The sequence below is a fragment of the Eulemur rufifrons genome, chromosome 7 (assembly GCF_041146395.1).
Source record: "Eulemur rufifrons isolate Redbay chromosome 7, OSU_ERuf_1, whole genome shotgun sequence".
Lineage (NCBI taxonomy): Eukaryota > Metazoa > Chordata > Mammalia > Primates > Lemuridae > Eulemur > Eulemur rufifrons.
Window position 1 is genome coordinate 228,580,274 of NC_090989.1, and position 144,179 is coordinate 228,724,452.

Consider the following 144,179-nt stretch of genomic DNA (forward strand, 5'->3'; position numbering starts at 1 on the left):
TGATTTTCAACAAGTGTGTATACAACAACTTCCATTGTTGGATATTTCCGATTTTTTGTTATTGCCAATAACATTATGATAACATTCATATATATACATATATATAGCTTTTTAATATTTGTATTAGAAATACTTGGTTAAATAGTATAAATATTTTAGAGAAATTAATGTAAAATTCTTAATTCATTGGCAGCTCCCTACCCCAGGACAGTAAAATTGCTCAATATTTTCCTATACCTACATAAAGTAGTAGCTTTTCAAAAAATAAAGTTTTTGGAAGCTCAAGATGTGCCTCGAGACATTTCCTTTTAACAGAGATGCTTTCACAAGGATGTGAATTTCCCTGTTAATCTGGGAACAAGGTTTAGCCAAGAACTTCAGCCCATGAAGGACTGCAAGCATGCAGCTGAGCCTAGAAGCTCTTTAATATTAAACCATTCTGGGATGATGTTCCCCAGTTTCTGAATTTTAACCTTTCATTCCAATCCTGGGGCATGCCTGTGCCCTGGGCACAATCTTCAGCAACAGAGCATCCCTGGAGCTTTGTACAAGACTTCTTTAGACTTTGTCCATTCCTCAACAGTGACACCATATAGCAGTGTAACACAATGGCAGCAGTGGACTCAGATCCTGTTCTCTCCCTACCTAGAGATTTTTAAAATTAAAATACAATTCACATACCACAACATTCACCACCTTAAAGTATACAATTGGGTGGTTCTTATTATATGCAAAAAAGTTGTGCAACTATCACCATTATCTAATTCCATAACATTTTTGTCAACAACAAAGAAATGTCATACTCATTAGCAGTCACTCGCTATACTCCCCTCTCCCCCAGCCCCTAGTGACCCTTTCTGTTTTTGTAGATTTTCCTATTGTGGACATTTCATATAAATGGAACCTAATAATGTATGGCCTTTTGTGTCTGGCTTCTTTTACTTAGTATAATGTTTTCAAGGTTCATCCAAGTTGTAGCATGTATCAGTACTTCATTCCTTTTTTATGGCAAAAGCAATATATGTAACCTAAACATTTGTAGCCCCATAGTATTCTGAAATTTAAAAAAAATTCCAGTGCATGGATATACAACATTTTGTTTATCCATTCAAAATTGATGGACATTTGAATTTTTCCCTTTTCCTGCTATTATAAATAATGCTGCAAAGTTTTAATGTGAACATATGTTTTCAATTCTTTTGGATATATATGTAGAAGTGAAATTGCTGGATCATATGGTAATTCTGTGTCTAACTTTTAGGGGTTGAACAAATACACAATGCCACCAGCAAAGAATAAGAATAATAATTTCACGGCACACTTGTGTTGTAGTTAAGAGCATAGATACTGGAGGCAGAATCCCTCAGTTTGAATCCTAGCTGTGCCATCCCCTAGCTGTGTAAGCTTAGACAAGTTACTTAAGTTCTGTGTCTCAGTATTCACATATCTAAAATAGAGGCAATAATAGTACCTTTTTCATAGGATTGTTGTAAGATTTAAATGAGCTAATATATATAAATCAACAAGACAGTGTCGACGTTTTTTAAATGCTATATGTTTTACTATTACTATTTTAATCTTTATTGTAACTATTGCATTTTGTTAATTTGATAGTTTGAAAACATGATGATATAGTTTATTGAGGTTTGTATTTGCAACAAAGTAATTGAAGATGACAAAAATGTAAGGGGGCAGTAATGTGAAGGGAAGCTTTTTTGAGCAGGGAGCAATTATCCATCAGAGTGTAACCTGAATAAAAGTGAGGCTTCACATGGTTCAGTCCAAGCATGTAATATCATTCTAAGAAAACAAACTGACTGCTGAAGCAGTGAAGAATAATGAGTGTCTTCACATTAAGCTTTCTTAAGGAGTCTCTGCAAAGGCTCTATACACAGCATATCAAACAGGAAACTCCTAAAACCCACTCTAGATATTTTTCTCTTTACAATTTTTTTCCACTCATAGTAGCTGCTTATATCTGTCTTTCTCAACTGTAGTTTAGTGGTCACCATACCACTAAACTAAATAACCTGTTAACTTCCTTTTCCTGAAACCCACACAATTCACATGACCCTGTTCTCAGCCTGTGAACCTCTGCCTCCTACAACTCTGAGAAATTCAGCCTGGTCTCCTACCCTGAATGACTGTAAAAATAACACAGACGAGTCCCTGAACTTTGATGAGTACAATGATCTACCTTATCATGTGTGGTATTACATCATAATAAGAAATATACATTTGGTCTCTGTACCCATTGTCTGGCACATAGCTTCTAAAACCCTTGTAGTTTTTCAACCAATATGTGTGCTAGGCACATCCTTTGTTCTATGTGATCTTTGACTCCAGTTCCTGACACAGCGCTCCTAATCCTTTGGGATTTCCTGGGTTTTGTTCTAATGAAGTGACTCTTGGTAGGCTCTTGAAAAGGGGCCAGAAAGACCAAGCCATGATTAGAAGCTCAGAATTTTCAGCCGCACCCCTATCCTCCAAAATGGGGAGAGGGGCTGGACATTGTGTTAACAATTGCTAATGTGTACATGAAGAAGTCTCCATAAAAATCCTTGATCTAGGGGGTTGGAGAACTTCTTGGTTGTTGAACACACTGAGGTGTTTGGAAGGTACCATACTCAGAGAGGGCATGGGAGCCCCTCACCCCTTCCCCCATACCTTGCCCTATGTACCTCTTCATCTGGCTGTTCATCTGTATCCTTTGTGACGTCCTTTATAATAAACTGGTTAATGTAGGTAAACTGTTTCCCTGAATTCTGTGGACCACTCTAGCAAATTAATGAAACCCAAGGAAGGGGTCATGGGAACCTCCAATTAATAGCAAGTTGATTAAAAGTTCCAGAGCGTTATGAGACTGAGCCCTTAACCTGTGGGATCTGACTTTAACTTCCCATAGATAGTGTTAGAATTGTATTGAATTACAGCACACTCAGTTGGTGTCCAGTGGGGAATTGCTTGGTGTGCAGGAAAAATCCCATGCACATTTTGGTGATCAGAAGTGTTCTGTGCTATGTCAAGTGTAAGAGCAGAAAACACCTTATTTAGTTTTCCTATCTCATACATATTATACAGTTCCCCTTCTTTGCAATTTTTCATAAGAGGGACACAGTATCCCTTTGTGCTACCCAGGGACACCAAAAAAAAAAAAAACCACCATACCTGGACTTTGGTCCTCCGTCTTTTCCTCCTTCTATAGTAAGCATCCCTGGAAGTTCTGCTTAGCTTGGCCTAGCAGTGCCCATCAAAGTTCTTCTAGGCAAACCTGGGGACAAGTGTTGTCAATGTTAAAATTTATTCTTACCCATGCCAACTATCCATCTTCCTCTTGCCCTCCAAGAACACATGAAAAAGGATGAGTTAACTGTGTTAAAATGTTTGTGGTCACAGCAGGCATTAATTATCCCCTTAACTAAAACGAAGCAAATGAAGGTTATTGCCATAATTATTGGAGTCTGTGAAATATAGTGTGATGGACACCCAATGATTTTGCTTTAGAACAACCTTTTTCCATCAGAAGTAAAATAGGGCTACATTTTCTAATCCAAACCTAAACTAGCCCTCTCTGGGTTTGGAAAAACTGTTTATCTCCTCCCGCTGGGGCCTTGCCTTGAGAGAGTTGGACTTCATGGGGTAGAACTATGTTTACATTGTTTCTGACTTTCCAGGAATGTCATTATTCTATCTTACTCTGAAAATGCTGCCGTGCTTCCCTTTGCCTTGTCAATTCTGAGTAGCACAAAATTAGCAAGAATTTCTGGGTTGGTGACCTTCACTTGGGGTTGTGAAATGACTATAAGTCAAGTCTGTAATTCAAACATTTCTGTTTGGCTTATTCATGCACAGGCATGACTTAAACCTACACTTTCCAATTACTCTCCACTCTGCCATATTCTGTAAGGTAGTAAAACAGTGCATCCCCAAACAGCATTCATACACGCTTAACTTAATGCCGATGCCTCAGTTGATGGCTTTTCTAAGCATCTGAGGCTTTGTCAAAGGAAAGCTCTAACCATAACTCACAGCCCTTTGCTCTTATCCCTGGCAAAGCGCTTCCTGTGAATTTCTTCATTTTCTGGACCATTTTAGAGCCTGGTTAACAGCTAGTCCCAGGAGCAGGGCCAAGGCCTTGGATCACTCCCACCATACCACCACCAACATCCTCTCCATTTCCATAAAGGATTGTAATTTCTTCTTTATGAGTCTCTTGATTGGTTAAAACTGGTTTTCAGTTGTTAATTTACCAAGAGAGTTTTTTGTTTGTTTATTTTTAGACTTCCTTAGAGAATTCCTTAGAGAATTTATATTATATTGTAAAAGCCCAAACTCATCTATAGTATCCTATTCTGGAATAGCATATTAAAATATACATATATATGTATGGATATATCTGTATGTATATACATACACATATATATCTTCCTTGATTCCCTTGTTTCCATTCCTACTAATATCCATCTACAATTTCTATTGATTCTACTTTCAAATTATATTTTGAATGTGGTCTACAGCAACAGCCCCTAAAGGTTTCCCAGCTTCCATGAATATAAGGCCCCCTCTACATGCCATTCCTCAGACCACAGCTAGAGTGATACTTTTATTAATAAAACTTCCACCAGCTAACTCTCCCACTTTAAATCATCCAGTAGCTGAATTTTTACCTTAAAACTGTTTTCAAAACTTCGGCATGAACAGGACTTGTTAAAATTTGACAATGTTAAAATGTCAACTCCCATAACCACCTCTCAAAGGTTTGGGTTCAGCAGGTCTGTGGCAGAGCCCTGGAATCTTATTTTAAACACCTACCCACAAGTCAAGTGTGACGCAAGTGACCCTCAGAGACATTCTGAGAAACAGAACATTGGCAATGATGAGTTTTCACCTGTAAAAATGAATAGGTGGGATATGAATGGGGAATGGTGACAGTGGAGATGACCAGTGTGTCTAGCTTTTCAGCCCTGGCTGCCCATCGCTCGTCTCCCACCTCAGCACTTCTCCATCCACTTTGCCCAAGTCACAAAACTCATGTAAGTTTTTAGGACTTATTCCCCTTCCCCAGCTGTCTTGATTTACATATAGTTTTTGAGATGATAAAATAAGATTACTCTTTTTCTAAACATATCCTGTTTTTCTATCTCTGGTGGATACCAAAAATTTCATTAAGGAGCTTGATCAATTGCATGGGAAAACGAATGGTTGAAAGGTGGAAACAAGCAGAAGAGATGAAAAAACCCACAAATCCTCCGATTACTAATATGGAAAGACTGAGCAGCAAATTGAGTAAATACCTCCAATTCCCACCAACAGCTTCAGAGAACGGCAAATTCCATTCACCTCCTGCCTTCCTTCTAGATCATTTAGGTAGACCCTGAACATTGCTTTCATAAAACAAACAAACAAACAAACAAAAAACCCAAACACCCCCCCTCAAGTTTTAAAAGTTATTCATAGACCATAGAGGCCATGTAAGAAGATATGACTTAATCCTGGTTACTAAGTAAATTGTCCAAGTTAGCTAGTTCGTGGTAGATGGCTCTAGAGCCAGTTTTTTCAGACCACACTAGCAGATGATGAAGTCTGTGTCCTAGATCTTGACCACCATTTTTAGCAAAATGAAACATTAAGTGGAAAAGGTCTGACAGCATTGCACCTGGAAGGTCTAAGTATTTTTTCATGAAACTTATTTATATACGTGTGTGTACACATACTACACACATACAGCACCCATAAATTGAGAAAGAAAGAGAGACAGAGGGAAAGGAAAGAAAGGAAGAAAGAAAGAAAGAAAGAAAGAGAGAGGGAGAAAGGAGAAGAGAAGAGAAGAGAAGAGAAGAGAAGAGAAGAGAAGAGAAGAGAAAGAAAAGACAGAAAGAAAGAAGGAAGGAAAGGGGAACACCTAGAAGTCCAACGGTGTTTGGAAAATCTTACGTAAATTATGACATTACTCTCTGTGTGAGTCATAATACGTTTCTGTTTCACCCATCCATTGACCTGAAGTTACCAGAAGGGCTTTCTTAGCCCTCACTTAGAATCTGCTTCCCCAGCCTAGATCCCAAGGATTGCAGGATAAGAGGAATCAGGGCATTCTTAAAAGGTGTAGCTCAGGATGGGAAGTTCTTTGAATGACAACGCAACTGAAGTTTCATTATGTCGAGGAACTTTGAGGAAGTCACAAAATCCATGATTTAAAAATATATTTCCTATTATACACACACCTACTTTCTAGAATAAAACCCAGAGCCACGTGGGTCTGTTGTTTTACCTTCTATATGTTGTAGAATTTCTATCTAGTTATGTCGAGATGTTCAGTCATCTTGAAGGCTTTTATCAGAAAGGGGTAAACCTGATGACGGCAGATGTCTGTTTTAAGAATAAAATCAGGGTCTGAAATCTTCGTGCTCTCAGATGTTGGCTTGTTTTAAACTAGATGCGGATGTACTTTAATCCTTGGAGCTCTTCTTGATGAAAACCTGACTTATGGGAAACCTTTTTTACTAGTTTCACTTTCGACTCTGTAATGTATAAATTACAAGGACGAGCAATCCGCTGGCCTTCTAAATTGAAAGCTTGAGCCAAGGGGCAAGGCAAGCCCAGGCTCCACCTAACTGAATTTCCTGGAGCGGGTCTGCGGGTCTGCGGGGCAGAGGTGGGCGGGGCAGAGGTGGGCGGGGGCCCCTCCCCGGAGGCCGGGCAAGGTGATTAGCGAGCCGACGCGCCACCCGCTGGCCTTCCAGTCCCTGGCGCAGCAGCGTGATTCGCCGGCAGCGAGTGTCCCCGCCTGCAGGTAGGGAGCGTTCTTCGCCCGCGGGGCGCCCGCTGCCCAGTCTCCGGCTGGCGCTCTCAGAACTTTAACATGGAGGGTCTCTGGACTCTTCCTTTGGGATACAGAGAGGAGGAGGGAAAGGAAAACGGGATAGTTTGGGGGCAGTAGAGCCAATTACCTGTTAGGGTTAACTAGATCAGCGGATATGTTTGGCATTTGGCAGGTGCGATGTGACTGTGTGTTCATGAATATGGCCCTGAGGTGGGTAGCTGGGGGTCTAGAGAGAAATTTCTAGGCTGGAGGTCGGGACACGTGGGTCCCAGTCCACAGTCAACAGCTCACTGACAGTAATACTCTGCATAAGTCAACCCACCTGCAGCATCTCCTAAGGTCCCTTCCTGCCCTAAGATGCAGGATTCCCGAACCTAAATTCTTTGCTCTATCTGCTCCGAAGACCTAAGGGACTCTTGAAACAGGAGGGAGGAGCCTAAGAATAAGAATGTTAAAATATTTCTCAGACACATTGACCTTGGCTTATGTCAATGTTCAGTGTGCGTTTGTCTTAGAACACGAGGAGTAAAAGTATTGTTCTACCTTGTCTTTTTAAATCTGCAAAAAATATACTGTGGATGGTTTTCTATGAATTAAATAGCCTTCTAAAAATAGTTTTTATTGCTGCATTCCATCAAGTTGGGAAACCAAATGAAATTAATCTTCCATTGCTGGACATAAAGGTTATTTACAGTGGTTCACTGTCTTAGCCATTTGCTGATCCTCATTGCATAGAAATCTATGGGACATTGCTGATTATTTCCTTCAGGTAAACTCTTAGAAGTGTTACTACTTAGTCAAAGTGTCTGAATATTAAAGACCTTTTGATGAAAACTGAAATTGCCTTTCAGAAACGATGTACCAGCTGACAATGGCAGTCACCGATGGGATTTAAGGAGAACTATGATACTCTGAAGAAAAAATTAGCCTTTCTCAATAAAAGAGGATAGGCAGAGGCTACATGACTCACTCAGAGTGTGATCTTCAAAAAAGCCACAGAAATACTGTGGGGAATTGAAACCTCATGTGGAAAATGTAGAAGGGTGTCTCAGTGTGACTGAGGGCAAGGAGTTTGGTTACAGGATTGAGTAGAGTTTAATAGAGTTTGATCATTTAGCAGAGATTTAATAGCTGAACTCTCTTAGTCCTTGCTCCTACGTTTGAGAAAGAAAGCTTGAATATTTTCCCTGTCTCTTCCTCTTACCCATCCTACCCTTGGAAGATAGAAAAGTAGTATCAGTTCCATAGTGTTATGCTGGGCTTCCCCCAGGGACAAACCCACTTCCCCATCCTGAATGAGCCATCACTTCTTCCCCAGTTCACATTTCATTGGTCTTTGAATGTCTCCGTTTTGTCTGGGAATTCACAGACAGTCATAATTTCTTACCTGAAGAAGGAGATGTCAGTGTTCTTCTCTTAGACCAACTGCCCTGATGGCTTTAGACATTAGCCGGCATGGTCTCTGTATTCCTCCTTTTCTCCCCCCACTAATGACGGCTGCACTCCAAGGGATTAGAGCCTTGGAGGAGAGGGTAGGATGGGAAATTAGGAAAATATTGGATCTAATCCATCACCTTCTAGTAAGCCTTTATTACCCCTAAAATTTTCAACTAAATTCATTAAAGGATAAGAACTCCACCAGTGTATGCTATAAACATTGGCAAAATTTGGTATAATCCAGGAGTGGACTTAATGTCTCTCTGTTTTATTCAACAGTGCTTTGATTGGAGTTTAAAGTATCTCAAGTTTCTTTCTGCCCAAAAAGTGTATTTGTGTTTATAATATCACATTAGTATTTTGTAATTGTGGTATAATCAACTCTAGACCAAGGAAAGGACAGTTAGATAGCTGCTGTGGCACCATTTTAACAACCTTTGTGTTCTCGCAGGCCTGGAGGCTATCTCTCTTCCCTGTGTACAGGGTTGATGGAAAAGAGAAATAAGAATTATGCACCTAACTCTAGCAAAAGGATCATGACTCATTTTATTTTATCTTTTTTGTATATGTTTTTTTAACACGAAGGGTTCATACAGATGAATAAGAAACCAGTAACACAAACAGACCCAAAAATTAGATAATTTACAAAAGAACTAAACAATAAACAAACCCATGAAAAATTCAAGTTGTACTTTTCAATAATCAAATTAGCAAAAAAAAAAAAATTTTTTTTTAAATAATACTCAGTACTGGGCATGGTGACTCACACCTGTAATCCTGGCACTCTGGAAGGCCGAGGCAGGAGGATCGCTTGAGGTCAGGAGTTTGAGACCAACATGAGCAAGAGCGAGACTCTGTCTCTACTAAAAATAGAGGTGGTGGCATGCACCTGTAGTCCCAGCTACTCAGGAGGCTGAGGCAGGAGGAGCACTTGAGCCCAGGAGTTTGAGGTTGCTGTGAGCTAGGCTGACACCGTGGCACTTTAGGCTGGGCAACAGCAACACCCTGTCTCAAAAAAAAAAAAAAAAAAGTACTCAGTGCTGGGTGGAGATACAGCGTAATGGTACAATTATCAGCATGTGTCAAGAACCAGGAAAATATTCTTTCCCCTTGATTAGCAGTTCTTTTGGGAAAAATCTATCTTAAGGCCTAGCCTGGGGCCTGGCATACAGAAAGCACTCACCAAATATTTGCTGAATATACAAATTCTTACAATATTTTAAAAATTGGCAATGATTTGATACCTAACAATAGAGGAATTAAATATTATGGGATCATCAAGTAAGATGCTTATGAATATCATACAGTAAAATGGGGAATATATCATAATTTTAAATGAAATAAATGGGCATTAAATGTTAGATAAGGTAATAATTACTTTTTAAAAGATTCACAGGAAAAAAGACTGAAAGAAAAGTCAGATAAGGTAATAATTACTTTTTAAAAGATTCACAGGGAAAAAGACTGAAAGAAAAGTCTGTACTGACATGCTCACAGTGGTGACAGGGTTTCTCAACCTTGGTATTATTGACATCTTAGGCTAGATATGTCTTTGCTATGGGGGGCTTCCCTGTGCATTGTGGGATATTTAAAGGCAGCAACTCTGGCCTCTACCCCGAGAGTCAGTAGCACCCCTCCCCCCATCAACCAAAAATGTTTCCAGGTATCACCAAATGTTCCCTGGTTGAGAGTGATGAAATAATAGGTGATTTTTCCTTTCTCTTTTTTCCTCTTGTTTTCTATAATGTGGTTATATTATTTTTATAATAAAGAAAAAAATAAAAATAACTGAATGTCATTATTCCATCTCAATTCAGATGTTTGGACTCAATTCTGCGGGTTCTTTACATTATACCACTTGGTCTGCCAAACACTCTGCAGCTTGGCAAGGTAAAATGATTCATTAAATTTTGTTTTCATTTTTTCCTAATAATGAAAGTGAAACATTCAATTCATTTGAAAATTTGAACACATTAAAACACCAAAAAACTAATTCATAATCTCACGTGTCTTGTTCTATCTTTTCTTCCTTCCTTTCTTCTTTTAAAACTATAAAGGGGTAAAAACCTGCCTATCCTCCTTCTAATTTAACTCCTAAATATAAATGTAATCACTGTCAGCATCTTGGACATTTTCTGAGTTTAAAGACACACACATCCACACATACAAATTTTTCTTCTTCTATTTTTAACGAAAACGGATTTCTGCTACATATACTGTTCTGCAACTTACTTTCTACATCTTTGCAAAATCAATACATATATATGTACTGAATTCTGTCCTTAATGGTATTATATTTTATGAATATACCAAAATTTATTTAACCATTTAGGCCATTTAGGGTATTCCTAGTTTGGGGCTATTATTAGCAATTCTATCCCTTTATATATATAGTTATATGTATGTGTTTTCGTTTTTGTAGAATAGATTTCCAGGAGGGAGAGTGAAAGGTCCTATGACATATACATTTAAAATTTTGATAGAGATTATCAAATAGCTCTCCAAAGAAGTTATACAACTTCACATTCCTACCCTTAGCAAGCAGGCCTATTTGTCCACATCCTCACAAACACTATTAAGAATATTCATAATTGTGGTCAAGCTAATAAGTGGAAAATGGTATCACATATATTAAATATATATATTTTTATTGGTGATACTGAGCATCCTTTCCTATGTTTACATGTCAGTTATATGTTAGAACCTTTTGCTTATTTTCGTTTTCAGTTATGTGTAGTTTTCTTACCAACTTTTAGAAGCTCACTATATATTAGGAGCATTGTCTGTCTTATATATATGTAGCATTGATTAATTGATCATTTGTGTATGTATATAGAGGTTGGAGAGACACTAAGAGAGAAAACTGACTTCTCCATCAAAGTGTGTAAATATATACATAACACAAGAGAGAGAAAAGATGTTAATAAGTAGATTGGCTGAAATAAGTACAGATCTTCTTTTACTTCCCTACTTGAACATAAGCTCCAAGAGAAGAGTGGCTTTTCTTTCCTGCTCACTTCTGTATTCTCAGTGCCTTCCATAGTGCCTGGCATGGGAGAGAGGATCAATCAATGTTTGCTAATGAAAGAATTAGTCAAATTTCAAGCAGGATAACAAAATGAAGAATAGAATGTAGACAGATACTTCTGGAAGAATGGCAGTGAGTCATTCATATCTTAGTATGCATTGGCCACATCTAACTCTCTCTCCTTCCCACTTCCTCCTGTTACTAGTAGAATCTGTTTACTGAGAAAATAGGATTTTATGATTTTGAATAAGTGAGAGGCAGAAGAGGAGATTTTGAAGGATAGCACCTGGAGGAGAGCTGGCATGGTTGGGATCATGAAGTAGAGTCTTGAATAGTTAAAAAGTAGGATGAAAGTATTTACCTGTAGGGAGAAAGAAGCATTGAAAGGTTGGAGAAGTGGAGGTCAGATTCTCATTGCTTTGAAATTTTGACAGGGAGGGTTTGGATTTCTAGATGTGTTACAAAGCAGAGAAAACATGAAATAGGTGAAAGGATTTTCGTGCAATATTTTCTTCTTGGCTTCTTTTGAGTGTATATTGCAAGTTTTTTCAGGGCCTGTTACTAAATTTAAAAAATGCACGACTTAGTAACTTTTTTTGGCTTGGCTTATATGACTCTGGGCTATTAAATGAAGGTATTGAATTTCCAAATTCCTCACTACATTTCCACACTTACAAGTCAGTCATGGCTGGTTATTAGAAGACTATTTCAATTAGAACTTCCAAGTTCCATACTGTCATATTATGTGTTTATTTATTGAGTAAAGCAGTCTTTTTGTGTGTGTGCTTTTCATAATTAGGTCATTCCAGAAAGATGAGGATATTTCACATCTTTACATTCACAGCCTACTGGCATCTACTGAATGGTAAGACACCAAATCCTTTCATTAAGATCTGTATTTTAAATATTTTAACCATGAGTTAAAAACTAAAATAATAATTTTAAATGGAGATAATTTTCTTATAGAGAGAACATTCTATTTTTCCTTCTGTATTCCATAAACAAGCCACCTGTGTCATTGTATAAAGACATAGAGAATATAGGCAAACCAAAAGAAACAAAATTAACCCATTTCCCAGGGATAACTATTGAAAATATCTGAGGAAATGGCCTATATGTATACTTTTATTTGTTTGTTTTAAATAAGGCCTGGATTATTCAATCTAGGTTGGTCTGTGACCTGCTTTTTCTGTTGAGGATATTCTAAGGAAGAATTTTAGTATACATAGAAAGTGTCAGGGTATCACAGTGTTAGCATCATCCTTAGGCCCTGCCTAAACTCCATACCAATGGCCCTCTGGCGAGACAATTGATCAAAAGTGTTGGGAAATACGAATAGATGAATACTCAAATCTACTGTTCACTCTATGTAGAAGGAAAATAGGTGTCTAGTCAAAGGGCATTCTGGAGTTGTCTTCTTGAAACCAAGTCTCCTTGGCTATAAGTACTCCATCACAATATAATATTTCTACAGAAATATATGCTTATGAATTGTGGGGCAACTTGTTTAGCTAATTTTATTATTTTAACTCAAGGATGAGATATAGCATCCCAAAACATGTTTCAAGCCCACTGGATAAGAGATGTATTTTAAGGAAGTAAGTCCTTAAATACAATTATCACATTACTATCCAGATAAAGTTATTGTAAACCCCGTACTGATTCTGTAAATGTTTTGAGGAATTTTCCCTCTTCTAAGAATTGGTCATCTTTCTTTTCAGCCTTTACTGTCACAGTTCCCAAGGACCTGTATGTGGTGGAATATGGCAGCAATGTGACAATTGAATGCAGGTTCCCAGTAGAAAAACAATTAGACCTGATGTCATTAGTTGTCTACTGGGAAATGGACAATAAGAATATTATTCAATTTGTTCGTGGCGAGGAAGACCTGAAGGTTCAGGACAGTAGCTACCGTGACAGGGCGTGGCTATTGAAGGACCAACTCTTCCTGGGAAGTGCAGCCCTTGAGATCACAGATGTGAAGCTGCGGGATGCAGGGGTTTACCGCTGCATGATCAGCTACGGGGGTGCGGACTACAAGCGGATTACTCTGAAAGTCAATGGTAAGAATTATTATAGATAAAAATGCCCATGCCTGACCTTTATTAAACATATATCCTGAGTCTTGAGAACTTTTCATTCTTGAAAGTCCAGATTTACTTTCAAACAGCACAACACAATGCATTCATGCATTGATTCACTTATTCACACACTGGGCGTTTCTGGAGCATCTCCTGTTTGACAGTCACTGGAGATCTGGAACCAAACAACACAGCCATGTTCTATAGTATGTTCAGTTAAAAAAAAAAAAATCCTAGTCTTTACTTTTTTATTATTATAAAAATAATACATGTACTTGCAAATAATTCAGATACTATGGAAGGGAATAAAATGAATTGCAAAAGTGCTTCTCCTCTCTTTACCACCATCTTCCATAGCAAGAAAAGATAGTAACCACTATTTGTGTGTCCTTCCAGAATTTTTTTATTCAACTACTATTTTTTTTTATTTTATTGGGTCTATTTTCCTTCCTTTGAGCCTCTGTATGTCAAACCCATATAAATATATTAAGGATAAATCCCCTTGTAAGGTTCACATTCAAAAAGACTTGAAGTCAATCTATGAAAACAAAAAATAATCTCAGTAAGTGTAAAGGAGTCATTCTTCCTCAGAGATGGTATAAGCTATGCTCAATAGACATACATTCATCTTGAAAATGTATGCCAGTGTTATCTTGGATAATTGAAGAGGAACTGTGAGTGTTAATTCCTGGGTACTGACCCACAAATATGTCATTAGGTTACTTGATTTCAAATTTTGGGGTTGGCCCTAGCTAAGCAAAGGAAAACACCTTAACTGGCCACCTCTGCTTTCACTATTGAGTTTCATAGGATCAAGAGCTGAAAGGACCCCAGGCATGAGCAGCTAATCCAAACTCCCATGAAGAGCAAATATCCCCCAAAGGCTCTTCTGCTCATACACTTCCAACAGTGGCATTCCTGTCATTTGGACACCCCTTCCATAGCCTGTTGAAATTACTCCCTGATATTGAGCTGAAATCTGACCTCTTTAGTCATAGTTTTGAGATTATTTGCCTGCTTCTTTGGTTTTCATGGTGACCTTTTAATATTTGAGTAGAAGTAAATCATCTCTTCTTGGTCTTTCCATTCCTGGGCTGATGACCATCAATCTGAAGGTCAATAATAGAAGTAGAAAAAGTTTACATTTATCATACAGGATCACTGATAATTATAAATTCAAAACCAAAATCATGTAGGGATTAGGAAAAATGCATCCATTTTATGATATATTATTAGTCTTTGATTCTGGCTCAATTAATGCTGCTGTTGTCAAGAAAATGTCACTTGTCAAGTAGATTTAATTTTCACTGTATTTTTTACCATATGCTTCTCCATTCGTGACACTCATGAAAGAAAGTTTGGGTGTAGAGATTTACATTTTCAACTTTTCTTTAGTCCATCAGCAAATATCAGGCATCTACTGTGTTTGAAGGCATTAAAGAAATTATCAAGCCTTAGCCTCATCAACAGTTAGCATTTTTAGGTCTGGGATGGAGAGGAAGAATATAATCCTGGCAATCAGGAAGAAAGAAGCATGGAATACAAGTTTCTGCTTCTACAGAAGGTCACTCATCAGCCTGTAGCGAGTACGCAGGGAGGGGACAGCTGTCCCTATACTGGGGAAGTGTTTCTTCCAGGTCATCTGGGCTCCATAATATCCCTTATGGATCTGCAGTTTCCTTTGCTGTCTTTCAACACAATAGGAAAACTTCTGGCACTGATGATGTTTTTCCAAGGAATGGGTCCTTGATAAAGCAAAGCAGATGACCTACCAGGTTTAAGGATCTGATTTGTATTATAATATAATACAAATATATACAAAATTGTCATCCTAGTCCCAATCTATTTTGTTGGCATTTGCATAGTGTGGTCTTGGGAGTTGAGTTGAGTTATACCAAAAGGCTAGACCTTCTGCATTGAGAACAAGACAGCCACCAAGCTTCAGTTGCACTGAGGCATTGTCACCAATGGAGACATGGTATCTGGCTTGCAGGAGCTTTACAACTTAAGGAAGTAGAACTCCTGAGTCACCTCCATATGTAAATGATTTCACAGTAAGAGTTTTTCTTCCCATCACAGCAAATGTGTGGTAACACAGCTTCTCCCCAGGGAGTTTACCCACCATGGGACTTTAAGGGTGAAGCATTTTGAAACTGAAATTTGAGTTTTGTTTTGGATTAACTCAATTATCATTATTACTTTGGGTGTTATTGCACCTTTCATGTTTGATAGTTTAAATACCAGACTTTCAGGCATCTGACTTTCAATAAAAAATGTTTACCCCTAATCAGTGAACCTAATAGGAGGGAAAATGAAATGTCCATTTATACTTTCAGAATCTTAAATGGAATTAGGTAGCTGAAAGAATGAAAGGTTGCATAGTTATCCTGATAAAGCTGTTTTGAGTCTATGGACCAAAGATTAACTGCTGTCATTCCATCCCGATCCCGTCTCTCCCCCCAAATTCTCCAGCCCTGTTTAAGTATTCTCTATAGCATGTATCCCTATGTAAGATATTGTGTAGCTGAAAGGGGTAGGGAACCTGCGGCCTTAAGGAGAAATGCAGCCTTGTAGGTCCTTAAGTCTGGCCTTTTGACTGAATCCAAATTTGAAGAACAAATCCTTTTATTAAAAGAGGTGCAGCAGAGAAAGATGAAGCTTTTCTTGCCTGTTTTGGTGCTTAAGAAAGAAGAATCTTGAAATCAGAAGGCCACGTAGCATATCATATAGCTGTACCTATCTATTTTGTTTATTGTCTCTTTCCTTCTAGAATATAAACTCTACAAGGGCAGGGATTTGAGTCTGTTTTAGTAACTGTTGCATCCCCAGGGCTTGACATACAGTACAGTAGTGTGACAAGAGCCCACAAAAAATATTCGTTGAATGGATGAGTGAATGAATGATTCCCTCAAGCAGGATTAGCCTAAAATTTTGGAAACATAAACAGGTTTGGATATGTGAACATTTATTTCCAAGACTGTTCATCAGAAACCATCAGTACTTTCTAAAGAATACCACAAGATTACACTTAAGCAGTAGTAGTCAAAAGAGGAGGAGAAGGAGCAGCTCTAGTACTACTACACTTATGCAATACTCTTCTGTGTTAGGCCCTGTATGAAGCACTCTGCCTATATTAGTTCTTGTAATCCTCAGAATGACTCTATGGGGTAGGTGCTTCATCCTGTCTAAGCTGAATGTTTTTCACATTTTACTATCTCTGAAATCTGAGTGTGTCTTTCAATAGATGGAATCTTTGATTCCATAATATGTGGTGTTATTCTAACCATTTTAAGGGTGAGGAAACTGATGTCCAAAGAAATTAAGTTATTTGCCCAAGTTCACCCAGCTAGTGAGTGGTAAAGCCAGGTTCTAAATCCAAGCAGTCTAGCTCTGAAGTCTGTGTCCTTAATAACCATGTTTTACTGCCTGTATTTGTACCTCTGGAATGTGTGTCAAGTTGTATGTTGACTTCAGAACAATCATGAGCAGGCTGGGTGTAGTGGCTCACTCCTACAATCCCAGCACTTTGGAAGGCCAAGGCAGGCAGGTCACTTGAGACCAGGAGTTCAAGACCAGCCTGGGAAATATAGCAAGACCCTGTCTCTACAAAATAACAATAAAAGATTAGCCAGGTGTGGTGGCCCATACCTATAATCCTAGCTACTTGGGAAGCAGAGATGGGAGGATCACTCAAGACCAGGAGTTTGAGGCTGCAGTGAGCTATGATCATGCTACTGCACTCCAACCTGGGCAATAGAGCAAGACCCTATCTCTACCAGAAAAAAAAAAAACAAACAAAAAAAAACCAACAATTATCGTGAGCTTTCCTTGGTCTTGATTGACCAACATTAGCATAGTGCTCTAGATCTAATAAACCAGGGGTCTGTAAAAATTTTTGATTACATACCCTATCTGTAAAGCATTTTAAACTAGTGTGTGTGTTCATGCACATGTGTGTGTGTAATTATAAAGAATTTATTTTCTACTAATATATAGATTGTATCATAAAGAATTGCCATTTTGAAGGTCAGGAGATGTTGAATATCACCAATTTCATCTTGTTCAACCTAATATATTGTACATTCTTAAAATGTACAAAAATAGACATTTTAAGAGGATGAAATAAAAACTTAATAAACAATATTTTCAATATCTTACTAATTATGATGCTTCACTATCTTTAGCTAATATGTGAAGGCATAATATACCTTAGGGTAAAATTCATTATTAACAAAGGTGGATGATCTCGATAATCTTGAGGTTTATTTATTTGATTTTATTTTTTTTGAGACAGAGTCTCGCTCTGTCACCCCAGGTAGAATGCAGTGGTGTCATCATAGCTCACTGCAACCTCAAACTCCTGGACTCAAGTGATCCTCCTGCCTCAGCCTTCCGTGTAGCTGGGACTGACTACAGGTGCATGCCACAACACCGACTAATTTTTCTATTTTTAGTAGAGACAGAGTTTCGCTCTTACTCAGGCTGGTCTCAAACTCCTGACCTCAAGCGATCCTCCCACCTCATCCTCCCAGAGTGCTAGGATTACAGGCCTAAGCCAATGTGCCCAGCCAATCCTGAGTTTTTTTAATCAACATTTTGTCAGGTCCAATTAAGTACTTGTTGTTTTTAACCTCATAAGGGGCTGACAAAAAGTGTAAATTCTGTCATTTCTTTTTGGTCTGTGCTTGAATTATTAGTGTTGTCTTCAATCCTCAGTTTCTTTGAAGGAAATTTTCTCCTTAGTTTTTCATATTGTAAGATGGTTAGTTTAGTCAAAATTAGATAAGAGAATTTGAAAATCCATCATAACCCCAAAGTAAGTCACTGTCCTCCCTTCAATGTCGTAAAACTCTTATCTTCCTGTAAGACCCTTATATGGCACACAAAGTGTGACCTACTGTCAATCACTAAGGCTTATTAGGCCTAAATTATTTCTTAATTGTTATGATAAAAACACATATGTGAAAGTTTTAGTATTTTTTTGTTGAGCCTAAGAATACTGAGTTATAGAAATGCCCCCTGTATTTTTGGAGACAAGATTTGATTTCAGAAGTCAAACAAGGCTTTGCCTTAAAGAAAAAATAAATGTCTTAGTTCAAAAGCTGCCCCGCCTCAGGAGGGCGTCTCATTGGTCAGTAACAGCTGCATTTCAAAGAGACAGCTGTAAGCAGGGCCTATTGTTCTCACCTGTTTTGAAAGACAAGACAGGCTTGGCCTAGGGCCATAGGTTGCCAGAGCTGATCAAAGGCCACCGGAGATGAGAGCTGATCAAATAGATATGCTAATGCCCAAGCCAGGCCCAGACGGAACCATGGAAGCCCAGACGGAACCAGGGAACCATGCGGTTAAAGTAATTAACACAAGGCACAACTCATGTTGACTTCTGAGATCATCTCTATCTCCAAGAACACTATCACCGGAGCCAAGATGTCTCTGTTTTTTGCTAAAGTAACAGCCTTATCATAAAACTTAGAAGTTTGCCCTAAGAAGATTTTGTAACTCATTGTTCCCCTAGATAGAGTTAGTTAAAGGATCTGTAGTAGCCTTTTAGAAGACTTTGACCCTAAACCAAACTGCAACTGGAGCCTGTATCTACCCTATAAAGTACCTGTGTGGAGTTTCAGTCTTTGATATATTTCCACGGGAGAGAGATATCCATCCGGACACCCTCCCTTTGTCTATCTTCATAAACCTTTACTTTATAAACTATATCTTTGGCTCTGTGTATTATTATTAATATTCTTTTATATCTGTTTCCTACTATTTTTTCATCCTTTGCGACGACCCCTGCCTGAGGGACAAGACCAGAAAGAAAAAACCTCTTTGCGGGGAGCATAGCTAACTCCCCGCATTTTTTTTCCTATACCCCTTGTATGTGCCCCACTTTAGAGACTAATGTAGTGGATACTTAATCAATTCTTGTGGAATGAATCCACTCATTCATTGGACCCAGAGGTATACATATTTATACATATTTCTTAATATGATACAGCATTCTCCTTTACTCTTCTCCCATTAGAAATGATAATAGGAGGGTAAATAAGCAAATATTTTACCCTTAATATTTTACCATTAACAGTGATTTTAGGCTTGAAATTTTAATTGCCCAGAAATCAAGCCATGTGCCAAGTGAACTACACCTGATTATGGTAATATTACTTCATGAAATATTTATTCCATGAAGTATAATCAGTAGATTCATTTTTAAATAATACTTAAACATGACAGATGCAAGATTGAGGACTTGAGTATTCATAATATTATTTGTGTGTTTTGAAATCATAATTATGTTGATTTCCAATGTTTTCATTGATGGTGGTTTCATAGATTTAGGAGTACCAAAATATCACATCATTATTTATTTCAGTTTTATTTTATCCTGGCTTTTTTGTGTTAAATCTCTGTGAATAAATCATATTACTAACCTATTGTTATGTATTTGGTAAAGGAATGGAGAGTTAAGGCTCTGGACCATTAGCGGTTTCTCTAAAGTATTAGAAGTAAAATAAAGATTATACCAACAAAATAACATGTTAATGTTATTTATTTATTTATTTGTTATCTAAAATTTAATCAAACTTTCTTCCTTGAATATAATAATTATTTAAATAATTTGTTAAAATAGCCAGCATTAAAATATTTTTAAAAATAAGTATCATAACATAGTATCCTAGATGGAATCCTAGAAAAGAAAAAGAACATTAGGGATAAACTGGTAATGAATGGAATAAATTATGGAGTTTGGTTAATAATAATGTACTAATGTTGGTTCCTTAGTTATGACAACTGTACCATGGTAATATAAGATGTTAACAATAGGGGAAACTAGGTATGGGGTATACAGTAACTCTGTACTATCTTTGCAACTTTTCTTTATCCAAAACTATTCTAAAAGAAAAAATACATTTAAACTTTAAAAAGTATCACCAGGAATGTGGATCAATTTTTACAAATAAAATAGTACATATTTTCGTATCTAATTTCTGATCATTGGCTTAAAATCAGAAACGTGAATGACAAATCAAAATCAGATTTTCTGTTTATTAAATAAAGTCTAAGAAAACAGTACTTGCCAGCCAGCTGAAGGGGTTTATGTTTATGAAGACAGATTTACAACAACAAAAAGAAAATATCCAGGAATAAATTTAAGAAGAAATGGGCCCCATGTAAAAACTATAGCACTTTACTGAGAAATATGTGAAGACTCAAATAAATGGAGAGACATATTTTATATTAAAGACTACTGGTTTAAAGATAACAGTCTCTTTAAATTAATCTTTATATGTACTTTAAGCCCAATAGATATACCAGCATGATTTTTATAGCTAGATAGTCATTCCTTTAAGCCCAAACTTGACCCTACTTTGAACTGAGTTGAGGCGGAACTAGCAGAGGTTCCCCACTGCTGAGACATCTGAACATTAAGTTTATTTCTCTGAGAACCAGCCTGCATTGACATTTTTTCTAATGTGGACCATACCAAGCCACATGTCTAGTTCTGTGCTAAGCAAAAGTCCTGACTTCTTTTTGCTCTTGATCTAGCCCCATATCACAAAATCAACCAAAGAATTTCCATGGACCCAGCCACCTCTGAACATGAACTAACATGTCAGGCTGAGGGTTATCCCAAAGCTGAAGTCATCTGGACAAACAGTGACCATCAAGTCCTGAGTGGCAGGACCACCATCACCAGTTCCAAGAGGGAGGAACAGCTTTTCAATGTGACCAGCACATTGAGAGTCAACACAACCGCTAAGGAGATTTTCTACTGCACTTTTCAGAGATTAAATCTCGATGAAAACAGTACAGCTAAGTTGGTCATCCCAGGTAATATTCTGAATGTGTCAATTAAATGTGCTTAGCGCCCTTAGCACCTAGCATGATGCCTGCTCATCATAGTTGTTCAATGTTTGTTGAATGAATGATTGAATGAATGAATAACACTATATTTATGAAATGCATTCTGCTTCCTCACCTCCATTCATCCGGGTTATATTGGTACTTAATAAACATTCACTAAATAGTTATTGAATATGCCCTATGCCAGGCATTATATTAGGCATTGCGTGCACATGGAAGAATGAGATACAGTTCACACTCTCCAGAAAAGAGATAAGAAAACAGGCAACCCCGTTCTATGTAGGAAATGCTCTTGTAGCTGGAGAACCTGGGGGAATACTCAATTTAGGCCATGTTTCAGGAATCCAAATCCTAGCACATCAGAGCTGCTCCCTCTTTCCAGAGTCTCTGTGGCAGGAAACAAATGGACTGTACTTTTCTATCTTATTCCAAACAGGATAGATCCTTTCTCCCCGTGTACTTCTCCCAGGATAGTCTATGATATTTTAACTCAGGACAGTCTGGTTGGTGCCTAGGACATGAGGCTGTGTTTCTCTGGGCAAATCATTAGACTTCTTTGTGCTTCACTTTCCCTGTAGGGTAATAACCTACAAAGTTATTGTAGGGATAAAATCAACAATAGTATATGAAAATGGTTTGAGACTCTTGCCTACACAAAGTCAACTATTTTTTTTTTTTAATCTCACTACCGTATAGAAGTAGGAGGGGTGGGAAACAGTCTGGTGAGAGACTGTTAGAGAAAGTGAGGTGGGTGAGCATGACGTTTAACACAAACCCGGAGATGTCCTGAGAAGCACTTCTCACTGCTCCCTCCCCCAATAGATGTTGACAGGAAAACTCCAGGTACTTCAGAGAAAATAACTGAAATAACTGGATAGAAAAGTCAATCAATAGGAAAAGACAAGCCAGGATGGTCTTGCAAACAAAAAGAGAAAAAAAAAGTTTAGACAATTAAGGAGATGCTTTCACTGGGGTATGAGACCTCAGGTCCTGAACTGTCCTTCAGTAAGAGCTGTATTAGTGGATTCCTGCCATTTAAAAGCTGTTTTATGACAACTAATTTGTGGGGCATCCTAAAGTAACTTGCTTGACTGCTCTGAGTCTGTGTCCTCATCTGTAACTTGGGATTTTTTTTTTAGTACCTGGTACGCCTAACTCATAGAATTGTGTTGAGACTCATATAAAATGTATATGAACAGGCTTTGGGAACCGTAAGCCATTAATACTAGTCAAATGCTTGCTGTCATTGTGGCTTTAAAGCTTGAACTAGCTTGTTAGGGATCATGGGTCTCAGTTCACAGTTGAGCCAAGCAGGAACTGACTAATGGTGAGAGGTGGGATTCGGCAGTCTGAGCATCCGTGTGGCACAGGACCCGTTTTCTTCCTGCATTGGACCATAGACAACAAGACTAGTGAGAGGCACCAATGACTAGATGTCCAGAGGTGTTTAAACTTCAGAGAAACATAAGAAAACAGGCATTGGTCCCCAATCGTAACCTCAGATGTGGGGAGGCAGGAGCTCCTTAGCAGTGCCAGTTGGCCTTCCATATTGCACTCTGGGCCACCTTTGGCACGTACAGTGGGCTGCTAGCTTCTGCATTAAAGAATGCAAGAGGAAGTAAAGTAATCAAGGCCCCCATTTAGTATTGAACAGCCATTCCCTGTGGTCCCATGCTAAGCACTTCACAAACATTAGCCTCACAACAAATTTATTAGCATTTCCATTTTGTAGGCTGGTTAAAGGACTTGCCCAAGATCTCAAAACTGGTCAATGGCAGCAGAATTTAACCCCAGGCCCATCTGTCCAAAGCCTGGGCTTCCACTTCTTCATGCTGCCCCTACTTTCTTATCATAGTATTTCACTATTCCAGCCACTCACTGGCCAGGAACTTTGGTATTTAAGAAAATTAACCTAAAGCTATACTAAATTAAATTTCAAGGATGATTATTCCCCTGACCTCTTTCCATCAAAATTTTATCTTTAGTCACTTTCTTTTTGTTTTGTTTTTCAGAACCACCTGTAATACCTCCCCAAGATGAGAGGACTCACTTGGTGATTCTGGGAGCTGTCCTGTTCTTTGGTGTAGCACTGACAATCCTCTTCTGTTTAAGAAAACAAGGTATTTCCTTTATTGCAATGATCTCTACTGGGGATGAGGGGAATTGTAAGAAGGTGTTATTGCTGTCACAATAGCACTTAGTAGGCAGAGCTAAGGATGCTAAATATTCTGCAATCTGCAGGGCAGTCCCACATACCAGGGAACTGTCCTATCCAAACTGCTAGCGGTACCCCTGCTGGGAAACACTGATTTATAATATGCCGCCCTCCTGTTAGCCTTCCCTCCCCGGGCCAAGTTTCAATTATGCAAAGTGGGTTTTAGCTGTGCCACAGCGTTCACTGTGCGCCACCTCTTCCTTTGGTCCTGCTAAGGTTACTGTTCTTCAGCATCACCTACATTGGAGGGCAGCAACAAACACTTGTAGCAGTATTTACTGGGGGAGGTGGGGGGTGAGTTGGATCATGGATTCAAGGAAACCTGACTTACCTTTGCAAGTTGGCACAAAGGCATTCCACTGTTCAATAGCAACTATAGTAAAGCTGAGTGGGATTGCTGGGTGAAAATCAGATGTACAGAAGTAAGGGGTGGGAGAATGAGTGGAGATGGAGGTTGAAGAAGACTCAGTGTCATACGGTTTCCTTCCATCATGCAAACACTCACAGACTTACAGAAGAGAAAGAGCTAAAATGCTTGTCAGGTTCACTTGAATTTTAGTCTTGCTTTAGTCGTACTGTTCTACTGAGCTGGTTTGTGAGCGCCCCAAGTAATAGAAATAGTTCCTTTTGTAGAAATGTGGTATTTTTACCTTAGAGTATTCTGCAGGATTTCCGATGGCGGATGTTATGTAGATTTCAAAATAATTTGCATGTGTTTATTTCTCAATTTACCCATGGGAACAATTAAAATCCAGGAAAATGAATATATTCAAATAATTTCCTCCCATTTAAGATGATTTGAAGTGAACATTTCCCTCAATACTTTCAGAAGTATACCAAAGATGGCCTGCCCATAGAGTTGTCTAATGACAAACAGGAAGGTAGAATGTGGAAGGGAATTCCAGTAGTCATTGAGAAATTCCCCACAATCTTTTATGAAGGTGGGTGTGTCTGAGAAAGTGGTGTAACTGAGGGAATAGAGATCAGCTGTTTACAAAGAACAGGTCCTTAAAAGAACTAAGTTAGGCAAAATATTAATATAAGGATCAGGTTTCAATGACAGTAAGATCCTGAGATGGAATTGAGTTGCCCAAGGAAATGATTGTTGTCAACTTGCATTTTGAATATTTCCCCAGAAAAAAAATTAGTTGGCATTAGGAATACCTAGAAAGCCAATAGATAATAAAGTACCTCAGAATATGGTCCATCTCTGAGAGAAAGTTGGAAAATAAAAAATATATACTCCTCAAGAAAATCTAGGAACAAAAAAACCATGTGCTCTAAACTGTTGAATCATTACTAATTACCCTCAGGGGTTGGGACCCGTGCAATAAGGAAGTCTACCAGACTTCCTAAGGGATTAAAAATGTTTTATAGGAATGTGTGATTTAAACTTGAGTCACTGTATGGATGTAGCATTGTGCTATATGAAAATAAAAATGATTTCTTTTTCTCAAGTGAGAATAATGGATGTGGAAAAATGTGGCATCCAAGATACAAACTCAAAGCAGCAAAATGGTAAGAACATCAGGAGGGATTGAGAAGTTGAAAAAAAGAAAGGAACAAGAAGCCAAAGCAGTAAAAAGGAAAACTCGATCAGTGATCATCTCCCTACCTTTTAAAGAATGCTGGTGGTAGAGACTGAGAACTCTTCCCACAGTCTGAGGAGATGAAGGAACAGCCCTCAAAAGTAGGGAGTGGGGAGTAGCTCTGTGGAGAGAGAAGAGGAGGGAGGAAGGGGGAGGAAGCAGCTTCTCTTGCCCTGCATTCCAGCATCTCCCTGCAACAGGGGACCAGGTTGACTTAGGTGGATGGATCATTCATTCATTCATTCTAAAACCCCACATGTCAGGCACTGTGTTAACTGCTTCATGCATGGTATCTCATTTAATCCCCCTGCCCACCAACCCTGCCACCAAAAAAAAAAAAAAAAAAAAAAAATCAAAGAGATAAATACTAGAATTATTCCCATTTTATAGCAGAGAATCAGAAGGTCAAGAATATAACATAAAGTGCCCAAGAACACACAACTGATGACAAAACTCAAGCTTGGAGGCCCATTTGCCTAACCATGGACACTTAACCCATCAGCTTCGATCCATTTTACTACAAATGCCTACATTTATAAAAGTGCAGAAAAACCTCACCCAGCTTACTGAACTAAGATGAAAGTTATATTAGGGTTTTTAATTCTTATTAATGTAGTTAGAAAGCAAACTTGAGCAATGAACCCAAGTTTAAAGTAGTCTAATTAACTTGCACAAGCTCAGCCAGGTTTTATTATGTGATCCATAGCATTCATTTGTGTAGTAAAGCCAATTAGCAAGTGGTGTTTGAGTCGTTACTGCACCAACCATCCCAATTTGCTCAAGACAGAGGGGTTTCTCAGGATGTCAGACTTTCACTTTTAACACTGGGAGAGTCCCAGGCAAACTAGTCATCCTTTATCATGTAAGAGTTATGGAGCATAAATACAATCTGGCTCTCTCTCTTATTTCAAATTTATTATATCATCTAGCAAATATAAGTTATGTTTCTTTTTGGACTTTATTGTTATTTTTTCCCAGTCCCCTCCTCATAAAATTAATGTACTGTTATCACTCTCCAGATCCACAATTTGAGGAGACGTAAGCCAGCATTGAAACTTCTGATCTTCAAGCAGGGATTCTCAGCCTGTGGTCTGGGAGTTCCTCGGGGCTGCACACAACCAGAGGAATGAATGGGCCCATGGGAAGTAGACGATACAGGACTGAAAAGGCTCAAACACTGAAAATGGGAACCTGGGGAAAGAAGAGAACAAAGAAAGGAGGAGTAGAAAAGAGAGCCTGGAAAGAGACCTTGGTACTTCATAATGCCTGAGAGACTCACCAGCGCATGTGAAAGGGAGAAAAGGTACTTCTGAATGAGGAGCCTCGGAGCAAATCATCCATGGCTCACCCCGGGAAAACGAGTTGAGAATCCCTGACGCGATGGTCAGTTCCTGCAGAAGTGCCCTTTGCTGCACTCAATTCCTCGACTTGTCTTTTGTATGACTGAGAGTGCCAGTGTTGCAACAGTATTTATTGTTTCTATTTATTTTGAGTCTATGGAATCTTGTGATGTGAGGGTGTTTGTGAATGATTTCCTTTGAAGATATATTGTAGTAGATGTTAAAATTTTGTCACCAAACTCGGCTTGTTACGTAACTGCTAGCTTGCGTCCAGTAAATCATAAAGTATTTGTAAGGTGCTTGGTACCCTCCTGTAACCATACGTACAAATAGGAAGCACAGAGAACAAACCATTGGTTTGTATAGGATCTAACTTTATTTAACTCCCTTGGTTGACTTGAATAATCTTATTCTCAGACCTCAAGTGTCTGTTGAAGCATCTGTTTCTTTTAAACATCAGCTTTACAATTATGTGGAAACCTACACCCATAACCTCATTTCATCCCTGTAACAACCCTGTTGTGATAACCACTATTCTTACACTCATTTTACAGCCCAGGAAGCAGAGAGATTAAATAACTTGCCCAAACCAGTAAATAGCAGACCTCAGATTTCCACAACTGTCACCCATTGTCTTTTTAGGATATAAGTTACAGCAATTTTACTTTAAGCAACTAATTTTTTCAAAAGCTATTTATTAAGTGCTCTTGGAATATCAATCACTGTGCCAGGTATTGAGTCTACAGATGTAAGCAAGACAAAGTACCTGCCCTCAAGGAGCTCGGAGTAAAACGAGGAGCTTGGCAAGAAAATTTGTTATTACAATTTAGCTCCATGTTATGGCATAAGGTGTTGGAGGAGAATGATGGTGTGAAAGAGAAAGTCTAGCAATATTGCCATGAGGAGGAGTGGCCAGTTAATGTGCTCTGGGACAGTTGGATACACTTAAACATTTTAATAATCAAAACAATTTAGTTTACAAGGAGAAGTCAATATTTTAAAGAACTATGGGAAATAACTCTTGAATTCCTGCTCTAGCATTAGATTTATCCCTGATTTATTTGCCTTCACCATACAATCTGATGCTTGTATGTATAGTGTTTGGTATTGTTTAACAGTTCTTTTTCTTCGATTTAAGTACTATCGAATTTTGAATCCATACGCTTCCATGATTCAAAATTCAAACAATCCCATGGGAGGCAGTTAAAAAAAAAATCTTCATTCCATCCTCCCAGCCTTCTAGGTTCCCTTTCTAGAAGCAACCACTGTTGACTTTTGCACATGTATTCTTCTAAACATAGTCTGTCTATATATGGAAATATATGTTAAAAGTACATATTTTTAAAATTTTTTTCCTGAGTGGTAACATTATGCATCTGCTGTGCAGTTTGCTATCTTTATTCAATATATTATTTCTTATGTAGCAGCTTGAACAAATTTGAAGTTCTAAGTGGTCAGGAACTGTGTCTATTTTGTTTCTAGGTCATGTTTCCCATAGCCTTTCAGTATCTTTCGTATGATTTGGTACCTGCTAAATATGTACTACGTATGTTTAGACAACCAGCATTTGTTGAGTGCTTGCTCTGTGACTGAATTCGGATTTGGTTTGTTTTATGTTTGGTCAAAGGAGACCCGTGGGTTCTCCAGGGTATACTGAGTCAACCTAGTGAACCTAATGGGCAACTTTATTATTAACTCTCTATGACAGAATCATGTCTGGAACTTTTTATGTCATTTTCTCTTGGGTATAAACTTCATTTTGATTCTGATTTGCAAAATTACATGTTCTTTCTGGAAATTCCAGTAGTGTACCTTGACTGTTGGCTGCCCTAGACCCTCATCTGTGCCAGAAAAGGCTCCTTAGCTGTGCTTGAACTTTTGAATGCCATGAGCTCTCATCACTACCTCCCAAGGAGTTGTTTTCCACAGGTTGTGAGAATCAGATGCCTCTCAGGAGGTCCAGGAGTTTTCCTTCCCTCTTGGCCATTTACTGGGATCAATGAAAAGGAAAGCCTTTGTTTTGCCATGGTCAAGGCTAAAGAAACAGAATCTGCAACAGAACTCCTGTCATCTATCTGTACATGTTCATTTGCACAATAATTTGTATGACTCCGCCCTTTGTGTGAGGTACAAGCGAGGATTCTGACTGAGCAAAGCCACTCATTCCATTCTTAAACCTCGTGGTGGTATATTTGTAAAGCACTTTATCCCTTTGTCTTGTGTCTCATTGTAAGTGACATAGGCAGAGATGATGTCTAACTCCACATTTGATTGTCACTTTTTATACCTGCATTAATTTAATAAAATATTTATTTTGTTCCTCAGTACACCAGCATGTCCATTTTCTTGTTTCTTTTGTATTTTATAAAACCACTCTGGTTTAACATCCCAGAGGAGAAAATTACTTGGAATACCTGGAGCCTTCTTCCTAGTTCTGTTTTTCATAGCTTCTATGTTTATATAGCACGCTCTTGAATCCTGCATGATGAAAACACATCAAAAGAATTTACTTTTTTAAAAACAATTCTTAAAAATTTTCATTCTTACTCACTTGGCAGCTTATTTTAGGACAATACCAAGAAAGAGTCAGAATTCTTTCTTCTAAATTGAAGATCTGAGGGAACGAGGGTGGGAGAGAAGGAGTGGAACTTGGGAGAACTATAGGGAAATGAAGGGACTTTCCTCTATGAGGGTACTCTTCTCAGATCTGTAAACATAGATGTGCAAGCCAGCGCGTATGAAGCTGGATATGTTTCAGTCTTCATGTTCTGGAAAGGAAGTGAGAAACCTAGAACTAAGCCATGTTGAGGGTTAAGGCCTAGAACTGGGTGGGACCATAGGAAGATCGGTGGTTTTAACACAAACATGACAACACTTATCATTCAAGGAAGTGTAGACCTCCAGTTTGACATCTTCGTCATAAAATTCAGTTTAAAGAGATTTTTGATCATTCCTCTGAATCAGACATGCTCAAAGGATGATAATGGCTATTTCTAAGAATATATGTCAGACTCCAGATGTTTTTAAGGGAAGAATAGCAATATCTCTGTAGTAATTATGATGCACTATTTTTGCCAGCCCCTGGGTCATCAAAGCAATAAAAATGAATGCTGGACATCAACATATCTCAACTTTCTGATCAGGGAAGGATGTAGAGAACCAGTCTACCTAGCTGGCTTTAATAGTCATGGTTCCAGCTGGAATTCTGTCATTAAACTTTTATTCTAGTCCCTTTTACAAGCATGTGACTGCCTGCCACAAATGGGCCAAATATCTATATACACATGTAAACACACACACACACACACACACACACACATATGGTTTTACTTTATTTTTAGTTGGCACATAATAACTGACACAGAAATTTATGGGGTACAGTGTAATGTTTCCACACATGTGTACATTGTGTAATGATCAAATCAAGGTCTTTGGTATATCCGTCACCTCAAACATTTATCATTTCTTTGTTGTGAGAACATTCCATATCCTCTCTTCTAGTTATTTGGCAATATACAATATAATATTGTTAACCATAATTGCCCTACTGTACAATAGAACACCAGAACTTATTCCTCCTATCTAACTACAATTTTGTAAACATTGACAAATCCCTCCCCACCCTTGTCTGCTTTCTCCCCTCCCCAGCCTCTGGTAACCACTGTTCTACTCTCTACATCTGAGAGATTGTTAGATTCCACAGATGAGTAGATCATGTGGTATTTGTCTTTCTGTGCCTGGCTTATTTCACTTAACATAATATCCCCCAGGTTCATCTGTGTTGCTGCAAATGGCAGGATTTCATCTTTTATGGCTGAATAGTATTTCATTGTACATGTATACCACATTTTCTTTATTTATTCACCTGTTGATGGACACTTAGGTTGATTCCTTAGCTTAGCTATTGTGAATAGTGCTGCAATAAACATGGGAGTGTAGATATCTCTTCAACGTATCTGATTTCATTTCCTTTGGATAAAAACCCAGTAGCAGCACTGCTGGATCATATGGTAGTTATATTTTTAATATTTTGAGGAGCCTCCATGCTGTTTTCCATAATGGCTATACTAATTTACATTCCCACCAACAGTGATAAGGGCTCTCATGTCTCCACATCTATACTAGCATTTGCTACTTTTTGTCTTTTTGATAATAACCATTCTAATTAGGGTGAGATAATGTCTCACTGTAGTTTTGTTTTACATTTCCCTGATGATTAACATTGCTGAGCATTTTTTCATACACCTGTTGGCCATTTGTATGTCTTCTTTTAAGAAATGTCTATTCAGGTCTTTTGGTCTTTTGCTTATTTTTAAATTTAATTATTGTTTTGCTATTGAGTTGTTTTAGTTCCTTATATATTCTGGATATTAATTCCTTGTTGTATACAGAGTTTGCAAATATTTTCCCCCATTTTGTAGGTTGTCTTTTCACTCTGTTATTATTTTGTTATTGTTTTGTGCAGAAACTTTTTAGTTTGATGCAATCTCATTTGCCTAGTTTTGCTTTTGTTTCCTGTGCTTTTGAGTTCTCACTCAATAAAACCCTTAAATATTTTAGAAAACATATAGATTGTTACTATTTTAAAGCTGAAAATTCAAAATTAACTTTTGCACTATTAATATCCCTGGCCAAATTTGTGAAGACAGCTACATCCTATTTTTATTTAATAGAATTTTTCCCTATCCAAGGCTTCCAAAGTTTCAAGAAAATTGATATACTAAACCAACTTACTCCTATTATAATTTAAACATTTTCAGAATTGTTTACATATTAAATAAAAGAAGTTAAAGTTTAACCAAATGAAACAACTGTTAGTAGTGTTGTTTTATCATTAATTCATGATAATTGCCATTTATTGAGCATGTATTCCATGTAAGACACTGGGATTACATATATTATTTTATTAATGCCATGGGCTGGCAATAAGATGTACCAGTTAAAGGCACCATTCACTTGGAGAGCTGTCAAATCAGGAAAGTTCAGGAAAATCAGAGCATTAAAATGGCAAAAACAAGCAAGCAAAAAAAATTATATTACTGGAAAGCTTTTAAAAACAAAAGTTTTTACTGTAATTTTTGGCTGATAACTTACTTACATCTTTCCCTCAACAGAAAAACATAAAATGACCATTTACAGTTAATGCATACAAGAATATTACATTAATTTTGAATGGAGAACAAGTGGCCAAAAATCGGCTGAAATATACATATCTCAGTTTCTTAACTGTTGTGAAGCTATCATATTTTGGCTCCAGTTTCCACTGACTTAGGGTCTAATTGGAGATATTAAAGTAGAAAATTGTAGTTCAATGGACAGGATGTTTATATCTCTTTCCATTCGGGGGGGGCACTACCAGTAAACAGAGATTCCTGGCCTCCTCCTTCCAGTCAGTGTGACCTCTGTAGGAGATCTCTTCCTGCACAAGCTGAGAGCAGTTAACACTATCTCTGCAAGGAGAGGGTCACACTGGGGAGTTGGTCAGCAGGCAATGGCATGGTATAAAATCTCACCCACAGCCCCAGGACTCAATCCCACATTAGAGCTTTCAGGCCAGGAGACAAACCAGGGGATGTCCCAAAGCAGGTGAGGAGGCTAGAAGTGTTCCAACCCTGGCCTCTCCTCCTACAGGGATAGGCCTGAGAAAGTGGGGAGCAGCGTCCTGGTTGAAGATCTACCCAATCTCTAAACTTGCATAATCTCTAGGCTGGGGATTAGGCGAAAGGATCACACACTTTCACATTCAATGCATTGCGACTATGGGGATGACTATGACACTGGTGAAATAGAATTAGGATAGTGTTCCAGTGCCAACATTGGGAGAGGAAAATACTCAAGATAAGAAGTAAATGGGTTTACCAGAAGAAAGTCTTGTGGCAGGATTGCGGCATATCTCAACATATCACTCTGATTTTTCTGTTTCCTTCTACCTCTGCTCTCCCTCTTTGTAGCCTGAGGGTCAATTTCCGAATCCATGCCAAAGCTGAGACAGAAAGTATCACTTTAATACCTGAAGTACATTACATTTCCCACTACAAACATCTCAATGAGTCACAATTACTCACTGGGTATCCTCTGCAGGCATTTTACTGGGCATTGTGAGGGACTCAAAGAAATATTCAGTGTGGTTCATGCCCTCATGGAGTTTACACAGTCTAATTGAGAAGACAATATGTAAGTTCATGAAAAATTAAGTAATAATTCAAGTGTTAGAGAACATGAGGGTTTAGGAAAATGTCTCCAGACAGTGAGAAGAGAGGAAAGCAAGTACTGTGAAGTGTAGAAAGGAGATAATCCCCCAAACAAAAGCCCATCACAAAGGAGGCTAGACTCCACGTGGACTCTGTTCAGTGGAGATGATGCCCACCTCTGATGGTGTGCAGAGTAGCTTCTTTCCTTTTCAGAAAGAGTAAATTTAACAACCAAAAATAAAAATCTGTGATCCCTTACATTGCCAGTGGGAATGTAAATTGGTACAACCTTTGGGAAGTTGAGGAGGATAATCTGGCAATATTTATCAAAATTATAAATGACACAGCAATTCCACTTCTAGAAAATTGGCCCTACAGCGATATTCTCTTATGCGCAAAATGACATATATATAAAAGAATATTTGTTGCACCTTTATTCATATAGAAAACACTGGAAAAAACCCAAATGTCCCTCAATAGGGAACTGGTTAAAAAAAATGTTGTGGTGCACCCAAACAATACAATACTACAGTAGACAGCCACAGAAACAAATAAGGAATTCTCCCATACTAATGTTAAGTAAAAGAGGAAGATACAGAACAAGAAGTACAGTATGCTATACTTTATACATTATATTGATTACATACAGAATATTCATACTATGAACACTGATTTTGCATACTGGGTACATAGTATGAATACTATGTATACTTAATTTGCATATTATGTACATCATGTATCTTTCCAGATACAAATTTTGCTATTTTTTGAAAGGGAAAACCTATAGATGCATATTTGCTTGTATATGGAAAAAATATATATATTTAGAAGGATGCATGAGAAACTGAGAAAACTTTTTGCCTCTGGGATGGCAAATTGAGTTTCTATCACTAGAATTCTCTCAAGGGAATTTTACTGCATAACATTTCTCACTTTTTGATTTTTGAACCATGTGAACATATTACTTATTCCAAATAAATAAATTACAATTTTTAAAATCCTGAGCTTAATGATTTGTCTTCCAGGGGCCTTCATGCATTTTTAAGGAAATGATAACTCTCAATAACGTATGAATCCAAATACAAATGTCAAAGGTGAGGGAGTTTAAACAATTAAATTCAACCATCCCTGGATTTCAGTCTGGACCTGAACCTGACTGAATCAAATAATTTTCTTTTATTTAATTTTTCCCTATTTTAGACGTGTCTCTCTCCTATCACAGGCGCTAACATGTGGGAGTGTGATCAGTTTATTTATGGCCTCCGATTAAGCAGCTATGGATTTGGATATGCATGATGATAAATGATATTATTATAAAAGAATGAAAAGATCAAATCAACCCTCATTGTTCATGCTTCCATAAACATGAAATAACCAAGACATTTGGACCTTGAGAACGCTCGCAAGAAACATCCCAATTTATATTTATTCAGTCTGAGAGCTGAGTTTAACATACCCTTGCAAGAGAAGTTTTTGTATAACAGAGGTGGGGCTTTTGGTCAGCATTTTGGGGGCTGTTGGTGACTATCAAAATTCCCCCACACCTAGGCTTCCCTTCTTAGCATCTTGGCTTCTTCATGGGAGACTTTGGCTGCTTGCCTTAAGATTAAGCATGTAGCCTTGGACAAGACACAAAAACCTGTTTTTGTCTCAATGCTTTGCAGTGGAGAAAAATGAAAAGAGAAAGAAAGCTCACAGAGAAGTTTCTCAAGAGACAACATAATTTACATAACTGAAACTGATTAGAAGAACTTTTTTGGTTTTTGTTAGAGTCAAAGAAAATGCCACGTCAAGCTTAAATAATGAAAAACTAATATCAGCAACAGCAAATGGCTGAGCAGGTTTCATCTGTCAAACATCTTTTCTTTCTGGACATAGACAATTTAGCAAGCTTAAGGCAAGTTGTGAATGCTAATATATATTAAATCAAATATAATGGTCATATACTTAGGGTATTTGGAGACTTAAAAACTTGATTGAAATGATTCAGGCATCTAGGAGAAAACTGCGTGAACACACACACACACACACACACACACACAAAAAGCCCAGAAAAGATCTATTTGTATATACCAGAAAATTCACTGCTCGAAGAGTTGCACTCCAAGTTACTATGAAAGAAAAAAATATCTAGCTGTATAGAATTGAGAAATGTATGTGTATTTGGGAAAAATAAGAAATTGTATTAAAAACCTGGAATCAGTCACACCCAAGCTCCAGTCTTTTTAGCCGTATGACCTTAGGTATGTACTTTAACTTCCCTGAGCCTGTTTCATTGCAGGTAAGATGCACTTGGGACTAAATAAAGCAGCGTATCTAAAGTGCTTAGCACAATGCCTGGCCCTTAGGAAGGGTGCAATAAATTTGTGTATCAATATTATCAATGCCAAAAAATGGTTTATTAAATTATTTTTAGGTCCAAGAGCTATGAATTCAACCAGACTATTATCATTACATAAACTAAATTTTTTTAAATTAAAAATGTTATTTATCCATTTATGTTAAAAATTAAAAATATTTTAAGAATTAAAGTGTGTAATTTTGGTATCTTAAAATATAAAATGCCAGTTAAAGTTGTGCCAGTTTGAAGATCTAAATTGACAGACTTAATAATTTTGGAATTTTTCATAATGTCCAAGTTAACTGGAATTTCTTTTCTTTTTCAATTTGCACATTTGAAACTCTGGCATCTATTCCTTTTTGAGTCATCTAGTCCCTCATGTTAATAAATATTGAGCTACTGTAAATTTAAAGTTATTTACATAGAATAACATAACTTATTTAGAGGCAATTTATAAATATTTGAGATAAACCACATTTTATCTTGTGTTGTTTTTTAAAAAGATGCCTCATTCTTCACTAACTTCAGAAGAGACACCTTTCTAGCGGAAAGCAATTCCTCTTTTTATACCTCAAGTTAAATATTTCTGTCTATTCTTTAGTCAGACTGAAAACAAAACATAACAATGACCTAGCTTGGTTTCTAACTGCACACTATGTGATAGCTTACCCTCTTTGTTAAACATTCATTGAGTGCCTACTGTATCCACTAGGCATTATGAAGGATACAGAGATGACTCAGATATCCACCCTTCCCTTAAAAACATGAATATTGAAACATACTATTATAATTTATGACATAGCTCCTCCTACAAAAAAAATAAGACAGAAAACACAAATAAACAACTGTGTTTGTCAGAAATACAGACACATTCGAGTGCAGATGTCTTTTTTATTGAATGTCTTTTGTTCTGTTGGGTAGATGCCCAGTAATGGGATTGCTGGATCAAATGGTAGATCTACTTGTATCTCCTTGAGGTATCTCCATACTGCTTTCCACAGAGGTTGTACTAGTTTGTAGTCCCACCAGCAGTGTATTAGTTACAATTTGCAATTGCAAGGATGTGGAAACAGCCCAAGTACCCATCAATACATGAGTGGATTAATAAAATGTGGCATATGTATATCATGGAGTACTATTCAGCCACAAAAAACAATGGTGATATAGCACCTCTAGTATTATCCTGGATAGAGCTGGAACCCATTCTACTAAGTGAAGATCCCAAGAATAGAAAAATAAGCACCACATGTACTCACCATCAAATTGGTTTTAACTGATCAACACCTAAGTGCACATATGGGAATAGCATTCATCGGGTATTAGGCAGATGGGAGCGGGGAGGAAGGGATGGGTATATTCACACCTAATGGGTGTGGTGCGCACTGTCGGGGGGGGGGGGTATGGACACGCGTGAAGCTCTGACTCAGGTGGGGCAAGGGCAATATATGTAACCTAAACATTTGTACCCCCATAATATGCTGAAATAAAAAAAAAAACAAATAAACATATTCATAAAACCAAAAAAAAAAAAAAAGAAGAAAAAGAAATACAGACACAAGCCATCAAAGCACCAGAAAATAATTAAGGCAGTTCAATCCTTACACTCGCCAACCACTTGAGTTATAGTTTATCAAACCTTTGTTAAGTTAGTTCAAGTATTAATATTTTGGTGCCTCATTGATTCTAATCCAAGTATAGTATTTTTGTAGTTCCATCTGTTCTAGTGCTATATAACAACACTAGAACACATGTAAGAGATTTAATAACTAGTATTAACAATTATTTTTTTGGTATTTACTGCATGCCAGACGATGTTCTGAGTGCTTTATGTGTATTAATTCACCAGTGTTCCCAATAACCCTATGAGGAAAGTACTGTTATTATCATCTCCTGTTGACAGATGAAGAAATGGAGGCATAATAAGTTCAAGTACCTTGGCCATGTGAACACAGTTTGACTACAGAGCCAATGCTCTTAAACCATACACTATGCCACACCTAAATAATTATGTCATGTTAATGAAGGGATTTCGAAGTTTGATATTATTGGAACAATATAATATGCAGATATATCTCCCTGGGTTGGACAACTCCAGGAGCAGTCTGATGTTTGTTTGCCTGTATATTTTTGCTTTTCTAGGTATTGGGGGCTAATCTGACTAGTGCTGCTATAGATATTCTAATATGCATCTTTCAATTAACGTTTGAACTCATTTTCTTTTCAGTACATACCTGGTAGTACAATTGCTAAATCATTGGTATATATTAATACAGAAGAGTAGAATTTCTCGATAATAGTATGAAATTGATGGAAAATGTACCCATTTGCATTCCCACCAGCAGTGTATGGGAGTTCCAGTTGCTCCACACTCTTACCAACATTTTCTATTTCTTTCATTTTAGGTGTTCTGAAAGGTATGCAGAGATATCACATTATGGTTTTAATTTTCATTACCCTGATAACTAATGAAGTTTAGCTCCTTTTTATATGTTTATTGGCCATTTGGCAATAAAGTGTTATGAAGTATTTTTTCAAGTGTTTTGCTCATTTTTCCAAATTAGGTTGTCTGTCTTTTTGATTTTGTAGGAATTCCTAACAGATTCTAGATATAAGTCATTTGTCAGATACATAAATTTAAAATATCTTCTCCCATTCTGTGAGTTGCCTTTTCCCACTCTTAAAGTATTTTGATGAACAGAAGTTCTTAATTTGACATAGTTCAATTAACCAAATTTTTACTCAAGACTAATACTTTTTTTGTGTCCTGTTTTGAGCAAACTTTGCCTATTCCAATCATGAAGATTTCTCCTCCGTTTTCTTCTAAGTCCCTCTTGTTTTATCTTTCACATTTAGATCTGCTTTCCTGGAATTAATTTTTTGCATATGGTGTGAGATAGGGGTGAAAATACATTTTTTAATATGGATATGCAATTGTCCCTATACCATTTATTGAAAAGACCACACTTTCCCCTACTATACTGCATGTCACCTTTATCATAAACCAGGTAATCATATTTATATTTATGTCTATCTACCTACCTACCTACCTATTTTTCTAACTATCTGTATCTGTTTATGAACTCTGTTCTATTACATTGATCAGCTCATTTGTTTTTTGTGTCTAGAAAATTTGGTTAAAGCAGTATTGATAAGTTTGAATATTGCCTCTTGGGGCCACGATAATGCTTGAGGTTGTGATTTTTCACCAGCAGTCCTAGCTATACCATGGCATCCACTGAGGCATCCACCCTGTGGATATTTATGGCATGCAAAAGACACTCCCTCCCTTTCTCCCACTATTTTCTCTTCCCACCCCAACCCCAAGTCTTTATGCAGTTCTATCTATCTCTCTGAATGTCTTTATCTGTCTTCCTTTAAGTACAAAAGAATACTTTTGTCATTTATTTTATTTATCTTATATCTTCTCTTCCTTGTGCATTATTTTAAAAGCAGCTGAATAAAGAATTTGGCATATTTTTTAAAAAATAAAAGAGCAATGAAATTACTCTTAATGTAGCCTTCAATGAAATTTCTTCTACTGTAAATTCAATGGCTTTTGATTTTCCAAAAAGATTTTGCATTCTCACTATAAGATTGTGTGGATATTTGAAGTCTAGAAGGAGGTGATTTTATACCAATCTGACAATTATTATAAAACAATATGTCCTTTCTACTGTAATTCATACATCTATAACAAAAACCAATATTGTACATAACTGTGCCTTCCTAGAATGTTTGCCCTCAGCTACAATGTTGTAGGAGCTCATATCATTTCACAAGCACATGTTGGGAGGAGAGCCATGTAGCAATATGCAAAGCAGACCCCCTGTTGGGATGTCTTTTGGCCTCAGACTGGCTCACGTGCTGGGCAAAGACTTGTCCAAAAGAGAAACATTGCCCATCATTTTCCCATTTCTGTTAATGACTTTTCAAATTCCCAGTCATCAGTCTCAAGACCATCTTTTACTCCTCTCTCTCCTACATTGTGCAGCTTTAATATTGACTTAATCCCCTTTTACAGAATAGCTTGTTCTAGTTCCTTCTTTTGTGAAGTCATCGTTACTGCTCTCTCTCAAGCTTTATATTAGGATGTTCATACTGGCTTAAGAAACTAGAAAAATCATTATAGCATAAAACAAGAAATACACAGGTACAATGGCTCTGTCTCTGCTGCTCTGCAATTCTCTTGGCCCCACCCTGCTGGTGGATCTGTACCCAAGCTGGTAGCAAGACAGCGGTGGCAGCTCCAGGTTATACTCGGCAGACCACACCTCAGGCTCATTGGCCAGAATCAGGTTATATAACCACCCCTAAAACAGTTGTTGCAAGGATTTACCCTGGAGCCAGGGATGAGATCATCTTCCCCTAGGTCACATAGGGAAGGATAGCTCAACAAAATCAGCTTGTCACCATAGGGGATGGGGTCTGAATGATAGTAGATAACAATAGTGTTTTCCGAGTCCTTAGCCGCCTCACTTAGAATAATTGCAGCCACCTCCTAAGTGTGGTCCCTGCCTCCTGTTTTTAGCCCCATTTTCTCAACATTTGTAATGAAGCCAGTACAATCCTCCTTACACACACTTCCATCATCAGAGCACTTTCTTGGTGGGGGGCCCAGGTGGCTTCACTCTGAGTGATGGATAAAGTCCAAACACCCTTAGCCACCCCCCGCTCAAGATGCCCTGAGTCAGACTCCAACCTAACTCTTATCCTTCCTTCTGCCTAGTCCTTCATGACAGGGGTGAGCAAACCTCTTCCGTAAAGGGCCAGACAGTAAATATTTCAGGCTTTGCGGGCCATGTAGTCTCTGTCACAATTGTAGTAGTCCCCCCAGCATCTGTGGTTTCACTTTCCATGGTTTCAGTTATCTGCAGTCAACCACAGTTTGAAAATAGGTGAGTGCAGCACAACAAGATATTTTGAGAGAGAGAACGAGAAGGACCATATTCACATAACTTTTATTGTAGCATATTTTTATAATTGTTTATTTTATTACTAGTTATTGTTAATCTCTTACTGCGCCTAATTTATATATATTAAACTTTATCATAGGTATTTATGTATAGGAAAAAACATAGTATACACAGGGTTCAGTCCTATACTCAGTTTTAGGCATCCACTGGGGGTCTTGGAATGTATCCCCCATGGATAAGGTGAGACTATTGTACTCAACTGTGCCCTTGTAGTGCAAAAGCAGCCACACACAATACAGCACAAAATAAGTGTGGCTGGGTTCTAATAAAACTCTACTTATAGAAACAGGCAGTAAACCAGATTTTTCCCACAGACTATACTTCAACACCCGCTGTCTTTGTAAGAACCCCCTTGTTTCACTGGGCCCTAAACTGATATAAGCCACATCCCATTGGAGCCACGAATATGACCAGGGGATGGTATGGGGCAGTCCCAGACATGCAGGCTGTCTGGTAGGGTCTAGGCTTCATATCTGACACATCATCAAAAGCTACTATGGCAGTGAGATTGTTTTTGGTAAATGTATTAATTGCATTAGATCATTTGACTGATTCAAAGGTCAAGAGATCCTCTAGGGCTGTGTTTCCTCACCTTTTTTAGGCTGTGGTATATGGATTTCTTAGGCTAACTAAGACAAATAAATGGATTTATTTCCTTACCATGAAGATAATATCTTGGTAAGACATCAATTCAAGATTTCTTTTCTCACCCTTGTCCCCAGATATACACCCCACTCATATAATCTTATCACTGTCTCCATCGCCCTATTTAAAACCTGATGAAACAAAAGGAAGAAACCCAGAGACAGTAATACCCAAGATTACACTGATAGGCCTACACGACACTGGTTGAGAAATAATGTCTCATGACCCAAGATAATCCACACCACATGTCAAAGGATTTCACATGGTCCTAGGAAACAAACATGTTGGAAAAGACTAGAATTTGGTTTATTTATTTTGTTGTTTTGTACCTACATCAACAAAGACTTTAATAAAACTATTAGGGAAATAGAATGGTAGAGTGATTGAGAGTATGAACTTTAGAGTTAGCCTATCTGGGTTTGAATTCTGCCTCTGCTCCTTCCTGTTTATCTGACCAGGGTAAGTTACTTAACTTCTCGTTTCTCTATTTCCTTATCTATGTAATGAAACCAATGATAGTATCTTGACCCAGAGAATAGGGTAAACATATGAGTTAATATGTGTAAGGAATTTAAAACAGGACCTATCACATTGTTAACAGCATAGATGAGTTGGTAAAAGAATATATATGCTCTGTCTTAGGCATGGAGTAGAATTCATATAAACAAAAAGACAGAGTCAATATCCACTTAGGCAGGCAATCTGCTCCCTGTACTCACTCAAGGACTCAGAGAGACAAAGGCTCTACTATCTTCAATACATGGGTTTCAAGTTTTCCCTGGAGGTCTCCAGACAGCTAATGGACTAGAAAAGCACAGAGAATCTCATTGGGAGATTTTTACAAGCCAAGTTTGGAAATGGTGCACATAATATCCTCTCACATTCCATTAATTAGAATTTATTCACATGACTATACCTAATTGTAAGAGAGTCTGGGAAACGTAATCTAGCTGCCCAGAAGAAGGGGAGTATATGGATTGGGAGGAAGAGCTATCAGACTTGGTTATAGCTGAGCATCTGGACAGCAGTTTGTTATACTGGTATCCTAACAAGAAAAGTGTCCGTTGAATTGCAATATCTATAATGTCATTAGCCATTCTTGAGATTATGTTAATAAAACACTTTTTGAAACTGGTTATTAAGTATAGTCTAGGAACACTGATGAGGAACACTTTGTTTCATTACATAGTGTGCTTTCTAAAGAACACTAGGAAAGATTTCACTTTGATCTTAATGCCAAAATAGTTGTTTGCCCAAGTGACAAGTTGCTTTGCTTTGCCCCCTGCCCTAGTCAATCTTGGGACTATTATTAATTGTTTAACTACCCAAGGTGGGCTTAGAAAGCTTAAAGCCAATTCTATTCCTTCACTCAACTAATTTACTGAGCATTTGCTACATGTCAAACTTCAAGTTAGATACTGAAGATTCCAGAGGAAACAAAACAGACATGGTTCTTGCCCTCATGGAACTCACATTCTAGTTGGGGGTCAGGGGATGGGTGCAAAACTATACAATAAACAAACAAATGTTCATATGAGTACAATAATACCAATCAGTGAGAGGCCAAGCTAAATGATTACAGAGTTAGGAACCAACTTTAAATAGGATGGGTGAGCTGGGCACAGTGTCTCACACCTGTGATTCCTGCACTTTGGGAGGCTGAGGCAGAACGATTGCTTGAGGCCAGGAGTTTGAGACCAGCATGGGCATCACAACATCTCTACAAAAAATTAAAAATTAGCCAGGTATGGTAGCATGCACCCGTAGTCCTAGCTACTCAGGAGGCTGAGGTGGGAGGATGACTTGAGCCCAAGAGTTGGAAGTTGCAGTGAGCTATGATGGCACCACTGCACTCCAGCCTGGGCAACAGAGTGAGACCCGGTCTCAAATAAATAAATAAAGGAGGATATATGGGACAGGAGCTTCTTTGAAAAAGTGACATTTAAACTAAGCTAGCCTAGCCATACAAAATGTGGTGTACCCCTAGCAGGGTGTACAATGTACAGAGAAACTTTGAGGTGGGATTGAGTTCAGGGAGTTCAAGGAATATAGAAAGGAGGCCAGGAAGACCAGAGCATGGTGAGAGGGCACAAGATGAGACTGGAAGCTCTGCATGCAGACCCTGGATGACCGTGATAGAGTCTGGATTCTGTTATAAATGCAATGGGAAATGGTTGCAGGCTTTGAGCAGGGGAAGGATTGATCCAGCATGTGTTAGGGGAAGTATGGAGGGAGCAGTAACCAGGCATGGAGCAGGGGGAACAGCTGGTGTGGGTGCCCTAAGCCTGGAAAACGCTGATGGTAATGCAAGCAGGTCAAGGCCAAGGACCCTGACAGCCAGCACACCTTCCTGGCTTGTGCCCAGGCAGAGGAAGAGAGGGTACTTCTGGCTCTATTTTTATTTCCCCCCCCCCTTTCTAGTCCCACTTCTCATCTGTACTCTTTTGTTATACGTTATAGACCCTTGTAAATAGCATTAAAACCTTTCTGGATATCCTAGAATCCTTGAATATGGATTCTTTCTTTGTTCCAAAAGTGATTTCATGATATTACTTGGAAAGAAGAAATGTCCTTATTGTTTCTCAAGAGGGTTGGTGTTTCTGGGTAGGTTGATTAATAGGATTAAAAGTTGTGAAGACAGTTGGGACTTTTAGAGAAAGTGGATCTAGAAAACCCAAATTGCTACTAAGAAATATTGATAAATGTAGGTCATGGAATTCAAAGAAATTTCTCTATTTTTCCTGGATTATGTGAATGGGAGACACTGGGAAATTCTGTGGACAGAGTCAGAAAAGCCTTGAGTTTGGTGGCTATGAAGGGAGGTGCTACCAATGGGGAACCGAGGGGTGGATGTGGAGAGAGTGAAGTAAGACCAGAGGCTACTTCCTCAAAGGTCAGGACCATTATGGGAATGCTCTGCGTTGAACTTCAGGATGTTCCTGGAAATGAGTAAGTACATACACATGTGTGTGCGTGCACCCCCACACACGCACATCTATCAAAAAGAAGATATAGCAAACATCTCTTGTGAGTGAGCTTGTGTCAGGTTAAAGTACCATAATCATCCTTAAAGTCCCTTGCTAGGGGAGAAGGGGTGTTGACTGCCCAGTGTGGGTGTGGACAGGGAGCGAATATGCTGGCCGTTGTACCATAATGGAAATGCACTATACCCCTCTCCAGACCAGCCCTCCCAGCCTCACGAGGCTCCATCCTACCCACTGCATAAGGGCTTGCTGAGTCTTTCCGCTCTTTGGTCACTCCCAACAGCATCCCATTCTCTTCATTCTTAGTACATCACCTTGTGACTCAGGCCTCTTGGCTGGACCCCGGAAGTCTCAGGTAGGTACCTCATTTGGCCCAACTGCTTTCCTGTTTTCTTGAGCAGTATATATCCATAATGACCTTGGATACACATTGTATGGAGTAAAATGTTTATGAAATTGGATGACTTAATATTTTTAGAAAATTAATAGTCCGTGGAGACAAATTATGTACGTATGATACATTCACACATGTATATACACACATAGAGAATGTCTGCATGCAAGGGAGATTGCTAGTGTGTATGTCTGTTGGGTGCAAAGCAGTGACAGCCTAAGGAGAAGGGACAGAAGAAACAGGGAGGGAAAGGTATAGGAACGAGAGTTGACAAAGAGTAAAAGCAAAAATGCCCCCATACATCCTACCTTTAACGCAGAGTTTGTCAGTGTCACACACGATCCCAAATCCCACAGCTAGAGTCCCATCTTTCTGTCCCTGAAAGATGCCTTTCTCCTTCCCGACCCCAGGCCTGGTGGGGCTCCATTCAATCCTTTATTTAATCAGCTTTTGATCACTCTTAAGTGGCTTCACTTTGCTCAACCAGCTCAAGATTGATCCCATTAATTTCTCTAGAGTTATCCCTGATGATATTTTTTTTATTTTTTTGATGATATATATATATTTTTCTGTTTGTCTTAGGAGTGTCTAGTTAAAGATGGAATCACAGAAGCCCATTATTACATGCACTATCATAACAATAAAGAGAAACGATAGTAAATAAAGAAACCTGGAGCCAGATTATGGAGGTTAAATCTGTTCTCCCATTTGCTCAATGTGTGAACTTCAGCAAATGGTCTATCCTCTCTTTGCCTCAGTTTCCCTATTTGTAAAATGGGAACAATGAGAGTACCTACGTCCTGGGGTTGCTGTGAGTGTTCCACGGGTTAATACACATAAAGCACTTGGAATTGCCCTGGCAATGTTTAGACTTCCGTGAATGGTAACTTGTACTACTGCTTTTCCCTCCAGTTAGGAATTACTAAAGTTAGTAGCAGAATGCACATTCCATTGACCCTTCCTGGTCACTCCTCACCTACCCCACGCCTGTGTGATGGAACGTTCCAACCCAGAACCACATCTGAGGTGGTCAGGGAGACTGGAGGGAAATGTGTAGACTGGATGACCTCTGGTTTGGGTTGGGGGTCCAGGAGTTTCCTTCCCTTCCTCCACCCATGAGAGGACCCAGCCCAGCTTGCCAAGCCTTGGTGCAGTCCATCCAGTGGCCATTTCCTTCCCACCCTCTACTCGTCTTTTACTACTCTCCAGCCAGCACAAGCTGATGGGTCCTTTGGCCACCACTTTTGTTTGCTGCCTCACGTTCCAGCTTTATTTGCTTAGAAAAATGCTCAGGATTACTGCCAGGTGATAAGGAAAGTTTGGGGCCTGGAAAAACCTGTCGTAAGCCTGCTTGGAACAAAATACCCTTGGCCATTATACCGTCAGAAGGTTCCTCAAAATTACATGACATTTTTCAGCCAATTGAACTTCCCTAACCTGACTTCCTAGAAAAGCCAGAAATTCAGAGAAATTATAGGGCACTGGTGGTCTAACAAAGAGGTCAGTAAATTCTCCCATAGAGTCCCCTCTTGGGCCTGAAAAATGTCTGAAACCTGTGGCTAGGGACAGCCTTCAAACTTTGCCATCCCACACACTGGCTATCAGCCTGGTTGCCCTCCCACAGCTAGGTCTTGAGTTGCTGCAAAAGCCACAGCCACTTAGGTCCCGGCAAAGCAGCTGACACACTAATCTGTTGTCCTGCAATGAGTTACTCTCCTGGAACATGTGTCTTCGGGTGTATACACTTTGATCCACTTACAGCAAGTTGTCTGAAGGAAATAATCAGAAAGGGGTGCAGAGCTGACTTGGCAGGGCCATTCATGGTGCCATTGTTTTGTAATATCAACACTTACTGGAAACAATCTAAATGGCCATCACGAAGGAATGGCGTAAACAAATTATGGCACACCAATACAATGACATACTTATCAGTCTCTACAGATAATCACGGGATCTGTTATTATTGACGTGGGAAAATGCCCATATCTTTGATGAGTGATAAAAGCAGTTCATTGAACTGCATTCTGATATGATGGCACTTATTAAAATTACGTTCATATAGATGTGCCCAGAGAGCTATAAAGAATTATGTTCACCAAAATCCTGATAGCAATTTTCTCTGGGGTTGGGTATTCAGATAATCTTTGCTTTCTTCTTTACTTTTTTTTTTTTTTTTTTGATATTTTAACTTACAATGATACAGTGTATTATTTTGTACTCGGGAAAATTAAATTTTTAAATTTTAATTCTGAAGGGAAAAATGAGCTAAGTTAATCATGTTTTGGGAATAAGATCTCGGGTTGGCCACCCCAATCAGGTAATAGCACAGGAAAAAAATGATTAACATTTATTGAGCAGGTACTATATGCCAACAGGCGCTGCTCTAAATACACTTTCCATGTGTCAACTCATCTAATCTGTGCAATAACTCCTTTGAGGCAAGTCTTTTATGATTCCCATCTTGCAGATAAGGAAACAGGCACCAAGAGATGAAGTCATTTGTTTAAGGTCTCAGGGCTGGCAAGGGGTGAAACAGAGATTTGGACAGAAGTCTGCTTCCAAAGCCTCTGTACTGCTGGCCACACGGCTTACCTGTTCCTGATCTGCAGGGAAGGTGCGAAGGTGCTGAGGTCTGAGGAGCGAGGGGGTGACGAGACAGAGGTGGCTGCTGCCAGCAGGGACCAGGACTCTGTGCTCTTCCCCCTGCTGTTCCTGAAGACTCTTCAGTCTCCCACTGGCCACTCGTTTACTTAACCTCTCTAAGCTTCTGTTCCCTCTTTTCTAAAACCAGGAGCCTTCTTAGGCCAGTCAACTTAGAATTAGTTAGTCCCCTCTCGTGCCATATACACATCTATAATAGTAGCCCCTTCTATTGTGGCACAAATACTGCCCCATCACCACCACCGACATCCCGTTTCAGGCTGAGAGACACAGGCCCCAGTGTCCCCCAGGGGGCAAGCGTCAGAGTAGCCTGGAAGAAAGCTGAGCATTCTCTGTCTCTGCACTTACCACCCTGTATAATAATCCTGTTCCTTTGTCATTCTCCACACTGCACATGAGCCCCTCGAGGCAGAGACACTGTCTCGTGCACCTCTGCATGCCCAGTACCTGAACAAAATGTTTCTCAATAAATAACCATCCTTGGTTGAGTGAATAACTGGAAATTACAGCCATGTAGCTCTACCATTCCAGAGTAATAGGCAGGGAAAGCAACACTTGCATATTGATTTCTTCATTTGTTGTTTCCGTTTTCTACCTTACCTGACATAGAGTTCAGAGTGAGTATGGTCATTAAATAAAGAAGTCACCAACTTTTAATGTGCCACTTAAGCAAAAGGGTCCAGGAGGTCCTATTTTATATCGATTACCTAATTCGAGAAATTCTAAGCATTCTATTCTATAAAAATTACAAAATATAATTCACGAAACTCTGACTCTTAGTTCAGGCATTTTACAGCCAAGGCTCGGAGCGGTCAAGCCGCCCGGCTAGTGAGGAGTGAGGCCAATCCAGCGTCTCCGCCCTCCACGTCAACTGCTCTTCCTACTTTCCGCATAGGTCCACCCCCCTAACCAGTTACCATGGTTTCTAAAGGCAGACCTGCCTGCCATTAACTGTCACCTTAGGAGAGAATAACTTATACCTGCGTGCTTCCACCACCCCCACCACCCCCACCACCCCCACGGGTAAATCGAGGCTCCCGATATCAGCTTTTCTTAGTGAAAGAAAATCTAAGCATGGACAGACGTAAGCCACCATCTTGAAACAGCTAAAACTTGTCTTTGGGTTCTTACCTTCTTTTCTCCCTCTTGCTCACTTCCCTTCAATGATTGCTGTCACCAACGTCACCAAACCCAAATCCCTAATGCTAATCCAATTACAGCAGAACTGGCTACTTCAGAACCACCTGATAAGTTTTGAAAAATGCAGATTCCTGTACCCACCCTTGGAGATTTTGAACCACGAGGTCTGGGGTAGTGCCCGGGCACCCCTACGTTTTTCAAGTTCCCCAGGGGATTCTGATGTGCCCCCAGGTTTGGGAAGCACTAACCTGACCCCAAAATATGAGTCAGCTGTCTCCTCCCCCCCCTTTTGACTGTATTTAAAGAGATGAATCATCATTTCACTTTCTTCTTTTTTTTTTTTTAAACTGAGCTGAAACCAAAGAGTCATTGTGAGAACCCCTGATTTCCTTGACCTACGTTTGAGTTCAGATGTCTCCCCTGTTTGGTCCAAGAACTTCCTCTGCTTCTACGGGTCTTAGGGCCAGAAGACATCGGCCCAGACTTCAGGAGATAGATTTCCTCCTCAGTTGAGTCCTGGGAATATGCTGTAGCCCTCATCAGCCCTGGTTCGAGAGTCCCCGCGGGAACCGGCTGGCGCTGGCGGTCCTCGGGTGCGGAGTTGCTGGGGCCACACCAGGTTCATCTTGCAGCGTGTGTAGGTGTGGGGGTCCCACAGTCTTGCTTCCTCCAGCTTCCCGGCACCAGAAGCCGGAAGAAGACAAGACTCTGGGATATGGTCAACTGCAAGGGGCTGAGCCATTTACATTTCCAAGACCGAGGTGGGAAGGCCTGACACTGAAGGGCAGGAAGTTGCTAGAAGCCACGATGGGCCAGGTATTGTGTTAAGGCAGCAGAAATTCTGAGAAAGCAGAGGCCACGAGGAAGAGAAAAGAGGTTCCGAGGGGAGGGAAAGACTGAGGAAATCGGCAGGTGGAGCTGGACAGAGGCGATGCGCAGATTCCAGCTGAGGGAGAGCGACTCCGCGAAGCGCTCCTGCGCGTGAGCAAGGAAAGCGCTGTGCCGGCTGCCTGGCCTCTGACGGGTTTAGGTCCCGCCCACACGATCTCACCAATGTGATCCAGGAGACTCTATCAAATGTTTTATTTTTCTAGTAACTGTGGCTAACGGTTTTCTGTCAAACCCTCCTAGCCGGCTGGGTAGTGAGTGACTTTCATCAAATCTCAGTCCGATTTCATAATTTTCAAGTCACTTGTTATGACTCAGTCTAGTCTCGTGTTTTCTAACAGCTTTTGAGATAGAATTCACATACCATGCAGTTTACCCACGTACAGCATACCTTGCAGTGATTTTTAGTGTATGCAGAGACATGCAACCAACACTATGATCAATTCTAAAACATTTCATCATCCTGAAATAAAATCTCATACCCTCTAGCAATCATTCCCCCACTCCCTGTTATTTCTCCCAGTCTCAAGCAACCATTAATTATTTTCTGTCCCTATGAATTTGCCTATTCTGGACATTTCATGTAAATGGAATCGTACAATATATAGTCTTTTGTGACTGGCTTCTTTTACATAGCATCATGTTTCCAAGGCTCATCTACATCGTATCATGCATCAGTACTGCATTCCTGTCTGAAGCTGAAGTGTAGCCCACGGCATGGACATACTACATTTTATTGGCCTGTTCATCAGTTTCTGGACATTTCGGTTGTGTCCGCTTTGGGGCTTTTATGAATAATGCTGTTATGAACACTTTATGTAGACATTTTTGTATGCACATAAATTTTCATTTCTCTTAGCATATACCTAGGAGTAGAATATGGGTCATACTGTAACTCTATGTTTAACATTTTTGAGGAACTGACAGAGTTGGTCTCAGTTAAAGTTCCAACCCCATATCTTTTTCAAAGCTCTCTCCTTCTCCCAGAATAGGCTAAACTTGTGGCCCTATCATCTTGGAGTCAGAGAGAGAAATGTCCCTGGTCTTAGCCTCGGTCAGTCTAATGGTAGTGGCCTCTGATGAGGGCCCAGGCCTCCCGTGCCTCCACCCTCCCTCCCTTGTGCATCACCAGAAGCCACAGTATCAGGTCTTTGGTGATCCCTGAGGGCTCAGGGTTCTGGGATGTAAGGTGCCCCCATTTTCTTCATTCCTGAAAACAACCCTACAGCCCTTCATACCCCCCAGGGATAAGATATCCAGTGAACCTCCCACCTTCAGAAACTTCTGTAAAGAAGCAGGTGTTAATCTCTGTGTAAGGCACTCTCACACTTCAGGGATGTGTATCCAGCACCCACTTCCTCTCCCCAAGAATGAGAGGGGAAGAGGACAGTACATACGTCCTCTAGGCTCTCAGAACCTTCTCCCTGCCTCTTAATTCCCCCTCTTTTACTTTTCATCTTTAAAGGCCAGTGGACTAATTCAACCTCTCCCATCCTCCTCTGTTCTCTACCCTCATTTCCTGTCCCACCTCTGCACCTGTGAGACGCTCTTAAATTTTTTTCTTACCATATTAACAAAATGATCTTTATTTTTCTTATTGCCTTCAAGATTTTGTCCATATGTACCTGTTTATTATTTTTAATTGATACATTATAATTGTACATATTTATGGGAAACAGTGTGATCCTTTTTGCCTAGTCATGTACAGCTCTTTTATTTTCCTTTTTTATTCTTATTTTTAATTAACATAATAATTATACACATTTATGGGGTATAGTGTGATACTTCAATACATGTATATAATGTGTAGTAATCAAATGAGGGGAATTAGCGTATCCATCACTTCAAACATTTATTATTTCTTTGTGTTGAAAACATCCAAACTCCTTTCTTCTAGCTATTTGAAAAAATTGAATAAATTATTATTAATTATAGTCACCCTCCAGTGCTATAGAGGCAGGCCTTACTTAAATTTGACCTTTGTGAGCTCATAATTTTTTCTCACCAGGAGCCATCTCCTCAGTTATTTCTTCACTCTTCAGTAAGATGGGGTGGGACAGAAAGCTGAGGCAGGAAAACCACCTAATCCATTACACATACAATAAATCTCCCTTTATTTTGAAAAGCTCCTTTCAGTGAATGAGCCAAGCCTAGACTTCTGTCCTTCTAAGAACAAACAAGCATCTTAGTTGCTCTGGCCATAACATCAATCCTCAACTTCTCTTCCCTCCGCCTGAGACCAGGCCTTCCCCAGCAGGCAGGGGTCAGGAGGGATTCCAAGCCAAGTACATGAGTTGGAGTATGATGACCAGTGACCGACCTCAAGTCCCTGGGCCGACGGTGACACGAGGGAGGCTGGCCCCATGTGGACTTTTCCCTCCTCCTCTTTCTGTCCCCAGCTGCCTATGACCCTCTCTCCACCCATGAGTCCCGGTCCCCATTTTCAAGAGAGGAGGCTAGCTTCCACTCCCTCTCATCACATTCGAGATAGACTTGCATCAGAACCTTGGTTCCTGACTTTGGAAATGTTGCTAAGGCTGGTTCTAGATAAACCGCTGGCTCCTCGCAGTTCTTGCGCCTTCCTTAGCTCTTGCTCTTTGCTCATTTCCCCACCGCCCCCCAAATTCAGATGCATTTCTTTTTCATCCTCAGGCTGTGTCCTTTTTTTTTCCCTATAAGGCCAAGCAAAGTAAGAAAGGCTGGACTTATTTTTTTGGATCTGAAATAGTAAAGATTGATTTGGCACCTTCTATGTGGCAAGCACTGTCTGTCCTAGGTGATTTACAGGAACACTTACATCATATCACATACATACATTGCATTGCATCACATTGCATTGCATTGCATTACATTTACATTACATTGCATTTGGGGGAAAATATCTTGGGAAGAAAGATCAGAAATGGTTGTAACGTTTCTTCCCCACTCTGCTTTGCACTCACAGGGTGACCGTGGTTAAGCTCTGTAATTTCTTGTTGTCTCAACTTTCCCTTCTACAAAACGGAAGGAGCCTCATAGACTAGCTGTGTACACTGGTGAGATTATTATGCTTATTATAGTGTAATATTGTATGACCTAAATTCTAATTTTCTATTACCAATTATCAATGCAATGTTGGGGAGCCTGATTCTATACACACACACACATGATTTACCTATGCCTCTCAGGGATCTTCTATTACATAGGGAACAAACATAAATTAAATAAATTAGAAATACACATAGCCCTTCACTAAGTTCTTAAAATGTTTTCTTGTTGTTATTGTTTACCAGTCTAACTATACTTTCCATTACTGCTTTTTTAAAATTATTGCTGTCTTTACAAAAGTTATTTGTGTTCATGGTAGGCTATTTAGAAAGAAAATGTAAGCAAAAAAGAAGAAGAAAGAAGAAGAAGAAGGAGGAGGAGGAGGAAGAAGAAGAAGAGGAGGAGGAGGAAGAAGAAAAGAGAAGAAGAAGAGGAAGAAAAGAGGAGACGAAGAAGAGGAAGAAGAGGAAGAAGAAGAAGAAGAAGAAAGAAGAAGAAGAAGAAGGAGGAGGGAACTAAAAATCATCTACAAGTCTTCCACCCAGAAATGCCCTCGTTAAGACTTTGGTATGTTCCCCTCAGTATTTTTTTTATAGGCTCATAGATTTATGAGGCAGGCTAAGTTGCTAAGATATTAGTTTGAGTTTTAATTAGCCCTGTCGTGAAAACACCTGGGCTTCCCCTTGGTTTTAGATGGAAGAAACAGAGCTGAGCTGCCCACAGGAAACAGGGGGTGGGGGGCTAGGCAGGAGGAAGGTTACCCCAGATAGAGGATGGAGAGGGTGCCTCATTCCTAAAGAGGGACGGGCACTCTGGCAGGTGGTGTGTGGATTCCACAGATACTGAACTCTCAGAGCCATGCAGGGGACATCTGTCCAGTCCTCAGCCGTCACTACAGGGAGGCAGGGTCAGGTGAGGGTGTGGCAACTTCTACAGAAACCACAAGCCTAGAGCCGTAGGTGGAGAAGCAGGTCCCCAGAGGAAGGACAGCTCCCAAAGACACAGCCCCCATTCTTGCGGTCTAGGCAGCCACTATCATTTGTAGCTACTATTATAGAAAGCTTTTTTCTTGTTTAAGGGATGGAGTAAAAAGAGGATACAGAACAAGAAGGAGGAAAGGAGAGCCCTGCTTTCGCAGAAGAAAAACAAAGAGGCAGGGGAGGCTTAGAGGGGAGCCAAGAAGAGAGGACAAGGAAACATTAGAGAAATGTGACCAAGAAAATATATTGAGTGTTCAGACCCTGTCACTACTGAGATGAGCTCAAGGAAAATAGGGGGTAGGAGGTAGGAAGGGGATTGGTCGTCCAGACTTGCACTCAATTTGGCCTTTCCTTGCCACCTGGTTTTAATTTCACCACGAAGCTTGCAGTGGGGCCACCAAGGCCTGAGTTCAACTTCAGCTGTGCAACTAAGAAAACATTGGTTGATCTCAACTCTGTTTTCTCATGTATACCATAAGTCTAACAATACCTAGACTACAAGTTTCTCTGAGAATGAAATGAGGTACAATAGTGGGTTGACTAGCATTCCCCCAAAATTCGCGTCTACCTCTGACCTCGGAATGCAACCTTATTTGGAAATAGGGTCTTTGCAGATGTAATAATTTTAGATGAGTTCATACTGGATTAGGGTGGGCACTAATCCAAAGGCTGGTGTCCTAATGAGAAGAGGACATACAGAGATACACACAGAGAAGAATGCCATGTGAAGATGGAAGCAGAGACTGGAGTGACATGACACAGCTACAAGCCAAGGATTGCAGGAGCCACTGGAAGAGGAAGGTGGGAAGAGACAAGGAAGTGTTCTTGCCCTAGAACCTTCAGAGGGGGTGTGGTCCTATAACACCTTGATTTCAGACTCTCTGCTTGCAGAACTATGAGAGAATAAGTGTCTGCTATTTTAAGCCACCCAGTTTGAGGTAATTTGTTACGAGAGCCCTAGGATACTGAAGAGATGCCTATGCAAAGCTCCTGGCACATAGCTAGGACATGCTGGTATTCTTTCCCTCCCTTTCTCCTATTCCTAAACGTGCATCACCAGGGACACTGCTCAAGGGGTTCCTGCATGCAGAGAAACGACAAATGATGCTGAAAGTAAAACCAAAACTTCCCAATACACTGTGCTTCCGTCAGTTCCTCAGACCCAGTTCTGGTTTGAATTACTCTCGTGCTACGGCAAAGCTTGAGCTGGATGGACGTGACCACATCTTTTCTTCTCTTCCTTAATATGTCTTCACCCCAATGCTGACTGCTTTTTTGTTGTCCATCCTCAAATGTCCCAGCTAGAAAGAATCCTGGGTTGGAGATACTGCTTGTTGATGATTTTGGTTTTGGTTTTGGCTGTTTGTTTTGTTGGCGTCCATAAGGGAATCTGACACAAACAGCAACTGTTTGTTGCTTTTTTTTTTTTACGTCTTTGCCCAAGGAGCTGTGCCAAGTCCTCATGTGAGTATCAAGTGGGTTGAGATTGTCTCCTACTTTGTGAGTTTATAGTGTGAACCACGATGAGGCTGCCACGGTGGGGGAAATGCATGCCTTCTCTCCACTTCATATGAAGCAGGAGAAATTGCTCCTCAGAAATTGTACTTAGGGCCACAAACAAGCTAATTTCTTCCTGTCCACAATGGTAGGATTTCTCTCGCTAGTCCCTATGCTTACTATTCTTATTGGGCAATTTTAGGAGGTGAGACATTTTCTGTACCAAAAATGTGCACTGTAGAAAAATGTAACTATGCTTGAGATTGCCTCTCAGAGTTTTTGGAGGGTTAGTGGTGAAAAACTTAAAACTCTGCTTTTCTACAACTGACATCTGTTTGTGATTATGCCTTTGGCAGGCAGTCAACATTCCAGGCTGGCCTGTGTTTACAAGTTATGCTCTAAGAGTAAGCTGTTAGGGAAAAAAATTAATATTTTATTAATTTATTGAGGTATCATTATTTAACAAAAGCATAATTTGGGGCCTACAAAAAGGCTTATTTTTCCATATAAAATGATCATAGAAAAGGTAGCAAAATTAACACATTGACTGCCGTGTGAGTTGTATTGAACTCAGGCTAGTTTAGCCCCTGGGGCCTCATGAAGCAAAACCCTGCAGTTGGTTCATGAATATCTTGTTGATGTTCTTGTTGTTACAATTAACAGTGACAATTTAATTCTCAAAACATGGATTGCATTGCCTATAACTCACGCACAGAAAACAATAAAAAATAAAAAATTAGAAAGGATTGTTTTGTTTTAATAAAACACCATGGTTCCAGGGAAAAATTTTTTTCTGGTGTGACAGTCAATGTGTTAAAGAAAACTGCAACTATTGCTATGGATTGCTCACCACCTGGGCACAAAAACAAGAGAGATGGCAATGGGTTCATATGGACAGGTAAAGCTTGAGTAAGGTCACCTACTTATCAGGACTTCTTCTAGCCCTGAAATTCTATGGTTCTGTAGGGAATGACAGACACAAACTGACAAATGCAAAGTAAAAATATTCAGTGGGGCCAGTAATCAGACAGTTGTATCAAGAGTCCAACACTGATTGACCTGGATGTCCTGCTAGCTCTTTTCCCAGCCCAAGATTCCATGAGTGGACAAACAATATTGCTCTTGCTGCTCTTGCCATGGGAACCTGTTCTATTCACCCTTATTACCCAAGCTCTCACCATCAGCAGGCTCTTCCTAGTCTGCTGCTTCAACATGTCTTCTCGGGTTTTTCCTGTGAGCCCTTCCATTGAACTGGAGCTCCTCATAGGCAAGGACCACAGCTTTTTAAGGTTCCCTGAGTCCCAAGTGTTTAGCACAGTGCCTGGCATTACACATAGGGTGCTTGTTGAATTGGGTACTTGTTGAATGGTTGAATTCATTTATTTGATGAAATGTCAGGAGAATCGCCAGAAATGAAATGTTTGTGTAATATACAGTTGAGGTTGGTTTGAAAGGACATGGTGGAAATGTCCTCAAAGACAGTATTATGGGTCACGCTTCAGACTTGATTTGCTTTACAATGCATTGGACAGCGACCCATAGATTGTTGTGTGCCATTTTTATTCCACACGCCAATGTCTGAACCTGCCATGTGACTACTTGTTGCATACTTGGGTTACCCTATAAGGAGGCAACTGCAGTTTCATATCCTCATGTTGCACCCCGCTCCACTGCAGCTGGACTCCCTTATCTTCCCATCAACTCACAGAAATCCAGGATAGATAAGGAATCCGAAAGGTTACCTAGCCCCAGTCACCTCTGATGCCTTCTAGCTGTCTCTAACAACCCTAGGACAGATTCCCAGTTATTATTCTTCATAGTTCTCTATTATTAACCACTCCTGCTTTGGGAGATTTCCCCCACTGGCTGGGAGACCCTGCTATGGGGAGGTGCTCATACTCTTCTGGCCACCTTGTCTCTGCCTTCTCTGGTCCTCTGCTCCTCCTCTCCAAATTTTGGGGCATTCCTCAGTTCAGACTTTTTCTTTTTACTCTCCCCCGCAGACAGTTCATTCTTTCCCCAATATCAACTAACATTTCCATATTAAAAATAACTTCTTTATCTTTAGCCCTAAATTATGTCTCAAACTCTGGACCTACAGTTTTCTTGAATGCTTTGCATTACCCCATGACTCATACTGAACTCATTGTCTATCCTCTAAAATTAGTTCCTGATCTATTATTTCCCCCACCCACCCCCCATGGCTCCAATATCATCTTCATAGTCTAGCCTTAAAACCACAGGCAACCATGTTGCTTCTCTTTTTCTCTCTTGTATGGCTGATCAGTTGTCAATTGTTTTGTCAATTGTCTTGTAGTAGGTTTCTTTTTCCCCTCCCTTGCTTCCTTTTTCTGACCCCAAGTCAGGACCTTATTACCAAATATCTAGATAAATATAATGACCTTCTAATTGAATGGCTGGCTGTCAATTCTACCCACCCCCAATTCTATACTCAAACAAAACAAAACAAAACAAAACAGATGTCATCTGTTTTAACCCCCTGGTGTTATCACCCAGTTTTTGAGAGACTGTCACTATCTCTCCATTAGCAGCACTGCATGACACTAAACCCTTAACATTTTCCTCTCAACTTAAACTTCCAGCCACTGTTAGTCTGCTCGTTGTCCCCTCAGCAGGTCTGTGCATCTTCACCTCTGAGACCTTGCCTCTGAGCCATCTGCAGTGCCCTCTAGAATGACTTCAACTCCAAACCTTACCCATGCCTGTGTTTCAAAGGCCCAGTTCAAATCGCACCCCTCTGGGAAGTCTCCCTTCCCAGGGTTTTTGCAATTTTATCACTCCGTTTACACCAATTCTTACCATTTCTCATGGGTGTGAGTTTTAACCTTATAACTATGTTATAAGGCTTTTAAGGGCAGGGGCCCTTTCTTCGATAAACCCTTCTATGAATTCTACACACTCATATAAAGACTTGCAAAAAATGGGAACTCAGCATTTATTGACTAAAAAATCGAGATTCAACTTGAGTTTAAGGGCCCCATTAAAATGAGTAGAATATAATCTTAAGACTAGGGTAGTCTATCTATGCCACAGATGGTTTAGAGATCAAATAATTACTCATCCACCTATGAAAGCAGAGCACTGGCTCGAAGATCCCCTAAAAACTCAGATGCCTGTAGGGGCTGGCAAGTAACAAAACCATGTGACAGCTAGGCATAATACATGGGGGAGTGGTAGGACCTGGGGCAATCTCTGCATCACTTGCCCAAAGGCATCCAAATTCAAATTATTTTAAAACATTGCTAATTACAATCATTGTCTTAGACCATTCGCTTCAGAAACAGTGGTTAATTCAGGTATTTCAATACAAGTGGGTGTGTACTTATCTAGGTTTTCATGGACACCCAGGGCTCTGCTAGACACTTAGGGAAAGGGAGGAGCAGAAGGAGATGAGACTGACAATGTTCAGCAAAGAGTACAGTGTTACACAAACATGATCCTTTATGCTGGCTATTATGGCACAAAGGAATTATTTGCTAGCATTCTTGAGATATTTCCATAGAGTGTCTATGCCTTGGTTATTCTACAGATCAGAGAATTCCTTGAAAGCACTGGCTGTGTCTTATTCACCTCTGTATACTAGAGCATGGCTTGTGGTAAATACCAAGTAAATGCTTTGAATAAAAGCAAGGAAGGAAGGAAAGGAGGGAGAGAGAAAGAGAGAGGGAGGAAGGAAAGGAAGGAAGAAAGAAAGAAAGAAAAGAGAGAAAGAGAGAAAGAAAGAAAGAATGAAAGAAAGAAAGAATAAAAGAACAGCTAAAGCTTCAGCACCACAAATTTCATTTCATCTATCCGTTTGCAAATAGATTTCCACAGACAGCAGAAATGTCAAGAAACTTGGCCTATAGCAACCAAGAAGTGAAACTGCTAGCAACTACTATGATTTTTGATCCTCTCGCAAGTTGTGCTTTGAAAAGATTCCCTCATATTTTGCTTACAAACCTGTCCTCAGAATTTACAGAAGTTGTCTTGATTTCTCTGGAAAGATACGATGAATGCCATTGCATAAATGATATGAGTACTTCTTATGTAGAATAAACAGAATAAAGTGGGCACAGTGGCACATGCCTGTAGTCCCAGCTACTTGAGGTGGGAGTATTGCTTGAGGCCAGGAGTTCGAGGTTGCAGTGAGCTGTGATCCATAGTGCCTGTAAATAAGCCATTGCGCTCCAGCCTGGGCAATGAGCAAGACCCTGTGATGAGGGGCTGGGGCAGGGAGGAGACTAAGAGCTAAAATTGGACTAGGGAAAAAGTTGATTATAAACATAAACTGTTAAATACAAGGCAGACAAAAAATATCCTGAGAGGTACAACTGTTCTGCAAACATTTGCTTGGGAGGCTCAGGGAAGGATTTATGAAAAGGTAGCCCTGAGTGAGTTTTAAAGACTAGGTAGACTTTTTCCAGGTGAGATCTTAGTGGAGTTACTGAAAGGAATGGTCATGTAGGAATTCTTGGGATTTTTAGATCAAAGATTACCACTCACCCTTGTAAGTGATAATGACGATGAATCTGAAGAATGCTTTCCTATTTACAAAGTATTTTTTCACATACCTTGTCCAAGGACCCACAAGCATTTCTGTTCACTACTTGTGGTTGGGTGAAGAGAACTGGATGTTAGAGAACTTGATGATTTCCAGTTTCTACCCCCTCCCAATACAATTTAAATGAAAATGGACAGCCACTTCAGAACAGACAATAAGACATTAAATTTTTAAATGGGAGACGAAAGAGGTGGCATGGTTGTTTGAACATGTTCATTTTGTTTCCTGGGGAAAAGTCATCACAATGCTCATCCATTGGGCTAAAGGAGTGCCTTCCACATGGATGCTCTGTAGATGACGTGATAAGTTAACTCATTTTGGCCATGCATTCCATAAGTTCTCTAAAGAAACTCTTTTGGGCCTTGCCTGCCTAAGGATAAAGGAGTGCATACATCCCTAACTTTAAAGACACTAAGAAGCTACTCTTTTCAGAAAACACGGTTCGCCCAAGGAACCCAGAAGACAGGAATCTTCTACAGATTGACCAGTGTTTTGAGAGAAATTGGTGAGGGGCCTGAGATACCTGTGAAAACATTCTTCTGGGTGACAACCTTGTAAACAGTCTTACTGTTGAAAAGGGATCACCTTCCACCTCTTATGGAAACCCTTGCTTCCACATGCACCCTTTGATAATGCTAGGGCTATGACCTCCCCACCCCATTAGCACTTCGTTCTGCTGTGAGTGGCTCTAATTGAAGGGGTGTTCTTCCTTAGGCTGGGTCAAAATAAACAAATTAAGATTTCTGTTTTTCCCACGGAGGAAGGAGCCAACTGGGAGCCATTAGTCTCAGATTCCTGAGTGTGATGCTAAATTGTCATGCACGCACCTATTCATTTCTTTGTTCATTCAGCAAACATTATGAGAAATCAATTAAGCACAAAGAGCTCTTGTTCTAGCAGGGAAGACAGAAGTGTAACAACTTAGCACACCAGAAATGAGTTAATTGCTAACACTAGAGGGTAAGTTGTGGAAACAATTGCGGCAGAAGGGACAGCCTAAGGCAGTTAGGAAAGGCTTGTGTTGAATGTAGAAGAATGTAAGGCCACTTAATGAGAGACATATGATGTAATACAATTTTTTAAAGCTGACGAAGGAATTGAGGTAGAAGAAAAATAAGATTAGAAGAAATAAAATAAGATTAGAATTCTCAAAGCAGCTGTGAGGTCCTATTTATAGAATGCACATGTATTTCCATGTGGCCGAGGCAGGAGGGGCCAGATCAGGGAAAGTTTTGCAGGCCACACTAAGGAGAACTTTATTTTGTAAATAATGGGAGCTAGTGAAGCCTTTTAAATGAGTGACATGATCAAATTTGATTATTTGAGACATTATTCTGCCTGCTATGTAAAGGGATAAATTAATTCAACAAATATTAACTGTATGTGCATTTACTGTTATAGGGCTAAAGGCATAGCAATAAGCAACACCTTCACCCTCTTAGTACTTACATTCTTATGGAAGATGATAGGGAATAATAAAATAAAGAGGCAAATTGTATGTTATGTTAGATGGTAATGACTGCTTTGGAGGGAAAAAGATGGTTACGGATCGTTGGGAATGCTGGGGTGGGGGTGGGGCTGTTCTTGCAGTTTTACATAAGGCAGTCTCAGCAGAAAGAGCAATAAAGTACCTGGGTATAGGGATGTGCACACTGGCCGCGAGGGCCTCCCTTGAGGGTTGGATCTGGGGAAGAAGCCACACAGACCTAAGCAGGTTTAGGGCCATTCAGGCAGGGAATTCCAGTGTCCCAAGGATCCAGATTGTGATGGGTGGAGGTAAGAAGGTCAAGGGCTCTAGAAGACACCTCTCAGCCCTGAAAACACCTTACCCTGTTGGGAGCGGGGGTCCTCTAAAGGATGGGGCCACAGCGGGGGTCCTCTAAAGCATGGGGCCCAAGACAGAGGTGCCTCTTGCCTGGACTATCAGAAGGACTGGATTTTACCCCATGTGACATGTTGAGCCAACAGAAGGTTGTGAAAAAACATATTTGACTTACATTTTTAAAGAATCACCCTGGCTGCTGTGTTGAGAATCAACTGTAGGAAGGCAAGATCGGAATCACAGAGTCCAGTTATCAGACTATTTGCAGAAATCACATGAGAGATGATAACGGCTCTGACCGATATAGAAGCTGTGGAGGTGGATGGGAATGGTCAGATTCTGGATGTATCTAAAAGAAGGGACGATAGGATTTGTTGATGAGTCGGATGTAAGGTGAGAGAAGAAAGGAGTTAAGAAGATTCCAAAGTTTGTGCCTTCCACCTCAACAAATGGAGGATGGAGCAGAGGGAAGCAAGAGGAGAAGGTAAAAAATAGCAGTGAGGAGGCTCCGCTGTGGTATAAGGAGAAATGACAAGAAGCTGAATTAAGGTGACGGCAGGAGAGTGGAAGAAAGGAGAGGTATCATCCACAAAGTACCTAGGAGGTAGAATGAACAAGACTAGGGGACAGACTGATGAGATGAGAAATGTGTAGGTGTAACATGACCCTCAAGGTTGTGACTTGAGGTGGGTGTTATTAGCATTATAGGAAAATAAGGCAAAAAGAGTTCTCATAAATTGTCCAAAGTGTTGGAGGCTAATAATTTGTAGAACCAGGATTTGAACCTAGATGTGTCTAATTTCAGAGCCTGAGCTCTTAACCATTGCATGGACCATATTTTCCCTGGAAGAAAGATGATTAGGAAAGGAGGCTGGTGGTTGGAAAGTACCTTTATAACTGTCTGTCCCTCAGTTTGCTCAAGGAGGCAGTGTGCTAGGAAAGTCCCCTTGGAAGGCTAAGGAAAAAGGGGAAGTTAAAGCCAGTTGTGGGTGATCCAGGGATCTTTTCTGTTGCTAGAACTATGTTACATGCCATCCTTTCATGTTCTAAAAATAAGAATGCTGGCAAGTGTGGGTGTAGCGTAAGATGACACTATTCTCTCATGTTCTAAAAATAAGAATACTGGCAAGGCTTGTTGGTGCAGCGTAAGATGACACTATTCTCTCATGTTCTAAAAACTAAGAATGCTGGCAAGACTTGTTGGTGCAGCTTAAGATGGTACCTTTTCTAGATATATTTGCATTTTGATAAGGAAGAGTATCTTCAGGTCCTGCTAAGGTGTGCCATGACATTTCCCTGTGGGAAGCACTTGATTCTGTTCCCAGTTGTTACCTGCTGTAAAAGCTCTGTCCCTCAAATAAAAACAGTAATACAGCTCACGGATGACCTCATGTTTTCCTCTACCTATTTTCTCGTTTCCCTTCTCCCTTTTACAGCACTTTTCTCTAAAGAGTTGCCTATATTCGTCTCCACATCTTTACCTCCCATTCTCTCTCGAACCCATTCAGGCTTTCGTCTGTACCAAATTCACTGATCCTGTGTTTGTCAGGATCATCCATGACCTCCTTACCGCTAAATCCAACTCTTAGGAGCATTTGGCTGTACTGATTACTCTTTCTTTGTAGCACTGTGTTTTAAAATATAGATTTTATTATTATTTAGCTATCATGAGGCCAACAGATCTGGAGCTGGTAGCCATTGAAGAGATACTATGTTATACTCACAGATCCCAAAAGAAGAGGGCCCACCGTGCCACAGGGGACCACACCAGCAAGCACTGTGGTCAGCGGGAGGGGGCGAGTAGGGGAGATGTGGGCAAGAGCCTTTGTTGTGTTTCCATAGGAAGGAATGGGTGAGGCAGGGTACACAGATTTAGGATCAGCTATATGAATAATATCAGCAGACTCTGGGGCATAGGGGCTGTCCCTAGCTTTCTGGTACCTGGCCCTGCAGTGATTAGGGCAAGTGGACAGTGGCTGGGAATGTGAAAGCTCCCAATGAAGGAGGTAGTTGGGGGTGTGGACCCTGTTTATTTGCAGTTGTAAGGTGTGCTAGTGGGCAAGTTGTTTACCGTCTCTTGGAACTTGGCTAACTGTTGGGGAGTGGCAGTTCCTTCAGCATCTGCAAGTCCCAGAATGTCAGAGCATCAGAATACAGAAAATAAAATACACAGTTTATACACACTCTCATTTGCTATTTTACCCTTCCTCTCAATCTATTTTGCTGGTGTCCTCCCCTCACAAAGATCTATAAATGTTGGAATGCCCCAGGGGCAGTCTCAGTCCTTGGCCACTTTCTCTTTCTCCTGTCTCTATGTAGGTAATTTCATGCAGCCCATGGCTTTCAATAACACTTATACATTGATGACTCCCAAATTTATATCTCTACCCCAAACTCTGAACCATCTGTGATCCAACTGTCTGCTAAACACCTCCACTGAGATGTCTAACAGGCATCTCAAACCAAACCTACACCAAACACAACTCTTAGTTTCCCTTCCCTTATCTGCTGCTCCCGCAGTCTTCTCCATTTTAATAAATAGCACTCCATTGCCCTAATGGTACAAGCCCCAAACCTAGGAATTTTCCTGGATTTCTCTGTTTTTCTCAAACTCTATATCCAACCTGTCAGTAATTCCCTTCAGGTCTTCTTTTAAAATATGGAAGACCTAAATGAATAGAAAGATGCTATATTCATGAATTGGAAGACTTAATGTTATTAAGTCACCTATATTCCCAAATGGATCTATGGATTCAATGTAATCCCTACCAAAAATTATTTTTTCTTTCTTTCTTTCTTTTTTTTTTTGTGGAAATGGACAATCTGACCCTAAAATTAATATGGAAATGTAAGAGAGCCAGAATAGATTAAAAAAAAAAATCTTGAAAAAGAAGAACAAAGTTAGAGGACTCACATTTCCTGATTTGAAAACTTACCGCAAAGTTACAGTAACCAACACTGTATGGTACTGACATAGGATAGGCATATAGTTCAATGAAATAGAAAAGAAAACCCAGAAATAAGTGCATATATCTATGGTTAATTGATTTTTTTCAAGGGTGCCAAGACAATTCAATAGAAAAAGGATAGTTTTATCAACAAATTGTATAGGACAAGTGGATGTCCACATACAAAAGAATGAATTTGGAGCCTTACCTCATACCATATACAAAAATTAACTCTAAACGGACCAAAAACCTAAGCACTGAACATTTTTAATTCTTACACAAAAATGCAGTTATAAATCTTTGTAACCTTGGACTAGGGAATGGCTTCTTAGATATGACACCTATGGTACAAACAATAAAAGAAAAACTACATAAATTGGACTTTATCAAAATTAGATTAATTTGTACTTCAAAATTAAATAAAATTTAAATTAATTTTATGCTTCTCAGGGCTCATTAAGAAACTGAAAAGACAATGGCAGAATGGGATATTGTATTTGCAAACTATATATTTCATAAACAGTTTGGCAGTTCCTCAAAAAATTAAATATAGAATTATTATTTGATCCAGCAATTCTAGTGCTACATATGTGCCCAAGAGAATTGAAAGCATGTGTACACAAACTTGTACATGAGCGTTCATGAAAGCATTATTCATTATAGCCAACAAGCAGAAACAATGTGAATATCCATCAACTGACGAATGGATCAACAAAATGTAGTATATCATACAAGGGAATATTATTTAGTCATAAAAAAGGAATGCAGTACTGCTATGTGCTATATTACAGATGAATCTTGACAACACTATGCTCAGTGGAAGAAGCCAGTCACAAAAGGCCACATATTGTATGATTCCATTTATATGAAATGTCCAGAATTAGCAACTGGTAAAGACAGAAAGTAGATTCGTAGTTTCCAGGAGATGGGGGAGAGGGAAGGGGAAATGGAGAGCTTCTGCTAATGAGTAAGGGGTTCCTTTTTGGGGTAATGAAAATGTTCCAAAATTAGATAGTGGTGTTGGTTGCACAACTCTGTGAATATACTAAAAACCACTGAATTATATACTTTAAAAATGTGTGTTTTAAATATACACACAAACATATATAAAACCCTCTTTTGTACATCAGTTATAATTCAATAAAGTGGTTGAAAATTTTTAAAAATAATTTTAAACGACAAAGAAAGAAATCTATAAAATCTCCAACAGACCACTTCTCACTTCTGCTAGCCCCACCACCCTAACCTGAGCTATCATCATTTCTGCAAAGACATTCCTTACTTCCCTTACTCCTTACTGCTCTCCCTCCCAACAACAGCCTACTGCCTACACCAAAGCTGGGTCCTCTTTTAAAAGTGTAAATGAGGTTATGTCATTCTCCTGATCCAAATCCACTGGCTTTCTGTCATGCTCAGAGCAACTCCGCTTGTACCTGATTTAGATAGATGGCTCCAACAGATTTCCTTTGAAGAAATGATGCCATGGGCCGGGCGCGGTGGCTCACGCCTGTAATCCTAGCACTCTTGGAGGCCGAGGTGGGCGGATCCTTTGAGCTCAGGAGTTCGAGACCAGCCTGAGCAAGAGCGAGACCCCACCTCTACTAAAAATAGAAAAATTATATGGACAGCTAAAAATATATATAGAAAAAATTAGCCGGGCATGGTGGCTCATGCCTGTAGTCCCAGCTACTCGGGAGGCTGAGACAGGAGGATCGCTTGAGCTCAGGAGTTTGAGGTTGCTGTGAGCTAGGCTGACGCCACGGCACTCACTCTAGCCTGGGCAACAGAGTGAGACTCTGTCTCAAAAAAAAAAAAAAAAAAAAAGAAAGAAATGATGCCATGGCTAATAAAAGTTTGAAAGCCTCTTTGAGGGCAGAATAGCTGACAGTGGTGTGCCCTGTCTCTTTTGCCTTCAACCATGAGAAGTCCATGGATGAAGAAAGCAAAGGAAAAAGGTAGAGCAGGACCAAGGTGGGGCACCCTCATCAGAGCCGGTTTCCTGCTCTCCCTGTCTAAACCTCTTAGTAAAAGGTAGTTCAAGTGATGGGCAAACTCAATTGCAGCAGTCAAGAGAGCTTGACGACTTTGCCTGCTCAGTCAACTACTAAGTATTTACTGAGAATGTACTTCTCTTCTACTGAGCCCTGTATTTGAGTGTCTGATTCTCAGACTTCCAATCCAGGTAAACAAAATTTTGTGCATTATTCATTTGACAAACAAGATTGGGGGGTCAAGGGCCTGCTGCTGAGAAAACTATGGAAGGCTTCACAAGAGAGACAAAGAGATGCAGATAACATCAATGTGTGTGAGGCACGAGGACTGGTTCATTTTCCGAAAAGGCCATTAGAAAAGGAAGAAGAGCTTCTCATTTGGATTGATAAAGAGTGCCTCACTTCCTCTTCTCCCTGCCATCAACCTATAACTTCTCTTCCCAGCTCCACTGCACCCACAAGATTTGTTATTTCTATTTTCCTGAGGGAGCAAGCAACAAAGTAAAGAGACCCAGCAAAGTTATGTAAGTCCCTGAGACTTTCAATTATCTATTTCAGATCAAGTACAGAACATGTTTTTCCTCCGGCTAATGTTGAGCCTGGGATTGCAGCTTCATCAGACAACAGGTAAGAAAGGACAAAGGAGAGTCTGAGAAAGAGTAGCAGGTAGTGGCCTTTAGCCAAAGCCAATAATGAGAATGTGGTCCTCAGGCTGAGGGCTTTCTTTGAGAGGAAGTATGATTTCTGACTGCTACAAGCACCACAAAAAGACTGGTTGTCCAGGGTGGCTTGTACATGCCAATGTCTCTGTCTTACAGAAATGGGGCCTGAGAATATCGATCCATCTATCCCCACTATCCAATGAGGGCCATGACAGGAAACAGGGCCACTCGGACCATGTACATCTGAACCCATACAAGAGAACAGGGGTTGAGTTTCCTCAAAAGTGAGATGCTAAGCAGCTGTCCCTTTCCCTTCTGGCAGGGAGAGTAAGGAGACATTGACAGGGCACTCTGTTACTCTAAAGATAATGTCTTGCAAACATTCTGCCTATTACTAGATGTTCATATGAGTTCCTCTTCTAAAAAGCAACAGTAGCAGTCATTGATCATTCATACCTCAATGTGGATTACTTGAATAGAAAACTCAGACTCTTCCTGAAGTCCAAATGAACAATGAACTTTAATACTATGCCTTTGGACTTAAAGGAAGGACTTCTATTGGAGGTTGCGGGTGAGCAGGAAGGAAAGCACTTTCACAGTTGGTTGTTCTCCTGGGGAAGGTTGTTCAGACCATTGGAGGGTGCAATCAGGACCATGACTGTGTTATTTTGGATGAAAACCAGGAGCTAAGAGAATATGACAGAGGTAGAGACAGGGGATTAGGTCCTCAATGATAGCAGTCCAGACTTCACAAGGAATCATCTAACATTCTGCCCTTGATTGATACATAATGGCTCCTTTGGCACTTGATAACCTTTTGAAGAGCTTTCTCCTCCCTTCTAGCTGGTCCAAATCTGATCTTTTCCCAGTCACATTCTTCTCCCTCTCTTGGGAGAGTCTGGCCCGGCCCGGTCTGGCACTAGAAAAATACAGTAAAATTTATTCTTTTTTGTAAAAATGTCTGTGAGTTTTGATAAATGCATAGTCATATAACCACTACCACAATGAAGATCCAGAACACTGATGTCATTTGCCAAACAAACAAAAACCCTCTCCCAACTCTTAAGACTAAGCACCTACTGATCTATTTTCTGTCCTTATACTTTTAACTTTTCCAGAATATCGTAGAAATGAGATCAGTCATTAGATACTCTTTTTTTGTCTGGCTTCTTTCATTAAGCATAATGCATTTGAGATTCATCCATATTGTTACATGTTATCAATACATCATTTACTTTTGTTGTTGAGTATATTCCATTGTATATATACTACATTTTGTTTATCCATTCCCAAGTTAGAGGACATTTGGGTTTTCCCCATTTTTGTTGATTACAAATAAAGTTGCTATAAACATTTGCATGTGGGTATTTTTGTGTTTACATAGATTTTTCACTTCATTTATGGGTAAATACCCAGGAATAGGATTGCTAGGTCATATGGTTAAGTATATGGTTTAACTTTATGAGAAACTGTCGAACCTTTCCATAGTGGCTGTACCATTTTTGCTTTCCCACCAGCCATGTATAGAGTTCCAATTGTTCCTCATCTTCTCCAGCATGTGATATTCTTTTCTTTTTTTAAGTCATTCTAATAGGTGCAAAGAATTATCTCATTGTGATTTTAATTTGCATTTTCCTATTGGCTAATGATATTAAGTATATTTTTATGTACTTATTGGTCACCTGTATATCTTCATTGGTGAAGTGTGTATTCAAATCATTTAACCATTTTTAACTGGGGTGTTTATTTTCTCACTGTGAAGTTTTGAGAGTTCTTTATTCCAGATACAAGTCCTTTATCAGATATGTGATTTGCAAATATTTGCCCCCAATCTGTGGCTTGTCTTTTCATTCTCTTAACTATGTCTTTTGCAGAGAAAATATTTTAATTTTGATGAAGTCTGATTTATCAATTTTTTCTTTTATGGGCCATACTTGTGGTGTCCTATCTAAGAACTCTTTACCTAACCCAAGATCTAAAAGATTTTCTCCTGCATTTTCTTCCACACATTTTATAGTTGTACATTTTATATTTAGGTTTTTGATCCATTTTGAGTTAATTTTTGTATAAGGTGTGAGGTATAGGTTGAGGCTCATTTTATTTTTGCATATGGATGTTCAGTTGCTCCAGCCCCATTTGTTGAAAGATGTATCCTTTCTCCATTGGATAGCCTTTGAATCTTTGTCAAAAATCAGAGCCATCTTTATGTGGGTCTACTCTGTTCCATTAATCTATGTGTATATCCTTTTGCCAATATCATACTTTCTTGATTAGTACAGCTTTATTGCTGATTTTTTCTTTATTTTTATTTCCAAACCTAAGGAAAGCTTGTAACCTAGAAATATTTTTTATACCTTGTCACGTGTGGGAGGAAAGAGCAACGCCAATCTTCCTTTTCTCAGTGATGTTTCCCACTCTCCCCATGCTCTAGAGGTGGATGAAAACCAGAGGACACATGACTGTGGTGATGCTTGAGGTCACTCTGGGGCAGAGCCAACAGCCCGAGTCACTCTACTTGGCCTGTCTTCAGCTCCAAAATGACTTGTGCAGACAGCTGAGTTACACAAAGGAGAAGAATCAGGTTGGGAAAGGATTTCTAAGCTAAGACATGTCTCCATGCAGTACTCCTGCACTGAGCAGACCATGAGTCAGGTGCACAGAGCAGGATTTTGTCCTCAACCAGGAACCTCGGAGTTCTTTTGAAGAAAGTGGCTGTGTAAAGCAGCCCTCACCCTCACCTCTCCAGTACATTGTGTAGGAGTCTGAACAAACATAAACTTCTGTTGTGAAATGGGAGGAAATGAGCTTTAAGAAGAAGCTATCTTGGGAGGCAATGCAAATGATTTGTTTTGTGTTTCCTGGAGATGTCACAGGTGCTGATTCTCATTGATGTCAAATGCAAAATTCCCCTGAGAACTTCAAAAGGGCTCCAGCATTACTCAAGTTAGCTGCTTTAATCTGGCTAGAGGTCCTGCATGTACTAGTTTTTTATGTTTTTGTCAAGTCTTTTGCCCTTTAGTTTCGTTAAGGGCCCCAAATGAAGGGAAAACCTGTTTTGTCTGCATCATTTTGTAGTTTGGGAACTTTCCAATTTTCTCCTTTGTCTGATAACTTCGGGTGTTCAAAGCTAGGTTAACTTAATAACCTAGCTTAACTTAATAACCATGTGGCACATGAAATAGAAAACAAATGTCTTTTACTTAGCATTAAGCTAAAAAAAAGTTTATCTTAATGGATATAGCGTACACATGCCAGTTGATATATAGTCATATCTGTAGAACTCTACTTAGCAGCACAAAGATGAATGTGCATTGAGGCCAGAGAGATGAATTGAATTCTAATTCCATGAGCTGCCACTCTTTGACCTTGGTCAGGTTGTGTTACTTCTTTAAGCCTCAGTTTCCCCATCTGTAAAATGTAGATAGTAACTCCTACCTTGCAGAGTTGTTGAGAGCATTAAAAGAGCATTAATATAAGGGTTGGCCCAGTGTCTGACTTATTGTAAGTGTTTCAGAAATGTTAACTATTACTCTACTTCCCAACAATAGTCCAAGGGTAGGCCAGTATTATAAATCTGCTTCTCAAACACTAATGTGCATGCAAATCACTCTGACCTTGTTAAAATGCAGATCTGATTCTCTAGGTCTGGGGCAGGCCTGAGATTCTGCATTTCTACCTAGCTCCCAGGTGAAGCTGAGGACAACACTTTGGCAAGATGGTAAAAGATGTTTGCAAGTGCAGATGTTTATTTGTCTAACCAATGGTTCTCAATACTGTCTGCACATTAGAAGCTCCCAGGAAAATTTTTTTTTAGTTGTTGCTAGCCTCACCCCGCAAATAATTTAATTTTACCAGATCCAAAGTGGGATCTGGGCATTAGTATTTTTGCCTCCCAGGTGATTCCAATGTCAACCAAGATTGAGGCCCTCTGTTTAGTGAATTTGCACAGAATTGTCTGCAAGAGCGTTTTGATTTCCTCTGTAATTTACAACAACTAAGAATGTTTTAGGATTTCAAAAGTGTTTTGCATTTCCTAAAACCCTTGATTTATATGGAGTAATCAAGCTCAAAGCTCTGCATGTCTTAGAAGCTTTAACTGGGGCAAAATTAGACCAAACAACAATGAATCTTCTAGTTATTCTGAGCTACTCAGATACATGACTCATGTTTGCTAACTGCTCCTTTCTCTTATCAATATTAGCCAGAAAATATCACCTGTCTGAGAGGTAGCATGCTTTTATGCTTACCACCCCTAGAACCTTCTTTGAACAAGGCAAAGAGGAAAAACAAGCAGAAAATGGACTTTTATCAAAGGCCCAGGCATTAAAGAGGGGAGTTCTGCTGTATGCTAAGGGGAATTCCAGAGGAAGTTACAGGCGTTCCCTCTTTCATGAGAAGAAAGCATGGTGTGGTAAATAAATTTGCTAAAGAGTCAACAGCGTCTCTACCCAAAGTCTTTTATTTAATTATTGTTTTCGCTCAGACTCAGCAACTAACCTTCCTTGCAAACCCCATTTCCTTCCCTGTTTGCTGTTTTATCATGTGTAATAAAAGAAGTATTATGAGAAAAGGATGAATAGTAGTAAATTCTTTCTTTTTTTTCCACAAGTTTTCTCAGTGTGAAAGCAGTAAGTTCTTGAACTTGGCACAAAGTGATTAATGCATTTTTGATGAACGAATGAATAGATTTTCTTCCAGGGAAGGGTAGATTTGGTATCAGGTGACTCTGTCTTAGGCATAACAGACTTAATAACTCAAGCATTTAGAGATGGTTTTCATCATAAAGGGATCTACCCTTAAGAAGGTCCCATGATGGAGACCCTGAGGTGTGAGTTATCACAAGTGTACAGCAGATTCTGAAAGATGGAATCATGTAGAAAATCCAGTTTCACAAGTATTATGTCAGGGTCTTCTCAACCTGGCCCAGCAAGTGCAGGCGTGATTAGCATTGTTTTTGCAGAAGTACTCCCTTACAGCCCTGCTCCCGCTCCTATCCTGCACAAAAGAATGCTGGGCTTATGTGAACTCCTCTCGGTACCATAGATCTCCGTAGAAAGGCACAGGAATGTTCTACCAGTGGTTAAAAGAGGGGTGGAGGCCAGATACACACTTGTCAGTCATTTCTGATAAATCTCAAGTTTGTGCGTGTCATTATCAAGCGTGTCATGTGGCAATTCTTAATAAGAAAGCCAAATTGCGTTATCTCAGGCAAGCCACAGTTTGATGAAAGGAAAACAGAAGTCAGTATGATCAAGCTCATCCTTTCTTTCTCTCTCTGCCTCTCTCTTCCTGTCATTTATTTGCCAAACTCTTAACTGAAACTTAGTATGCGCTAGGTACTGGAGATATCAAAGCACACTCAACCCGGTCATTGACTTCAAAGACTTGCAGGTTAGTGGGAAGAAAAACTTGAATCAGAAGAGAATTGCAACATGAACCATTCAAGTAGCAGAAAAAAGTTACTCATATTGTGAAATCTGTTCAGGGAATGGACTGTCCTTCCTGGCTAATAAAGGATGGCCACACATTCCATATATGAATGACCCCTTTCCCAAGCATTAAAACACGGTACAAAAGAAAGGAACTAACATGTGCTGAGTGCCCACTACCTGCAAAGCTAAGCACTTCACATCCACCACCTCATCCAGTATTCACCGCAATACTGAGAGACAGCTGTCAGCCTTATTTTACAGACAGAGGCTGAGACTCACAGAGGTTAAACGACAGGTTCAGAGTCAAAGGACTCCTAATCTTAACACAGTCAGGATTTGAACCCAGGCTCATCTGTCACTAAATCCTGTGCTCTTCCAATACCATGTTTTATACTGAAACAACCTCTTGAATAACTAACTAGTGCTTGGAGGCAGCCCCTAAATATTTGTTGAAGGGATGATTTGATTGAATAAATTAATGAATAAATGAAGCAAGGCCTACTGAACATAGTTTAATCTAATCTTCTGTGATGATTTGGAAACTACTTCAAGATCTTTCCATACTTCCATTATAATGAATTCTTATTCATTAATGATGGAAATAACAATTTTGTACAGTTTCTCATGCTTTATTCATGCAAACACCATCTTCCCTACTTTTGCCATGTTTGGCCATTCCTTATGCTATTATTTTTTATAGAATAATAAAACTGATTTAAATAATTTAACTGATTTAAAAAATCAACTCACGTTTGATTTTTTCAACAAAGCAGGATAGCCCTGTGGTAGATGGAAAATCGATATCACTTGTCCTGGTAAACAGAGGATAGGAACCAAAATAAATGCAATGCAAATAAAGCAGTGTTATCAAATTCTATGCAGGTATTATTATCTCCCTAGAAGCTTCCTATTTTATTAAAAGGAAAAATAGCCAGTGTTAGAGGTGTGGGAGTCTAGTTGCAAATTATATGTAATTGAGGGATTGAAATAGAATTAAAAAGGGAATAAATTCCTCTCTGAACAACTTCCTGTAAGCCTTGATTCTTCCCCATTTAAAATCATCTTACATACTTCTGGTGGTATGTGCCTGACAGTTTGGGAAATACTGTTTGAGTGGAAATGACAGATTTTGAAGTCAAACATCTGACTAGCTCCGAATTTTAAGTTTACTAACTGTATGTCCTGAAGTGAACTTCTTTGAGCCAGTTTCCTCAACTATAAAACCATACTGACAATACATAGCTCATGATCATATTTTCAGTATTAAATGGGTGGCTAGCTCAGTGCCTGGCATGGCACATAGTAGGTATACGTTAAATATCAGTTCCATTTTTCCTTTCCCTTTGATATCTACAGGGGGCTTATATGATGTGATGGTTAACAGCATTGGGCACTTAAAAATACCTGGTCTGATCCTGGCTGTGCAATCTTGGGCAAGTTGCCTAACCTTTCTGTGCCTCAGTTTCATTTTTTAAAAAGAGGATAGCAGTATTGCCTACCTCACTGGCTTCCTGGGAAGACAAAATGAGATAACATATTAGCAGAGTGTCTAACACATAGTAAGAACTCAACAAATAGTAGTTGTTATTATTACTGTAGCTGGTGAGAGAAAGTGATATCTGGCAAGGAAAGATATAAATTGGTCCATATGGATTGAAGAAAATGAACCATATAATAGGATGTGAAGGCAATTAAGTAAAAGGGGCTCAGATCTTGATGGCAGGGCAGTCATAGGAGACACTTTGTTGTCACGTGAGGGATGATCTGGAGTGAACGCAGGGCTGTTGGGAGGAGGTGGGAGGGGTTCCTGAGAGCAAGTAGTGCTGTCCACCGGAAGCTCTTGCTGGGGGGCCTGGGGAGACGCAGGAGGGTGTCAGCTGCAGAGGTGGGAGTGTTTAGTGGTGAGAACGATCTCAGAGCAGCAGGTCCAGCATTCACTCTCGTCCAGGCAGATGGGGTAAAGGAGAGGAAGGATCCCAAGGGAATGCCCAGATACTAAGAGGCATCTCCTGGAAACTGGGGATGGGATAGGTCTCAACTCCCACTTTGGAAGAACTGGAATGTAAAGTAAAGGCAGACAATGGCAAAATGTCTTTCTTTTCAGCTTTATTTACAGTGACAGTCCCCAAGGAGTTGTACATAGTAGACTACGGCAGCAATGTGACCCTGGAGTGTGATTTTGACACTGGAGGTCATGTGAAACTTGAAGCAATAAAAGCCACTTTGCAAAAGGTGGAAAATGATACATCCTTGCCTGCTGAAAGAGCCGCTTTGCTGGAGGAGCAGCTGCCCCTGGGGAAGGCCTTATTCCACATCCCTCAAGTCCAAGTGAGGGACGAAGGGCAGTACCGCTGCGTGATCATCTATGGGGTCTCCTGGGACTACAAGTACCTGACTCTGAAAGTCAGAGGTGAGTGGTTTCCAGGACTAGAATCCACAGAGGCATCTGTCCAACACAGAACCTGCATTAGCTGCAGTAACAGAAACTCACTAAGAGTTGCTCAAGCAAAAGCTGGGACGATGGTTCTAAGGATACAAACCTATTTCAGAAAAAGCAAAAGTACCTGCTTAGAAATGTTTTTTGACATCTGAGTATAAATCAGCTGAAGTAAAGGTCAATAAGGGGTAGGAGTTGGAGGAATAAAATGGGGCTAGAGGAAGCCAGGAACATGAGTCCCTGAAAGATGAGAAGTTACTAAAGATAAGCTTTGCTTAGTTCACAGTTCTCCCACAGAACATCTCTTACTTGATTATTAAGCTATTCTTTTTCAGTAGTTTATTTCTCTAGTCCAGAGTTTTCTAAACCATGGTTTGCAATTCATTAATGGATTAAAACATCAGTCTAATGAGTAGCAACCAGATGGATGTTTTTTCCCCAAAAAATGAATGAATCAAATAGAATAGATCAGAGGATATCACACAGTAGGGGTAAGTGTTGTTTTGTAAAACTCTTGTTCCAGAGGGGAGTGTGTGTGTGTGGTGTGTGTGTGCACACGTGCACATGTGTGTTGGGTCATGGTATAAAATTTGATTTCTTACTCTAGTTCATAAAAAGTTAAAAGTTTGGGAAGCACAGCTCAAGTCCTCACACCTCAACCATCAGTGAAAACCATTAGCCTAAATGCAACTGTTTTCTGTCTTCATTACATTTCCTACATCCAAGCATCAGCTGGGAGAAACTCTAGAACACTGAAGTTAGTCTGAGTTCAATTCACTTAAGGAAAGAAGGCTGTATATTCTCAGGATCCCCTAATGTACTCATGTATCTGCACCCCTAGATCACCACCCCTGTATTTATTGATCTCTCTCTCTGAATGCTGCACGGGGGGCCAGCCATCCCACACTTTCTCTCAGGCTGAGGACTGCCTCTCATTCCTGGGAAGGCAGCCTGCCCACTTCCTCACCCAGACCAGGGATTTGTCAGGTGTAAGGGATTTGCTCCTTAAAGTAACGGTCATCAAACTGGGATATATGGAAATCACAAAGACTTTCCAAGGCAGGGGTCCCCAACCTAGGGTGAGTTGTATAGTTATTTCATTATATATTACAGTGTGATAATAATAGAAATAAAGTGCACAATAAATGTAATGCTCTTGAATCATCCTGAAACCATCCTCTCCACCCACCCATCCGTGGAAAAATTCCATGAAAATGGTTCCTAGTGCCAACAAGGTTGGGGACCACTGTCTAAGGGATGTCTGGGCACAGGCAGTTTTAGGAAATGAGTTTCTAGATCCTCATCTTCCCCAAGTACCCCTTCCCAAAACTGGCGAGCCTGAGAATGCACTTGCTAGGCAAGGCTCTTGGGGTTCCCCTAATATACTTCCTCTTTTACTATTGCTTTCTCCCACTTCATAAAAAGCTGACCTCTCACTGACCATGAATATAGTCAGTTGCCCCAAGGTGTAAAAACCTCCACAGTGCTAAACAAAAGAGTGATCAGAAACATTGACCCCTTATGGAACTGTCATGACTAACAAATCCTTTTGCAAATATGAAGGATCAAATTTTCTGCTTTCAACAAAATTGAAGGAGACCCTAGTAGAGTCACCAGCTGATAATCAAAAATGAGTGATTTTTTGCCACATAAATCATCATTCAAATGAAATGACATTGCTATAACAAAACTGCTTCCACTCCCACTGATTGACTCATATGAACACGATTCTTTAGCCCTTTTAACTACAAAAAAAACCCACAAAAAATGGAAATAGAATTGATGCTGAATTCTACCCTATAGAGTCATTCCAACCATGTCATATGCATCCTCAGATTCATGAACAATTTGTAAAAGAGAACCCTATCCATCTCATTAAGAGACACATTTCCAGTAGTTTTTTATCTTTTATGTTTAATAATTATCAATATTCATAATGTTTTACATTTTGATCAAATATTTGCTGTTAACAGAGATTAGATCTCAATGCAAAAGAAAACTTTGAACCCTTAAAGCCTCATAGTAACAAGAAAAAAAATTAATTTCAATAGCTATAAATGTTTTATTGTTGTAAAGACATGTAAGGACAATGAAAAAAGGAGCTGCCAAAGAAAATTATGTTGCATTACAATAAAATTCTGTAGGGAAAGTGAAATGGGAAGTGAGGTTCCAGGAATAAAAAGAAACAATGTAAAGCGCTGACCATTAAACCAGAATTTTCATATGTAATTTTCAATGGAATTTGGTGTGTATAGAAAACACCTTTTTAAAAATTCAGTTGACTTTAAGATCCATAAAAGACACTTTGACATTTAGATGCCATTGGATACATATGTAAGAATGAAATAATTGTTTCACTAAAAACATAAATATTTATAAGATGCTAAACACTATCTATTTTTCCAGTGTAGAAATTTATGAAGAATTCTAAGAATCAAATTAATATATGTGACAGTCTGGGAGGCTGAGGCGGGAAAATAGCTTGAAGCTCAGCTCAAGAGTTCGAGAACAGCCTGAGCAAGAGAGGGACCCCATCTCTACTAAAAATAGAAAAAATTAGCCAGCCATGGTGGTGCATGCCTGTAGTCCCAGCTACTTAGGAGGCTGAAGCAGGAGGATCGCTTGAACCCAGGAATTTGAGGTTGCTGTGAGCTATGATGATGTCACAGCACTCACCTGGGCAAGAGAATGAGACTGTCTCAAAAACAAAACAAAACAAAATGAAACTTTAATATGTGAATATGTGAAGAGGTGCATACTGCATCATAATTCTTTTAGAAGAGATACAAGAAAAAAAAGTTGAAGAATACCACCTAAGAGTAGCCTACCCTGGTCTGGGGTCTCTAAAGAAAGCAGGATAGATTTGGGGCCCAGTGAAGGTCCCCATAAATGGAGTAGGATTAGAGGAAGGACATGCTTTTATCTTAAAATGCCTGATCTGTAGCATAAACCTAGAAAATATGTTTATATACCTTCTTTGATGTCTGGGCAGCAATTTGTATTAAATATAGTGAAAAGAAAGTTGATTTCAAAAAGGTAGAAAAAAGACTAGGTGGAATGGCTAGAGAGTCTGGAAGAGACAGTAATAAAGGGCCGTGGTTTCTGAAAAGCCAGGGTGCAGCTCCGGGACAGGGAGCAGTTGGACTGAGGAAGGGCAGGGAGCGTGAGGAACGGAGGTCCAGAGAGCCCAGGCCCACCGTGCAGGGGCGGGGAACCTGTGGCCTTCTGATTTCAAGATTGTTCTATTTTAAGCACCAAAGAAGGCAAGAAAAGCTTCATTTTTCTCTGATGCACCCCTTTTAATAAGAGGATTTGTTCTGTAAAATTTGGACTCAGTTAAAAGGCCACACTTAAGGACCTAAAAGGCCACATGTGGCCTTAAGACCGCAGGCTCCCCACCCCTGGAAGGGTCTTGCAGAGGAGCTGGGGTTGAGAACTGGTCTGTGCAAAGGATTCCAGACAGGGTCACAGAGCCAACCCTAAGAAGAAGAACACGAGAGCAGCCAAACCATCCTGGAGGCCTGGGCAGGAGATAGGGAAGGCGGGAGCCAACACATGAATGGGCTGAAGCTGCCGGAAGTACTACCAATCAACAAGAAAGCCCAAGATAGACAAAAATGCCACTTAGCAAGTGGAGGAAGGTGGCAGCAGGACTTCCATTACAATGGCCTTCACCCTAAGAAGAGGAAGACCAAGCGCACAGAGAGGAAAACAGTCGAAGAGGAGAAAGGCAGGACTGAAAAGATGACCATACATTTAAGCCTCCAGGCCCAGGGAAAACATTTGCTAAAAGCATTTACTGATATTCCCGTCTTTCCCTCACCCACTGAATTTCAAAGAGGGAAAAGCTGTGAATTACAAACTCTTTAACCTGATATTGCCCTCCAAGCAGTTTAACAAATGAATTGGAAGCCCTAAAAGATTTGGTTTAGTGATTAGTAGAAATCTGCATGTATTCTCTAAGACCAAGGCATGTAAAACTACATTCCTTCACATTATTTGCTGTCATTGTAATTATAAAGCAGATAATCCTGTGTATACAGCTTATCTTATCTTAGAAATGATATAATAGCATTGCCCATAACATATCTATCAGGCAGCCAAAGTCAACCAGGGAAACAGAAACCATTTAAACCTGTGGAAATCTAAAGCAGAAAATAGTAATTCTTTTAATGAGAGAGACTGAGGAGCCAACCAGGGAAGCAAATCAGCGATTAGAAGTAGGAGAAGCTGCTAATACAGCCAGGCTAGACAGAAAAGGAGAAGGCAGGGTTAATGAAGCCCAGGGGTTTAGAGTCCCTTGGCACTCACTGGAACCCAGTCGGCCTGTCCGTTGGTAGCTGGAGCCAGGGAAGAGATTCATCTGCTGCTGGAGAGGCCATCAAAGCACAGAGCATGGGGAGAAATACCCTTTCTTCTCTCTCCCATCCACCCTCCAGTCTTCCTCTCCTGCTTCCTATTGGCTGTCAAGAGCCTAGGATGCACAGTCTGCAGGAGTCTGCCTTCCTGCAATACAGAGCAGAGAAGAAAAAGTGATTGATGGATCCTGGCAAACAGACCCAGGACCCACAAAGCACACACTTCATGCATAAGGTGGTAAAATGTGGGATGAATAATAAATAGCACAGTTTTGCATGATGGGTGCAACACGCACTGTCTGGGGAACGGACACGCCTGGAGCTTCGACTTGGGGGGACAGGCGGTACATGGGCAACGTATCTAACCTGAAATTCTGTATCCCCCATAATAAGATGAAATAAAAAAAAAAAAATAGCACAGTTGACTGGATCTGTAACAGACTAAGCCAGGGCCAAAAAAGGGTGATTAACAGCAACCTGGAGACAATCTCCACACGCTAAGGTGTCTGTTATTCAGGTTGTAAGGGTTTAGCCAGCCTAGCTGGGCAGCAGATGATACATTTAACAAAATTGATCTCATGACCTTAGGCTGCATTAAAACCCTTGGTTTGCCCCAAAGTATGCTCACTTCATAGGAAGTAATTAGTCACACTGTAATTTGTGCTGTTTAGATAATATCTGGAATATAGGTTGTGTTACAGTATCGTTTTTTAAGAACTTGGCAAAAATAAAGTGTACCCAAAGACCGATATCCGGAAATGGGTCTGAAGACTATGTCCTGTGAAATACAGTTAAAGGAAGTATAGGCATGTTTTATTAGGGTTGAAAAGACTATATGGGGTCTTTCCAGTTATCTTCAAATACCTAAAGGTTTCTTGTAATACGGAAGAGCTAATAATTGCTAACATTACTATGTCCTGGGTACCTACCTCATTTATTCATTCTAACGCGTTGTTATGGGTAAGTATTACTGTATCCATTTTATAAATGAGAAGATTGAGGGGTTGAGAGGTCATGTAACTAACCCCTGGCTGAAGCCTAGTCAAACCTTTCAGATTTTAAAGCCTATGTTTTTAACTACTATGCTTACCATGTGTTGTTTTACTAGACTAGAAAAGTACCAATGGGTCGAAGTTACAAAAAGGTAAAATTTGGCTTGGCATGAAGAAAATCTTTCCAATGAAAGTTTAACTTACTTATTATATAATCATGGCAAAGATTGCTTCTGAAGGAAGTAGGAGTTTCCATTTCTAGATGTACTTAAACAAAAGTTAGTTATCTAGCAAGTTATTAATATCAGAAGATAGATAATACTAAAGATAAAAACAGACATTTCATAATGATAAAAGGGTCGGTTCTACAGGAAGGCATAGCAATTCTAAATGTGTCTGCGTCTAATAACATAGCTCCAAAATATAAAACAAAAATTGGCAGACTTAGAAGGAGAAATAGACAAATCCACAATCATACCTGAGATTTCAACTCATCTCTATTGTAACTGTAGAAAAAACAATTAAATAAGAAAACAGAAGATTTGAACAACACAATTAGCCATCTTGACCTAATTGACGTATGGTATATAGAACTTACACCCACATGGGAAAGTGAAAAGCTCCTTAGCTCTGGGGTTTGAGGCAGAAAAGAGGTGGAGTGGACAAGAGTCCATGGGGGTGCCCAGTCCCGGAAGAGGGGACAGAAGTGACAGGCCTGGAATTACTAGGATGGGCCTTTGTGCTGAGTAGCAGTGTGTGTGTACCATTTGGGCTATTGGAGGTACCCGCGGGCAGGAGCTGCCACATATGCCCTTCCCCCATGACTCTTCATCTCCCAGCTTCTTCTAGGGGGGAAGGGAAAGGGGAGAAATTTTTTATATCTATCTATATATATAGATAGATAGATAGATAGATAGATATCAAGTTTTAAATTATTGATAGTTCGTCTGCATTACCAAAATGACTCTGTAGCCCTGCTGGCAGCTGGCAGGCTACAGCCCTGGTCCCCACACACAGCCTCCTCCTGTTCCCCCTCAAGCCAACTATGCAGCCCACAAGAAGGCCCTGTGGGCCCCACTGCCCAGGACTGCCCCATGGGAGGCTCCAGCGGTGCTCCCAGCCCCAGGAGCACCAGCCCCTTGGTCATCTGGGGTTTGTCATCACCGTGTTCTCTCCCTGCTGTCCCCACCAGGCCCTCCTGCCACCTTTTGGGAGAAGGAAACCAAAGGGTCTAAAAGTGGGAGTTGGGGAAAGATTTCAGCCTCTCCCCACTCCCTACTCCCCACAGCCTTTACTCTCCAGCCCAGAGAGATGCTGCTCATACCAGAAAAGACTATTGAAAGGTGATTTGTTTTATTTTTCTCTGACCTTTCCATCCTTGGGAAATAGGGGGGAAAAAAAGACAAAATTGACCATAAAAGACCAAAAAAAAAAAAAAAAAAAGTCAGAAAACCTTCAATCCACAGAAAGTGATGTCTTTCCCCTCTCTTTGCAATTTTTGTTTTGTTCTTGGAAATATTTTTTTTTTAAAGTTGCCTTATTGTGGAGCAGGAATTTAAAATACCCAAATTCCTGTTTTCCTGAGTGGAGTCAACCTGAAGAGCTCCCACCTTCTCAGCATGTGCCTGGGCTTGGACTCCCTAGAATCTTACTCTGGACTGAGTTGCGTATACAGTACCTCCTGCCTGGAGGCAAGAGAGTTGGGGGTGGCTCGTATCAGAGCTGTGCCCAAAATATCCCTGCTGTTGTGTCTTGTGAAGCTGATATCCTGTGTCTGTACATGCTGCCAACTGTCTTGTCCTTGCTCTGCTTGCTGCTGTGTCATGCCAGGCCCCATCCTGCCGTGACACTCTTTTTCCTACCCTTGGAACCCCAAGGCCAAGTTTGCTTCAAACTGTTGGAGAACAGAGTCAACCTGCATCTGGAACACACTTTTCCTGAGCTTGAACGTCTCCCCCACCCCAGAGGGGAAGGTGTACAGCTGGCAGCTGAGGCTTGCAAATGTTTCTTGTGTTGTCCTGAAAAATCTCTGAGGCCTCAAGCAGGCTTTGTCTGTCTTAAAAGGTGGAGAAAGGTGACATTCTCCTCCTAGGGTTTGGAGGGGTCTCCTCATCTTGCATCCCCCCTCTGTAAGCCATCTATCTCTGCCCACTCTATAGCTGACCCTGCCTGGGAACCAGGGATGAGGCGGCGTTGGGGGGGGCTGTGGGATCCTACCAGTCAGTGAAGCCGTGTGGCAGGAAGGTATATGCAGACACAGAGTGTACTTGACTTCTCTTCTTCAGCCACTGAGTGCGTGGGTTGGGCTGTGAATGACAGTGGGATGGCTGGAGCCTGCTGTCAACAGAAGCTAAGGAGTGTGGTGAAGGAGTGACCTGCACAGACCAGGGTGTGTGTCGGGAATGGGCATAACTGCATGCCCACTCTCAGGGGGAACTGGGCAACACGGAGAAGTCTGTGGTCTCATTGCTCAATGACTGAAATTTCTTTGGCATCCTTTTCAACTGGTTCCTCTGTTAGGCCCAAAGGTTGGGAGTAGGAGACAGTATCCCAGGCTGATGAGGACTTAGCCCCCACCGTGGGCACTGCATCGCTTTCAGCTTGTGCCCTTTCCCCACCTGTGCTCTCCCAGTAAGTAGCATGTGGGAAGCACGTAAGTTCCTGTGACCCATTCGTCCCGAGCCAATGATGAGAATCTGGTCTCGGCTATGACGGTGGGTTCTGAGGCCTTTCTCTACCCAGGCTGGTACCTGCCCCATGTCATACCAGACCCTGGGCTCCAGGACCGCCTCCTCCTCCCCTTCCTTCCCACTTTCTTTCCCTCAGGTCACTCAGCCCTGTACTGCATCCAGCACCACAGAAACCTCAGTGTTTGTCCTCTGCTGGGTTTGGGGGCACAGGGAAGCCTTGGGCTGTGGGGAAAGGCTGTTCTTATCTAAAGTTTACCCGCAGGCCAGGGGCCACCATCCTCTCCACAGACAACCCTGAAAGAGGAAGCCCTTCTGGGACAGGGAGGTGAGGACTTCATCTCAACATAGGCTGCCGGGTGGGCGGCGGGGGGTACTTTTATTTTTGTAATATGTTAGGAGTTAATGTTGCAAAGAGTAGTTTACATCTTCACTTTCTGAAGACACTTGAATTTAGGACTGATTTTCTGTGACAAGCATGCCAGGAGTGGCAGGGGCCATCAGGGCTAGCCACTTCACACCCACCATCCTCCCATGGGGATCTCAGACTGGCGACACAAAGCAACAGCCTTCCAAGGCTGGTCCACGCCAACACAACCTTTGGGCATCAAACATCAGAAGGTCTGTGTTCCTCAGCCCTGTTGAGAGGCAGGTTTCTCTTTTGCCCTCTCCTGTGCCTGGGAGCAAATGTGCACTAGTAGGGAAGGGACATCTGGCCCTACCGCAGCCCGGACGCCTGGGGCTTAGGTAGGGGTATGAGCCCCCATGTCAAAGTTGTTAAACATTTTTGTTTTGTTCTATTGTAGCTCTTTTTTGCCCTTTTCCTGACAATTGATGTTTATTATAAAAGAAAGTAACCTGCTCAGAAGGCCCTGGAAGTGGGGAGGAGGGGGGTAAGGAAGACGACTAGTTAGGAGGGTGAGGGTTTTTTGCCAAATGCCTGGGTAGAGTGATCTGGGTCATATGGCACCCTCCTGAATGGGACCCCAAAATATCTCCTGTGTGGAAACGTCCCGGGACTTTCCCCAGCCCCGACCCTCTCTTCTTTCGGCCAAGTTGATGGCATAGAAGATAAGAACTTACAGCCCATTTCTCCCTGGAGAAGAAAACTTGTCATCTGGCTTTGTGGAGAAGGTTCCACCTTAAGCTTGTAGTATGTTATCTTTACCTTGTGCTAGGACATCACATTTCAAAGGACAAAAAAATGTAAAATACTTGAACGAGCTTGTATTGTAACATTAATATTTTTGAGCATATCTGCTTTCCAGGCTGCAGTGACTCATTATTCTAGTCCTGCTTCAGTCCTTTGTAATTTGTGGTAAATATGCTTTTTTTTTTAATACAAAAAAATGTATAAAAATAAAAACTTGAATAGGCAAAAAAAAAAAAAAAACTTACACCCAACAACTGCAGAAGGCACATTATTTTCAAGTGCATGTGGAACATTCATCAAAATAGTTATTTAGCAGAATTGCTATCGAAACTATTTGTCATTGAGCAGTTAGATGACTTAAATTATTTCCACCACTGACATTCTGAAATTTTCTCATCTTTTCTTAAGAATATCACCCTCAGTCCAGCTTCCCCATTACGGGAAGCGATGCCTTTTCAGCCACTTCCAGAATGAGACAGAGGCTGTGGAGGCATTTTTGATGTTGCAAAAACGTAGGATGTGGGCTCCTGTCCCTTCCCCAAACTTTGCTGATTCTTTTAGCTGAAGATCTCTCCCTCCCCTCTGCTCCCTCATTTATGCATCCCAAGTCTAAGGCTCCGCCAAGCTCCCGATTCCTGGCCCTAGTACCTCTGAGCTCATCTCTCAACCAGGACACCAAGGTCAGCTTCTTGTCCTGAGCTCTCACCCACAGCACACTGCTCCTATGAATCCATTTATTCTACTTTTTTCCCCCAAAGACCTGAGAGCTTGCAGAAAAAAATCTACAATATGATAGAATGAAATGAGTATAAGAGGACATTGAACCAAGGGAAAATAAGTATAAATAAATAAGAGATAAAGTGGGTATTCAAAATGCACACCTCAGATGCTGTTTAATTGCTAGAGATAGGCCAAAATTTGGCTTCAGGAAGATTGGTTGGTCTAACCAGATCAAGTCTTCAGTAGGCTGCTCAGAACCTGATTCTCCTCATCTACTGGTTCTGGGTGCTCCTAAGCCCCCCAGGGTAACATGTTCTTCTTCCTGTTTATGCTGCTCCATCCCCAGATGTCTGCAGTTACATAGAGAATCATCTTCTCACGGTGATTCTAGTGCAGAGTGCAGAATACTGTAACACAAAGAGCACGAGTTCAAGACCGCCATCCACCCCAGATCCCTGCTGTTTCCCTATTTACAAATTAGGAATATGAATTTTACCTCCTTCATAGAGTCTTTTTGTGGTTTAAATGAGATAAAGTATTACATACAGTATGTATGTATATTAAGGGGCTGCGGTCAGGTTTTAGAGCCACTTACAGGTTTCAGACCTTTCTGATTCCTTGACTAAGTAGCTATATGCACAAGAATCAGTAGCCAAATGGGAAATGAACACCGTGTTTTAAATTAATAGCTGGATGAGCTCATGATTTCCCCCTTTCCCTTTGGTGTTTCTCTGATAGTGTAGCTGAGAATGTGATTTAGAATGGGAGGCCTCTTGTTTCTTGCTCCATCATCTTAATCTGGGAGCTGGGCTTTGCAGATTAGATCCTAAACTCATTCATCCATTCCACCTCATGGATAAGAAAATCTGCCCCACCCGCCCCGTCACAGGCAGAAGCTGGAATACCATGAGCTGGAAAGACGTCAGAGCTTTTTGGGACACACCAGCAGGCCCAGCCGGGGTATGCTTACCACACGGAGGAGACAAGGACTTCAGGGGAGGGCCAAAGTGTCCACAGGTGTTGGTCGATATGCAGTTACCCTGCTCTGTAGCAAACCCTGATCCAGTGAGTGTCTGGCTATAACTAATCAAACCGTCAACTTATAACACAGAGACACACAACAAAGGACGTGGACAGAGGGGCAAAAATTGTGGAGAGGGGCACGAACAATCCTTCCTCCTCCACAGCATGTAAAAGCACATGGCACAAAGCTCAACACATAGAAAACAATAAACGAACCGTGCATATTAGATATTTTCCACATGGTTGTTATAATATTTTCACGTGAAATGGCTTTTCACAAAGTTTGTGCCCAATTGTACTCCCAAAACTTTAAGAAAAATTAAATTGTGCCTGTGCCTTTACTTCAAGATTACCTTTACTTCAAAGATTTTATTGAAATTCTACTTCTTAAAGGGGTATTCCCCACCTAATGAAAGCCAGTGCTCATTCCTTCTTTGCCTTGTCAAAAATCAACAGGTTACTTTCCACACTCCCGGGTAACTGCATACGGTGTTAATATTTATTTATTTATTTAGTTTTGGCTATTATCTAAGATCATTGGGCAGTTTGTCCTTGTGTCTTCTTGTCCCTCTCAATATCGCCCTTGTCTTATTTATTTTTAAACTTTCGTTAGGGTTTTTATTTTTTCATTTTATTTTAATGTTTTAATTTATTTTTTTTAATTGACAAATAATTGTATATATTTATAGGATACACTGTGATGTTTTGATCTACGTATACATTATAGAAAGAATCAATCAAGCTAATTAATGTTAATTAATTATCTATCACCTCACCAGGTTATTTTTTTGTGGCGAGAAAAATCTAGACTTATAGCAATTTTGAAATATACAATACATTATTATTAACTGTGGAGTCATCATGCAGTGCAATAGGTCACTAAAACTTATTCCTCCTGTCTAGCTGAGAATTTGTACCCTTTGATCAACATCTTCCCTTTCCTCATCCTCCCCACCTCCAGCCTGTGCTAACTACCTTTATCTTCTGTTTCTATGAGATGACGTTTTTAGATTCCACATATAGGTGAGGTCATATACAATAGTATTTGTCCTTTGTGCCTGGCTTATTTCATTTAGCATAATATCCTCCAATCCATGTTGTCATGAATGACAAAATTTCCTTCTTTTTTAAGGCTGCATATTCCGTTGTAAATATATGCCATATTTTCTTTATCTGTTCATCCACTGATGGACACTTAGGTTGATTCCATATCTTGGCTATTATAAATAATCCTGAAATGAACATGGGAGGGCAGATATCTCTTCTACATTCTATTTTCAATTCCTTTGGATATACACCCAGAAGCAGGATTGCTGAATCATGTGGTAATACTATTTTTAGTTTTTTGAGGAACCTCTATATTGTTTTCCAAATTGGCCGTACACTCTTGTATATTTTAGATCTCTAGAGGGCAAGGAGACATAGCTAATTTACTCAGCACATACTGCAAAGAAGCACGTGTGTGCATGAACTGTGTATGTTTGTGTGTGTGTGTGTGTGTGTGTGTGTGTTGAGGATAAATACATAATAAATATAGCCAACTCTTGACTGTTTATAGACATCATATAGGTCTTTATTTTTTCTCCTCCTAGTCTCAAAGAGAACAGAGGAAAGAAGGAAGTGGAAAGTAAAATTTCAACTAAAGATGTTTGAAAAAGCACAGAATAAAGTGAGATATGGAGGTTATCCAGTGATTTTATTTATCCATCTTCTTCCCAGCCCTCGATTGTGAGATAACTAAAAACACTATAAGAAGCCACCAAGTGTGGTAGCTTAGACCACTGCTGAGATCCATAATCAGACTTCCAGTGTTCAAATATTGGCTGTACCAGTTATAAGTTCTGTGAACCTGAGCGAAATACTCAACCTCTCTACCTTTAGTTACCCCCAACAAAATTGAAAATATAAACAATGCCATCTTTGTTGTATTGTAAGAATTAAATAATTCAATGCATGTAAAATAGCATGATACCAGGGACATGGCATTAAGTACAGAGCTCTACAGGAATCAGAAAAGAAAGACTTATCTCTCTTTCTTCTTCTATTGTCCAGCTTCCTACAAAACAATAAACACTAGCATCCTAAACATCCAAGGGACAGATGAGGTGAAGCTCACCTGCCAGGCTAGAGGTTATCCCCTGGCAGAAGTGTCCTGGCCAAACGTCAGTGTTCCTGCCAACACCAGCCACATCAGGACCCCTGAAGGCCTCTACCAGGTCACCAGTGCTCTGCGCCTAAAGCCCCACCCTGGAAGAAACTTCAGCTGTGTGTTCTGGAACACTAACGTGAAGGAGCTTACTTCAGCCATCATCACTGACCCTGAAAGTAAGAGCTGCCCTCCACTTCCTACATCTTTCAGTAAGGGTTCAAGCAAGAAACAGCGCAATCAAAATGAGTAACTTGAGGAGAGCATAATAAAAGGAGTGTTTATGAAGGTGTGATCAGCATTTAGAGAAACTGCAAAGGACAGTGCAGGACACTGGGGCTTCAATGTTGGGAGAGCAGTGACCACTGCTGGAGAGGTTACTGGGGCCAGGAGAAGGCAGCTGTAGGAAAAGCCCTACTGTACAGGAGCTGTGGCCTCCAGAAGAGGGAGGCTGTCACCTGCAGCAACTTCACATGGCAGAAGTTATGTAAATGGACACCCCAAACTCATTCTCCTCCAACCTCCAACCTCCTGCTGGAGCCTCCCTTTGGCGGAACCAGCTGGAAGTCAGAGAATAAGAGGGCCACTGAGGTATTCCATAAAAGTCAACCTCTCAGGGCTCAGAGTAGAGTGTTGAAGTGTAGAGAATGGATCTGTAGAGAAAATAGAAAATATCCAGGCCAGTAGCTAATCACTGTGACTCATGCACGGTATCATGAGTCAGCAGGATGAATATTATTCTGCTGGCTTCACTTCCTGTCAGCTGGTTATAGGGTATTTCCAAGAAAGTTTCAAAATCCTTCAGAGCCTTAACTGGCTATGCTGGATCTTTTTGGAAGGGATCCCATACTTCTGAACTTCATACACCAGCAAAATTTCAAACAATCTTGGGAGACTAACAACTTTTTATTTGCCAAGTAAGAACATTTATTTTGCTAAGTAAGAACAACTAACATCTGGTATCCTTTCATAAGAGACAGGTAATTTTATCACCAAGTGTGGAAGTTTCCTATCGCTCCTATACAAATTACCGCAAACTTCACAGTTTAGGACTACACAAGTTTATTATCTTATACTTACGGAGGTCAGAAGACCAAACATGGGTTTCACTCGACTCAAATCAAGGTGTCAGCAGGATTGCAGAGGCTCTAGGGGAGATTCCATTTTCTTGTCTTTTCCAGCTGCTAGAGGCCACCTGCATTCCTTGGCTCATGGACCCTTCCTCTACCTTCAGAGCCAGCAACCCCATCACTCAGCCCTCTGCTTCTGTCACAACATCTCTTTCTCTAATTTTTTTGCTTCTCTTTTCCACCTTTTAAGGACTTTTGTGATTACATGAAGTACACTTCTGCCCTGGATATTTCAGGATGATCTTCCTGTCTCAAGGTTCTTAATGTATACATTTGCAAAAATCCCTTTGCCATGTAAGATAACATATTCACAGGTTCTGGGGATTAGGTCTGGGACATGAACATTTTTGAGAGAAGCCATTATTTTACCTATCCAACCAAGAAAGGACATAACTACAAAATAAAGAATAGTTTCTCGTACTGATTAGATTTGGCTTTATGGACAATTTACTATGTTATTGTATTTCACGTTTTGCCCTTTGCTTAGTTAGGCAAGACAGAACCTATGATAAGAGCTTGTGTAACATCTAGGTATTTAGGTAGTGACCCAGGGGGCAGAAATGAGAGATTTAAGAGTTTAAGACAGGAAAGAAAGGCAAGCAAATATGAAGGTGTATTATCAAAGTCGTTGGTGTGGACAACAGGAACTCAGATATTCAAGGACCACCTGAGAAGTCTATAGATGCATCCTAAGATGTTTACTCAAAGAACTTCAGGTGGAAGGACTTGTCCATCTGCTTTCACCCTCATTGGTTGACAGTTGTCCCCAGGAGTGTAAACTCCCTTCTGCCCTGAGCTAGGCATGTGTGGGGGCTGAGTGAGCTCCCACAGCATCTGTATCATCAGAAAAGTCCTGGGGCAGAAAGCAAAGTAGCCACCTGAGGTGAATTGCTAACGTTGAAGTGAGTGGAAGCCCACCCAGACTTCTACCCTAGCTGGCTGAAATCAGAGCTGAGGCTGAGAGGGAGTGAGGCAGGAATGCACAGTCCCCCCTACACCGCTCACCTCCACTCATGCCCTACATTAAGTCCGCTCTGTCACTGAGCCTTCCAGCTGGGAGGCAGTCACAATCTCTACAAAAGAAGAGTTTGTGGAACAAGCTGCAGTTCTCACTGCTGCCATCAATCCCAAGCCACAATTGCTATTTGTCATTTCTCTCATCCACCACACATTCTATATTTCTGTCACCTAGCACTCCAGATGGAATAGTTTCTTTGCCTGATAGGGTGACCCAGACTTTCAACCCTAAGAGACCTGACCTCTTGGTCACCTTGCCCTTAAGACTAGAGTTGCTGCAAATATCTTTTCATTATCACAGGATGTGGAAGTAGAAACCACCAGTGAATCAGTGGATCCCTGTGTTCAGATATATTCTTCCTTGCCTCCATTATATGGCAGCATTCAAGATCTTCACAGTAATCAAGATTAATAACTCCACCAGTATGGTAACTCATTTCTTTGCCCACTGGTCTGCCAGTGTGAAGAGTTCAAAGTGATCAGGCAGTAGCTATAACTTTAGATACATTAGGACAAGTACAGTATCCCTGGGAGGAGAATTCCCCATAGAAAGCCAGACCTTTGATCCAGTAGAGCCTAAATTCACGCAGATGAGAAGGAAAAATTCTGTAAGTGGGCAATTGGAAGTAATGGTGATAGGGGCCAACCTTCAGCACTGGGGGAGCCCTGGCACAGAAGCAGAACATACTAGAAGTGAGATCGTCAATGGGGAGTTAGACCCCACACAGCACCATCACCACCAGCCACATTCAGCCAAGGCTAAAACAGGGGTTGGGCAGACGCAGACAGGATCTGAGTTGGGGCGTCAGAGATATCTACTCTATCCAAATTAAAACAAAAAACTTTTTCATGGTTTAGCACTGATCCACAGACCAAACTTTGAGAACTTTAAGGTGACTAAATATATACCCATCTCATCATTACTTTCCTAGTATTTTCTTTTGGAAAAAAAAAATTCCCCTTGGATAAAATTTTCAGAGGCCGCTAGATGCATTGTCATCCCTGCCCTCCTCCCACTTCCCCATCTAACTACACTTCACTACCCAATTCCAACACTAAAGTTAGCTCAGATTCTTTCTAACTAAATTATCATGATGAAGTAGGTACTTAAAGAGAGGAGACATGCTGAGAAGCTTGACAGAAACAAAGACATAAGAAAGACATCAATTTTAGGGCCAACTTTGGGTGAAAAAATGAATTAGGCAAGTTGATCTTTTAACACCATCTACCTCTCTTTATATCACAGTTAAGACCACCAGATTTGTCATCCCATGAAAAATGTGCTATAACTAATTCATACTAACGCTTTAGAGGCTTAAATTAAAAAACCCACAGGAATTTTTCCCCCTAGAATTGTTTACTCAACTGTCCTTTGTTATGTGGAATTTCATGCCTGGTTAAGTGTAGGCCAGTGCTTTGGATGAAATGTAGTTTTCTAGAAGGACACTTACATGAGAACCTCTGCAGGGAAATAAGGTTCTCTGTAAGATGAATTTAGAGATAACGAGAGTCCACCTTTTGCGCCACTGATCAAGTCACCATTTTTTCCTGCATGGTGGAAGAGTGCAAGGGTAGACTGACCATTGCTCTGGAAGTCTTTATACTGTGAGAAGTTAACAATAAACTGGCCTCTCTCCCCATGGGAGCCAACATGACTGATTAGATAGACAACAACCATGGGAAGGGCCTATGGAGTCTTCATCAGAGATCACGATCTCCTAGGGTATCACCCATAAAAGCAGCCAGCAGAGGCTGGGCGCTGTGGCTCACGCCTGTAATCCTAGCACTCTGGGAGGTGGGTGGATTGTTTGAGTTCAGGAGTTCAAGACCAACCTGAGCAAGAGCGAGACCCCGTCTCTACCAAAAATAGAAAGAAATGATTTGGACAGCTAAAAATATATATAGAAAAAAATTAACCGGGCATGGTGGCACATGCCTGTAGTCCCAGCTACTCGGGAGGCTGAGGCAGGAGGATTGCTTAAACCCAGGAGTTTGAGGTTGCTGTGAGCTAGGCTGACGCCACGGCACTCTAGCCAGGGCAAAAGAGCAAGACTCTGTCTCAACAACAACAACAAAAAAGCAGCCAGCAGGGAGATGGAGACATCTTTGCACAGCTAGAGATTCTCAGCCTGGTTTTCCCCATCCTTGCCAGCTTTGTACTCATCCTACTATTACCTGACATGGGTCCTCTGCTCCATGCAGCGCCCCTTCCTCACCACGTGCTCTCTGAACGTCCTTGCACCTTTCCCACCTCCATGCCTTTTTTTGCTCAGTTTTTTTCCCACGAAAATGTCATTATTCCCCAGCTCCAAGCCCATCCTCTCTCCAGGGCAGCTCAGATAACTCCAGAGTACAAAAGGGTCTTTCTCTCATCTCGTCTCTTAAGATCTATTACCTGCACCATTTGTTTGTTTGCCTTGTGACTATGACTGTCTTTTCTCTTTTACTGCTGTTTTATTTTCCATGTGTTTTTTATTGTTCACACAAGTCTTCTTTATATTCAGACTAAAGCAAAAGCAGAGTGCTTTGCCCCTAGTTAGAGCTCCATAAATGTCAGATTGGTAGGTTGAAGACTTGGTCTTAGATAATCCAGTCCCATCATCCCAGCCGCCAGACTGTGTGGACAGGCAGACCAGAGCAGCCAAATAATGTCTCGGTTTGTGGCACAAATGCCAGTACAAAATAACCGAAGTCACACATCCTCTCATGGGTTCCTTGCTTCTATTTCTCAAAGGCATTTTTAAGTTGTCTTATGACTGTTCCCTTTCTACTCATTCTCATAAATTGACCTGCTGACTGCTGCGAACCACCACAGGCTTCTCCAGAAGTTGATGAATAAACAAAACAAACACAGAAATGAGAATGTGCAGGTGGCAGGTGCTCCAGCAACTCCAGAATGGATGACTGAACATCCTAATTTCCAAGCAGAAGTTTAGGAGCAACAAGATTATTTTCCTTTTGAAATAGGCTTTCTTCTGCCCAGTTGTTGTATTTTCATTAGGAAATGTAATGGGACTGGAGCACAAAAACTAGCTGTGAAAAGACTCTTGTGGAGCTGGCAGAAAAGAGAAGTCTCCTAGGAGACCTGGAGGTGGCTCCCAGCAGTCATCGAGAGCATGGGCTCTGGGCTCTGAAGTCAGGCAGACTTAACTTGCAAATCCTCCCTCTCTGCTACCTACTAGCTTTGAGGATTTGAACATACTACTTAGCCACCTTAGCATTCAGTCTACCCTCAGTGTAGAATGAGGGTAAATAATAGTAGATACCTCATAGGGTTATTGTGAGTATTAAATGAAATATGCTTGTAAAGTGCTTGGCACTCAGAAAGCGTGTAAACAGGAAAAAATATGGCACCTCTAGCAAGATGCATGGCTTCCTTGTGAGTGCATGATATTTGGTAAGGACAAGGCAAACATTTTTTCCCATTGCATCATTATATCATTATTAAAGAGTTTGCAATTATTATAAAACAATTTAGAAAAATATGTTATTAAGATATAGGCTGGCCGGGTGCAGTGGCTCACGCCTGTAATCCTAGCACTCTGGGAGGCTGAGGCAGGAGGCTCGCTTGAGGTAAGGAGTTTGAGACCAGCATGAGTAAGAGTAAGACTCCATCTCTACTAAAAATAGAAAAAATTAGCCGGGTGTGGTGGCATGCACCAGTAGTCCCAGCTACTTGGGAGGCTGAGGCAGGAGGATTGCTTGAGCCCAGGAGTTTGAGGTTGCTGTGAGCTAGGCTGATGCCACGGCACTCTAGCCTGGGCAACAGAGTGAGGTTCTGTCTCAAAAAAAAAAAAAAAAAAAAAAGGATAAAAGATAAAGGCTAAACTACCATAATGAAGAGACCTCCCCCCCCCCAAAAAAATAAAGTGACTCAAACAAGACAGAGTATATTTCTCTCCATGTAATATTCAGGTGGTTCAGAGCAGCCAAGTAGTTGTGTTTCATACTTTATTTTCATTCAGTGATCCAAGTTCTTTCCATCTTGTTGCTCTGGCTCCAGAGCAACATCTCCAAGATGTTGTCCCTGTTGAATTTTCAAAGCTAGGTCATGGCCAAATCTATATTTCATCCCTCAAAAAGGAAAAAGAGTGGTGGAAGACGTAGTCAATGTTTTAAGGCCAAGACTCAGAAGATCCATTCTCTTGGCCAGAACTTAGTTTACATAGCTGGGCACACCTAACGACAGGGAAGGCTTGGAAATGCAGTCTCTGAGAAGACTTGTGTCCAGCTGACACCCTAATGCTAGGGAATAAAGACAATAGATTAAAGGAATAACCAGCTGTTTACCACAAGGTAACTAATGACTAGGAAGATCAAGCTAAGTAGGCTAGACAGACAGATAGTCAATTCAGCCCAACAAATCTTTATGGTCACCTTTCATGTAACTGGTACTTGGCTCTATAGAGGATTCAGAGGTGACTTAGATAAGTAAAGCCTTTGCCCTCCGACTGCATCTAAGCAGATTGATGTTCTGTTGGATTTTCAACTTTGGAAAGTCTTCAGGGAGGAGTAGAGCTTCTGCATGTGGAAGGCACTAAGGGGGAATCTGCACAGGGCAAGAGTTTGCGTGAGGCACTGAGGTGTGGGGACCCCTCCGGTTGTGGGAGACAGTGAGGAGCCCGGTGCTCCTTGACTTACAGTGCTACATGCAGCAAGCTCTCAATAAGCACTTGCTAGAAGTAAAGGAGCAGATTACAATCAATATGGGTTATCCAAGGTGTCGATGAGCCAGGCTCCTTATCCTTTCCTTCCTTAATGTTCACCACACATTTTTGGATAGTGACAAATATCTGTGGGGACCGAGCTTTGGGTTAGAGAGATCTGGGTTTGCAACTCTGGCTCTACAACTTATTTAGCATCTCTGAGCCTTACTTCCTCAACTCTAAAATGAGGGTCTCAGACTAAATGATGTCTGATCCCTTCTCAGAGAAAACAATCTATAGTTCTCAAACAGCACTGTGCTGGAGGTGGTGTGCGGAGTCCTGTGAAGCTGGCAGGACTGAGCCCTTCCTTCCTCCTGAGAAGCTCTGTCCAGTTTTTCCTGCTCAGCCTGTTATGTGTATTCCCCATGAGTGACTCACGAGGCAAAAATCAAGCTTTTGAAAAGGGCACAACTTAAGCTGGGTATACTCTCTCATCTCCCTATTGTGAACACTCTTGCAGCCTTGCTGGAGCCCTTGTTCTAACCTGTAGATACCCAGAGCTCTCCTTTGACAAGGCTTTCCCCAGCCTGCAAAATTATTCTTCTCATCCACCTCTCTTACTAAACTCATCTTTTCCTCAGTGCCAGACCTTGATTAGCTGAGACAAAGCCAAGGACCAGTTGTAGTAATCCATACTAAGACGTGAGGGGCTGGATTTTGTATATTAACACTACCCAGGATATTCAAGTTTTTCAAAAGGATCCTGTTAATGCTTGAAATTGAATAACTAATGGTATAGATCTAAGCACTGTGAGTGCTTGTCAGTAGAGGAAAGACATTTATGGGCTGAGGGACCTTCCCACTGGAAAGAGAGAGATGATGATGAGGGGGGTAGGTGGAGGAAGAAGAGGAAAAAGAAAGGTTGATAGATGATAGATAGATAGATAGAAAAAGAGAATATGGTAGATTTATCAGAGTGCCAAAAAGCACAGAATCTGGAACCAGACAGCCTGAATTGTATCTCCGATAAGTCACTTACTGTCTAATTTGGGGAAAGTTTCTAGCCTCTCTGTCTCACTTTCTTCACCAATAAAATAGGGACAGTAGTAGAGCCTACATCACAGGGTTGTTGTGAGGAGTAGATGAACAGTGTCTGGCACGGAGTAAATGCTCGACACACCTGGCCATGGTGGTTATAACCCACTCACATGGCCAACTTGTTGGTCTCCCGCTGAGCTGCCATGTAATGGGATTCTGCTGCTTTTCCTTCACCCAGGTCGGATAGATCCCGAGGTCACTCCAACTTCGCTGCTTCACATTTTCATCCCTTCCTGCACCATTGCTTTAATTTTCATAGCCACAATGATAGTCCTAAGAAAACGGCTCTGCCAAAAGCTCTATTCTAGAAAAGGTAAGTGAGTTTTATTCATGGTAACCAAATGGACAGGCTGTCCGCAGCGTGAGCCTCTCCTTTGCACCGCAGGCCTCCCCTTCCCAGCTTCACACTAAATCACTTGGGGCTTATGAACCACTTTTAGCTTGTTCTAATGATTTTTTTTCCCCTAGAAGAAAATGGCTGTGGTCTTCAGTGAGCTGAACTCCTTACACCGAGTTTTCTTTTAAAGGGAATGTGATGTTCCTGTGTCTGAAAGAGTTTGCTTTGTTCTTTGAGCCAAGAACTTTCATCAGCCTCGTGATAGTGATGCTGTTTTCGCAATACAGACAGGCCAGACTTTGCCAGAGGGAGGCTGCCAGGATCCTTGCTGAGGATTCCTTTAGTTCTCATCCCTTTTCCCCATTCTGGATATGAGCTGGGTTAAACCCACCCCTGTCTCCCAGGAATCTAAATCCCCTGGTTGGGTATGGAAAGAAGGGTTTGTGAGGCCATTTGGGGTGAGGAGAGCACCTGGTTGGTGGTGCCCTGAGGTCTTCCAGCAGCTCCCCTGGAGTTTCTCCTCAGCCTGTTCTGCTCTCACTAACCCACTCCTACTGTGCCGGCTGGGACAGAGGATGCCTGCAGCCTCTGAACCCTGGACAGAGAATTCAATTGCTCATGTGGCTGTCCTTGGTTTACTGGGAGGAGGCTGCCCACAAAACCCCCAGGATGTATGCAGACCTATCTGGTGATTTCCTAAACCATCCAACATATGTCTCTCAAGGTCTATACATGGCCTTGTCTGTACAAAAGGAAATGACATCTGGAAATAATTCAACAGGAATCTGGGGAAACACTATTTGAGGACTAGGGGGAATTTTAGGTGGTTGTTATCCTGCATGTACAGTCATAACTTCTATATTCTCAACTGCCATAAAATATTGCCATACCCTTATTTATCCATTGCCCTATGTGTTCATTAGCTTGGTTGCTGACCACAAAACCTCTAACTATAGAATGCAAGAAAGAACTGTTGTCAAAAGAAAAAGGGCGGGGGGATAAGAGTGGAAGAAAAAGAGAGGAAGGGAGGGAAAAAGGGAGGACTGGAGAGAAGAAAAGAGAGGGGGAAAAAGAGAGAGGAAGGAGGAAGGAAGGAAATAAAAGGGGAGGGGAAGGGAGCCTCACAGTAAAGGAGGATGAATTACAGGGTTTGTCCAGAAGAACTTTGAATTTCAAGTAGAATCACTCCTGTAAGCCCATGACCTCAGAGGGCTGTGGTAGATGCAGCTCATTAGAGTTGTACCTTCTGTCATTCTTTTACCTCCCACACATATACCTCTTGGAAACAGCTTTATACCAAAGTTCCAGTCCTGGGGCCTGAGGACTCCTTATTCACTTCCGTAATGAGCAGCTGAGTCTTCTGTTCTGGCTTTCTTTGGGAGAACAGAATGGAGTTGCACTTATAGACGGAGTGGGAAAAAAACCTTCCCCTCTTCCCCCATCCTAATCTCAAGAGTGAGTGGATATCAGTAGCTCAGGGCTGGGGTATGAAGCTCGGGCCCCAGCTGTCGCTGGGAGAGCTTTGTTCCTAATAAGAATTAAGTGAATACATTTGCAAAATGATTCCTTTTTTTGTTTTTAATGAACCAGAGGGAAATCATACAATTGCCTATATCATAGCCCCCTTCTCTAATTCACTCGTATTTAGATCTGCTTTGTCTCATAGGAGATACACGGGTGCACGTGTAGAAATGTGTCTGCCATGCACAGAAATTTATGTGCCATGGAAAAGGGTTGAGAACTGCTGGTACTGCGGCTAGAGCTTTAAACCGGAGTCAGAGGGCTAGATTTGGACCTGGTGTTACCATTCATTTATGACCTTTTTTGAATCACCTAACTGCTTTGAGATGGTCTTTCTATCTGTAAAATGAGAAGCAGCAATAGAATAAATATTTTACAGCTTATTGATCCAACTTCATTGCCACTACTGTAGTCCAACCTCTCCCGCAGCTGAATCCTCCTAACTGGTCTCCCTGCATCCACTCCTGCCACCTCCAGTATGGTCTATTCTCACTTTTAGCTAACCAGGCCTTTAAAATTACAAATCTACCATGTCTCCTTTGTCCAGACCTCTCCCATGGCTTCCCATTGCTCGTTAGATGAAGTTCCAACAAGCCCTGAGAGTTTTGACTCATGTCTCCACCTTTAACTGCATCACCATCACCTGCATTGTCCACGCTCTAGCTATACAGGATTTTCCAGTCTTCAGAAGCAACCGACTCTTTCAATTCTGAGTTTTCTCATATAGTATTCTCTCTTCTTAAAATGCTTTCTTCTTCTTGTCCATGTGAGTTGAAGTCAACTTTAAATCTCAGCTAATCTGTCACTTCATCAAGTATCCCCTGACTCTAGCCCTCCTCACCACACCCATTACATAAAATCCCCTTGTTGTATGCTTCAATAGCACCTACTTCTCCTTTCAATACACTCAGCACACAATTGCATGTCTAGGGCCTGTTTTAATAGCTTGGGCCACAAATGCAATTGCATCCCTTTTAATTTTAAGTTTCCAGTTAATTCCTCAAGCACCTACCTGCCCATCTTAGCAAGAAATCCAATGTCTCCCTCTTACAACCTGGATTTCCTCACCTCCCACAAACTGTCAGGAGGCTACTGGGGAAGGATACTGGGGAGCTAGGTTAGTCTACCAGAGGCCCTGGTTTTGAGCTATTGCTGTTTCTGTTCCTGCCATGCAAAATCTGTTTCTTCCAGGTGTCTTCATCCACTGTGCAAAGGTATCCTTGCTAGTCCAGACCCACCTGCCCAAAGGCTACAGTGATACAAGATAATATTACAACTGTTATGGCTCCCCCCACATGCTGAATTGGTCCTAAAGCAGGACCTCCATGGGCTGATGAGATCAGAAGGGATTCCTTCCTTGGCCACAGCTGTGCACAGCCAGCCTCTCCCACTCTAGGCCCTTATGTTGAGCCTGGGACACAGTCCTAACTTCCTTCTGTAGAGTTCCTCTTAGGGCCTCTGTTGTCCTCAACTTCTTAGGCCATTGGAGAGTCAAGTAAAGAGGTAGCAATCTAGGTCCCTTTCATTCCAGAAGGCTCTTTGCCTCCTAAACAGATTTACCCACCTATGCTCAGTGACTAGCTCTACACACTAAGATATATTGAGAGGGGAGCCATTGTTGGTCCATAAAAGGTCCTGTTTACCATCTGTTTACCATTTTCCCCTAAGAGGAACTATTGTATAGTTCAGGGCTCTGCGGTGACCTGCTAATTTCCAGAGAAGAAGTTTGCAACTTCTGTTGTAAAATAATGTCAAATTCTGCTTTATCCATGAGTCTTTAAGTTTTATGAGTATAAGGAATGTGTTTCTTTCATTTACCACTGTATGCCCAGTGCCTGGCATATAATAGATGTTCAATAAACTTTTCAGTATTGAATCTACTATATGCAAGTGAGTATGCTAGACCTGTTTTGTTCAATATAATAGCTATCTGTGGCTATTTAAATTTAAGTTAAATAAAAATTCCATTCATCAGTCACATTTTAGGGGCTCAGACTCTGTAAGTGCTCCATAGCCACGTGCAGCTGTAGCTACCATATTGGACAGTGTAGATATATTATGCAACATTTTCATCACTGCAGAAAGGTCTATTGAATATCACTGTGCTATACTCTTTAAAAACTTCATATAATTTCACAAAATTGTTTGAGGCAGGGAGTAGTATCTTTATTTTTCAGATGAAGAAACTGAGGCTCAGAAAATCTATATGACTTTCTAAAGTCATACAGCTGGGATTTGAATACAGGTCTATATGACTCCAAAACTGTTTTATTGGAAAAGTGCTTAATAGAAATTGGCCCAATCTAAATAGTATTATCTTTGGGCAATGGAAGGAGAAAGCAAATCTCCACCTAGAAGACTTAAGTGACTTGTTCATTGACTTGCTGGGCCAATGGCAAAGCCTAGATGGAGTCTAGTAGGAATCACCAGCTATAGTATCTAGATCTCTAGACAGGCTTCCAGATCTTGAGAATAGCATTTCTCAAACTCTCTGGTGAAGAATCAGTTTGTTCGTTTGTTTGTTTTTTAAATTTCCAATATGTTGGGATCAATATATTTTATACACTATAATGAATCACTAAAAAATGTAATGGAAAGTACAAAGGCATAAAACAATAAGCCCAATATTTATTAGACTCAATACATATTATTTTACATTTCAATAAATATAATCAGAAAAATCATAACATAGTAAAAGAATTACTAAAGTTTCTAGACATTTACACTCAATTTCTATACTTATCTCATCAAGAACTGGTAACAAATGTACCAGCACCAGACCATGGACCAGACTTTGAGTGGCACTGCTCTAGAAGACTGAGCCAGAACTTTACAAGAATTTAAACCAAAGGTCAAATATGCTGGTTTATGGTTGCCTAAGGCCCACAGAGAATGGAAGTACTGAGCTCAGGCATTAAAGCAGCCTCCACTGAAATGCCAACATTTGAGAGCAATCCCCATGGGTTAACCACTGGGTTCCTTTCAAATGCAAACCTTCTTGGAGGAGACTACACTGCTGAAATTCCAGGCCAAGGTCAGGCTGGTCATGAGGGGAATTACTGAAAACCTGGTGTACAGAGCAAAAGCAGAATTAAGGATAGACTGAGTTCAGGGACCCAGGTAATGGCAGGGGCTGGACATCAAGTACTGAAGGAGAATCAGAGTGGGAGGGAACATGTGAAATCAGGGGTTAAGAAAGACATGAAACCAGCCGGGCGCGGTGGCTCACGCCTGTAATCCTAGCACTCTGGGAGGCCGAGGTGGGCGGATTGTTTGAGCTCAGGAGTTCGAGACCAGCCTGAGCAAGAGCGAGACCCCATCTCTACTAAAAATAGAAAGAAATTATATGGACAACTAAAAGTATATATAGAAAAAATTAGCCAGGCATGGTGGTGCATGCCTGTAGTCCCAGCTACTCGGGAGGCTGAGACAGGAGGATCCCTTGAGCTCAGGAGTTTGAGGTTGCTGTGAGCTAGGCTGACGCCACGGCACTCATTCTAGCCTGGGCAACAGAGAGAGACTCTGTCTCAAGAAAAAAAAAAAAAAAAAAAAAAAAAGAAAGAAAGAAAGAAAGACAGACAGACAGACATGAAACCAAGGGAACTTAGTGGTGAGCAGCATCCCATTATATGAACCTTGCTTCTGCCCCATGAGATACGTTGAACTGGTATCAGTCATTTTCACCCTAGTGCAGATTAACTGACCAGATCTTCTGCTCTGTGCCTGGGCAGGAAGACAGGAAGTAGCTATCAAGGCTAAAGCAGAAAAGGGATAGAGAATTTTGGAGACATCTCCTGGGTTGAATACCCAAATTAGCAACCCCTCAGCCTTTGAGTGACTGGAGGCCAGGGACAGACAAAGGAATGGGAAGTAAGGGCCTTCTTTGTTCACAATCTTTGCCTAGGGACCAGATTTTACATTCAGCATTACCCAGCCTGAGATCCCAAGCCACAGTGGACATTTAAACTTCTACAGATGGATTTTTTTTTTTTTTTTTTTGAGATAGGGTCTCTTTCTATTGCCCAGGCTAGAGTGCAGTGTGGCATGATCATAGCTCCCTGTCACCTTGAACTCCTGGGCTCAAGCAATCCTGCTGCCTCAGCCTCCTAAAGTGCTGGGATTGCAGGCATGAACCACCACACCCAGCCTATATGTGGATTTGTTTGGATTTGCTTTTTGTTCTTCCATATTTTAGTCTGTAAACAGAATAATTTTCTCATTAATTTTATTCTAATTCTGGGATTTTTCTTTTTCAGACACAACAATAAGATCTGTCACCACAATAAAGAGGAAAGTGAATAGAGCTGTGAGTAAGCAGGATTTTACTTTTCTTTTTCATCTCCTTTATTCTCCTAGCTTGAATTAAGAAATAACTACTGTTCTCTTAATTCACAAAAGGCAACTGAATAGTTCCAACTTACACAGAATCTTCCTGTTCGGTGGCATTCCAGCTAAGGCTTGTTCTTCAATACTGTGTTCTTCCGTACCTTTCTTGGGGAGCAAAGATGGTGTCTTGCACAGCAGCAGAATAATCATGCTGTCTTTTGCTCAGTCTATGTTCCTGAGCAGCCCTAGGCAATACTTCACAGGACCTCTGGGCTCACATGGTTAGAAACATGGTTAATATTTAACAGCAAGGAGGAGGTATTCAACTGTAATGCAATCAACAGCTGAAATGTTTTTGCAACAAGCAATGATTGAGAAGTATATTGTTAGGGGCTGTGAGGCAAGGAGTACTGGACAAATAGAAAACTCTTCATGAGATGAACAGGCTTGGAGCTGGAATTTGTGAAAGAGGAAGGATGTGCTATGGAGGTCAAAAAAATGGGTTGCTGAAATCACTCAGGCTGGTTGGATGGAAAGCTTAGACCCTGTGGAAGCACAGTGTTTTGGGCTCAGACAGGCCTGGGTCATGCCAGAAAATGGGTATTTGTAGCTTTCTTGAGATAAGCTGCCTTTCCTTTTGTAATCAAGAAATCATATGATGTGACACGTGAGTTTGTAAGTTTACCAAAATGATCATAGGCAAATCATAGAAGTTTCTAAATGAGGTTACATCAACCACTCAGAATATTCAAAACTACTCATGTTGGAAATCTGCTGAATAGAGCGCCAGAATTCTGGAGGAATCAATCATGACAACAACCCCAGAACACCTTCTTCAAATTCCAGGGTCTGTGTCCCTCTCATAGAAGTAGCATGAGCACATGGCATAAGCACAAAATATGACTCAAAGGAATGAAATTGGCCTTTGGACAATTTTCATCTCCCACTCCGGGCCTGAAAGCTATTCTTGAAGATACATCCTGTCACCGTGTGCTCACGTCCTGGGGCACAGAACCAGGGAACAGATGCAGCTTAGGGCAGGACGAAACTTAGGTCCAGTCACACTGAGCTTCTCTGAATCAGTAATGATATTTTCTTGACTCAGAAAAGTTTCATGTCAACACTGGCAGGCCTGATTAAAACTTTCATTTCTTAAGAAACAAAATCCTGTATTCCTATAAAATGGTTTGCTTGGCCTAGAGGTGAGTTTCCAGAAGAGGCACCAGTGGTTTTCTGTTTCATGAGCTTGGAGCTTTGAGTACTGAAGCAGTGACTCCTTCAACTGCTCAGTACAGAGGAGGAAATGTTGAAAGGCCTGAGAACAGACATAGTAAACTCAGATACCCAACAGGGCAAGGCAGCTGATGAAATGAGTGAAAAGGATCTGGTGTCACCAGATAGGGAGTGGTGGGTGAGACTGCAACATCCCAGACAGCGCATGCCCTGTCAGCTCAGCACTAGCCTATCATTGCCAGAGAAGATGGAGATCCAGATGTTTATATAAAATGTCCTAGTTTTTAAATGCTGGCTGAAAAGATTTTAAATACTGAACAAGCCAAATTAAATCTACCCAGAGGTTTGCAACCTCTGTCGTAGAAAGAAAATACTATCAGAAAAAGCTTAGGATCTGAGTAATTAGGGCAGAAACATCTATTTGAGGGATTGAGGCACATTCAAAGGCTTGTTAAATGTCCTTTGCAGAAAGATACAGACATTGTAATACCAATTGATAAAACAGGACCAAATCTAGAAGAGCAAATAGGCCTCATTTCAAGCCCAGGGATTCCTGGGGCAAAGATAAGGATGGCTTGGGAGATCATTTGTGAGGGAGGAGTGTGGTGATCGATGAATGATGTTGCCTTTGATGTGGGATAAGTCATAGGCCCTGTGAATATATTTACCAAATGTGGAGTAGAAGCTCTTTTTAAAAAATAATTATGTTGTTTATTTATCAGTATTTCCATTCGTCTTCGTCATGGACATACATCTTTTAATACTTATAATGGTGATATATTATTTTGTGCCCTACATGTTTCAGTTGCATTCAAAATTCTTTTCTGATTGATTCAAATCTTTTTAATCATGTTTAGAGCTGCATGAAATGTAGCAATTCACTAGTGATCAACAGTAATGGAAAAAATGGCCCATATTTATTCAGCATAATGTTTTATGGTTTTGTCAAGACAAATACCAATGCATTAGATTTTAGTAGATGCATTTTAAGTTCCTCCCTATTAAGTTACTCAGCAGTTATTAATTCTTTAGCAAGAACTAATTTAACATTTTGGTTAATATCTCCTGGGAAGAATAGGGAGCAGGACATGAAGATACTGAATTTTGGAATAGAGAGAAGATCAGTCTGGGCCCCAGTATTTGGACAGTCAGGAAAACTAGTTCCTGTTGCTGGGGGTAAGAGGTACCATATCAGTCAGGCTTCTCCAGAGAAAGAGAGCCAATGTGGTGGAGGGGCAGGAAGAGAAATAGAAAGAGAGAGATGCAATGATTCAATCCCATTTACAGTAGCTACCAAAAAAATACTTAGAAATAAACTGAACCAAGGAGGTGAAAGATCTCTACAAGGTACAAGGAAAACCACAAACCACTGATGAAAGAAATTGAAGAGGACCCAAACAAATGAAAAGACATCCCATGCTCACAGATTAGGAGACTATTGTTAAGATAAGCATACCACCCAAAGAAATCTACAGATTCCATGCAATCCCTAAGAAAATAGCATTGTCATTTTTCACAGATGTATTAATAAAAAAACCAATCCTGAAATTTCTATGGAACCAAAAAAGAGCCTGAACAGTCAACACAATCCTGAGCAAAAAGAACAATGCTGGAGGCATCATACTCTCTAACTTTAAAATATTAATATATTACAAGACTACAGAAACCAAAACAGCATGGTATTTGCATAAAAACAGACACATAGACCAATGGAACAGAATAGAGAACCTACAAGTAAATTCATGTATTTACAGCCAACTGATTTTTGACATGGTCACCAAGAATATACATTGGGGAAAGGACACCCTCTTCAATAAATGATAACAGAAAAATTGGATATCTGTGTATAAAAGAATGAAACTAGACCCCTATCTCTCACCATATACAAAAATCAACTCAAAATGGATTAAAGACTTAAAGGTCAGACCCAAAACTAGTAGAAGAAAACTTAGGGAAAACACTTCAGGACATTGGTCAAGGCAAAGACTTTATGGCTAACACCTCAAAAGCACAGGCAACAAAACCAAAAATAGACATATGAGACTATATTAAACCAAAAAGTTCTTCACAGCAAAGGAAACTATCAACAGACTGAAGAGATAACCTCTTGAATGGGAAAAAATATTTGCAAACTATTCATCCAACCTAGGACTAACATCTAGAATATACACAGAAGTCAAACAACTAAATAGTAGAAAAAATAATAATCTCATTATATAATGGGCAAAACACAAGAATAGATATTTCTCAAAACAAGACATACAAATGGCCAACATATATATAGAAAAAATGCTCAACATTCCACTAATCATCAGGGAAATGCAAATCAAAACCACAATAAGATATCATCTTACCCCAGTTAGAATGGCTATTAATAACAAGACAAAAAATAACAGATGCTGATGAGGACGCAGAGAAAACAGAACTCTCATACACTGTTGGTGGGAATGTAAATTAGTACAGCTACTATGGAAAATAGTACTGAGATTTCTCAAAGAGCTAGAAACAGAACTACCACACACAGCAATCCCAGTACTGGATATTTACCCAAAGAAAAAGAAATCACTGTATCAAAGGGATACTTGCACTCACATGTTTATTGCAGAACTATTCATAAATGAGGTATATACCCCACCCTCATTTTGTAGAAGAAACTAAATATGGGAAGGTTAAAAAACTTGCCCAAGGTCATATGGCTAATATTAATAAATACAAGAGCCAGCAAATTGATCCAGGTATTCAAGTCCAGAGTCCACACCTATACACTATATGTCTTTTGCTTAATCTGTAAGAATCCCTCCCATGACTCATACCTCTTTATTTTTCCTCTGCATTATACACACAGTCTATACCACTTTTTTTGTTTATTTGTTTATACTCCAAGTGGATAAAAGATTAAACACATGATTATAGCATTATTTTCTGGCTGCTTCTGTGTCTATATTTTATGTCTACCTGGTCAATATAATGAAATGAGATTTTAGTGTTAATGTAACTATTGGGTATTTGATGTTTTTCATGTCCATTTGTCTAGGCTTCTTGTAGTTTATTCTGTGATAAATTTAAAAGAAGATGACTGATTTTGACCAAACTTGGCTCACTACTAAGAAAGAAATATAAACATAAATTTTGTTTATTTTAGTTGAGTCTACCAGCTCAAAAAAGAATAACTTATAACAATTTTGAGAACATTTTTTAAGTTACTTATTTTTTCCTGAGTATAAAAATAAAAAATATAAAGAAAATAAAAAAATTTATAATTCATTTCCCAGTAATTATCATGGTTAATTTTTTTTTTAGGAGACAGAGTCTCACTCTGTCTCCAGTCACCCAGGCTGGTGTGCAGTGGTGTGATGACAGCTCACTGCAATGTCCAACTCCTGGGCACAGCCTCCTGAGTAGCTAGGACTATAGGCATGCACCACTCCACGTGGCTAATTTTTTAAATTTTTTTGTAGATATGGGGTCTTGCTATGTTGCCCAGGTTGGTCTCATATTCCTGGCCTCAAGCGATCTCCCACCTCAGCCTCCCAAAGTGCTGGCATTACAGGTGTGATCCACCATGCCTGGCCCATGGTTAATATTTTAATATTGCTCAGGCCCAGCCAGCTCAGGACTCTCATTCTCTCATGCCCATTCTCTGCCATGCTAGCTCTACCTCACCCTGAAACCACCCATTGTGAGGAAAGTGTCCAGTTCTAGGCTGCCCAGGAGCCATCCTGCACCCTCATATTCTGACTCAGCATCACCTTGAGAGATGGTGTCATGGGACTTGGCCTGGGCATGCCATTGCAAGTACTTCTGACAGGACTTTTATTCAGACGAATATTCTTCCTTCCCACATAAGAAGGGAAGAGTTTGCTAGTTTTGCTTCACTAACCAACAACTGAAGCAAGATCTGATTATTGCAAAAGTACCTGGAAGGGTTCAGTATCTTAAGCAACAGCTGCTCAGAGCTGGGTTTTCCACTCCATGTCTCTGCCCCTAGACAGTTCTTATTCTTAGTAAATCTATATTCCTATCTCCCCAGATGGGCCTTCAAAGCCTTAACTTTAATATTGCAAAATAAAAATACTCACATAAAACGAAATGTGGCCAAAGAGATAGCTCATTCCCATCCTTCTGCAGGGTGGATGTGGTGGTCATTAGTGTTGTTTCACCATTTCTCAATCTCTTGCCTTTGTGCACATGATAGGACTGTATTTCCCTGCAATTAATTTGTAGTTACGTGTGGTCATGTAATTTGCTTTGGTCAATTAAATGTAAGAATAAGTGATGTGTGTTAGTTCTGGGTGGAAGATGTAAGAGCTAGCATGTGCTTTGCCTTGTTTTCTTTTTCCATCTGGCATGGTGACCAGCAACATTCTAGGCAGTGATTTCTATATCAGCCTTGGTCTCTGAGTAATGAAAATTAACAGAGCCCTCTGCTAACTCTCAACGTACATGGAACATGAGCAAAAATAAACCTTTGCTTATTGTATTGACTTGTTACTGCAGCATAACCTAGTCTACTCTGGCTGATACAAGGGAAAAATTAGAACCTATACTCAATAGACTATACGTTGCCATTGAAAATTCCATTTCTGAGGAATAATGATGTAGGGAAATGTTTTCTATATTATAAAAAATAGGAAAAAAACAGTAAGATATGAAAATATGTTACCACATCATTCATCTTCTATTAAAAATGTGTTTTTTTATGGCCCGGTACAGTGGCTCACGCCTGTAATCCTGGCACTCTGGGAGGCCAAGGTGGGAGGATTGCTTGAAGTCAGGAGTTCAAGACCAGCCTAAGCAAGAGTGAGACTCTGTCTCTACTAAAAATAGAAAAAATTAGTGGAGTGAGATGGTGTGCACCTGTAGTCCCAGCTACTCAGGAGGCTGAGGCAGGAGGATCCTTTGAGCCCAGGAGTTTGAGGTTGCTGTGAGCTAGGCTGACATCATGGCACTCTAGCCCAGGCAACAGAGTGAGATTCTGTCTCAAAAAAAAAACAAAAAGCAACAGCAACAAAAAAATGTTTTTTATATACCCACCACACCCCTCTTCTTCAGAGAAATAAAAGTAAGAACATAAGCATTCTCAGAATCATTGCATTTGGGTTATGGAAACTTACAATGTTTTCTGCTTTTCTTTCCTGAAGTTTTTGTGGACTTTATTACATTTCTAAGTTCCCCAATGTATTATTTTTAAGTACCCTGGGCTGCCTGTTAGATGAAAAGCGATAGTTGCTGAATCTCCTTTAACCACCCCACTCACCTCTCTAGATCCCAGTGGCCAATGCATTATATGGGACTTTTCATCACTCTTTCAGGAGGGCAATGCTATACCTTCTTTAAAGATCACATACCAAAGTCTTAGTTATTCTTCAAAGATTCCTAGCCCAGCCAACCTATAAAAGATGGTTACACTCCAAGGATTGAAGAGATGAGGTGACTTACAACAAGTCATCTTATAACTTAGTGGTAGAATTGGAGCTAGAACTCAGGCCCACTGACAATCTTTGTCTATGGCACACAGCCCTTTCTATTTGAGGAAATTGTCCTTGTGTCTAACCTTACTTGTGCTGCTCTTTGGGCCCCCATGCCTTCTTGCTCTTATGCAATCAAGCAGTCAACCAGTAAAACTTTAGGAATAGATTCTGATACCATAAATATGTATCAGGCTTCCTTTAAAAAAAAGAGTTAGTCTAGTCATCAAGCCCTGGTTTGTTAGGGCTTACAGACCATGGAGCCTAGCTTCGTCATTTTAGGGATGGTAATATTGGGGCTAAGAGACATTAAGTGTCCTTCATGAGTGAAACGTGGCAGACCCCCCCCCCAAAAGTCTTGTGATTCATAGTGCTATTAATTTATTCATTTATCCACTCACAAATGTGTAGTGTCTGCTATTTGCAAGACTCTGTGTCAGTTAGGCCATGTGGGAATTATAAGGATGAATTAAACAAAATATCAGTCATCCAAGAGTCTTAACAATCAAGTATTAGAGATAAGGTACTCAAAAAAAACTGTTGTCATTAGCATAATTTGGGTTAAAATCAAAATAAAAGGCCAACTTTTCATATACCCTCTAGAAATGGGTCCTCTGTGTTTTGTTTCGTTTGTTTTCATGAGTATCCTGTCTTCCTCCTAAGAACTTCCACCTGAGCCCTGACCACAGCCTCAGCCTTCCACCATGGGTGTGTTTCCTTTCCCCTTTCCTATTCCAGTGGTTTCCAATGTTTTTCTTTTACCTTTTCTTTTCCTTTTTACAAAGGAAATATTAGACAGAACTCCTATATATAAAGCAGACTAAAGCAGTGGTGGAATTAGAGTGGAGGATATACACACCCTACCATAGGTCCCTGCAAAGGTCTCTAAGGCACCTTGTACTTCTTGGAACATATTTGGAAAATCATGTAACTCTCAAATTATCCCTTTATTCCCAAGCCCACCTTACCTGTCCTCAGAGTCCCCAGAAATGCCCACTCCATGTCAGGTGACTTCAAGCTTTCTTTCTGAACAGAGCTGGCTGTCGTGGGGAGGGGGCAGGGTGCTGCAGGGGAAGTCGTTATCAGCATCACTCACCTGGGCTCATGAGTTTTTAATGGTGTGAGAAGTTTGTGTATTTTTTATTGTTCTCTATGGCTTATACAAGAGATAGAAATAATACAGAAAAGTTGAGAGAGAGGGAAAAATGTCACGTTAGGCTGGAGATGATCAGGGGAGAGGAAAGTTTTCATGGAAGAGGTGACATTTGGACCACATGGAAAAGGAAATAACAGATTCTTCTAGCTACAGGGAACATCCAGAGAAAAGGCAGAGAGGCAAGAAGGCATGGAGCATCTGCAGAGAAGGCCGTGTGATCCTGTTTGGATAGAAATCCAGGTGTGAGATAAGGTGGAAAGACTTTTGGGGGCCATATTGTGAACCATGAATTCCAGGTGAAGTTTAGATTTACTTACTAGACACGAATGTTTCAGTCAGGTCCTAGCAGGAAACAAAGGGCATGCTGAGAAACAGAGGCAGGTTTCATAAAGAGACTATTTACAAAGGTGTGTGCAGCATTACGGGAAACCAGCAAGGGTTGTTGAGCACTCTGGGATTAGCAGTGGCCATCCTTAGGTCTGAAAGAGAAGGTGGAGGGAGCAGCTCCCAGGACCCTGGTAATAATGGCAACAGGAAAGGGACAGCTAGGAGGAACTGTGGTCTTTAACAGACAAAGTCAACCTGCAACCCATCTGGGAGGTTGTTGAGGAAGTGATACCCCAGCCTCACTCTCTATTCACTACAACCTTCTTGGTCACCTAGACTGAGCTCAGTCAAAGCCAGAGGGAAAAGCCCAGTGATGCAGTCCATAGTCTTCCTGGGAAGTGAACAGGATGCAGCAGGGTGGAGAATGAACTAATAGAAATATCCAACACAATAGGGAACTATGAAAGGTTTTGAATGGGCGAGTCCCATGAAATGTGCCCCAGGATTAATGAGCTATCTGCAGCCTGTAGAACAGAGGACGGAAGGTCTGAGGAGAGAGGTTGAAGATTTGGACCAGGGCATTGGTAGAAAGCGGGGAAAGAAAGGTTTTAAACCATGCTGCCTCCAGACAGATGAGCTTTTTTTTTTTTTTTTTGAGACAGAGTCTCACTCTGTTGCCCAGGCTAGAGTGAGTGCCGTGGCATCAGCCTAGCTCACAGCAACCTCAAACTCCTGAGCTCAAGCGATCCTCCTGTCTCAGCCTCCGAGTAGCTGGGACTACAGGCATGCACCACCATGCCCGGCTAATATTTTTTATATATATTTTTAGCTGTCCATATAATTTCTTTCTATTTTTAGTAGAGATGGGGTCTCGCTCTTGCTCAGGCTGGTCTCGAACTCCTGAGCTCAAACGATCCGCCCACCTCAGCCTCCCAGAGTGCTAGGATTACAGGCGTGAGCGCCCGGCCCAGATGAGCTTTTTTAGAAAGTAGTTTCTCATTCCATTCTATATTGGCGAGGTTATATGTTTTCTAATCAGAAAAAATGATTTTTCTTATTTGTGGACTTTTCTTGCCAGATGTGAACCTGTGGTATTGGGAGCCAGGGTGACCTGATGGGACATCCTCAAGAGGCTTCTGGACTCTGAACAAGGATCCGCTGGCCTGCAGAGCTTGCCATTTTCACTTTTCAAGTGCCTTTGGATGACTCAGCACTTTAATCTGGAGTCTGCAACAAGACTGGGCAGCACCTGGCCCATGGTGTGCCAAGAGGAAGTCAAGCAGCCTGCCCCTTCATTGATCTGGCTCTCACCTCTGCGGCTTGTGGCCCCTGAGCAAGCACTATTGCACTTTAGAAAATTACCCCACTGGATCCTGGACGCCAGTAAGTGTCTGGAGGCTCCTTCTCGCTGCCAGACTAAAACCAAAGGGAATTCTTTCCCCCTAAATTTCCAAAGTGATTTCCAGAAGCAGAGATATGTGGAAATGTCCAGTTACAGAAACTGACAAGTTGCCAATAGTTATTTTTAATCTATAATTTCCTCTGTATACAGGAAGAGCCTCTTGAGACTCTGAGCCCACAGACAGGGCTTTGCACAAACTCAAGCCATAACTGACATGTTTTGTGGCTTGCTGGAAATCTCGGTAGCGTCTGAAGTTGCTCTAATTAACAGAAGGCGTTTAAGTACACACTAAGTGCGCAAATTGTGGAGTAAAGACATCAAGCACTTTGTTGTTGTTGTTGAGGTATACATCACAAAGCATTTGTTTTAGCCTGGATCGACACCATGTTTAATGATATTTTTTCTTTTTTAACTACATCTTTCCTTTAAAAAAATTCTTAGTTTTTAATCTTACCTAATCAATGATATATAGTCAAAAATATTTGGCATGCTAGTATGTTGTGCCTGCAGAGATTTCAATGAGTAGCTACAATGGTCAAAGCCCCAAACTAAGTCTCCTTTTCTGGTTCTCTAAATAACTTGAAACTTAACCTTTCCATGCCTCAGTTTCCACCTCTGTGATATGGTGATGCTGACTAGCCAAGGCTTTTGAGAACTGGCAGTATGGAAATCCTGCAAGATCCCACTGCCTGTGTGTCAAGGGAGAGGGTAAGTGGGCTACAGCAACAGGTTGTATTAAATTTGCTCTTTATACTGGAGCCATAAAGCTTGACCCTTGATCTATTCAGCACATTAGTATAACAGACTCACGTTAGTGGACCAAAAGCAAGCTCTTTAACTAGTATTCAGACTGAGTAGAATTTGGGGTTAATGGGAACGGAGGATTGTGAAATTGAGTAATGGATAAATCACACATCTCCGTTTCTCAATTCTCTATCTATATAAATCAGAAAATTCTTTTGAAATATAAAACTCAATTGTTTATTCTTCAAAATTCTTCAGATGTTCTACTTTTGGTGAGTGGTTTCCTGAGGGCTCTTTCAAGTCACTAAATTTAATATTCTATTATTCCATTTGGCTCCCAAAGGTTTGAGAGCCCTCGAGGCAAACCTGGATGCCCTTTTCAGCAGGATGGGGCCCCAGGTCCCGTGTCTTGATCCAGGTTCCCCGCTGGAGGAGCAGCACTTGCTAACGCCACAGGGCAGACAGAAAAGGCCTGCTGCCCTGGGAAGCAAGCCCACCAATGCTGCCCCCAGCCTGGCCCCGTGACTGGCATGCTGAATCCTTGGGTGGTTGTGTTTAACTCTATTAGGAACCCAGTGGCATAATGGCCTCTATCAAAATATTTCCATCTTTGTTCCTAGATTGAGGCTGTTTTCTAGACTACAAAACAGGGAGAGGGCTACTCAGCTCCAGTATCCTGAAATCTGGGTTTTGTTGGGGGGAAGACAATAAGGCATTGTGTCTTAGCTTGAGAAATGTTCTATACTACAGCATGCACTCTTAACACTTAACATTTATCAAGGGCTTACTACATGCCCAGTATTGTTAACCTTTTTATACATACTATTGAAATTTGGAATGAATCCTTTCAAAGTCCTCTGAAAAAGACACTACTAATGTCTCCATTATACAGATAAGAAAACTGAGGCACAGAGAAGGTAAAGAATTTGGTTACGGTTGCCTGTTCTGTTTGAAAGGGGTAAAGTTAGGGCAACAAACCCATATTCATTACACCCAATAATGTGCCCTGCTTTCCTACCAGATAGGACTTTAAGGTGAGACTCGATGGGTTACATACACCCTATGGTCTCTTTGCTGGTCAAGGATTAATTTTATTCTTACTATTTCTGGGGAAGGTGCTATAGGAGGGTACATGGAGTATGGGTTCTGCCATCAGAGATTCAAACCCCAGCTCAACCATGTATGGGTTACACAACTTTGGATATATCAATTGACCTCTCCAAGCAGCAGTTTCCTTACCTAAAAAATGAATGATAGAAGAAAGGTATTATTAATAATACTTAGCACTTTCCTTTATCAAGCCCTTAGCATGTGTGGCACATGGTAAATGTCTGATAAATATCAAGTCTCACTGTTAATCCTCCTGTGTACCAACCACTATCCCTTGCCAAATAGGGAGTGCCCAGGACATTATCAAGCTGATCTATCTGGAGGAGATTTCTCCTAGGGGAGCCGTGAAGTGTGCTCTCCAAGAAATTTCTAGCCTAATTGTATCAGATGGGTTTTATGTCCCATGGCTCTCCTATACATGCCACATCCTCCTGCAAAGTCAAAATGCTCACCAGTCCTCAAGTATGCTTTATACTGACCCCTCCACCCAGACTACCTCCTGTCTGGGACCTCAGTTCTCCCTGGAAAAATCCTGGCCATCCTTCAAACACCAGCTCTGCCAGTGAGTTTTTTTTTTTTTTTTTCTCCCACTGAATATGAGCTCTCTTTCCTTTGGGCACAGCAATGCTTTCTTTGTCCCTCGGAAAACAGATACCTTTCTCAGTTTTGAATCACAAAGATTTGAGCACATGTTTTATCTTCTCCTTGAACTCCTAGAGGGCAGGGAGAGAGTGGGGTTTTGTCATTCCCACAGTACTTCCTTGTCTGTGACAGGCGCCTCATGCACAGTCGGCTCCGAGACTCATCATATATTGAGGAGAACGGCTACAATTAACACTCTTACTTTTTATGACCTTGATATGCTTGGCTAAAAAGTATACAATGGCAGGCCGGGCACCGAGGCTCATGCCTGTAATCCTGGCATTCTGGGAGGCCGAGGCCGGCGGACCGTTAGAGCTCAGGAGTTCGAGACCAGCCTGAGCAAGAGCGAGACCTGCGTCTCTACTAAAAATAGAAAGAAATTATATGGACAACTAAAAATATATAGAAAAAATTAGCCGGGCATGGTGGTGCATGCCTGTAGTCCCAGCTACTCGGGAGGCTGAGACAGGAGGATTTCTTGAGCCCGGGAGTTTGAGGTTCCTGTGAGCTAGGCTGATGCCACAGCACTCTAGCCCGGACAACAGAGTGAGACTCTGTCTCAAAAAAAAAGGTATATAATGACAATCCTTAAAATAAAAGAGCTAGATGAGTACTAAGTCTTTCAAAAAAAAAAAAAAAAAAAAAAGTAGCTTTTACAAAGGGAGCCAAAATAGCATTTGGGAGAGCTTGAGGAATTGAGAAAGACCAAACAAACCAAAATCACCTATGATCTCAACCTCCAAGTGCAAATATTTTCACTTTTGCTGTTTGTTTTTGCTGTAGTTCCATCTATGTGCATAAATTTGGATATAGTTGTAACATGTGATTTTCTATCCTTTTACAATTTTTTAGCCACAGTAAGTTCACACCTATGTTGCTGACTAGTTTTCCTGATTACCATTTTAACGGCTCTATAATATTCTACTGGGCAGCTGGGACAAAGTTTAATTAACCATTCCCCTATTGATTGAAGTTTATGGTTCCTTCTGATTTTTTGCCATTTTAGTTAAAACGTTTGTGCCGGGTTTCCTCCAGATCTGCTCTCCGGCCTGCTCTGTGCCCCACGGGGCTGACTCGTCTGGACTGTCTCAATGCGGTTCCCTTGCCCTCCGGCTTCTGATGGGCATCAGCCAATGGGACACTGGCAGGAGATCAGAGGATGGGAGAAGGGTCATGTGGAAGTCTATTGCTCCAGGGTCACTGCTGCCTGGACAAGTCTCTCAGCCAAAGGTCATAGCTCCTGCCCAATGACCCTTTCCGCAAAGCTCCCTCTGCCTCTGGGTTCCAGTAACTGCTCCCTCCCCTTTTCCAGGCTCCCCTCGCCCGCCTCCCCCCACCCCCACACATATGCACAAACACACTCTGTTCCTGTCAGCCCCGGGGTACTGCACTATTCCTTAGCATCCCCTGCACCCAGCCCACAAAGAGTCCCTTTCATACTCCTCAAATTATCCTGTCCCATGCCCTAAGTGATGTATCATACTATTTCAGATAAAGCATATCTGTTTACACCTAATTTTGCTAGGATGGATACCTGTAAAGGGAATCATGGAATCAAAGAGCAGGGACACTTTTCAGGCTCTTGAATCACATTGTCAACTTGCTTTTGAAAAAGATCTATTTGCTACATCCTTCCAGCATGGGATATTTTTTAAACGTAATTTTGTTAATTCAACAATTTTTTTTTAAATTGGCACTTTGTGGTAATTTAAGTTTTCATGCCTTGGATTACTCTCAAGTTTGCTTCTAAACTCATTCTTTGGATTTTGTCTGTGTTTAAATCTGCTCCTCCCTCCCCACTTACTCTCTAGTTGTGTGATCTATTTACTTAGTAATTTAATCTTTTAAATGGATTATTTAACTTTTTAAGCCTCAATGTCTTCATGTGTATATAATAATAATACTTTTCTCACAGGATTATTGTGAGAATTAAATGAAAATAAACACCTAGCACATAAAAATCATCCAAGAAACATGAATTCCTTTCTCCTTGATAAATGTGTTGAGTTCAATTAATAAATCATGTCAATTTTGTGACAAAAATTGTGTCAATTGTCTTTCAAGTTTATGTTGAAACTTACCTCATAAAATACTATTACAGATGACCTGGACAAATCATAACAATAAAATTTAGATTTCTGTGGCATGTTAAATTTTGCTGTATGTACCTCTTGTATTACCCTGGATGGAACTGGAGCCCATTCTACTAAGTGAAGTATCCTGAGAATGAAAAAACAAGCATCACATGTACTCACCAACAAATTGGTTTTAACTGATCAACACTGAAGTGCACATATAGAAGCAACATTCATCAGGTGTCGGGCAGGTGGTAGGAGGGAAGAGGGGTTGGGTATATTCACACCTAATGGGTGCGGTGCACACCATCTGGGGGATGGACACACTTGAAGCTCTGACTTGGGTGGGGCAAAGACAATATATGTAACCTAAACATTTGTACTCCCATAATATGCTGAAATAAAAACAATTTTTTTCTGTATGGTTCAAAACTGGAAATAACCTGTCAAACAAAATGGAAATGAGTCAGTAATAGTACTCTGTATTTGCTTTATAGACTACTATCTGGCCATAAAGTGGCAGTTATAGAGATTAGATAGAAATATGATATAACTGTTATGATATCATTTTTAAATGAAAAAATAGTTTCTGTATATGAGCTTGGAACATAATTTACATAATCTATTTTCTTCCTCACAGAACCCTATGGACGGGGAGGATTGTACAGATGAGAAAACGGAGACAAAGTTGCTTAGTAATTTTCCCAAGGTCACACAGTAATAGAGTCAGGATTCAAATCCAAACTAACTGATATAAACGCCATTTTCCCTTATCCAATATTCTATAAAAGCCCTATATGCTAGAAGATAATAAACAAAGGGTATGTGTGTGTGTGTGTGCGTGTGTGTAGAAAGACAGAGAAAATGAGTGGAGCAATAATGTGGGTGTTATAATATTAATTACATTAGTATCCTTTCAATCACAATGTTAACTCAAAATAAATGAATAGATACCAAATAAATAAGAAAAAACTGAGAATGGGACAAAGGCTGGAAAGAAGTAAACCAAAATATTAATAGATTTTTGTTAAAGTGGTGGGGTTGTATGTGATTTCCCTCTTTTCTCTATTTTATAAGATTTTTTTGTAATGTTTTATAGTACTTTAGCAAAATACTATTGTAAATATTTTTCCTCTGTGATGTGGAGACCAAAGCTCTGTAACTTATTGATCATTGAAACACTGTGGTGTTCAGACACAGCAATGATACTCCTGGCAATATGTGATATTAGGAATCTGAATACCTGTCCTTTCTTTCCAAAATTTGGGGGGAATTCCTCCACAGTGTTTTTTTTTAAAGTTAGAGAATAAAATCTAAAAGCTCATTTTCCTTCCTTCCTCTCCTTTGCTTTCTCACCTGTAAAATTAGAATAGTAATAACAGTGACTATCTTTGTCAATGTCATGAGACTATGGGCAATTTTTATTTTCTTTATATTCTTCCTATGTTTGAAAGGTTTAAAAAACATTTAACGTTTTTAATTTGAAAAATAATATTCAAATATCAGTTTTTTTTAAATATTGTAAAATTTTAGAATGTCAGTGTCTGTCTATTGCAAACCAAATGGTCACACAGAGGCTAGACATAATGGGGGTTTTGGCAGAATTTGTGTATGCACAACTCATGTTTTTTCCTTGATGTCAGCTGCAAACTTTCACCAGTGTTTTTACGAGAATCTAAAGAGAAACTAAAAGAAAAGTGTACTAAGTGAAAGTCTGGTTACCAGCATCCTGTCTGCCTCACCAAACGTGGAACAGGCCCCTCGACATGCAACGCATGACCGGCTGCGGCAGAGCATATGAGGGCCATGTGATGAAGTGAGCTGCTGCGAGTCTTTTCTGACTAATGCTCTGGGGAGTTGTCAAGAACCTCTCTCCTGAAGGCAGAAAACTCAAGCGTGGTGAGTGAGGGGGTCTTTCCAAAACACAAAAACTTTTCGGACTGCTCTCAAAGTGAAGAGAACGAAAGAACAGCTTCTGTGAGTGTGTGACATTTGAAAGCTGTCAGGGAAAATGCCAGCCTGACGGGCTCTAGCTATATCCCCTGAGAACTAAAACAAAAAGTTCAAACCCAGGTTGCCCAGAGTCTCTATTTTCTGATTGTTCATCAGTGAGACAGGGTGATTCATGAGGCTACCCCGACAGCATCCCCTCCCTTTCAGGGCCATGTGGAGTAAAAGCAGCTCATCTAGTCCCCAGGGTCTAGCAAATTTTGTCTTGGGATTTTGAACCCCCAGCCAATGCTGTGCACTGCGAGGGATGTAAAGTATGTATTAGACATGCTCTACGTTGAGGACTTTACAGTGAGATGGAGAAATACATCACACACAGAGTGAGTGGGAACTCCCCTTGGGAGATAGTATCATAAGGCAGCAGGAAGGGAATGAAATATGTGCTCAGCCTGGAAGATCTCCCGTGACGGATAGGGATTAGGTAAGCAATGAGGGCAGGCTGATACTCAAACAAGTTTACCAACCTGCCCAGTAGCATTGGCCAGTCAGAATGGATACTGGTCAAATGCTAGGGAAGCATCCTGGAAGCTCCTTGTTGAGCCAGGAGTTACTCCTTTGGTTGTTAGAGTGGGGGGACATCTGAGGGTCCTGAAGAAGAGGCAGGTCCTAGGGGATGGCTAGGGTGGTGGTAGGGCATTAAGGGTGCTTGGGACAATGGGTATTGTCCATTCAGTTCTAACTGCTATAATGATGCAGCCATGCCAATGAATACCTGCTAAAAACCAGCCCTCAATGAGGATAAATGGTATAGCAAAAAAATTTAAAACTTGCTTTTACATATAGTATTTCATTTGATCTACCTATCTGTCCATTGATCTGCCTAACTATCCATCTATCTGTCTCTCTGTCTATCTGTCTTTTTGTCTAGCTACAAGAGAAGAAAAACATAGGCAAAGGCACAGAAGAGGGAATGAAGGTGGCCTTTGTCTTTCATTCATTCAGCCATTCATTCATCTAAGAAACTCAGTACCCTGAGTGCCGGACACTCAGCTGGGTACCTTTGAAGGCTTTGAGTTGAGAGATAGAATGGGAATTGAGCCTCATTACAAGTCCTGATATGTGGCCAGGTTAGAAACTGCAAATGGCAATAGGAGGAAACAAGTAAATCATAATCTGGGTGTAAGTCCATGTCAGGCTTTGGAGGAGGCAGGTCCAACAAGAAGGTCAAGGCAGATCAGAAACCCAGTCACAAGGTTGAGTCAGGAACTGATGAGCTCTCAGGCACTGCAAACAGGAGTAAGAAGGAAGCAAGCAAAGCCTGAACTAATCTCACTCAACATTAATAACAAATCACAACAATAAAATTTAGATTTCTGTGGCATGTTAAATTTTACAAAGCATTTTCAAATGTCTTGTTATGCTAGTAGAGAACTTAAGTAACTTGCTCAACTTATCTCATTCCTTTTTAAGTAGTTACCAGTTTGGTAGCTCAGGGAGATGTCATAGACAGAGACTATCTTGATTTTTATTACAGCTCATAACAAAGTGTTGCATTTGTATGTTTGTGAATAAGTTAATGTGGTTGAAAGAAGAGATTAGGGTGACAAAACAACTATTTAAAAAATTATCTTGTCTTTCTTTACCTCTTTCTTATCAGCAACTTGGATGAAGACACATAAAACAAGCTTATAACATCTGATGATTGATAAAGAAGGGAGGGCTAGTCAGTTGGATAGAAGAATTTCTAATTTAAAATCCCAGGTTTTAAAGCACTAGGTCAAAACTAAAGAGGTAGAATGTAAAGTCCTGCTTTTGATCCACACACTTCAGATGGAAGAAGCTTGGTTTGTTAGCAGTTAATATAAAAAGCTCTGGCGACTTAATATAAAATAATATAAACAGTGTCATACTCATAAACTACAAATGTGCCATAACTACAAACACAGGTTGAATTGAAATCCAATTGCCAAAAAAATCTAAAGAGAACTTCAGCAGCATTGATAGTAATAGTCCTGCAGTAACTTCTACGTCCAGATTAGCCTACCTCTGTTTTGTTCTATTCTGAGACCCACTTGTTCATTAGGACATTAATAAATGAGAGTAGATCTGGAAGGAGGCACTCAATATGGCAATGGGTCTGGAAACGTCCCTAGACTAGGATTACCTGAAGAAGTGGGTTCTATTTCTCTTGGAGAAGAATTATCAAGGGAAGACATGATACAAGGCCAGTTGGTGCAAGTTACACTGAAGCAGAATTTGGCCCAGAACTGGAAAGGACTCACTAACAACTAGAGCTGCTCATCAAAGGTTAATCTCCTGTTCCTGGAAGTATGCATACAGCCCGAAACTGCCATTTTTCAGGATAATCTAGAAGGTGTTCTTCCCTTAGGTGGTAAATTTATCAGGTCTCCTTCCTACCCTAAGATCCTGTGATTCTTCAAACTAGTCCATTTATTTCTCTAAGCCTCAGTTTCCTGAGAGGGTTGAAAGGAAATGGCTCATAAATTCTCTTCCAGCTCTACCCTTCTATGAAGTACCTGGTCCTGAAGGGTAGCTTTACAGAGACACCAGAGGCAGGAATCTTTGATCTTCAACTTGACTCTCAATATCTGATCCTCAAGTGAACTTTCTCTATGAACTGAAACAAGTCCTTAAAATCTTTAGTCAATGAATCATCACATGAGCCAACTTTTCAAATCTCATTTGTATGATTCCTTAGTAACTATGTTAGCTTGCCATATTCCTCTCTGAATATTATTCTCTTTTTAACTCTTTTTTTTTTTGACCCAAACATCCTGTTGTCAACCATCTTTGTATCTAAAGACAGAATGAGGCTAATGACATAGATAAGAAATTTGTAAAGCATTAGCAAATTAGGACATTCATCTGCCTTTTACCTGGTGGATAATGTCAGGATTAGAGAAGGACTGATGTGAAATTCTGGGCTTGGTTTTAGGGCAGTAACTAGGGGTAGTATTGCTTGAAAGCATTGCCTCCAGACAGGACCAGTCACTGCAGGCAAAGTAAGTGAATGCATCTGAGCGTGTTAGGAGGTGTGCTGGTAAGTCCCCGTCCTTCCCCTGAACACGCACTTCCTCCATTTCTTCATCGTTCTGCACCAACACTCACTTTTGGAGATAATGTCTTTTAGGCCTCAAAGGCTTTTTAGACTTTAAGAAGTTCTTTAGTTGCTGTTTATTAGCTCAACCAGTACAGTGTACCAGGACTTGGGGGAAAGGGCCATTTCTATGGAGGTAGGGTCCAAGGCTACCCTGGAAAAGTGCCATCCTGGGAAAACCAACCTAGTGTTCTTTTTCATTTATTTTGCCATTCAGTCAGTGCTCAAGACTGTACTAGGCACCAGGGACCCAGAGATAGAAAAACATCATCCTTGTCCTCAAAGGGCTTGCAGACAGAAGCCTTCTCTCTCTAACCTTTTACATAGGTGATATCCTATAGAAAAACAAGAGATGTCACACACGACTAAAATGGTCAAAGCAGCTGGGGTCTGAGTGTGGTTGGGGCAGCCCATTGCAGGGCCTTTATCCTGGTGATGGTGCTGACTCTTTCAGTCACTAAGGGGAGTCACAAGCACCTGCTGGTTTGGTCCATGGGGGCACCAAACCCAGGGAGGAAAAAGTGATCCTGCATGGACTGGAGGGAAGTCAAACAGAATGCCTCAGCCAAGTGCCATAAATAAAAGGTTCTATGCTTTTTGTAGGTAATTTACAGAATTAAGTAGGAGTCACTGGGCAATACTGGTAAGGGTACGAGGCTAGAATTTCCCAGAGCTTTCTTTTGGAGCCTCAGACAGAGAAAAGCAGACAGGAGAAGTACTACACTGGGGTGGTTCTCAGACTCTTTACCACCCCAAAACATTAGAGGACAATTCCACACCCTCCTAATCAGTAACAATGGCTGACTTCTGCAAAGATTCACAACCATTAGGGGTACATATTAGAATATTGTGGGAAAGTGTGAAGTGGGGAGAAGTTTCATAAAGCTCCCTAGTTGAGTCTAATATGACCGTTTCTCATCCGGCTTGGGAACGAAGGTTGCAGGTGTGAGGTGAATTCCAATCTGCTGCCAACCAGCTGCACGACCATAGACAAGTCACTCTCTCTGAGTGCTCAGGGTATGCCCTACACAAGGGCCCCTGGCCAAAGAGGCAAGAAGGGGCTGAAATTGTATATCCTCATATATAAAATAATAAATCTTACCTGGCAGCATTACTGAGAGGATTAAAGAATGTACTAAAGAAACTATCACAGTTAGTGTATAGCCATATAGCCAGATTATAATGAACAGTTAGCTACTAGTATAATAATTTGTTTTAAAAACTATATTGTGGGATAGCAGAGTCTGCTCAGCCAGTCTTTATGCAAAAGTGAAAATCCTGCTGAAGAGGAGGTACTCCTCCTACGAGGTAAGGGTAGGGAACATTCTGGAGGGTCCAGTTTGGTATTTTTGTTTTCTGCATTGTTATTTCTTCCTGTTATTCCCACATCTCCTTCAATAAAATTTTGGTAAACGTTACAGTCTGTTCTCTGCTTTGGGAAATTACAAGATGGACACTTAATGGGGTCCCAGGCAGTTGGTGGTAAGAATTCCTGGGAATTTCCAGAAATTCTTGGGAAGGAGAAGTCAGAGCCTGACTTTGCAGCTGCATAAGGCGATGAGGCTCAGAGTTATTTGGTCATTAATTAGAAGTGTGGTCTCTTGAAGGCTGGAGAAATCTGGACACGGCTGTTACACATGAAGGAGCTCACTGTCCTGAGCCAGCTGACATGGATGGACTTCAGATTGCCAATCCCAGGCTGCATCCTTTCATTCCTCTCTTTGCTTTCCCTACTTACCTCACCGATCTTTCTCTTTCTCTAACGCTCTCTTGGGCCCTGATGCCCAAACAACACATGTGGAAGTGTGGTATGCTAAATACTGGGTGGGTTGTTCTGCATAAATTATTTCACTTAACCCTTTACAACTTGGCAAGATAGGTAGGATTATCCCCGTTTCACTGATGAGAAACGAAAGCTGAGAGTACTATCTCTGAAATAACACAACAAGAAAATAGGTAAGAGTCTTGGCCTCCAAATACAGGTTTATCTAACTCCAAAGTTCTTTACCCCATACCACAAAGGAAAATGTATTTTAGGATTCTTCTAAGCAAAAACTTAATTAAGAAGAAAAATGTATTGGGAGAAATGTTCACTGTTTCTCAGCAAACGTTAAGTGATTGCCAATCAGTGGACTCCAACCTCCAGCTGTAACTGAAAGCGGAGCTTCAGGGGGCTCAGGTTCAAGCACTTCCTCACCACAAAGGAAAAGGAAGCTGCAGTGAAAGGCAATTTTAACTGAATCTTGGCAAAACCGGCTAAACCTTCTTGGATGATAGGAGTAGAAGGGGCAATATCTGTCCTGGGGAATCAAAAAGTTGCCTAGAAGTTTAACATATATCTGAGGTTTCAAACACAACTTGTTTTATACATCTAGGCCCAACAGTTTAAGCTTGCAAAATAGCTCCCATGCATCCAAAATCATGTTTACATACAAAGGCACATTTGTGGCCCTCAGTTGGATAACTCAGCCCTTCTGTGAAACATCAGCCATGGTAAAGAGTCAACCATGCAGATAGTGTCCCCTTAGTGTTGTACAGTGACACAGCCCTGAGAGCCACCACTGATACCAGCACAATCTACACTGGTGCTTCTGAAACAGCCTGTGGCAAAGAACTGTTGTTATTTTGTTTTCCAATCTCCAATCCTACACAGACTAATACTTTTATAAACTATAATAAAAATAACTTAGCAGAAAAAATGAAATAAGCAAAGACATATCAAATAGAAGCCTCAATCTTTTTAATCATTATATTCAATAGACATAAAATTACCCTGTTAAATTGCTCTAAAAGTTTCCAAACACTTTCAGTTTCTATACTGAGACCTTTGCAGACCAGTATGTTTGAGGAGGGGCCCAGATGCACAGATCACACTTGGATAAACACTGATACCGCTTCACTTTCAGTTACAACAGTGTTACCATGAGTTCCTCCTGAGGTCAATTTAATCACTTGAACCTCAATGTGGTCTCCACTTATCAATTAATTACAAATTATTTCTTTCCTCTTTCTGTCTTTTTTTTTTTTTAACTCAAGTAATCCACAGGCCTGCTTAAAGCCGCTTTTAATTACTGAAGGCTTTCTAAAGGAAATAAGAGAGATTTGGAGATCTAGATTATATTTCTTTCCCATGATTGCTGTTTAACTCTGAGTAAAAGTGTTATTTTTTTATCAGCTCAAAGATTAAAATTGCCTCTGACGGCACTAGGGTAAACCTCAACGTTTGCATGTTTCTTCCCTAATTTTCCCCTTTTCCTGATCTTGTACCCACGCTTTTAGAAGAACCAATACTAATAGAAAGAAGTAAAGAGAACACGTAAGCACAGCTACCAAGTTGTGGTAAGCATTCAAATTGTTTTCTGTGTAGTCTTATTGTAGAGTTTGATTTTAAAACAAAACCAGACATCACCATATCTCCCCTCTATACATTTCCTTTCATATGCAGTAACAAGCTTGTCTATCTTCAATTAATGATACAATTACAACCTCATGGGTTTTCTATGCTGATTTCCCAGAAACTGGTAATAGTGTTATTTCTCTTTTGCTTCCTCTCCCCGAAAGGTCTCCTCTGTGCACCTCAAACTTATTCTTCACTCTAATCTTTTGAGAGAAATTAGTTAATGGTTTGTAGGGATACACCTGAGCTCTGACCTTAGTGACCCACCAAAATCAGAGCCAGTCCCTCACTCAGTCAAGTCCAATAACAGTCTTCCACAGGTGCTAAAGCCGCACTTGAACCTGGATTTTTTTTCTCCCTTAGTATTCCCCTTAGAGAAAAAGACTCAGAGAAGCCCATTTGCAGAGGGCTGAGCAGAGAACAGAAACTCTTGAGCCTTCCAACGTCAACTGCTCCTTATGTTCTGATGAGCCCTCTGGGGCCAGGAAGGGAGAAGAAGATCTAGTGTAGGAAAGATAGTGGCTTGTAGGGGGTTTTGGAAAGGGCCGGAGTTTCTTAGAAGATAAGAAAGTGCATAGGAAGCCCTGCAGTTACTAGGAAAATGCAGATATCCAACGCCTGACAAATAGTAGATGCTTAATATATACATTATAGAATTGAATGGCTGGATGAATGAATGGGCAAAAGAAAAAAAGCATAAGAGATGAGAGTGAAGCCAGGTTGGGTAGAGATGACACACAGCTTGCTTTCTTCCTAGGGTCCTTATTAAGGTTGTTTCCATTTTTCTCTCCAGCTGCCACAGGGTGAGTATCAGACACCACCTTCAGGCTGAAGGCTTCTTGATCATTCCTCCTCCCACCCTTAGTGATTGCTAGACTAGGAGTGCTACACCTGCCAGGTGGACATTCAGGGCAAGCCTGGGTAATTAAAAAAAGAGAGAGAGAGAAAAGGAAAGTAGGAGAGTCTGTGTCCTCTTCCTTCTGTTTTAATTTGCTGGTGTTATAGGCAAATTAAATTCCTCATGTCTCTGTTTTTCGTAACTTGGATTTACAGTTAATATCACTAATGCACCCTGAAGGTAATCCGCTGATGATAGATCTATGAAAGCATAAAGGGAAATACAGTGTTTGGCAATTTCTAAAAAATATCCATCAAAGAAAACCTTTGGTTCTTATCCGTTCTTACCAGTGCCTTAATGTGTACATGAATCACCCAGAGATCTTCTTAAAATGTAGGTGCCGGCCGGGCGCGGTGGCTCACGCCTGTAACCCTAGCACTCTGGGAGGCTGAGGCGAGTGGATCGCTCGAGGTCAGGAGTTCGAGACCAGCCTGAGCAAGAGCGAGACCCCCGTCTCTACTAAAAATAGAAAGATGTTATATGGACAACTAAAAATCTATATAGAAAAAATTAGCCGGGCATAGTGGCGCATGCCTGTAGTCCCAGCTACTCGGGAGGCTGAGGCAGTAGGATCACTTAAGCCGAGGAGTTTGAGGTTGCTGTGAGCTAAGCTGACGCCACGGCACTCACTCTAGCCTGGGCAACAAAGTGAGACTCTGTCTCAACAAAAAAAAAAAAAAAAAAAAAAAAATGTAGGTGCTGATTCAGTAGGTCTTGGGTGGGGCTCAAGATTCTGTGATTCTAACAAGTTGCTTGGTGATGCAGAAGCTGTCCTGAGGAGGATGACACTTTGAGTAGACAGGACCTAGAGTCTATGTCCTAAATCATTGCTATAGTGTCTTCCAGCTTCAATTCTTGCTGTGTCTCCTGCCCTCATCCCTCTACTCTGGCCATCATCAGTGACTTGCAAAGCCCCAAACAATCCATGCTCTTTCACATACGTGTGGCTTTGTATGTCTTCCCTCTGCCCTCCACTCCCCTCTCCCCTTTACTGGGCGAGCTCCTTCATGTCTCAGCTCATGTGTAACCTCTGCTATGAAACCTCCCCTGCCTCTCCGTCCTACCAGGCAGTCAGGTTCCCTCTCTTCTGTGCTCATCTCAGTGTATATAACATGCTGTTTCCACGTCTGGGGCCATGGCATAGGGTTGCTCAGGTTATGCCCTACACAAGGGCCCCTGGCCAAGGAGGCAAGAAGGGGCGGAAATCCACCCTGCTCTCCACTTACCAAGCCTGAGCCCTGGTGCAGAGCTGCCCCCACCAGGAGGAAGAGGGGAGTTTTTCCAATTCACACAAAGGCACCATGTGGGCTAGTTGTCTGTGTTTTCTACCAGAGGTCTTTGAGGAAGAAATCAAGTCTCCCTCATTTTCACATTTCTATCTCCTAGTATAGTGCCTGTCACAATGAAGTATTCAATGAAATGTTTGTTCAGTGAATAAATGATGAGAGAAGGAAATAGAGAGCTACTAAGAGGAATGCACAGAAAATAATTTCATTTGGGCTTAAGAAAAATCAAGTGAACTGTAAGCAAGAGGTCAGGGATGAGCTAATGTACTGCTGAAAAAGCAAAATCCCAACAGCCCTATTTTTTTAAAAGAATTGTAATGGGTATTAGTGAAAAGAAGTGTAAAGGCTACAGTTCAGCATCTTTGGAAGACTCAGAACCAACATAGAAATAAGCTGCCCAGAACTGACACCAAATTTTCATGTCTCTTCAGATCTAGGGCAAGATGAAAGAGATTCTAAGGATATTACTTTGGTCGTAGGATTTAGAGGACACTGAAAGCAGGAATTCTATAGCAAAAATATCCTGAGAACAAGGAGCACGAAGAGGTGGTGAAGACAAAACCATGAATTTATCTAGAGGGGCTGTGTGACATGATAAGAAATATATGTTTGGTTTCTGACCCTAGTTCCTGAGGCAGAGTTCCTAAAACCCTTGTAATTTCCTAATGTTAGAAATGGTAGGAGCATCTTACACAGAATTCCTAAATCCCTTATAATTTCCTGAGTATAGGAGCTGCTTTTGTTCTAATGAGGCACCTCTTCGTAAGCTCCTTGATAGCTTCACGATGGGACCTGGTCACCAGAAAGACCCAGCCATGATTAGAAGCTTGAACTTTCAGCCCCACCCCCAACCTCTGAGGAAGGGAGGGGGCTGGAGACTGAGTTAGTAATCTATCTTGCCTACATGTTGAAGCCTCCATAAAAATCCCTAAACTATGGGGCTTGGAGAGCTTCTGAGTTGGTGAAGACACCCACATACCGGGAGGGTGACATACCCCAACTCCACAGGGACAAAATCTCCTGTGCTTGGGACATGTCCAGACCTTATGCTATGTACCTGTTCATCTGTATCCTTTATAATAACCTTTATATTATAATAAACCAGTAAACGCAAGGAAAGCATTTGCCTGAGTTCTGTAAGCCATTATAGAAAATTATTGAATGTAAGAGGGGGCCCCGGGAACCCCTGATAGCCAAGTCGGACTTAACTGTGGGTAACCTGGGAACTCACTATTTGTGACTGACATCTGACACGGGGGCAGTCTTGTGGAACTGAGCCCTTAACCTGTGGGGTTTGATGCTAATCCCAGGTGGATAATGTCAGAAGCGAACTGAGTGGTAGGTACCTAGTTGGTGTCTGGAAAGTTGGAGAATTGGTGGTTGGTGTGGAAAAACACCACACATTTGGCGTCAGAAGTGTGTGTAGAGTGAAACAGTGTTTCTTTTAGGCTGAATTTGGAGACAACACAGAGAATGTGTTGGATTATAATAAGTGAAGTTCCCCAACTGCTAAAATCCTTGGCTTTGTCGAGAGAGGCACAGCCCAGATAAATAAGCACCTTGATACAATCTTTTATTTTATTTTATTTTCAGACAGGGTCTCACTCTGTTGCCCCAGCTAGAGTGCAGCGGCCTCTTCATAGCTCACTGTAGCCTCAAATTCCTGGGCTCCAGCGATCCTCCTGCCTCAGCTTCCTAAGTAGCTGAGACTACAGGTGTGCACCACCATACCCAACTAATTTTTCTATTTTTAGTAGAGACGGGGTCTCACTCTTGTTCACACTGGTCTCAAACTTCTGACCTTAAGAGATCCTCCCACCTCGGCCTCCCAGAGTGACAGGATTACAGGGATGAGGCACTGCACCTGGCTGATACAATCTTTTAAATGGGCCTTATTTGATTTGCTTTGCAAGAGTTCCTCAGTGGTTTCCATGTCAGTGTCTCTCTGACAAGATTGTAAGCTTTCAGAAGTTGGGACCAAGATTTAGACACTTGTATCTTCCTGGGACTGTGAAATGCTCTGTGAAATGCAATAGTTACTGGATTTGCAGGGAGTTTACAGCTGTCAATGACGATGATAAAATAAGGAAGTACACAGGGCTAATAATCCTTGGCCAAAATATCCAGAATTTCACTTTGGGGCTGTGAAAGAGATTCCTCTGAGAAACGTGTTAATATCTCGCAAAACCCCAACCTGGGCTTTGCCTTCTTACATCATCTTGTTCTCATTACGGTCATTTCGGAAGGCACTACTGTAGTTCTGCAGTAAGGGGAATTGAGAATCTTAAATACTGTATGTTATCATGTGACTTCAGGGTAAAAGATTATTCAAAACAAAACCTAAATCAAGCACATTCCCACACAGAGACAAAACAAAACCTAAGTTAACACATTGACACGCTGAGAAAGGAAAGTATGGTAAAATATCTGAATTTCCATTTTTCTATTTCCAGAGTTTAATCCCAGATCTCCATAGCCTCAGGGCCAGTGCAGCAAATAGTAGGGAAGCTGTCTGACAGACTTTGGACCTAGTGTCTTGGATCTTTTCATCTAAGGGATTTTCTAGTCTACTTAGACCAGACTTGTGGTCAGGGTGATGTAGAATCATTATTGAAAAGAGTAGAGATAAGGTCTTTCTGACACATTACCATCATGAAATTTAGACCCAAGGACCAGTGCTGGAGTCAAGAATTGGGTAATTGCAAGGTTTCTTCTATTTAAGACAATAAACAATACTGATTCTGTGTACTTATTCTGTGGGTCATTTCTACAAGGCCAGTCAAGCTAGTTAATTTCCTTCTTTATTTAGGAAAATAAGCCAAATTACATATGTTAATTTTTTTAAAGGTTTCAATTATTTAAAATGCATGTTCATTTTAGAAAAAATTAGAAAGCATAAGAGATTTCTAAAAAGAATGATCCCACCAAATGCCACCAACTAGTCACAACCTTACAAATAAATATCTTGCTGTAACTTTTCAAGTTATAGAGAAAATCAACACATGAAAAGCTGTGTTCATATATTCACTAAGCGAACCAAATATAGGCTATAGTCTTACATTCTGAGGATCAGTGGGATGACATAAATAAAATAATCCAGAAATCTTACACGCCAAAATATAAAATTAAGAAAATATGTGAATACTAATAATCATTTTCAATGGGTGAGACTTCAAATTTCATGATCTGTCATATGTTTTGTTCTTTCAGACTGGTTGAAAAGGTTTTGACACACTTGTTTGCTGTTTGTCTGTCTTGGGGGAAAGCTGAAAGTGCCTTCTCGGATACCAGTGGGCACACACACATACACAAATCCATTCGGGAAAGTCAGAGAAACCCCAGAACATCATTGATCTAGCAATTTGGTTTTGTTCTTTTGAAAAAGCTTGAATGGAAAATTTATTATTTATAATATCAGCCATAAGACATTATAAGACATTTCTTCTGACTGCCCATAACACTTTCCTTCTTATATAGCTTCTCTTTCTTAACTTCTTTACCTGGTTCTCAGAATAGCTCTGAAGTGATCTAACTAACTCTTTCTGATGACCACATAATAAGCTTCTGACCTTCTTACTGTGTGGCATGGAACTGCTCTGAAGCTGAGTTCTGAAGCTTGATCTTAAGCATTAAAAATGTTCAAGTCAATATGTGTCCCTTGGCTTGTAAAACTAACTGCAACAACAACTAACACTTTTTATAAAGTTCTTGCCATGCGTCAGGCACCATTCTATGTGCTATACAAATATTAACTCACTTAAACTTCATAACTAATCCTCTTATGAGCTAGAGACCATTATTGTCCCTGTTTTATATATGAGGCACAGAGAGCAATTTGCCCAAAGTCGCAGAGCTAGTAAGTAGCAAAGCCATGATAGGAGCTTGGCAGTCTGTCTCCAGAGTCCATACCTCCAATATACTTGACTGTCTCATCTAGCAATCTATCTCCCCAGTTGAAAAATTACATTACCCATGCTTCTCCCTCAGCATATCAACTTCAGTAATTGAATGCCAAATTCAATAAAGCGTATTCTCTAACAACTCCCTTTCCCAAGGTTCATGGGAGAAACTGGCTGTTTGTCAACAAAGCCTTGTTCACTCCTCATCTGAAGCAGCCTGGTAGAAACTAACATTCTGTTCACGTTACTAGAGGGAGGAAGGGGAGTTATCCTGTTCATTTAGCATGGGGAGTCTCTTAGGTTGTTGAAGGGTGTCCTTCCTCCTCCCTTCATTGTCACCAGCCATAGGTGAGAACTCTTCTGGGTGTCAATTTCACATGATCTGTCTCAAACAAAGACAGGTCATGTGCTCCCAATACAGCATTTCTCGCCTTGGCTTTACTGCTAAGTGAATGTGTCATCTACAGGAGGAGGTTACAGAAATTAGCATGAATTATAAAAACTCTGCTACTTGCTGATGTAAATAGACCTCATCAGCTTTCACTTTCTCTGCTGGGAGTGCAACTGACATAACTAAAGCAAAGAAAGAAATCCTCAAGCCATCCTATCAACAATTCTGTTCTTTGGACGGGACAGCAGAAAACCTTGAAATAGTAGAGCTGGAACAGGAATTCAACATCATTTCCCACATTTTGCATATAAGGAGACCATGACCCAGAATGTGGGGTGCTCATTATAACACGACTGTGACTTTAAAAAAATAATTCCTTTTTGGCTTATTTTTTTTTAAAGAAAAAGAATAGAAATTAACCAGACTGTCTGGCCTTATTAAAAATAGCTTATGGAATAAGACTCATGTGAAGGCAGCATTTCTTTTTTTTTTTTTTTTTGGTTTTATTTTTATTACAGTGATTTGAGAGTTGGTATACATCTACAGAGGGACCTTATCAAATATACATATATATTTATATTTTATCTTTTTTTTAATTTTTATTTATTTATTTATTTTTTTATATTCCAAAGTCTATATTTCAAAGTGCACCATTGTACATTTCCACCAGATATATATTAGAGTTCCAGTTACTCCACATGTTCATTAACACTGACATTTTCAGTCTTTCTAATTTTAGCTCTTCTAGTGTGTTTTTTTTCTTTTTTTTTTTTTCAATTTAATTTTACAGAATCAAAGAGTCTAACGGTATATCTTGTTAGATACAGTATGTCCTCATAATGTATACATTATTTCTTGTACAATGATATGAAATAATATGGGAAATATTCATGATAAATTATTAAGTGAACAGTGCAAGTTAAAAACAATAGTTTCATATTTTTTCCCCACCCCCCCTTTCCCGAGTCAGCACCTTCAAGTGTTACCAAGGGCAGCATTTCTTATTGCCTTACACAGAGGAAACTGCAATTACTCCCCCAACACCTACCCCGTGGGTCATTCCAGGGCCCTAGAGCTTACACAGTACGAGGGTGGATGTGGTGGTCATTAGTGTTGTTTCACCATTTCTGGGATCTCCTGCCTTTGTGCACATGATAGGATTGCACTTCTCTGCAATTAATTTGTAGTTAGGTGTGGTCATGTAACTCGCTTTGGTCAATTAAATGTAAGAATAAGTGATGTGCGTTAGTTCTGGGTGGAAGATGAAAGAGCTAGCATGTGCTTTCCCTTGTTTTCTTTTTCCATCTGGCATGGTGACCAGCAACATTCTAGGCAGTGATTTCTACATCAGCCTTGGTCTCTGAGTAACGAAAATTAACAGAGCCCCCTGCTAACTCTCAACGTACATAGAACATGAGCAAAAATATACCTTTCTTTATTATACTGGAGTTGTTTATTATTGCAGCATGACCTAGACTACTTTGACTGATACAACAGAGGAAAAATTGTAACTTATATTCAACAGACTACATGTTGCCATTGAAATTCTATTTCTGTAGAATAATGATTAGGGAAATGTTTTCTATATAATAAAAAATAGTAAAATATAAAAATACACTTACCATATCATTCATGTTCTATTGAAAATGTTTTTGATATAACTGCCACACCTCCTTTCTCTAGAAAACTAGAAGTAAAAACATGAAAATCCCTAGAATCAATGCCTTTGGGTTATGGAAACTTGTAATGTTTTCTGCTTTTATGTTTCCTGATCTTTGTACTTTATTACATTTTTAAGTGTACCAATGTATTATTATTTTTTAAGAGACAGGGTCTTGCTCTGTTGCCCAGGCTAGATAGAGTGCAGTAGCCCGATCATAGCTCACTGCAGCCTCAAACTCCTAGGCTCAAGTGCTCCACCCAACTCAGTCTCCCCAGTAGTTGGAACTACAGGTGCAAGCCACCATGCCCAGCTAATTTTTTTTTTTTTTTTTTTTTTTGTAGAGACAGGGTCTCACTATGTTGCCTAGGCTAGTCTTGAACTCCTAGCCTCAAGTGATCCTCCAGCCTCAGTCTCCCAAAGTGCTAGGATTACAGGCATGAGCCACCACACCTGGCCCCCAGTGTATTATTTTTAAGTACTCAGGACTGCTCGTCTTTGGTCCTTAGCTATTATGCTGTCACTGGCTGGTCCTTCAGCATCTGTTAGGTCCCATTGCCCTTGGCAGACTGCAGAACTGCTTCCACAAAGACCCTGTCATCATATTCCACAAAGAATTCTTGCTACTGTTCTTAGGGACAATGCACTCAGCCAGGCCACCACAGGTATCTACTTATGCCTCCCCCACCAGAAGTCTCATCCTCTTTGGAGAACTGTACGACCAGATCCCAACTCCCTACCCATGCCAAGTCTCAGGCATTCTCTTTCTCCTTAGGTCGAGCCACTTTCTTTCCTTTTCCCCTCCAAAACTCCAGTTCTCATCATCCCAGAGACTTTCTAAAGCAAAGGTTATAATGCATCCCTGAGGCTAGGAAGCCCTCACCACCCAGACACAAAGTCAGAGTTTATAATCTCTTTCTGTCAGGGGAAGCCTATAGCAGTAAACAAGATTCCTATTACCCTGAACTAATTATGTGTATAACTATATGTTTAATGTCTTTCTCTGTCTCTAGAGTAAAAATTTCATGAATTGAGGATTACAATTGGGTTAAGAGTAGAGTTAGATTTAGGATCCTTCTACATTAGTCACTTTTGCAGCCCTGTGCCAGCTCAAGGCCTCAGAAATTATAGTCATTCAATACATATTTATAGAGAAAAGGAGGTGAGAGAGCAGGAGAGGGAGAGAGAGAGGGAAATGACTAAAGTTCTGCAATGGCCCACAGAAATATCTAGAGTCTGATTTAAGGCAGTCTCAGAGGAGAGAAAAAAAGGGATGGGGATGAAGTTGAAAACTATTAGGAAGAAATAATTTACAGCTCTTGATAACAAGTTTGGTATGAAGGATATGGAAGAGGCCAGTCAAGGATAATTCTTTGATATTTTTCTTCATAATTTATATTTTATTGGCTGCATAATAATTCAACTGTTGATTTACCATGGTTAATTAAAACAGTCCTCTGACAGTGAACACTTAGATTGTCCACATTTTATTATTAACAGTAACAGTGTAATGAACACCTTGGTGCATATATCATTTGTCTTATTTTGGTTTTTTTAAATTTTATTTCAGAATATTATGGGGATACAAACATTTTGGTTACATATAATGGCTTTGCCTTGCCCAAGCCAGGGCTACAAGCTTGCCCTTCCCCCATACAGTGCACTCCACATCCATTAGTTGTGAGTTTACCCACCCCCACCACTCCCGTTCCACCTGACCAGCACCCAGTGAATATAACTACCATGTGAGCACCTTAGTGTTGATTGGTTAGTACCAATTTGATGCAAAGTACACGTGGTGCTTGTTTTTTCATTCTTGTGATACTTCAATTAGTAGAATGGGCTCTAGTTCCATCTAGGATAGTACAAGAGGTGTTAGTTCACTATTGTTTTTTGTGGCTGAGTACTATTCCATGGTATACATATACCACATTTTGATCCACTTGAATGTGATGTGGACCTGTGAGAGGAAGACAGGGTTTGGTTTTTTTAGTGGATGATGGTGGACAGTGAGTCCAGTTTGGGAACTGTAAGACATCTGGGGAGGGTGTCCAGCAGACAGATGGATTTGTAGGTCTGACTGTTTTAAGTGCATGTGAACAAGAAAATCAAAATAAAATTGTGAAATGGGTAAAGTTATCTTTAGAAACTCCCTTTTCAGTCAGGACTCATTTCAAGTATCCAGTTCCCTAATTTTCTGACCTAATTTGCTCTCAAGAAGTTATCTGTGGAGAAGCTTCTGTTCACGTCTTTTGCCCATTTTTTAATACAGTTGTTTGTTTTTTTCTTGCTGATTTGCTTGAGTTTTTTGTAAATTCTGGATATTAGCTCTTTATCAGAAGTATAGCATGTAAACATTGTCTCCTATTCTGTAGGTTGTCTATTTGCTCTGTTGATTGTTTTCTTGGCTGTGCAGGTTTTTAGTTTAATCAAATCCCATTTATTAGTTTTTTTGTTTTTGTTGTTGCCATGATTGTCATTGGGGTCTTAGTCATAAATTCTTTGCCTAGGCTGATATCTAGAAGAATTTGCCCCACGTTTTCCTCTAGAATTCTTATGGTTTCATGCCTTAGATTTAAGTATTTTATCCATCTTGGATTAATCTTTGTGAGCGGTAGGGGTCCTGTTTCATTGTTCCCAATCTGACTATCCAATTTTCCCAGCACCATTTATTGCATAGGTCTTCTTTTCCCCAGTGTATGTTGTTGTCTGTTTTCTCAAAGATCAGTTAGTTGTAGGTAGATGGTTTTATATCTGGGTTCTTTGTTCTGTTCCATTGGTCTATGTCTCTATTTTTGTACCAATACCATGCTGTTTCGGTTACTATAGCGTTTTAGTATAGTTTGAAGTCTGATAATGTGATGCCTCCAGATTTGTTCTTTTTGCTTATGACAAGTGGCCAATAAATATATGAAAAGATGCTCCATGTCACAAATTATCAGGGAAATGCAAATTAAAACCACAATGAGATATCACCTTACTCTAGTATAATGGCTTTTATTAAAAAGTCCAAAAACAATAGATGCTGGCATGAATGCAGAGAGAAAGGAACACTTATCCACTATTGGTGGGACTGCAAATTAGTGCCACTCCTATAGAAAACAGTATGGAGATCCCTCAAAGAACTAAAAGTAGAACTACCATTTCATCCAGCAATCCCATTATTGGATATCTACCCAAAGGAAAAGAAGACTTTTCAACAAAAAGAGCACTGTACTTGAATGTTTATTGTAGCACAATTCACAATTGCAAAGATGTGGAAACAACCCAAGTGCCCATCAGTATATGAGTGGATTAATAAAATGTGGTATATGTATACCATGGAGTATACTCAGCCATAAAAAAAAATGAATTAATACCTTTTGCAACAATCTGGATGGAATTGGAGACCATTATCCTAAGTGAAGTATCTCAAGAATGGAAAAACAAACACCACAAGTACTCACTATTAAAATGGAACTAACCAATGAACACACATGTGTACAGAGGGAAGTGAAACTCATTGCAAATCAACCAGGGGGCAGGGCAAGGAGGGGAGGGACAAAAACCTACCTGATGGGTACAATGAACACTATTTGGGTGATGGGCACACCTATAACTGGGACTCAAGCACTTATTACAAAAGCAATCCATGCAACCTAAAACATCTGTACCCCCTTAATATTTTGAAATAAAAAAATGATCTGATAATCTGACTTACATAAAATGTAAATTATTGATGAGACACCAGTTAGCTCTCCCATGTTGTGTTTGAATGCTAACAGAGGAGCACAGCCTCAAGCCAAAGAAATGACAATAACACTACTATTAAGAGCCAGTGCTTATAAGGTCCTTAATACACGCCAGGCACTCTTTGGAGAGCATTTCATGCTCTCAGCAACACCATGAGGTAGAAACCATTTTATGCATGAGGAAACTGAGGGACAGAGAGGCTATGACTTACTCAAGATCACACAGCTAATAAGTAATGGAGTGGGGAATACAACTTAGCTTTGTGGCTCTAGAGTCCATGCTTGTAACCATTAATCTGGGAATGAATGTATAGGGATGGAAATTTGAGAAGAGTGGAGATGTGCAGTAAATTTTGTGGGGGGACCCTCAGCAAGATTCAGATCACTTCAGTCTCACAATTGATGACTGTGCAGGTCACTTCAGTCTCATCCTACTAATTGATGACTACGATGACATGGTTCTGCCAAGAATTAATCTTATGCAATTTACTTAATCTCTTTCTGTTTCACTTTCATCATAAAATAAGGAGAAATGACGTACATACAAGGTTATTCCTAATAACAATGTTTGTAATAGCAAATGACTAGAAACAACCTAAAGATCTACTTATGAGAGGCTGGCTATAAAACAATTGTATTAATACAACTATAAAATAGAATGTAATGTAATGCAGTTTTAAAAAGGAATAAGGAAGATCCCTAAATACTGCTATAGAGTGATCTCTAGGATATATTGTTATATGATAAAAATAAAACCACAGTGAAGAACTAGGCATATAAGAATCTATAATTTGAGTAAATAAGGATAAGAGGAATACGTATATTCCTTTATGCTCATATGTACCTAAATATAGGAAACCTCTAGAATTGATTGCTTCAGGAGGAGAACTGGGTGGGTATGGAACAGAAGTGAAGATGGAGACTGTCCCAGTTAGGATCCAAGCAAGAAGCAACTTGCAGAGTTGAGGAGAGGCATATTTTCCAAATGGCAGAGTTGAGGAGAGGTTAATGACAGAATTATTTACAAAACTGTGGGCAGGGCAAAGACACCCAACAAAAGATGGTGACACCGGCTGCTGGGCAAGCTACAGAGTGGAATCATCACCATACCTGGGCCCTAAGGAATAAGGGGAGTAAGTGGTTACCTGAACCCAGAGAAAGCTGTAGGTATAGAAGGGGCTAAGGGACAGAAGGCATAGCCTTTCCTAGATGAATCTAGCCACTATTGACCCACAGCCCAGCAGGGAAGGTGCTGGGGAAATAAATACCCTGACCCAATTTTCTTTCTGCCCGTAGATCTCTTGCCAGTGCTGCCTGGTGGGGAAACCCTGCAGGAAACCCAAGGGCAGAGGACATTGTCGGTGCATCCTTAGAGATGAGCTTCTTGGAGCCAAGGCAGGGTGGAGAGTTGATCTGGAAGGTGTACAGAGAGTATCCACTGCACAGACTGCAAAGACTTTTCGCTTTGTAAATTTAGAACTATTTGAATAAATAACTTATTTGAAAAGTAGGCAATTTTGCACACCAAAAAAAAAAAGAAATTAAAAAATAAAACATAAATGAGGAATTAGAATACATATTTTCTGAGTCTCTTCCCCTCGTCAAATTCTACCTATATTGCTTTGAAGTGTCGGTTTTGCACCAAATCACAATCCATGGCTCCATCTAGTGTCAAGGCGATGCTTCACAGAGTTCCGAGTACCACCTCATTCTAGGGGAATTCTGGGGCAGTCAGGCTGCCTCCATCTCAGACCACTGGTGTGTAAGCAGCTTTCACTGTGAATTATACCCACTTGGTGAAAGATCTTAACCCTTAAAAGTAAAAGAAAATTATTTTGAGACATAGAATATTTGTTATCATTTTAAACACCAGTGGAAATTTGTCTAAATTCAATTTTGAACTGAGTAATTATCAACCTTTTTTCCATATTTCAAACTGTTAAATAAGTTAGAAGTAAGCAGCATGTGATCTAGGACTGTAAATCTTCTGTAAGCTGACTTTTGGGCTTGTCACACCCCTGTGCATTTGTCCTTAATGCAGTGATTCTCAAGCCTGGATACAAAATAATATCCCCTGGGGAGAAAGCTCCCACTGGAGACTCTAATTTAATTGGTCTGAGGAGGGACTTGGAGCAATATATTTTTTTAAAGCTCCCTAGTGGTTGTAATGGGTAGCCAGGGCCGGATCCTCTGCTTAAACAATTGGGTATAGTTCCCTCACTATGCAGGATGTGCTTGCTCTGCTTTAGACAACCTAGGTTACTTGTAAAGCAATTTTCCACCCTCTGTGCCCTTGCTCATGCCACACTCCCTGCCTTAAACGCTTGCTCCCTGCTTCCCTCTCAGTTGTCATAGTTCTATCCACTACTCCAGCCCCTGCTTAAGGGCAACGTCCTCTGAGAATTTCCTTATTCCCAAACAGATGTTTTCTCTTCCTTTGGACCCCTGAAGATTTTTAAAATAACTTTTTTTTTTTTTTTTTTTTTTGGAGACAGAGTCTCACTCTGTTGCCCAGGCTAGAGTGAGTGCCGTGGCGTCAGCCTAGCTCACAGCAACCTCAAACTCCTGAGCTCAAGCGATCCTCCTGTCTCAGCCTCCCGAGTAGCTGGGACTACAGGCATGCGCCACCATGCCCGGCTAATTTTTTCTATATATATTTTTAGCTGTCCATATAATTTTTTTTCTATTTTTTAGTAGAGGTGGGGTCTCGCTCTTGCTCAGGCTGGTCTCGAACTCCTGAGCTCAAACGATCCGCCCACCTCGGCCTCCCAGAGTGCTAGGATTACAGGCGTGAGCCACCGCGCCCGGCTAAAATAACTTTTTGATCTTCTTTTCTTAATAGAAAATTAATACAATCCTTTTAACTCATCAAATTAACAATCATCAAAAAGTATGATATTTCTGTGGAACAAAATGAGCACTCCCTGTATTAACGAGGGTATAAATTGGTATAATGGCATTTAAGAATAATCTGGCAATATGGGTCAAAACACATTCCGTTTGGCCCAGTGATTACACTCCTAGGAATTTATCCTACGCACATAACCACACATGTGGGCAAAAATGCCTGTAAAGGAATGCTCACTGTAGCATTATTCATAAAATCAAAAGATGGGAAACAACTGAAATGTCTCATTAATAGGGGACTGGTTAAATAGATTATGACACATAACATAAAATGGAATTCTGAGCAATCACTTTAAAAATGGGGCATATCTATATTTGTGACAATAGAACAATTCTAAGATATATAGTTAAGTAGCAAAAAAGATCCAATACAATATTATAGAATGCTTCCACTGTATTTTATACAAAAGAATAAATATACATTTATCTATGCTTGCAAAGCATTGAACCTCTTTGGAAGGATATACAAGCAATTGTTAACAATCACTGACGACTCTAGGGAAGCAAATTATGGATGATAGGTCTGGGGTGGCAGAATTATAAAATTAAAAACTGTGAACCCATCACCAAATGTAAGAATTAGAACACTGCAAATACCTTTACATCTACCCAAAGTCATAGCTATCCCATTCAGAGTCTTTGTGCAAATTAGAAAAAAGCTCCCCTCATTTGGGTTGGATACAACCAGAACCAGGACTCATTGCGTGGCAAACAGAATGTGGGCTGTATTACATGCCCCACCCCCCCTTCTACCCTTGTGTGCTTTCAGGCTTACGTAAATGGAATTGTACTGTACATATTCACCTGTAGATTATATTTTTTACTTAACATTGTAAGATATAACAATATTGTTGCATGTCGTACTTCATTTTCACTGCTATATATTTCATTGTATGATTATGTGTTAACAGAATTAACCTTATATCTCAATATTTCAATTGTAGGATATCAAAAGGTGAATGTGACTAAGCCAGAAGAGAAATGAGGATCACCTGAAGATGAATAAGGGGACTTTGGATCTTCTTTTTGTGGGAAGGTTGGTGTGCTTTCATTTGGTGAGGGATGGTTGCATTATATTAGGAAAGAGTGAGCTGGTAAAGGAGTGAGTACAACAGTAAATGTCTGGTGTTCATGAATGTCTGAATCTTTTATGTTCACATACTTTCCCCAAGAAATTTTCTGCTCTCTAAGAAGCTTTTTCATTTTAATAATGTGAAAAGTACAAATCCACACCTATTTAAATAATGGGAGCACAAGATGTGAGCTTGTTAGAAAACAGCTAAGATACGCCTGCAGTGGAGTCTATATCTTCTCACCTGGGCTTATATGAAATTTAAATTTCTTTGCTAGCACAGGAATGTAAATTCAGTATAGCAGGTTTTTTATTTAGATAGGAAATCTTGGGTAAAACTTTTTTCTAAGTTGTTATAGTCAATTTTCGGACAATAAAAGTTTAAATAACTTCTAAACTAGAAGAGACAAAGATGGAAAAGGGAAACAAACAAAAACTCATTATAACTAATTGAAAAGAGAGCAAGAAAGGAGAAAAAAGCAGCATAATAAAAGTAGGACAAATATAAATTAAAGTAGGATGGTAGAAAAAGTCTAGATATATTAATAATTATAATAAATATAAATGGACTAAACTTTATAGTTAAAAGACAGATTGGGAAAAAACAAGCAAAAAACCTCCAACTGCATGTTCTTTCAAAAGAAAAACTTAAACTTAAGACACAAAAAGGTTGAAAGATATAACAAGCAAACATTAATACTAACAAAAAAAATCTGGAGTGTATGTTAAACATCACACAAAATAGACTTTAGGACAATAATTATCATTAGAAATAGAGAGGTGCCACTGCTTAATAAAAACAGGTTCCCTTTGTCAGAGACATAATAATTTCAAAGTTTTATATCTAGTAAAACAGTTTTAAATATATAAAGCAAATATTTATTTAACCACATGAGAAATTGTCAAATCTAAATACTGAAATGAGAGATTTCTATGTATCTCTCTCAATTACTAATAGACCACTCAGAGCAAAAATATTAAAAATATAGAAGATTTGAGCAGCACAATTAATAACACAATTACATGGACAGATAAAAAATCCTACATCCAACAGCTGAAGAATGCACTTATTTTTCTCAAATATTCATGGAGCAATTACAAAAATTGTCCATTTATTAGACCATAAACCAAGTCTCAACAAATTATAACAAATTACTACACAATCCTCATTCCCTGTCCATGAAGTAATTAAGTTAGAAGGCAATAACAAAAGTCCCTATATATCTGAAAATATGGGAACACACTTATAAATAATTCATGTGTAAAAGAAAAAACGGGCCATGCATGGTGGCTCACGCCTGTAATCCTAACACTCTGGGAGGCCGAGGTGGGAGGATTGCTTGAGGCCAGGAGTTTGAGACCAGCCTGAGTAAGAGCAAGACCGTGTCTCTATGAAAAATAGAAAAATTAGCTAGGTGTGTTGGTGGGTGCCTGTAGTCCCAGCTACTCAGGAGGCTGAGGCAGGAGGGTCACTTGAGCCCAAGAATTTGAGGTTGCAGTAAGCTATGATGATGCCCTTGCACACTAGCCTGGGTGACAGAGCAAGATTCTTGTCTCAAAATAAAAAAAGAAAGAGAGAGAGAGAAAAAAATGATAGTGGAAATTTAAAAATACTAAAAACTGAATGATAATGAAAATACAACCTACCATGTTCTGTATAAAGCAGTTAAAGTGGCCCTTTAAGGACAATTTATTAATTTAAATGCTCATTTTAGACAAGAAAAAAAGTTGAAAATTAGTGAGCTATGTGTTCAACTTAAGAAATTAGGGGGAAAAAAACCAATAGAAAAAACAATAAAGAAAACCAAAGTAGAAGGAAGCAGATAATAAGACAAAAGCAGAATTTCAAGAAAAGGTAAACAAGTATACAAAAGAGAGAATCCATACAATTAAAAGTTTTCTTTTGTAAATAAAGAAATCTCTGCTGAGATTGAGCAAAAAAAAAAAAAAAAAAAAGAGAGAGAGAGAGACAGAAAGTACAAATAAGCAATATTAGGATTGAAAGGGACATAATCAAAGACCAGGCAAGGTGTTTTCAAAAATGAGCTACTTTGAATCAATTTAGGCCAAACATTTGAAAACTTAGGTGAAATTAACAAATTCCTAGAAAAATATATTTTACAAAAACATACTCAAAAATAGAGAACCTGAATTATGTTATAATTACTAAAGAAATGCAATCAATATATTTAAATCTTCCCAGAAAGAAAATATTTAGTTGAGATATTTTTACAAATGACTTATATCAAGCTTTCAAGGAAGAAATCATTCCAATCTTTAAAACTTCTCAGAAAACAGAAAAAAAGGGATTATGACACAACTTATTTATGATGTTAATATAAACTTGATATCAAAACCAAAGAAAAATAGTACAATAAAGAAACTTTTTGGACCAATCTCAATCATAAATATAGCTGGAAATTCAAACAAAATACTAATAAAACAAACTTAGAAGTTTATTTCAAATAGCTTGTTTCAAAAATATGTCATAAACAAATTGACTTTATCCAGAAATTCCAGGTCAGTTAATGTAAATATAATTCACTACATTAACAGATTAAAGGGGAAAAGTATATGATAATCTCAAAAGATGCAACAAATAATGAGAAGCAGACCTTTTAAAATCAGGAACAAAACAAAGAAGTCCTACTTACTTCTACTCAACACTATACTAGATTTTCTAACAATTTCATTAAGACAAGAAAAAGAAACAACAAAGTAGAAAGATTGGAAAAGGAGTAAAATGCAGAAGTATTGGAATAGTCTTTATTCATAAAGATATAATTTATAATTATCTACATAGAAAGTCCTAAAGAATCTACAGGCAAATTATTAGTAATAATAAGAGTTTACCAACATGGATGAATAGAATACTAACGTACACACCAAATATATTTCTAAACATCAGCAACAGTCAGAAAACACAATTTTGAAAAAACAAATGTAGTTTACCATAACAACAACAAAAGCACAAGTTGCATCTAATGAAGTTATACAAGACCTATACAGAATAATTTCTAAAACTCTATTTGATAAACATCAAGTAAGATTGCAGAAATAAATAAAAGAAGAATCTTCAATAGGAAGACTTTCATTGTCCCTAGTTCTTCTCAACTTGATGTGTAGATTCAATGAAATTTAATTCCAAACCCCACTGCATTTTTCCCCAAGAAACCGACAAGCTGATTCTAAAACTTGTATGGATGCACAAAGGTAAAAAATATAACAAAGACTCTTTTGGAGAAAAATGAAGTAGGAAGTGTTGCCATATCATATTTGAAGACATTAATTATAAAGTTAAAATAATGAAGAGAGTGTGGTATTGATGCTGCAATAGACAAATGGATTAATGGAATAGCAGAGATTCTAGAAACAGATCCACACATATATGGACATAATATATAACAACCATGGTACTGTATACATTGTAGGAGGGAAAGATTAGTCAATAAGTGTTGTGGGGACAATATGGGGAAAGATAAAATTGGATTCCTAGCTCACACAATACATAAGAAGTCAATTCTAGATGTACTCTAGCCTTTGATGTGGAAGCTGGTGTTTTAAATATCTAGAAGAAAATATAGGGTGATGTGTTTATGTTCTCGGGGCAGAGAAGAAGGCACAAAAAACCTTATCTAGAACTGAAAACACACAAGACATTTGAAAAAAGCTTATCTAAAACTGAAAAGATTAACAAGTTGGACTATATTAAAATTAAGAATTTCTGTTCTTCATACTCCACAAAAGAATTTGTGGACAAGCCACAAAGCATGGTAGATATTTGCAACATATGTAACTAGAGGTATACCACTGGTAGATGTTTAAAAACCAGCTTTCAGGGTGGGGGAGGAACAATGATTTGTTGGGTTTGATGACGTTCCATAGTGGAAAGGCTTATTATTTCAAGCCACCAACATGGTGGTGGTTGCTAAACACAAAGTTAGGAAAAGAGACACAAAATCTCTCTGCTGAGATGTACAAGCCAGCTCCAGCATACCACTGCATATATCTCTAAAGGACTTGCAGAATATATAAATAACTGTTTCAGTATATCAATAATTAAATAACAAACAATGCTACAAAAATGAGTAAAAGGCATTGAATAGTCATTTTGCAAAAGAGAAAAATATGAAGAATGAAAATATGAAAAGATTATTTACCTTATAAATGTAAATTAAGATTACAATAAGAAACCATATTATACTGTTCAGATAAACTAAAATTAAGAGATATTACTGCCAGTTACAGTGGTACATGCCTGTAGTCCCAGCGACTCAGGAGGCTGAGGCAAGAGTATTGCTTGAGCCCAGGAGTTTGAGTCCAGCCTGGGCAACACAGGGAGATCCCCCATTTCTTAAAAAATTTTAAAAATTAAAAAAAAAAGAAATAATGCTACCTTAAGTATTTGCAAAGGCATGGATAAAGGAGAACTCATCAACTATGCTGGTGGCACAACCACCCTGGAATACAATTTGGCATTATCTTACAATATCGAATATTTGTATGATGTACAATCCAGCAATATACACTCTCAGGTATATTTTGTAGAGGAATTCTTGCACAAGAACACCAGAAAACATGAATATGAATATTTAAAATAGCACTTTTTGTT

General features: G+C 40.2%; 2 protein-coding genes and 1 long non-coding RNA gene across 5 annotated transcripts; 2 read left to right on the forward strand and 1 right to left on the reverse strand.

Moving 5' to 3' along the window:
- Window positions 1-3,166: 3,166 nt before the first annotated feature.
- LOC138387257 (uncharacterized) lies at window positions 3,167-101,243 on the reverse strand. Of its 2 annotated transcripts, none has more exons than XR_011233930.1 (3): window positions 101,197-101,243; window positions 72,261-72,322; window positions 3,167-3,271 (listed from the first exon to the last, which is right to left on the reverse strand). It is a non-coding gene; the product is annotated as an uncharacterized lncRNA (long non-coding RNA). The 2 variants fall into 2 exon arrangements; XR_011233929.1 differs by lacking the exon at window positions 3,167-3,271 and adding an exon at window positions 66,906-66,997.
- Window positions 12,085-21,309, forward strand: CD274 (CD274 molecule). Its single transcript, XM_069474189.1, has 3 exons — window positions 12,085-12,150; window positions 13,007-13,348; window positions 20,909-21,309. The coding sequence occupies exons 1-3, from the start codon at window positions 12,099-12,101 to the stop codon at window positions 21,226-21,228; spliced, it is 714 nt and encodes a 237-aa protein (XP_069330290.1). The 5' UTR covers window positions 12,085-12,098; the 3' UTR covers window positions 21,229-21,309.
- On the forward strand, window positions 65,989-110,388 carry PDCD1LG2 (programmed cell death 1 ligand 2). Of its 2 annotated transcripts, XM_069474191.1 has the most exons (6): window positions 65,989-66,043; window positions 73,615-73,920; window positions 86,933-87,205; window positions 95,096-95,230; window positions 101,032-101,081; window positions 110,364-110,388. In XM_069474191.1, the coding sequence occupies exons 1-6, from the start codon at window positions 65,989-65,991 to the stop codon at window positions 110,367-110,369; spliced, it is 825 nt and encodes a 274-aa protein (XP_069330292.1). In that variant the 3' UTR covers window positions 110,370-110,388. The 2 variants fall into 2 exon arrangements, with proteins under 2 accessions (XP_069330292.1, XP_069330291.1); XM_069474190.1 differs by lacking the exon at window positions 110,364-110,388 and having other exon boundaries at window positions 101,032-101,202.
- The last annotated feature ends 33,791 nt before the right edge of the window (window positions 110,389-144,179 follow it).

Bases quoted from the DNA above. Each gene is read 5' to 3' on its own strand.
- PDCD1LG2 (XM_069474190.1), top strand. From the start codon at position 65,989: ATGTTTTTCCTCCGGCTAATGTTGAGCCTGGGATTGCAGCTTCATCAG. The intron at 73,921-86,932 runs GTGAGTGGTTTC...TCTATTGTCCAG, and splicing joins CCTGACTCTGAAAGTCAGAG to CTTCCTACAAAACAATAAAC. The intron at 95,231-101,031 runs GTAAGTGAGTTT...TTTCTTTTTCAG, and splicing joins AAAGCTCTATTCTAGAAAAG to ACACAACAATAAGATCTGTC.
- CD274 (XM_069474189.1), top strand. From the start codon at position 12,099: ATGAGGATATTTCACATCTTTACATTCACAGCCTACTGGCATCTACTG. The intron at 12,151-13,006 runs GTAAGACACCAA...CTTTCTTTTCAG, and splicing joins CTACTGGCATCTACTGAATG to CCTTTACTGTCACAGTTCCC. The intron at 13,349-20,908 runs GTAAGAATTATT...CTCTTGATCTAG, and splicing joins GATTACTCTGAAAGTCAATG to CCCCATATCACAAAATCAAC.